Here is a 113,907-nt window from a genome sequence, read left to right on the forward strand (position 1 = left end):
AGAGAGAGAGAGAGAGAGAGAGAGAGAGACAAGGGATAGTCAGTGAGAGAAGAAACATCACTCTGAAAACTTCTGAAGAAGGCCCTGCTCTGGGTTTTAAATGCTCTCCTCCCTCTATCACTCTCTCTTCCCACTTTCCTCTCATCCCTTTCATGAATTAAAAGCACGGCCGGTCTGTGGGGAGAAGCATAGTTAATTCTGATCAGATCTCCTCCTCCCCTCTCCCCGCCTCGCCCCACCCTCCCCTTCTCCTCCCTGGGCGACGGTTGCCGTGCAGTCTGACAGACGGAGATGGGATCTGACAGTAAACAGGCGTGTGGATGCCCGGCGCGTGATTGACACGTAGGCAGGTCGGCGGGGGCCCGCCCCCCTCCTAATCCTGCCCTGTCAGCTCTAATTGGGGAGGTGGAGCTCTATGTCACCAAGGTGACTGATTGACAGGACCCCAGCTTTGCATAGATATGAGGGAAAGGTGGGGAGGTTCACGCATGGCATAACACTGTTAACACTACTATACCGCTAATAGAGATATGTGTGAGTAGGTGTGTGTGTCTGTGTGTGTGTGTGTGTGTGTGTGTGTGTGCGCGCGCGTGTGTGCGCGTGTGTTCACAAATGCCGAGATGCAGGTGAACTCACTCAAGAACATGGCTGAGCCTACAAATAAACCCACAACAATAACCATGAAGAAATTCAACATGCATACAGGAAGTGTGTAGCAGAGTTCAGTGGCACACACACACGCACACACAGACACTCACACACACGTAATCTCTTGACATGCTGTGATGAAGAGCAGAGGTTGTAAATGCTACAAGAAGTGGGATAGAGGACGCAGGGAGAAGCAATTCAGAGGTCTTCCCGATGTCGAGGCCAATGATAGACGGGGCAGGGGTCACTTTGCTAACACTTCAACCTGTGGACACGCAAATGTGTAATTTGTGTGAGACAAAACAATGTAATTGTGAGTCTGTGTGTTGGGGTGATGCGTGTTGGACACGTTTGATGTTGTGTTGTTGTCCTGACCCCCAAGTTCCCATCTTGGGGGTCAGAGACCCCCAAAAGGTTCACAATATGATTCACCATATAGGGAACAAACAAGCCATGTGGCTCAGGGAGGAGGTGTGTAGGTGCAGCGGCGCTTTAAGCTACACGCTAATGTCAGGATGCTCACAATGACACCTAAAGAAGGCAGAACATTTTCCAGCTTCCTCATCTTATAGTGTGTAAACATGCTAGTCATAAATATAATTTTTGGACAATGTTTACCTAACGATAGCCCTTGATAAAAAGTTAGAAAAGCACCAAAGTGATTACAGTTAATTACTCAATAGTGAATGTCTGAACCAAATAAAATAGCGGTGAAGATAATCTGTATTTCCCTCAAAACCACAAACGTTGACCAAAGTCGTCGATGTCTACGATGTGGACCGACCAACCACTGCAATTTAATTAGTTTAAACTATCGCAGTCCAACAACCCTGCAATAAATATTACTTTCATGAAGCTTATAATGTTGATTGTGTCAACTTAATGATACTTTCAGAGACGTTAGTTTGTGGTGTTGTTTTTAAATTGTAAAAGTTATATATTGTTCATCCTACAATACGTGTCAAACTGTCTCCCTGACTAGGTTTACCTAATAAACTAAATTCAATCATTTTTTTTCGACTAGTTTTCAATCTTTGTTTTGTATTGTTAAATTCTCGACAGTCTGCAAAAATATGCGAGGTAAAATAAAAAATAACTGTTAAGCTGCTCACAATCTCACAGACATGCACAAATTATGATGAGGGGTCGCATGTTACTGCCTGCTTCATTATCAGGGGTTATAAACCCAAACCGCTACAAGAAACTGTCAAAGTTTGTGCTCCAAAGCATCTGAATTTGTATGGCTAATTAAAAATTAATAATTGTAATATATTATATCTTTGTGTATGAATATAATTTCAGAATAGTGTGTGAGTGCATGCATTTACGTGCATGTGAATGTATATGTGTGTATGTGTAGTGTGTGTGTGTGTGTGTGCATGCGTGTGTGTGTGTGTGTTTTGATTGACAGCTGCCACTGACCTGTGCCAGTCAGAGTGCCATACTGCGGGGCGGTGGGGTCGATCGCTACGGAGACGACCTTCGCCCTCATCTGCATCCTGCCTTCATTAGCAGAGCCAGGCAAGGAGAATAACAACCCAATAAATTAATAAAGAGAAAGAGGGGAGAGGGGAGAGAGGAGAAAAGGAGGGAGGGAGCGGACAAGAGGAGCGCAGGCAAGCAAGGGTAAAACAGGAAAAGAGAATGAGGAGAGGGAGGAAGGAAGCAGGCATGAGGAAAGGGCAGAGAAGGAACGGCGCGAGAGGAAAAAGCGACACACTATACAATACAGAGGACTGGGAGTGAGTCGATGGATGGGAGAGCTGCAAAAATAGTGTGTCTGCTTGTGAGTGAGAAGGCTAAGGGTGTGCGGTCAGCTCCAGTCGAAAAAAAGCTAATGAATGAAAGGTACAGAGAGGCCAAGGAAGATGGGCAGAGGAGAGTAAAAGGTACATCAGTATTAAATTCATCATAAATTCCAAGTGCAGATAAAAGATGCAGCCGCAGGATATTGAGGCAACGCACTGTACCAAGTCCACCAAGTTGGTAAATTTACCCAAGAAGGGCTGGAAACCGATTTTGCCAAACATATCTCTGGGGCTGATTAAGAAATGTGGCTCGGAGCCCTGTTTAAACAGAGTATTGATACATTACCATCTGTACTGGCTCTTAAATGCCAGTATTGACAGAGATGCTCTAACTGGTCCACAGAGTAGCATTTTGACGGGGCCAAATGTTCCAGATTTCACCCCTCCCTCCGGTTCAGGATTGGGTTGACCACACAGCAAATGTGTTGATAAAGTGTGAGGTTTAATCATCCACTATTGCAATGAATACATCGCCTTCCTGGTCTTGTTCACGAGCAGACAGAGGGAAAGAAAGAAATACCTCTTGCAGACCTCAACACAGTAAAACAGTAACACATACACAGCAGAGTCCAGAGGAAGCTCGCCACCTAAATAAATTATGAACTAGTATGTTACACGGATTGGACTTGGTTAGGAGCTTTCCCAGGAGGACTCGAGTAATGATGTTTTTCATCTTCCAAGGAGTTTTGTACCATACACCAACTTCCATTACTTCATCTTTATCTGCATGATGGAGGAAAAATGCGGCCAATCCTCCTGCCAGGAGATCTATGTTTTAGACAAACAGTGTGCATTTCACACTCATCGGGAATACGATGTAGTAGGGGAATACAATGGCAGTGAGATTGAGGCTATTTTTCTCATCATGTGTTAGAAAAAGACTGTATAGACAGATCTCTTTGAAACACTCAGAGATGTTCATCAAGCCGATCACTGCCGAGTCAAACTGAATTTAGAGAGACAAACACATCAGCCTTAGTGCAGCCTGCTATAAGCACCCAATAAAACACATATATAATAATAATTTCAGATCAAAAATCCATCTGTTGAGAAGACACAGGTAATGCGCCTGACCCTATTTTCTCTGGCTCTGACAGAAGTGCTGGCTGTTCAGGGTCGCGAAGTGTGAGCGCCGGGGAGCGGGGCCTGCTGTGCTGGGGAGGAAATTCTCAGGGCGATCGATGCAGAGGATTAGGGTCGGCTTTGGGGCTCAGAGGCCTGGATCTGAGCAGTATTCTCAGTGGGGCCCCTGAGTGAGCTGAAGAGGAAAGCTGGAGGAGAGAAAAGAGGAGGACCAGGGGAGGGAGGAGGAAAGACTAACCTGGAACTGTCAAGAGTCTGAGCGAGGGTTGGTCAGGCTGGGAATAGGAGAACTGTCATGGTCCAGGTTGACGTTATGAATGGCGCTGAGGCTCGGCCACCCACTCAGACAAACACTGGCCAGTTTGATTGGATAAACTGCGAAGCAAACAGGAAATCTGATGCAACACGAGAGAAAAAACAGACTGATAAACACAGATGAAGTTGGTTATTTTGCCTCCGTGCTCTCCATTCTTTTAATTTTCTTCAGGCCAAATCGGTAGTTGTCTTCTAACTTGATGAGTGCAGCGCACAACAAAAGGCTCCCTCCGTCTGTGAGTCTGCCTCTGATGCTCATGATTGGTCAGCCCGTTCGCCAGCTCGCCGCTCTCCCCCGGGTACAGACAGTTGGATCCATGATTCATTTTGCAATGAGGAAGAAAAAAAAAAAAAAGAAGAGAGCGCATGTGAGAGAAGAAACAGCCAAGACCACTGGGAAATTATACGGTGGAGCGGCGTGGTGGATCTGGAATTAAACGGCATAATTAATCAAGCAAAAAAACAAGCACGTTGCTCATACATTTATTATTTGCATTTTTTCCACTCCAGGAGATGTAATCAGCAGATATACGATCGGCCCCTGATCCATGTCACAGGGACCTGGAGGCCGAGCGCCCATTTAGACCACTGACCCTAAAAGCGTGAAGTGGGATCAGTTCTGTTCAATGCTTTATTTTTTTTCTCACTGACTATCATCTCCACACAATGCCCTCTGCCTCCAAAGTAATCTTCACAACAAGCAGAACAAGTCCCACAGAATCATGTCGCCGTCTCCCTGTCCTTTAAATTAGGGTGTCTGCAAAATTGGGTTCACAACTCTGGGCTCTCTGTGGAGTTGTTCTGCATTATGCAGTGTGTACACTTGACCCGATGAAGCAAAACTAGCCACTTTCAGAGGGTTAGCGTGGAAATATTACAGCAATATGATCACATAGCAGTAAGGGGCTGACAAAACTATGTAAACGCCTCACAAAACAACTTGAAAATAAGTAAATCACCATTGTAAACACGACTACAGCGGTCACATTAAGTTGCGCGCCAATTAGCAGCCCTTGCTAAACCCCTGTACACTACTGCGAGTTCATCATAGCTACTGTATCTTTATGATTTTTTTTCTGACTTTGGTATATAGTTTTAATGACTTCCAACACTGGTCATCGCGATGCATCTGCGAGTTAGGCACAGATCATTTGACTTATTTCAAACTTTGTTGGATGTGTCATGTTGCTTTGAAAACTTCTTCACCAAAGTAGCGAATGCCAGGTCTGTCTTGTTTTGAAAGCTGATTGGTGCTGTTTTAATAATGATTTAGTTGCTTAAAATAATTGTTTCATGTTTTAAAAAGTTCCAAATTAATTTAGTATCCAGCATCCCTCGTCACGTGATGCCGGTGTCTATGAGCTATAATACGAGCAGACGGCGTTATTCTCCTTCAACATAGACAAATAAATGAGCAAAGATTTTTCTTCATGATCTCACGACCCCTCGGTTTGATCTTGTGATAAACCAGAAGGTTCTCATAGGTTTGGAACAACTGACCTTAAGGGCCAAAACTTCACAAATAGACGGTCTCCCATCACCCTCATTGTTAAGTCTCTTCACTGGCTCCCTGTAGAGCATAGGATCCACTTTAAAATCCTCTCTCTAACATACAGAGCACTGTACGGCCAGACTCCTGCAGATGGACTGAACTACTTCACCCTTATTTACCGGCCTGCAATCGCATGTCCAACCTGCTAAATCTTCTGTCCGTCCCACACTCGCCTTAAGACACGTGGGGACCGAGCTTTGGGGCAGTAGCACCAAAGCTATAGACGGCTCTGCCTGCGCCCCGACAGTTTGCTGATTCAGTGAGGTCATTTACCAACGACAGAGACATACACTGCCGTTTGGTTAAATACATGCTCTATGACCTGCTTTTTTATGTTTTATTTATTTATTGTTTTTTATTGTGTATCTTACTGCATCGTCTTTGAATGTGTAGTTTATTCTGCTTTTTTACTGTTGTAATGCTTTGGTCCCTGTTATGGTCAATTTGGTTTAATTAATGTTTTATCTTTTGTGACTTTGTAATATTTGTCTGTGATAAGTGTATTATAAATAAACTTGACTGAGACAAATTTTCATGAAACATTGCACATGGAGTATATTACATGCATGCACACTGTACCTACGCTATAACTTTCTGACTTTGATCTATTATTTAAGCTTACTCACTGGCTTGGTTGTTATCTGTAATACTTCATTTTCCTCCTGGGGATCAATACAGTTTGATCTTATTTAATCAACTTTTACAACAAAAAAAAGAATGGTACAAAAAAAGAAGCCATGAAAGCACTAAACTGTCACTATATTCTACCCAGTTATAAACTGTAGACCTATTGTCTGCATAATTATTGATGGTGGAGTATAACAGCTTGTTGTTATTGTAAGGATATTGATCACAGTACACAGAGCATTGCTGCATTTGCACGTAGAATGTGTCGTATCCTGCATCCCGACATGCGCTCCTTCTCTCGCCTATAGATCTCCAGGGCCTCCGCCACGTGCATCTCACTCTTATGCCCATTACGCATAAATACATCCGCCAAATAGTATGAAATGTATCACTTCCCAGCTGCTCAATACGGCTTGTTCCTGAAGCGCCGTCATCAATCGAGCCATCAATATGGAAATACCAGTGTGACCCAGACATTAATCAATGGGATCCTCGGGGACACGAGGGAGGGCAGGGGCCCCTAAAATCATCAATGAGACGGATCGGCCCGCAGTCAGGCTCGGACAGTCCGTATTGATAAGAGCATTTCCACCTGTAGCGGCCCGGAGCCGGAGGCAGGCCGCATCTGAATTCAATACCCGCCGCCGCAGCTGCGAGCTCGAAGCCCAGAAAGACACGGTCGAGCGGAGATACGTGCCTCGACTCATCATAAGACCCGTTGCTTTTTCTCCATACTATATGTCCCCTTCCTCCTCCTCCTCCTCCTCCTCCTCCTCCTCCACATCCTCCTCCTCCACCACCACCTGTCTACCTCAGAACTTTTTTTTTGGTCGTGCCTCGCACTAAAGAACCACATCACGCCTCTAATAGGAGCAACAATAGCTTCAAATTAAGTTCTTTGTCTTTATTCCGCGGCTTACTTTGCCGACACCCCTCCTCCTCCTCCTCTTCCTCTTCCTCCCCACACAATCTCTGGAGTTTAGTCAAACCCATTTCCTCCTCCGACTTCAAACTGTGAGAGGAGAAGTGGAGCTCGACTTCAATGAGAAGCGTCTTCAGATGCTCGTCTCACGCATTCATCTCACTGTGAGCGCGGGATTAGAGCTGCTGTCCCAGTGTTGACATCCAGACCTTAAACCCGAGCAATTAAGTCCATGCGCCGCTGCGTATGCCTCCTTTACCCGGATACAGCGGCGCGAGGGTTGATGGGTAGTGTGGGACAAGTCAGCCTCCTAGTGGCGTCTTTGTGTACGCACAAGGAAAAGCAGCTAAATGCCCGTGAAGACGTTTTATTGAAGAAAAAGTGAATATGAGAGAATTGTGATTTAGTTAAGTGGCTGACATGGGAACAAGGTTCTCGCTCTAAAAGCCTTATTCACTTGTCTCTCTATTGTTATTTACCCTTCCGATAAGTTCCCAGTCCTGACAACCCTGAGTGGCTTCATCCCGACACATTGGCCAGTAAAAGCAAATGTTGACGATCTCCACATTTGACTTCCAATCGAATCCCGCACCACTCTCTCCCTCATGACACCTCTTAAAGGTTAGAGTTCAAGGGTTGTGTGTCCTGTGTGCACACAGGCATGCCCTTTTCATTCCCAGTCACTCGGTTCTCTCTGCGTTTTTTTTCTTCCGGAGCCAGAATGGAAAGATGCACCACAAAGGTCATGGACATGGATTTCCTTTGGTTTGACTCAATGAAAAGGTCAGATGAGGGCACCATGAAATGGCAGCGAGGCCTTCACAGCGCCCTCACAGGGACCTGAGTCCTTAGGCTACATCGCCCCGAAAATGGCACAGGCGGCGGGAGGAGCCCCCCTCACAAAAAAACAGGAGGGTCCTGTGGGCCGCTGTGATCTCATCTGGTCCCTACGAGGTTTAAGTGGCCCTTCAACAGTGTTCAGAGAAAACAGACACAAACTGTGGGACAAAGATTACAGCATTCTGTGTGGAACTTTTTACACTATTTGTAAATGATTGTACACACGTCTTCCTATCTGCTGAGCTTACGGAAATAGTTCTTCAATCACTTTTCATGTGTGAGAAGGCCGTCTCTATAATAGGTCAGGTTGCTGTATGTTCTGCTCCTCCAAAGCAGCCATGTGTGTGTCTATTTATCGTAAGGTTTGTAATGAGCCCAGATTCCTCCCGTCCACATGAATGGCAAGACAGACTGCTCTCACTTTGGACATAACATCTGCAAAATAAATGTCATGCATCTTAATATGTGACTTAGTCAGGATTAAAGTGAATTCTGAATGATACATAATTGTGTTTGCTGCGTTTCTAATGTCTCAAGCTAATTGGTTAACACAATCACAACCCACTGTATAACATCTGTCTCAATTCTTCACATCTATACTAATTCATATAATTTTTCTCTTCACCAATTTCTCTCTTACTGCAGACTTTTTCAGTTCTGCTGTAGAGGCCACAAGAGGCTGCAGGATGAATCTGAAGGGCTGAAAAACGATGAAGAGGTAGGAATAAAGAATAAACAAGCCTACTTGTTACACAAGATATTATTTTAAAATACTTTAATCTTTATTTTCCTTAAAGAGATCATTTTACCTCGAGTCTCAAAACATTTAAAAAAGTAAACAAAACGAGGGAAAACTCACTTTAGTGAACATATCTGCCCTGAATCTGGTCGATCAGAACATCACATGATGCTGATGAATGGTAATGTAGAAGTTCTTTCTGCAGTAGTTTGACAACAAGAAAAGAAAACTGAACTCAAGTTCAACTTTCTAGCTTTTCCAGAGCTTAATTGAGATTTAAAAGTTGATTAAGAATTCATTGCATTAACTGCAGACTGCTCAGGATTTCTTCATCTGTGCAATGTTTCACAAATCACTTCAGAGTAAAAATTAAAAAAAGACACAAGAAGCAGAAGTTTTACAAGATTTGATTTATTAACTATGATACAGATCACATAAGGCCTTGCTGTATACACCATTCCCATTGAGACAAATTACCATACTCAGCAAATAATGACAGTTTTGTTTGATGTTATCTTTTCACTTTACAGTACTTCATTTATTTTTTTTATTATTTTCTCCCTCCCACCCCCCATTATTTCTTTATATTTTTTTTATCATCTCTTAAATAGTGAGAGTGGTAGAGCCCTCTTCCTTGGTTGGGAAGAAATCATGCACTATACTGGGCTGCTCTCTCAATCGTTCACAAAGAAATTGTTAAAAAATGCTTTGTATTTTTTATTATTATTAAAATAAAACAAAAAAAGTTTTTTTTTCTATCACCACTGACTAAAGGGCAATGTGTTAGACCCCCTAACATACCAATAAACAACCATTTGAATATAGTTTTGTTTGTTTCTCATTTTAACTTAACAGACATCTGTCACCATTGTTGCAAAAAAAAAAAAAGAAAAAGCAATGCAGCCACATACCGCTGAACCAAAGTCACATTTTTAATTAAATTGTTCTTCTAAACTGTCACTTTGCTTCCCATCTCTCCCTCAACCCTTTTTTCCACAGTCTTTGGCTGCCTCACAGTCAGTTCAGTATTAACACATTGATATACACAGGGAACGCCACTGGCCGGCGTTCACACACACAAGTACCAGTGGTCACCCCTCCTCCCTCCGTCTCCCAAATAATGATCCCATTCACCCGTTCGCTGCCCGTCTTCCCTAACTCGCCCCCATCTCTCCACCGTCTCTCTCACACTCTCTCTGAGGATCAGCGGGTGTAATCTGGACGAGCTAACGGGGTTACGCAGCGGGGTAATGACCGCAAGGAGAACTGCATTCCTCTCCTTCACGTTTATTTGGATCACACGGGTGTCTGGCCGCCTGCCAGGCACAGCGCTCTCGCATGTTCGCTTCAACCCACCCGACCAAACACACATCCTTAATTCCTCTATCCCCTAATGGCGCACATACACCCACACACACGGTAAATAGGTAGTGTTGACTTAGAAAAGCTCCTTTAAGAGTTCAGTGATCGGTTAAACTTCAGGACAGTCTGGGGAGACGTGCAGATGCAACTCAGAGTCAAACGGAGTAAGTGACCTTGGTGAGCATCTGCTTAACATTAACACGCATAAGTTCACACGCACGCACACAAAAAGCTACTTCGATCAGGACTCAGCAATTATCCTTAAGCCCTATCTCACTGGTTTCTACGGTAACAGCAAGAAGGGCCGAGGAATTCTGTGATGCTCCAGTCCAGTCATGCAGACGGATGAATGGACCGTCTGTTCTGTCCGCTGTCTCTTCCCGAGTGTGTCTCTCGGACTAGGAATGACTCGGTGATGTGGTGGGATGACAGTGACAGCGAGGGGGAGGTTGGTGTAGTGGTAAAACTCCTGCAGATTATATTTTGAGTGCACATAGAGCAATTTTGAGTCTCCCTTCCAGAGGTGTGAGGCCATTTCCTAGAGGACAGCATGCCGAGTCGTGGAATAGTGGTTACCAATTATTTCCAACAATAAAAAGCCTCCCATCCCACCTGTCAAAGCTTGAGCCTCACTTCCAGCTTTTATTTTTTGAGTTGCAATGCTACATTTTGCCTCAATCTCTGAAGTCTTTATATCTCACCACTTACACCTAGTGTCTGGAAAGTGGCCTGCACTGCTTCACAATGGCTGAGTGCTTTGGCGAAGTGTAAACTAACAGAAGACAGAGGAAATCTTATTCGCTGCACCTCTCATCAACCGCACGAGTACAGCCTGAATCTATGTAATCTCAAATTATTTGTATCAGATTTAAAACTGCTGTATTTTTTTATTTACACTCTTACACTTCATGAGCTCTAAAGTTAATTTTACCTGACATACAGTGATGAAAAATCTTAACAATTGCACCTAAAAGAATCTGACACTACACAAACCACAGTAGGAAAATGGTGCTACGCCCATAGTGAAAGTCAGGTTATGGCTGCAATACCTATTTCCTCCTATAGATGTCAGTGGTGTGCTCCCAGAGAGTGAGCGTAAGGTGGACTGACAATAAAGTGAATGGTGGCTGTCATGGCAGCTCCAATTTAAAATGTGCCTTCAAAGTGCTCAGAAAAGTGCTTTTTGAACAAGGTCCTAACTGTGGAAACTGCAGAACCAACTCGCTCGTAAAACCACCACGGCGTGAAAGAAGCAACATGACAGGTGAAGGTCCGACACTGGAATTATTCCCACTATCTGCCTAATACAGGGAAATTCAGGTAAAACAAAAAGGCATGGATACATGCGCACACAGACTCTCACACAGACACCTACACACAAGGCCAAACATCGAGTGACGGGCCCCCGTCCCACGGTTTTGTCAAATGACGGACAAAATCAAACCGCCGTTGGGACAGTGGGAATGTAGAAGCAAGATTTAGACCAATACATCCACTTTTTAAACTCTTTTCTTCATGTGTATACAAAGACAGTGCATGAGGTGAAAGTTCAAACCAAAAGAGAGAAAAACCATTGGGGGGAGCCTTCCCAGAATGCAACGGGTGTGAGTGTTCCCATAATCCTCTGCTCCAATTTGCTGTCTAGTGGAGCCGGTCTGTTGAGATTTTTTTTCTGTGCTTGGCACACTGCCTCAACTGAAACAGATTTTGTCCGTGTGCGTGTCTGTGTGAGGGTTTGATAGATAGGAATTTGTGTGTCGCAGAGGACAGAACATCCTGTCGGGTGAGTAGTAACACACGTTTCTTGTCTCAGTCCACTGTACAGTGGCGAAATAAACAAACATGTGTTAAGGACTTGCCCTAAGCTACACCTCGTCACAGCCTCCCAGGCCGGTACAGTATGTGGGCGGATTGCAAAAAAAAAAAAAACGTGCACTGGCCACAAACATTCCCAGGACAGCTAGAGGCTTAGGGATCGAGGAGAATGGTTGTCGGAGGCACACTGGCCACTGGGTGTGTGTCAAGTGAGTGTGTTTGTGTGTGTGTGTGTGTGTGTAGTGAAGCAATCCCAACATAGAGTTCACATTCCCCTTTCCACTTTACTTCCGAGTCCCCTCCTCTGAGTCCCTTTAACAGTTACTGGCAACATCGCACTCATTAGTGTGTTTGTGTGTAACGTCTCTATAAGGCAAGGAGGGCAGGTCGAGGTGAAGTGACACTGAGACAAAGGGATGATGTGGCGAGGGGGTAGAAAGATCATACTGCCAGTTCAGAGGCTTTTCAGTGTTCCCCTTCTCCGCCTTGTGCATGTCCATTTTTCTAAAATTAGCAGAGGCTCGAAGGCCCTCTTCTCCCAAACACATAGGTTTCTCCCTGTACATACTGCATCTCAATCTCTCCCAACTTGTCTTCCTACCTCCGGTTGTCGTTTCAATTTTGCTTCATCAATTCCTTCCCAAATTTCAAAATCACTTATTCTAAAACCCTTAAATCTCTCTGAATCTCGTTATCCGTCTTCGTTTTTTTTTTTTCTCTTTTCCTCTTTCCCTTGATCCCTGGTTCACAGCGTGTGTTGTTCCGTAGGCGGGTGGTGGGGGTGTAGGGAGGGCGGCAGCAGGGCTGGGATGGGGGACTGGGGGGTAGCAGGTGGGGAGTGGGGCGGGGACTGGTGTTGGTGGAGGTGATGGAGGTGGTGGTGGTGGTGGTGGTGGATAGGAGGGCCGTAGTGGGGAATGACCGGAGGGGTGGCTGGGAGGACATAGGGAGTCGGGGACGGAGTCGGCGAGGATGAGTAGCCTCCAGCCATGCAGGAGTAGGCAGAAGTTCCTCCCCCGGAGGACAGCGTAGAGGTGGGGGAGCCGGGGAGGCCTTCGGCCAGCGGCTGATTGTAGAAGAAGTACGCGCACTGGTGGATGAAGCTCTCGATGATTGTCTGGTAGGTGCGGGTGGCAGTCAGGGCGTCCATAGTGGTAAAGTCTGGTCTCATCAGTGTTGGCCAGAAACAGATGGACAGGTTCTCACTGGTCATTAGGTTCAACTTGTTGTTCTGGTTCACCCTGCGCAACACAACAAACACCCAAAAAATGTTATTAATTGGCCACAAATCACAACAGATCAAGCAAATAGCCTTCTTCTTGAATAGCTTAATTTGAAGGAAGTAAAAGTGTCTTATAATTTCCTATAAAATAAAATTCACAGAAAAAGAAGCATATAGTTGTGTGACAGATGCATTTCGTCTCTTATTAATTAACTTGTGACCCGGTCACATTTTTCTTGGGACCTCCTGGAGGTTCCGACCCACTCGTTGGGAAACACTGATTCATACAATAGTTTGAATTTAGACGACAAAGTTTTCCTACATTTTTTTTGGAGCAGAGTAGTCGTCAGCATACAGATAAAAAAAAAAAAAAACTGCAATAAAGCAACCTCTATTCTGTCAGTGTGCGACTCGGTAATGTCACCGCGAGGTCACTTGACTGGATGACCGGCGGGGTTAGTCAGCACGGCTGTCACAGGCGGACTCTGACCCCGTCACTCACTCACTTGTTCAAATGGCTGCTGACATATTTGAAGACCTCGTAATTCTCTTTGGGGAAGCGTCGCAGAATGTCCTTCATCGTCTGGAAGCGCTGCTCCCTATCATTGATCTCTGAAGGGTGGCAGAGGGAGACGATAGAGGTTAGAGAAGGGAGGAAGGTGGCTGAAAGAAAAGATTAAGGGAATCTATGGAAAATATGTCAGGGGAGTGCTGGTGAAGAGAAGGGCTGGGTGTGGGGGAAGTACAATGGAGAAGAGCTTGAAGAGCCAGTCATGAAAATACACACATTCAAAATGAATGTCTTACAGGTCTCACGCACGCACGCACGCATGCGCGCGCGCACACACACACACACACACACACACAGGCACACGCACACGCACACGCACACACAGGGTGTGTTAAGCCTGATGGCGGCGAGGAGTGAGTCAGAAAAGCTGACGTCATCAGCTAACAGTCCATCCTGTGTGTGTGAGCGAGGCAGAGAGCAGCACTGGAAACAGCAGATGTTCTCGTCCACATCACAAACATGATTTACAATCAGAGAATTTGAGTTTGTATTCCCACAATGAGGTCAGTGTGGATCAAAAACAGATTCCATGCATAATGACTTAACACAGCCCCAGTTCATCCCGCTGTACGTCCATCACCGCTCATCAAAACATAACTTCCTCCAGCTTATTTCAAGTAACGTCACCATGATGATGTGCAATAAAATCCACCCGTCCAGCTTTTTTGTGTGTCCCTCTTTTTCTCCACCGCTCACGCCTAACAGAAAGAAAATGCCCTTACATTTGCCATTTTCAACCAAATGAAGGCTTTCTTGTCTCTAAACTTGTTTTCGCTCTCTTCCTTTCCTCCTTATCGTGGCATAGACTGCAGAAGCTTTATCAGGTCTCTGTCACGGCTGAAGAGGCTCGACAGGGCCGTTAAAAACACACTCACACACACAACCACAGAGCTCAGTGAGTGACAGCAGCCTCGCGTCCCGGGGGTAAATCTCTCTGGCGCGATGCAAGACTAAGCTACGCCTTAAAATCTTCATTCCAACAGATTACAGGACACAAAGAGAAAAAGAGAGGCCTTGGAGAGCTCAAGAGCACCCTCGTTTATCTAACATATGACTGTTTACTCATGACTTCATCCAGGCGCCGCTATCCATAGTGCTGCTGCATCCCTTCAACATGTGCAATCATCCCAAAATCCTCCTTCCTCAAGCATTAAATTCTCTCCCTTCCATCCCTTTTTTCCTCCGTTCCCCATTTCCTCAGAGTGGCAAATCTAATTCCCACGGATGGTTTTGGATTGCAAGAGTTTTGCTTGTTAGGTTAAAGCAAAGTTACAAAAAAAGGAGAAATGACTTATGGTCAAATCCGATACACCTCATCCCTGAGCCCCACGTCCCCTCGAACCAGAGCCAAAGGACTTACTGAAGGCCTCCACCAGCTCTCCCTGCATGTTGTAGGGCACCAGAGGCTCAGGTAGCTCCGAGAAGAAGGCCTTCATGGCTCCAGCTACGGTGTTCATGGTGAAGTCTTTCTCCACCAGGTCCAGGTTGTGGTCTGGAAAAAGGTTTTAAATGGAGAGAAGACATTTAAAGTACAAAAAACACATAGTGTGTATACACACGCATCACTATTCCACATACAGTGAATTAAAGGGGCTTCAATAATAATGATAATAATAAGACAGCATGGTGGCTTGACAAATCAATGAACAGGAGTGTTTTATGGAGATAATAGACATGAGTTTTGAATGAAGATAATTTAGTCTGTTAATTAAGTCTGATATAAAATGTTCTGGATTGACATTGTGGTCTGGTTGCGTTTAAAAGGTTTTATACATAACGCCTACTTTCAGAATTATTCACTGCTTGTGGTTGTTTTTGCACACAACTTGTAGACAAGCCTGCACAAACAGGTTTGTTTTATATATTATTTAATCAATATGAACAGAAAGAAAACAGTATATTTGATGATACGACAGGATCCTGTAGTTTAACAGAGGTAGAGTGAAGCGCAGACGCTTATAAAAGTAGATTTAAGCTGAGAGACAGGTCAGACTGCAACACCACTAAAGAGGCACTGAAGTGTGTATGTATATATATACATATAGTACATGCATTTGAGAATAAATACAAAAAAGTCATTTTCTGATAACTTATTACTTTACAAAAGTAAGTATGTTTAGAAAGATGGGAGGCTAATAAGGCAACACAGATATGATGAGTTAAATATTGAACAGTCCGGGGACAGCTCCCAGAGAGTTTCCAAAAGTGCGCGGCTTCTGATGCTGCTTTCTCCGGTAATGAGCTATCTGAATCTTCTGGGGGCTGATGAAGTGCCATCTCCAGTATGTCTGTGAGGCGCCTTCGCTGTAGTTTCACCTGTAATGTCTTGTTCCGTTGGCTGGAGGCTCAGAATGATTCAACGCAGAGCTTCAACTCTGATTACCTAAGTTGGATTTTGGGCTCAGCCAGGCATGGACGCACACACGTACATACACGCGTACGCACACTCATACACAGGCCATCTTGCTCTGCTATCTATCTCGGCCGCGACATGCTTCATTAACCAAACCAATCTGGAGGTAATTAACTGCCCACAGCAGATAGACACACTTATGGGGACACACACGGAGAGCAATCGCACACATGTGAAAATGTGCGTGCACGCAGGTACAAGATAGAGGAGGCAGCTCTGCAGTCTAAAAGGAAGTGAAGGCCAATTCCCTGAGTAGAATTAATGCTCTCCCGGTTAATTAAGGGGGTCGAGGTTTGTTACAGATAGAAGCAGACATACATACACATGTCTTTGGAGCCCTTTCGCCCAGCTTGTAAGTGTACAGCCAACCAAGTATGAGCATGTGTACACTTGTACTGGAGGTTGAAAGCAACGTACCTTGGTCAAATTGTCGCTGCATGCTCTCCATCTCTGCCTTGTTCCCGCTGACCCTGTAGAGGCCCTCTGTGCTCAACCCTGGTGGAAAGAGAGAAACAGGAAAGTCATTATCACAGTGTTCGTTTCACATGTTTAATTTGCAAAAATCAAATATTTATAGTAGATGGTTAATCACCGCCAATAACTATTTGATGCTTCACTACGCTGCTTATAGATGCACTCTGAAGGCCTACAAAAATACTCTAATGGCCTCTTTCTATGTCCCCTTCCAGCTAGACACACTATTAGCACTATTTATTAAACCCATAAAGCACTCCTGCAGGTCTTTCTAAGAGCCCACTGGTGCACTGTGACAAGCTGAGGCTACCTTTGGAGCCGCACATATTTTAACATGACATGGAACGGCAGAAGATAATTACTCAGGATGTGCCGGCTTTCTTTAGACAATAAACATACTTAAGGGCTGCACTTATGTGTCAAGAAATGTAGGGAAAAGGCCTGTTTGAGTTATTGTAATATTTACTTAAAAGACATTTTTGTTTAGAGGTGCGAAATATACCCGATGACCAATGAAGCAAAAGAGACGGTGTCTAATAGTTAATGTCTGGAAAAAGTAGGTGTAAAATATATGACACTGTTCTATCCAACACATGCATAAGGAGACTACCGGCACTTTAAGAAGGTTACAGACAACCATCTAATAGTTCAGACAACAAAAACACTAAATGAATAATAATACTGAAGCAAATGAGAAGAGAAGTATGAAGGTGACTTGATTGAATATGTATTTTTCCATACTTTTAAAGGTTCAGACTGGGAGCAGGGGCTGTTAAATACTTAAGGAGGGCTGTTTGATTTGATTGTTATTAATGTTTTACAGGAATAATACATGTCATTTAACTCTAATAATCTAATATAGTCAACAAGTTTTATAAGCAAACTAAAATCTCCCAGAGTTGAGTAACGGTGGTGGTTTACAGAAGACTTAACCCCTTTACATCCACGTTCTCAGACATGGAAAACACGAGCGTCAAAGCACAACAGTGAAAGGCACATGGAAAGCTGGTGTGAATGAAAGCTCACTTCATTTTACTTAATTAATTTCCCCCCAGTTTATATAAAGATAAGGTTCCAACTCCCGTCCTTGAAATGCTTTCTTCGTTCACACTTTGGTGGAGATTCATGGAGACAAAGAACAATCCAGAGGGAGTGAAGGAGATAAAGGAGTGGCAGAAAAAGAGGGTGAGATAGAGAGGCAGGGAGGAAATGAGAGCGCTCTCAGTCAAGGCATACCGCATCGATCTCCTCCTTCTACCAATCAATTATCCACAAAAGCTTTTCTAGCCAGACACCAGGAAAACAGGGATGGGAGGAGAGATAGGGAGAGGGGAGTAGTGTAGCAGTGGTGGCGAGAGAGAGTGGGGCAAAACAGGACAAGCACCCAAGTATGAGAACGATAGTGGGGGAAGTGTGAGGACGCATAGGAGTGAGGGTCAGGACTGATGAAAGAGAGAATGAGAAATAATAAAGGGATTAAGATAAGGAGGGAGGAAAAGGAAATGTGTTTGAAACAACGCAGCACATCAAAGATGAAGGTTGCAAGAGAATGAAAAGAGTGGAAGCGAACCACAACACATGGAGGGGGGGGGGGGGGGGGTGAATGGATAACGAATAGAAAGGTTTTACAATGATAGAGGTGATGTATGGTGAGCTGTCCAAACAAACAGCATCCTTGCTTTCCTGGGGTCAGCGTAAATATAAACTCTTCCTCTGTTTTTCTCCATCATTTAAGAATTTTGTCTTTAAAGCCCTTTTAGAAAATGTAACATCATCGAATACCTTTCCCTTCTTTTGATCTCCAACCAAAATATACTAGAGTGCATATCATGACATATAAATCATTACTTTCATCAGCTACTGCCGGCACATGACAGCAGAAGCTTCAACTTGGTGCCTTCATAGCCACCAAGCAGCACTCAAGTGGGCAAAAACACACCTGTGAAACTGCAATCACACAAAACCCTGAGCGGGCGATAAAAGCCGCTGCAGTTAACGAGTGTGCTTCTTCAGCGTGTTCCTGATTCAGCTGATCCCAAATCAGCCCATACTGATTTCATAGTGCATAGTTCCCCATTAAAGCGCGGCAGTGGCTGGGTGCTGCCCTTTATGTCACTATGGAGGCTCCTACCGCCAGCAGATATGCCTGCACACACTAACACACATTCATCACCCCGGCATCCGTGAGCAGAACACAGTGCAGCTACCACACAGAGACAAAGCCAGAGCTGAGCGATAAGGGCAGTCACAATGGATTGATTTTATATAGCTGCTTCTCCACAAGCTCAGAATGCATGAAAATAACACAAAAATAACACATCGACTCCTATTATTCTCAGGGACAAAGAGAGTGAGCGAGAAAGCACAATTAAGAGATCCAACAAAGAAATAAGACTTTTGAATAGAAATATGAAAAAAGAAAACAAGTTTTACTTCAGTGCCTCTTGTGTGTTGCCTAGATGTGCCTCCGAAACATAAATAAGAAAAATGTGTTTTCATAAATTCGATGTTTTCTGACTAGTAAAATACAATTTGGCTTTGTCTGGGGGCAAAACAAATATGTTTATCACATAGACCAATATCTTCATCGCGGTATGAACACAAGACTGTAAGATTATAACAATTAGCAAGTTAAGAATAAAGGCAGGAACGTGACTTTTGTTTGATAAATAAGAGGGAAGAATGTATGTCCAAGCTGAAGGTCCAGGGTGAGCCTTTCAAGGTCACCCAGTGTGAGCTCACACTATAGCAAACAGTGTCAGCACTGTATGGCAATTTCCCGTGAGTGTCATTATACCCACAGATTGTCGACACAGATATTGTATAAGTAAACTCTGACTTACAGGGACTACAATTAAAACTAAATAGCACATTGTAACTCATTTCCCCTTGCAGTCGCAGTAATAGTCTGTGTAGGTGTGCCATTCTGTACTGCATGTGTTAGTATGTAAACAAAGCATTTCTCTTCACAGACCCGTCTCAGTTCTGACTGTGATGCGTGAGGCTACACTTCTCATACATGCATACACACATAAATAACTCAGGAGCAAGCTGAACACACACAGAAAACAGCTGAGGCCAAACATTCTTCCAATTTCCTACCTTGTGATATTGATCGGACAGAGGGAGCTACGGGGCAGAACATTACCTTGCTACCTCCTGGCGAAAACACACCCCGACACACACACACACCCCGACACACACACACACACACCCACACACACACACCCAACGAGAAGCAGATATGAAAGAGCAGGGGGGATAGCAGGAGAAAAAAACTGCAGTGAATTGAGAGAGGTGACGATAAGACGGGGAGAAATAGAAATATGGGTTAGGAGGAAGATGAAAGAAATCAAATCTGACAAGTGAAGGTACTCGTGGAGACAGAAGGTGCAGGATGACTGGATCGGGAGAAAGGAGGAAAGAAACAAGGGCACAGGAGGAAACAAGGGGATCAGGCAAAATACTAAAGAAGTGAGTTAGGGTAAGAGGTGTATGCACACACCAGTGTGTATGTATATTGACACGTATTCAACCAATTTTTTCTCCTTCATCCAGAAGAAAGTGAAGCCGAGTCTGCTCCAGTTAACACCTGAAAAGGGGGAGGTGAAATCTAACGTGATGCCTTGTTATCTCGCGCTTTGCCCCGATACTCCTACACAGAGGAAAGCGATGGGTGTTTTGTACGGCCGCCACAGTAATCCACAACTACAGAGTCTCTAATCAGGACACGGATCACAATGGAATGCAGTGGCACGTCAGTAAGCGACAGCAATGTTTTGGCAAACTCGCATGCAACTCATTTTATGGAAGGTTAGGAAAAGACTACTTAAGCAAACGTGAATCATTACAAACTTCTGTTTGGTGATCCCAGTAGTTTTAGACCCAATAATTTAAAGTAAACTAGATAAATTCAGAGACGGTTGCTGAAGTTAGATTTTAGTCGTGTTGGATTTACGAGCCATTGTTGATTTTTATGTAGGAATGCTCAGTTTAAATACAACTTGTAGACAACACAATAAAACAGCAAACTGATCAATAAAAATATGTTTGGCGGTAGAGGGGTGAGAAACTGACTCATGACTTCAGTATCTAAAGCCCAGCTCAGACAAGAATAAAGTAAGACGTGTAGAAATATCTCCACTAATGGACCCTGAACTAAGTCGCCTCTGGTTAAGTGGAACAGCTGGTGGCAGACTGAGAGGCAAGCTGGCAGTCCTGAGGAAGTGGGACATCAGAACAGCCTGGCAGGGGGTCTGGCATCTGGGACAGGGTAGCAAGGCTAGGAGAAGCTATCCAATCACATCCACGCTCCCAGGGAGGAGAAGATGGGAGAGGATGTATGAGGGTGTGTGGATGACTAGTGGCAACAGCTTGAAAACCTGTTCAACATGATTGAGCACAGACACTAATCCACACAAAGTTCAAGGTAAATCCAAGCAGATGAGAGTATAGTTCAAATACAGTGTCATTCTAATATTATAGTCCACGACAAATATTTGTTGCCTCAATTCACCCTCTCTCATCATCTCGTTGATCTGAATGAGGCTCCGATAACTCATTTTAAAGTTTTCACAAAACAGGTGACTGCATGATCTGCTTGATGTTTTTACTTGAACCAGTTTGGGAGTTGTCAAGCAATATGCACCTGCAAGTATAGAAGTGGCTTCACCCGTGGATCTTATCACACCTCGTTTTACTTTACTTTTATGAGACAACTATTTAGGTTATAAAAAAAGCAAGATTACACCCCAACCTGGTGCATGTCCCTGGAGGTACCCACCTATAAAGTCTACAGCTCAGCAAAGTACTACCATTAGTCAAACCTGAACAAAGGGCAACGGCAATACAAAAGAAAGCACAGAAGCATGTGCATGTAGACACAAAGGCGTTGATTTAAGGAGGACCGGAGAAGCATCATAGCGACGAAGACCACAGTACATAACAACCCACCAGGGTGGCAGGAGGATTAAGATAAGGCAATATAGGAAAATAGAAGAAAAAAAGAGCTGAAATGAGACAGCTATAGCATACATACAGGCAGAATGGATTCTTTTAAATAATTTAAAAACACATCTAAAATACAATTCTTACCTGTTGTTTCAATGAAGCGGATGCACTTCTCGATGAAGACTGGGATTGGCCTCTCAGGCGTGACCACGCTGGCCAGGTGCATACCGAAGTAGTTGCTCTCGATGGGTTTCGAGATGGAATGCCTGGGTTTGGGTCGCGGTTTCTGGAAGGATGAAATTGAGACGAAAGAGAAGATTAGTAGGAGCACTCAAAGACTAAATGTAACATTATTTGAGCCTAAATAACACCGACAGTGCGGACATAGGCTCACATTTCCAAAATGACCCCAAGTCTAGAGGAATTGTTCTTGAAATGACTTGATTTCGATGGAGGGCTGTGATCATATTTTAAAGTGACTGTATTTATGTTTGTATCTGCTTAAGCAAAAAGACAGACACATGGACACAGACGCATATCTCACACATTCCTTCAAATCCTAAACGGATAAGTATCAAACATTCCTGACTTGAACCCGGTTCTGTGCATAAATTAGATATCCATCCATTCCTCCATCAAACTTCATTGTTGTCCTCGTTTCAGAATTTTACATTTTTCTTTCTCTCTGCTGCATTGCAGCTCTCCGATAATCAAACTCTCGTATTCATTGTTTAATTACTTCCTAACTCCTGTTATTCTTCCGTTAAGAGACCGCTAATGCACTCCTGCAACATTCTTTGCCTGCCTCTGTAAGGCAGAGGCATCAGCAGTAATTGTACTGCACTTTAATGGTGTTCAGCGGGAATGTTTTGAAGGCCCCCGAGGCCTGGATCTCTAGTAAGTCTGTCAGCCCCCTGAGGCTCTGCTCTGGCAGGCAGGGTGGCGAGGCAGGGATGCATGGTTGGCTGGGCACACGCAGAGTGGAAGCCGTGCAGGCCTGACAGACACTGACACGGGACAGTAGCAGAGGAGTGCTCATTAGAGAGAAGGAGCCCGGCGCGCCCTCTGCTCCAGATACTGGCCTCACTGCACTCCAGCAAACATTTTTGATAGCACATGCATACACACTCATTGCGGAAATCAAGGAAACAAGCTGGAAAACACCAAATAATACTGAGCACATCAACACAGACTCACCTGCAGCTTTTCGACACCTTTTTCTATTTTTGTTTGAACATTTTGCAAATGTATTCTTTAGTCAGTGTCCGCTATCTTTCAGCTGGCTTTCAAGGCTTCCCCCGAGAAGAGCCTGTAGCCAACAGTATTGACCGATACGCGGTTACTCCAGATACAACCTGATATGTTAGGAGATACCTGACAGAGGTCGATGAGTAAATCAAATCAACGCATGTTTTATTGGTGGCATTCCAAAGTATACATTTTCGCAACTTGAAATGTAATACTGGTATGTAAATTTGATAAATAAATCATATTTACTGTTATGGTCTGCTGTCATAATAAATGCTCTTGTTCAACAGCAAAATACCTTTACTTGAATACAACAATTTCAAAATAAATATTGGTCAATATGTAACTATATCATTCTATTGTAATGTATTGATATCAGTATTGGCCTCAAAGACTCAGCATCATTCATGATTTAGATTTTGTATCTAGCGTTTAATGATAAACTGGAGGAAAAAAGGCAGAGACGCTACTTCACCCGTCAACTGGGTGCTAAGTGTCAGGAAAAACAAAATGTCAAAGATAACTCGATAACAGTGACTGGCTTAAGAGTCTGCACTTCAGTCAGCAAGGCCCCTGGGCTGCTGATGAAGGCTCTGTGCTGAAACACAGCCGGATAAATAGCGGCTGACTTTCCCAGAAAATCAACCAAAGTTGACTACCTATCTTTCTATGGAGGCCCCACACAAGCAGATTCACAATTGGAATTCCTTCACGTATCTCTTCCAGCTAACTCCCCTGTCCGACCCCTCGCACCCGTTCAACGTACAGACATCCTTGTACTTGTGGCTAACAGCTGAACATCTGCAAATATAAATGTGGCACAAAACACTCACATGAGGCTTCAATTGGATTACAGGGGTAGTAATAATAGATGTGACACTACAAGACAACAGCCGCTGTGGTGGTAGAGAGCTGTGATGTCATAACTCACTGCCAGCTTTGGCTTTTAGCTCTAAGTAGCAGCTCATAATTTATTTGTGTCCTATCACACTGACTGTGTTCTATATATGTGCCCTATCTCAGTTTAGCAGACTGTCTCTATACCCCGCCACCATCTCCTCTTGTCCACCCACTTTTCCCTCTCACTGTCTTATCCCCCTGCAGTTTTGCCTTCTGGACACCCCTTTTAGTTGCTGACTGAGACAGGATATGTTGCCAGCGCTGAGAAGACAAAACAGACCTCGACCACAAAAGACAAACAAAACACATCCTTAATAAAAACATACAGACACCATAGTGAGTGTTTACATACACTGCATGGCTGTTGAAAATACAAAGCCACAATACAAAATAAATACCTGTTCTTTCACAACTCTTATTTTTCTCTGGCTCCATTTCATTTTCTTTTTGTCTTTGTGTTTTCTATTTTTTTTTTTAGTGTCTCCTTCCCTGTTATTTTTTGTATGAGGACACTAGACTGGAACTAGGTGACTGAAGAATTTAATGCATTCCTCTTGCTGGCTGAGGAGGTTTGAAAAAAAGCTGTAGGAGAGAGAGGAAATGTTTCCGGCCTCTCGCCGAGGGAGGGCGGGCGGGACAGAGACACAGTTAGTCATTGCCTGAGGTAAAGGGGGTGTTAAAACAGATTCGGAGTCTAGTTTCAATTATTTGTTCCTGCCCGTCATAACTGGAGTGGTAGACAGTACCCGAAGGCTCTAACCAGGAAAGTGTTTACAGTGCATAAACCCAAAGCCTCTGACTTTTTGTTAACCCTTGCAAGCCACGATAACAGGAATGGTCGTTTCTACCAACCCAGAGTCACTGCTCCAACACGTCTCCCTGAGACTCCACATGTCGGCCATCCTTTGGGGATTTTAGACTAAACAGATTTAAAATTGACTTATCTTTGAGACGGCTGCTTAGAAAACAGGTGATGGAACATGATAACTTGTTACAACCACATCTAAGCCATAATGGATTTAACAAGTATATCTAGATTCCAGCCCTGGAAAGACCAAAATCACAGGTACTAATTACAGCAATGGTCAAGAAACTGATCTCGATTTAGCTGGCTTCAATTTTCTTGTGGATTTGTTTTGAAACAAGCTTAATGTGTCATGCGATAATTTATTGATCCTCTTTGCTCTCAGGGGGTCAGAGCACAAGGTCAGGTCAAAGTCAGAGCAACAAGAGCTATGATACTCGCTTACCGGGGACTTGGACTGGGCTATTCAACTCATTGGTAGCCTGGCCTTGGACACTTTTTCCGAAGGACAAATGACACTGAGGACACTTAGTGGCAAGTCGGTTAGCGCATAAAGAAAAGAACGTGGTTTAGGCAGTTAGGAGCTATGTGAGAAGACAGCCGTCCTGCAGGTACTTGAACATCACAGCTGAGTGTGTGATAACATTAATCACCCCCCTCCTGTTCTACCTAACTGACAGCCATGGTAATTATCACAGACGCAGAACATACAAAGCTGTAACTATTACCCACGCCATGTGTGTGAGCGAACAGCATACCAGGCTGATAAGCCTAACAGAGTAAAGTCAGAACCATTGTCACACGTGTGAGAGACAAGCATAGACACAAACAGAAGCCGGGTGGACAGAGACTGAGGATAAAGAAATATGATGACCACGTAACGGGGGGAGAGTGTGACAGGAATGCGAGGAACAGAAAGTATGAATCAGCAAGAAGAGAAGAAAAACACTGTTAATACGAGAAAATGAAAGGACAGGAGCAAAGAAAGCCAAAGTGATAGAGAAGAATTTGGCGTCCTAAGAACCAGCAGACCAGCCTGTATTTCCCTGCAGTAACCTGTGACACTGATGTCCATCACAAGATCATTAACAGCCAACACACTGCACTTTGACAGCTAAGCTGTAAACAATGCATAGTTGTACTACTTGCAAGGCGTAAAGCAAGGTGAATGCACAATTAGGTACTGTAAATATTAATTAAGCAGTGAAAGACTCAATCGCTGAGATTGTCTCCTATTTATTTTGCACGCTACTAATTTTGTTTGCTGAACAGCAGGGGTGTTTAGCTAATTTGCTGAGAGTATAACATTAGCTACAAGCACAAACAGATATAACAGTGTGCCACTGTGGCTTGGTTTCTATTCATTAAAAGTTTCTGCCTTCTTGTTTAAAGGTTTAGTGACTGAAGTTTCTCTTTTTCCTCTAATTGTCTGGCTAGTTTAGAGAGCTCTCACACAGCAGTCAGGGTCAAATATAGCAGACATCTTTTTAGAGAGGAACTCCTATAGTTTTCACTGTGGTAACAACAGAGTAGAAAGAGTTTACTGAAATCATTAGTCATTCCTTGACGATAATAATTAACACAGTTCTCTACCAAAGCAAACTGGAGTTGAATCTCAACCAACTAATTGTACTAAGGATTATGGACATTTATCCATTCTGTCCATAAACCAATACACATGTTTACACACACACACACACACACACACACACACACACACACACACACACACACACACACACACACACACACACACACACACACACACACACACACACACACACACAATGCCATCAGTCATAAACTACAATTCACAGTAAGCTAAAAAATGTAATTTCCACCATTTATACATATGCACCTTTCCTGCCCTAAATAGTTAGGATGGTTCACTTCATTTTACTTGGACAATGTTCACACACAAATAGATCATATTTTTCAATAACACTTCTCAACTGCTGTCTTTGGAATAGTTGAATCAACCAAATAAAATTAAATATTGTCCATTTAAGAATTAACACTTTTTTTAGTGACACAGTTGAGACTCATATCTCACAGAAACAGATGGATGCACAAGCACTCACCTTTGTATTTCTGCGCAGGCTCTTAAGAATATTTCTTCTTTTGGGATCCTCAATCTCTTCGATGGAGTTGTCTTTTTGGGCTCCAACTTCATCCTGGTTAACCTTGGGTGGACCTCCCATCTCATCATCACTGCCTATAGAGAAGCTAGTCCTAAAACTGCTGAACTTGCCAAGCCGTTTGGATCTGTCTCTGTAAAGCTTGGGCTTTACCCCAATGGCGGACAACTTTCTCCTTCGCTCCAGCGAACTGCTATCGGCCTCACTGTCTGACCCATTCCCCCCAGCACTCCCGTTGGAGTGACCCTTGTTGGCGTTGCGGATAGTGATAATCTTGCCCTGTGTGCTGTCATGAGGGACAGAGTAAATATTCTCCTCTTCTGTGGGTCGAGGTTTGCTCACAGCATCCATGGGCTCTGCGTAATCTGAAGGGTCATAGCCACCATCACTACCTGGAGCCCAAGTGACGGCTTGGGGCAAGGAGCGACGGTTGGTGCCACCTTGCTGGTCCATGTAGGGGCCGAGGTTCACCTTACGAACAGGCTTGGGCTTTACTTGTGGAGGAACCTTGTTGTTCAACTTGCTCTCAAAGGTGCTAAGATCAGAAATGACAGAGAAGGTATCACTCGATTCCAGATCTGGCAGCTTGAAGCTGCCATCCTCCCTCAAGGTAGGGTAAGGTGGTGATGGATCGATATCGTCCTCTGAGTCCATAAGAATACTAACTGGACTAGGAGAGCCACAGCGAGGGCTGATGCTCTCATTGGTACATGCCTCAGCCACATGATCATACATGTGTGTGGCCTCAACAATAGTGCGCTTCTCTACCGCCTCTTTGAGAAAGGGTTGGAAGAGGTCTATCTTATGAAGCCCCCCTACTACTCCACCATGTCCACATATGACTGTGTTGAACCTGGCCTCTATTTCATGTGCCAGTTCCTCTCCTTGACTGACCTGCTCCTTAGCTGACTCTGAATCTGACAGCTCCATCTGGCTCTCCCCAACTGCTAGCAACTGAACTGGGATGATGTCTTGGACCTCACACAGGAAAGCACATAATGTTTCCATAGAAGCCTTGCGGCGAGCAGAGTAAACTACAATGTAGCCATGGACCAGTTTCGTCTTGCGAAGCGAGAATGAGGAATGAAAGGAGAGCAGCGACAGCTCAATATTCTGCCTCTGACCTCCAATACTAAGATCCAGCAAAACCGAGGTGCCGCTGCTAAGGTTAGCAGCAGGACGACAAAGCTGGGGCAACAGGAAAGGAGCAAGCAGCTGATCTATGTCATATGTGTCTCCACACATCAGACACATGACTATCCTCAGGTCTGCCTCCAGCACTGGCTGGGACTGAGAGTCTCTGAAGGCAGAGGATGGAGGGGGTAAAGGAGGGGAGCTGCTCCTTTTGCTTCTCCGTAATTCTAAGAGGCCCTTGAGCATCTGGTTGATCTGCCTCTCATTGAGATTGCGACCGTAGCTCATGCCTGGAGATGCGGGGTCTAGGTAAGCACACTGCAGCTTTCCAGCCACCTGCTGCCCTTGTTGGATAAGAGTCTGAGCTGTCTCCCCCCCAATATCCCCAATGGACCCCACTCCCCGCTTGGTGACCAGAAGTAGGGACAGCGGGAGTTGAGCTAAGCTGTTTTCCCTTTCCCTTCTGCTTATCGTTGACTCCCTAGACTTCTCTAAACTCTCGACAACATAAGAGAGAGATTCCTTTGAGTTGTACAAACACAGGCAACCATGAGGTGTAAAGGTTGGTGTGTGGAATGAATTGACTGGCAGACGTACGTTGCCCTCTATGGGACGAAGGGCTAACTCGTACATCTTTCCATCTAACACGTACCGATCGTCACTAGTGCACATGGCCCTTATCTCATTTGCCATCTCTCTGGCTAGCCCATCTTTACCGAGGATGACAAGATTTATCCGTTCGGCCCTCCCTAAATCCAGTCTTGAACTATCTGTTGATGGGTAGCGAGTAGGGAATCTGTAGGCCAGTATCTGCTCTATCTTACTATCCACACAGTGGGGATTGTTGGGACACGTGTCCTTTGTAGGGTGGTAGACAAAGTGGATATGTTTCAATACCAGAGCATCCCTTTCTGCCTGTAGCTTCTGCAGGGCTTTAAACCTTTGCTCCTCACCCAAAACCTCCTGAATGGCTCCCATTTTCTCTTTACTTGGCTTTGCATCCACTTCCAGCTCATAAAAGAGCTCAGAGTATTCAAGAAGCAGTTCCTGAAAGTCCTCTTTGGCTCGGTCAATAATTTCCTTCTGGTGTTTGTTGTAGATATCCAGATACTGAGCCTCATCTAGCCACTGGTAGAAGTCTTCATTCATGATGAAGCTTCGGGCCTCCTCCCAGGGTTTCCCTGGTGTGATGAAAGGAGAGACGCTTAGCTTCTCCTTGAACTCCCATCTCATCTCAGCCCGCTTGCGCTCATTCCTTAGCTGCTCCAGATGGGTCTCAAAGATAGCTTCAGCTGTGGGAGTCTCCAGGAGGTCCTGGGGGATTCGATCATCCTCCATCTTATCAATATGTGTTGTGGTCTCCCAAGGGGTGTCATCTAGCACTATAAACCATTGAGTGAAATCTCTCTTTGTCTCTAGGACTTTCTGAACTCCAGACCAGCTCAGGTGGTCTATCTCATCCAACTCTGGCAGAAGTACAGCCAGGGCCTGTGGTAGAGTACTAAGATAGGCCTTCCTACGTTTCTCTATATGATCTTGTTTAAGTCTATGCACATGCTGCTGGAAGAGCTTCTTGGCTTTCGCTGTGCCCTCAAGGAAAACGTAGTCCTTGTATTCAGGTGCAGACTGCATGCGGCGACTGACTGTGAGCCATGCTTCATTGTGGTTCTTCACGATTCGGTTGACCAGCCACTCATAGCGGTCTTTAGCTGAAGCAATCTGTTGACTCTGCTGTTTCAGTGCCTCAAAGTAAGGGATGATTTTGGGTTTTCCTCTACTCTTGTCTATGAGCTGAACCAGTGTAAGAAAGGCAAGTTCAACATTGACATTAGATCGTGCTGAGGTTTCTACCACCTGTAGGTTCTTCTTGGCTAGGGCAAAGGTGTGCGAGTCTTTAATGTATCGCTCAACTCCTTCATCACATTTGGTGAGAACCAGTACCACAGGTTTCTTTGTTTTTGCGAGCTGGTTGTACAGGTTGGTAACAAACTTCATCTGGTCCTCAAAGCTACGGTTCATACCCCTGCTTACATCCACACAGAGTAAAAAGCCATCGACCATAATCTTGCCTTCAGGCATCTGTTTCTGCTCAAAGTCCTGCTCCAGCCCCAGCTGATCTGTGCAAAAGTACATCAGCTTCTCAGCCGAAGCCAGCTTGGTGGAAGCTGCCCTCTTGATGTAAGGCTGGAGCGCTGTGCTTCGGTGCGGCTGGAACGTCTGATCATCAATGAACTCTGTCTGCTCCACCACATTCATACGGCATTCTGGCCCCTCCTCCAACATCCGGCCAGCCTCTCCCCAAAACAGGAAGTGGTCATTGTTCACTACACGGCCTCCAAAGTCACTGGTGCTGAGAACGGAGGTGTGGTCTAGGTGGAAGTCATCTGCACTTGGCCGGACAAAGCGGTTACACAGACAAGACTTGCCCACACCACATTGGCCTTTCTCCTTCTCCGTGCCGGACAGCCCAATAACGACCAGGTTGTAGGTGGGTGCCCGCACATCTTGCTTTTTGGCCATCATCATCGCTGGCAGAGGCTCATCCTGCCATGCTGGCCAGTAGCTCTAGGGAGAGGAAAGGACTGCCAGGGAAAGAGGGTTTCCATGCAAGAGGATCTCACTGGGCTGGAGTCTGGCCCTGCATAATAGAGCAAGAGAGAAAAATGGAGACATAATTAATCCACAGAAATACAGAATGAAAACACATTCCGATGACAGGCTTTATTATTAGAGCGCTATTGTGTCACTCATCTAAATTCCTTCTGTGCGACTATGTGCTTTTAATAATGTTTAATCTGTGATCCTATTTCTCGACGGAATGTTTCCTGAAAAGATTGAGGTCAGTGGCAAAGCTGCTGGAACGCTGCAAATTACTTAACCCAGCTGTAGCTCAGTAAAAGGCAATTTTTCCCACATTTAACTCATTTAATTTGTATACTGCCAGGACTGCACTGCTAACCGTGGTGCCTTCCACATTTCATTCCGGTGTTTGTTGAGATTCTATGTGTTTTGGCATATTACCCAAAATCTAACAGTATGTTAGTCGTATTATTGCCAGCAGCAGTAGGATAAAGTTATGTGGAGTTTTTGGTATCGCAGGAAACAGACACACACAAATACATGCACATGCATTAACACACACTTGTGAAAACTGGCTCACTAAGCTCCCTGCACCCAAAATGAAAGACACACACAGGAAGATGAAAGCAGATAAGTGTTCCAGAGCTAAAGTTACTAATTGGCCAACTAGGGAAAGCCATCTGCATTTTAAAGGGCCGCACTGCCTGTTTGCTGACTCGTCTCCATCAAAAACATGTTTTCCTACCTTTCCCAAAATACAGCAGTCTGCACACCAATCAGTTGGCTGATGCAGTATCACTAATGTCTAAACATATTTACCGACAGTAGACAAAGGAAAATTTGGAGCCAATTTCTGCATCAACAGACAATATCCGGAACAGATCTTACATCACCCGCATTGTCAACTAATAAAGCATATTGTTGTTTTTCCAAAGGTATGCCAAGGAACCTACCCATTAGTCATGTAATGTACTGCTGCTCAGTATCAATATTATTTGTATCATTAGTCATTGAGACATAAGGTGGGGTGGGTGGTGGAGGAGTGTTACGAATATGAAAATGTTACAGAAATTAATTGTAATCTTCATGTTTTGACAGAACGTTGGACAAATATGATTAAAAAAATGTAATGAAAAATAGCACATATACTAGCTTAATCTAAGTATAATTTATTCCATCAGTAGATCTGGTCTAAAAATAACGCGCGAGGACGAGGGATGGGGAATGCTCTTTAAGGAATGGCCCTCTTTGACAGCACAATTTGTAAAGGAATAAAACTCTTTCAAGACAGCCAGCAAACAGACTTGCAGTACAAGACCACCCCCTCCATGTCATAACTGAGGCGTTAATGTAGTAAAACAGACATTAAAACCACTATTAATCATGAATAGCTCTTTTGACAGAGAGCACAAAAGCAGACAAAGCCTTTGCTGCTGCTGAATCGAGTTTGTCAGACAACAGAGAACTGTGGATGCGCAAAGATGAACTTCAAAGCCCAATGCTGCTACACCAGAGGGCGAGACAATGAAAAGGAAATGTAGGAGGAGTAAGAAATTCACTACAGTGGAACACACTATAGATAAAAAGCAACCTCACATCTGCGGTGTACGAACTACTGCATATACTGTACATTTCTGAGTTTTACTTGAAAGCCGAGACACTAATTGAAGTTCAAAGCTGACAGTTATGGCCTATCAGACTATGAATTAACATTGAAGAGGCAAGACATCCCAGATGCTGCACCAGGTTTATAACCAAGTGCCATCCGAAAAAAGGAATCAATATCAAGACGAAAGTATTCTGTTTTGATATTTGCAAAGGAAAAATGCATAAAAAATTGATCAAGGCCCCCATAGATGGACTCAGTCTCTGAATTAATAGGGCATAGTGTTGTGTGTTGTGCTCAGTCAGACTTGCTGGTCTATTTTTTCGAATAGGTATATGACCAGGGAATTGTGGCTCATTCAAAATCTACTCTTTCCAGACTAAAGTAGGTTTACTGGTATACTGGCGTGCGTGTGTAAGATTTACATTGTGTGTAACCCACAAGTATCTGATCACGGAACAAATGAAGTTGTAAACAGTGCAGTATACAGCCTTGACTAAACGAGAAGACCTGCAGGTGAGGTATTTATAAAGCTTGAAGTTAGCCGGTTAAAAGCACACCTGTATTCTGACCTTTCACAATACAGAGCACTGAACCTAAACTATAACCAGCCATACAAAACATGGCCTGCTGCCCCTGGATATGGTCCACAGCAAAAGAGACCATGTACCCAGCTTGTTAACCATCATCTTGATGCACTGTATCTGCATCATACCTGTGCTACACACATGACCGAGTTCACAGACATTTAAATGCTATGGGAAATAGTCATAAAATATAAGTCTGACATTGAGAAGAATTTATTATCAGTTCCTCATTCATTTCTATAATTTTGTGTTATCATTAATTGTGTTAGAAACTGTATAACTATATATATATATATATATAGTTAATATTTTTTTAAGTCAACCAAATGGGCTCAGCTTTTTCGCAAAGGTTGCTTTGATCTGCATCTCTGCACAGACTGAACTGTTGTGACATGCTCAAAGTCACTGCCTACTCAGCTGACACAGGGTGTTACATACAGAGTAGTATGGAGGCCCTAGTGCAAACCCGCATTAACACAAACGGCCTATGAGTTTACACATAAACGTGCACACATGAATGTACACACACTACTTTTGTATCCCATGTGACACACTGGTGATGAGCATGTCCTGTGTGAAATAGGTCATGTTTGTGACCATTTGTGAGACACGTCCACATGTCTAGATTAAATAAAGTCAAGCACTCCTACAGTCTCCATGGACTTAGAGGCTAGCCAGGCTCAACATTCTCACAGATGCATTGCTAACATCTGCTTTACTGACCCCACCTATCATTTTCTAGGAATGTTCCTATGTATGTGCCGTGCATGTCAATCAAGTTCATACATATTTTGTGACAGTTAACATACTCATTGCAGTAGAGTGCAGGTTAGGTGTGTGAGTGCGCGTGCGCAAGCGCGCACGTGAGAGAGCGAGAGAAAAAAAGCTGTTTTTTGCAATTTCCACAAAAAGGAATGGCCAACAAAAGAGAACTAATACAGTTCTGAATGTTCCCCTGGTCTGTCTGAGGGACATGTCAGTGTGAGCAGCAAACATACAGCTCAGAAATCAGTTTCAAGTGATGTGAGGATGCAGTGGTTTAAACCGTAACGGCAGCAAATAATGGAAGAAAATCAAAAGTCTCATGAGACTGACTGCGGTGCCCAAACCAAACTGACAGAAGCAGAGAATACATGTGACATTACAACTGCACAACTCAGCTTGTTTTAACAGCCTGTCTACTGGCAGTCAAAATGCAGAATTGCATACACAATAGATCTCGTCATTTGGGGAATACATTTCCTCTTTCCGCAGACCTATAAAAACACCACTGCCTGAGCTAAACTAGCCTTAGTAAAGCAGTCCAGTTGTAGAGCACTCAGACAGCCAGTCTCCTAGTTCACCCCGAGGCCTGGTTTCTGGTGCGCATGTCCAGCAACATACCACTGTCTCGAGGCCCAGGGCTGTTTAGGGCCTAGGCAGATAGGTTAGAGCCTATGATGCATCTGCTTCTCTGACCCTGAAACATTTAAACAAGTCGAATAGGAGATAGTTTGAGGAGGTAGAAGGGATGCAGGAAGTAGTGGAAATAGTGGAAGGAGTAAGGGGGAGGACACTGAGGGCGGGACGTTAGTGCGCATGGAGAGGATGGGGGTGTGGAGAAGAGTGGGTATGAGGGGAAGGAGAGAGGGGTCATTGGCCTGGGTCATGTGAGCCGCACATTGGAATCCCCTCAGGGAAGAGGGGGGAGGGCGTGGTGAGGCCTGCATGAGTTAAGGGTCATGGTCTGCCCCTTCACATCTCACTCTCCCCCTGCTTATTCACAAACAGAACTACAGGGAGGACATACCTAAATACCACATCTCCATTCCAATGTTGCTTTTTATCCTTCCTTTCTCTGACAGGCATTGGTTCAAAACAGTCAAAACAAAGTTAAGACAGCAAATCGTGCCCAAACTGAACCATGAATTTCTAGGTCACTGTCTCTTGGACAAGAGAAGCTAAGGAAGATAGTAGTATCTTTAGGTTATTAGAGTGCAGCCTAAAGCTAATGCTAGGGCGGCAGGGCGTGAAGTTCATCATAACACGTGCTACAAAGAGCAGCAGGGAAGAGGCTGTGCTCACTGCCCATAAGGAGAGACCTTCACGGGGTGGCTGCATTCCTTTCATAACAGAGCGAGAAGGAAGAGTCAGCCAGGGAGTATTTGTCAGTCAGGCCTGTTTGGAGATACGAAAATAAATTCTTATCGCTTTGACGTATTAGCCTACATGTAGAGTGCACATGGACTGAAGGAGATAACCATGAGGGCAAACTGGATCTTAAACTGAGTAAGAAGAAAATCCCAGTCAAGAAAAGTAATTGTGAGGGGACTTATACATATTAGGTGGAAGTGGAACATTGTAAGGATTAACTTTCCTAGATTAATTCTTAATGAAGGACTGATACAAATCAGATATATGTGCGGATGCTTCGAGATATCCAGTGCTCGAGTTATTCTCGGACACAATGGAAAAACTATTTGATATTTATTTCTCCATGCAGCACAGTTCATACTGAAAACTGCTAAACAAGGTTAAACGCAGAAGATTGCTTGCATGGTTTCCCAGCAAGCCCTCTGGTTGTACTGTATTATAGACTAAGGAAGGCTGGGACTTGACGGAAACAAAAGGTTATGAAATAGTCATGAAGCAGTGTGACGGTGATGATGATGACAGAGCGGCAGCGAGGAAAAACTCTCTCCGTAATTCTCTTAGACTCTGGACTGGATAGTCCTCCCTTTGCTTACGGTCCAACCCCCCCACCCCCCTCCCGCTTTCCCTCCTTCTGCATGATGCAAGTATGCAACCAGTCATACTTCCTCTCTCCTCTACCTTATTATTTTTCTGTCTCTCCTTCGCTCAACCACAAACATTATCCTCATAATATAGTTTTCCCATCTCCATCTGTCAAAAATTTTTCCTCTCAACTCTTCCCCGTCCAACACTATCCCACTCTATCTCCCCCTTTATTTTCCTCCGGAGACTTGTTGTCCATTAGTAGCAAACTCGGGTGGTGGGCTGTGACTGGGTTGGGGTGTGGGAGTAAGACTGTGCTTCTTCACTTCACATGGGTACAAACACAGAAGTTGATGTACAGAATGAAATGTGGATGATTAATATGTGAATGGTATAAAGACGACAAGTCCAAAACAACTAAATGCAGATATGGAGCACCTAACCACTGATGCACACAGCCATAAACAATTAATCAGTATGTGTATGTGTGTGTGTGTGTGTGTGTGTGTGTGTGTGTGTGTGTGTGTGTGTGTGTGTGTGTGTGTGTGTATAATCATAAAATTCTGGCTCCACACCACATTGAACATGCTTTACATGAAGAGCTCTGTGGCGCAGCAGATCAATCTAGCATTCACCAAATACAAATATCCTCCTCATTTCCATTAGCGATGAACAGGTATGAAATTTTGTATCACGATCAAAATGACCATAGAAAATAGTTAGCCGTATTGTTCAAATGTGCTGAAACGTTCAAACAGAAGTGATACACACTGAAATCATTTCACCACATTTTATATTGAAAACAAGTCAAATTAGTAGAACTACACACTAACCAATACACAACTGCAATTTAGACTTGTCCTCTTCAAACTGAAAATCACCAGACCACCGTCATTGAACAATAAAAAACATGTTTTTATTGATGTAAAACATGTTGCTGGACAGTATCAACCAAGGAATCATTCAAAAGAGAAGAAAAATACTTGGATGTACAACAAAAGCTCAGCACAGTCTGAACCTTCCTTCCATTCATTCATTTTGCGTCATACAAAATACATATCGGCCCACAAACGCATAGATATTAACGCAGCAGCCAAACATCCATTACATATTCAGGTCCTGATCCAGGAGAGCTGGTCAGTTGTGACTGGGATTACGGGCACCAGGGATTACCTGCAGCTATTTTCATCTTCCCATTTGCAGCATCACAAGTAGTGCTGCCTGTGCATTAGTGTGATCCAATGGCACGATGATATCACCACATGCAGATCCCAAATCCCGCTCCATCACACTCCTGACAAAGTGTGCATTGACACAGAAACATGTGTGAAGAGTTAAACCATTAGCTATTCCATATCTTCTAATAAAATACATTTTACATTCAGTTTAAGTTATTAATTCCATACCTAACTGCTACGTCTTCAGTGTATTGTAATTTTTAGTAACCTAAAGTCAACTCGTCATGTAGCCAAACTATAGGCGTTCAGTTCACTTCCACCTCCAACGTCCGCCTGGCACCACAGAGATAGAGGGCCGGTTACAGAGGAGAGAGGTGGACAGACAGACAGAGGGAGGAAGGAAGGAAGGATGCAGGATAAGAGCAGGAAAAAAGGATGAGAGAAACAAAGACTGTAAACAAACATTCAGTCAACAACTGAGAATGTAGCATATCAGGAATAAGACAGAGAAGATGAAATTAAAGACTGAGGAGTTCAAAGAGCGGAGACAGACGAAAGACCAAGGTTTAAGTCGGATAAAGAATGGATCTTAAGAGAATGGACAGCCTATTCAGAGGGAGGGAGGAGAGCGTGGTAAGGGCAGCGAAAGAGAGTCAGTGTGGTTAAACAGCTTCTGTACCAGAAGATAGCACAGCTAAAAATATTGTGCTGGAAACGTCGACAATGGCAGTTGTGAATGTTGTGAACATACATACATACATACACACACACACACACACACACACACACACACACACACACATACATACATACATATATCGGTTTCTACAAACACACAAACAACTACTTAGTGCATAATAACTTCTTTAATGATACGGCCATTATTTTTCCACAACTTAGCTAACTGCAACACCGATTCTCTGACCTTCACATGCTGCTTTCTTTGATTTCAGTCACTCCACTTTAATCAGTTTTCTCTCTTATGCCAACTGAGCTTGACTCATTGATTAATTCATTGCTCTGTTGAAGGATAGAAAATTGACTGGTTCGTTGTTTAATTAATTTATAAGACAGATGAGCTGAACATCTCTGCTTCTCAATTGTGAGGCTTTAAATAATTGTACATTTAATAACTTTGGGTTTTGGACTATTGGTTCAACAAAACAAGCAATTAGCTGAGGGCATGTTGGGTTTGGGAAAACCTTGGCTTAATTTCTTTTTTTCTTTACAATTGATAGCATAACTGAGATTTGGGGGACCAAACACTAGTAGATGGAAAGATTTGCTCCTGAAATTCCTTGTTCAACAGGCTACACAACATAAACAACAACAAGTGTTGCTTTATATGCATAGACCGAAAGACAGACGAGCCTGTGTTTTCCTTTTGCACAAAAGCTCATCTGTGGGCCTCTGCTCGCCCTCCCAGTAATTCCCTCTGCCAGGCATGAACTGCCTTACTCATTTCTTTCAATGCCCCCTGGCCCTTGTCTAATTCTGCCCATATTTCCCGTCTTCTTCCGTCTCACGTCTCTGCTGTGCTTCGTCTCTCAGCAGTAGTACCCAACCTCGTGGCCTGGCAGACTGTCTGCTGCTGGAGATATTAGCATACATCTGATCCCTGCTCCCCTGCTAGAATGCCTGTCAGCATCACCACAACTGTGTACTGTACACACTTTCAGACATCCAATACAGCTGTCCTGTCCTCCCAGCCGAACTCGATGCAACAGCACAAACAAACGGCTACAACACAGACAGATATAGAACGTACGCAGATATGTCAAATACGCTCAACAGTTGTGTGGTTAAATATGACAGCATTTTGCTGAGGGGGATTCGGCAGGGGGTTTACAAACACAGCCACTAATCTTCCACCTGAGTGAGCCTCCAATTGTAAATGCTAGAGGAATTGGTTTGTTAGCAATGGTGCTTCTTTCCAGAGCTGGGAACTACCTTTATTTTTGCAATACCAAGGACTGGATATAGTTTTCATGTTCATGTCCGTGCTGCATTTTCTAACGAAACAAATCTTCTATATTTATCTTAATATATGTGTTCATGTCTTGGTCGATCTGTGTAAATTGAAAAATAATTCCAGCACATCCTCTCCATTTACAAATAAAATTAGACTGTGCATAATAGATTTCTTCTATATATAAAAAAAGCCCGTAAACTATAAAAGGAGTCGTGCTCTCATACTGTTGAAGGGATATTACAGCAGAAAAGTTGCCGAACAGAAACTTAACTACTGTAAATAAAACTGAACTCTGACCTCTGGGTGGAAAGGCTTCACATAGTCAGAGTGTCTTCATAAAACATAATTCCATATGTTTCAATAACTCCACTAAGTGACTCGCACATACTCAAAACCTCAATTCCACTCCGAGGCAGACAAACCAGATACAATACTAAGATTTGTGAACGACAGATCAACTGCGGGCATTACCTTCAATGTAATGGTAATTATCAACCCGTTGTTAGTAGAGTGCTCATTATTTGCTTGAGTGGGTCAGTAGATGTGTGATCTGTGATCTGTGCGAGAGAGTTTTGTGGCGGCCAGACTAAACCCACGGCACAGTCTTGATTGCAACAATTACTTGATTGCAGCCGCGCAGCTTCCATTGTTTTGTCTTATGATGACAAAGTTTACCATCATGCAGCTTATGGGCTGCGTTCGCCCCCTCTTGCTCAATTAGTCAACTAATCGCTTGTTTTGGTCTTCGTCGACTGAAGATTCTCTTATTCGATTGGTTAAATTTTCTTTATATTTCTTGTGAGAACATCCCTGGTAAACACAATATTTAAAGTGTGGCGTTTTTGCGATTCTTTCTGTCGAGTGACCTAATCGATTAAGTTGGCAAAATGGTACGGCCGTTGGTTCGCTCTGCTCTCATATGGCGATAGCAGCTGTCAACGCCGTCCAGAATGACATTGCCGCCGCAGAACGTAGCGCCCGCCCTCTGCTTATGTAAACGCCGTTAGCTCAGTCAGCTTCCAGAGCGCCGTTGACATGTCGAGAGGCAAGCAAAATGCTCCCAATCTCGGATCTTGCACCATTAACATTGTTATATATCAAATAGAGAGGCATTAATCACATGCACCATCTGCTGAAACTCATCAGCCAAGATACATTACACAAAATACACAGCATTCAGAAAGACTTCTACATTTTAATATTCATAACGCTGAAGGATAATGTTGCTTAAGTCTTTCCATCTGGGCTTTTAACCCCCAGGCTTTGAATATAAATCAGGCGTTATGATCCTAACAGGGAGACCTACCAGTCAAGAGATCACACAAACTGTTACTATTCTGGGTGCCAGATGGTCATCTCGTGCCGGGAAAGACGTTCAGGCGCTGCCGAATCTTGAGACCAATTAAAATCAGGAAGTGACAGAAAAAAGAAAGACAAAATTGGGCCAAGTGGGAAATGCAAAATTTATTAAAAAAACATTTCTACCGAATTCTGAAGAGTGGAAGCTCAGAAACGGCGTCGGCTGTGAAAATGCCATATTCTAGCAGCTACTGTACATCAGTGCCTAGTCTGTTCTCCTGTGTGGAGGAGGAGCTAATAGGCTGGTCTAAGCATCATCATCATCACACCCCGTCAGTCTCACAAGAAAACAAACTAGTCAATAGGTGCCACATCTACTTGCATCTCAAGTCAATCCCCTCAATCACTCCTTGCCCTGTGGAAGGCTAATAAAGCATTCAACAGTAATAAAAGGTATGCCTAGACATAGCACTGCCAGCTGTTTCTGACAGGCTCCCCGGTAGTTAAAGCCACAACCCAGATTCAAACAAAAGCGGTAAACAAGTCACACCAACACTGGCTTTGTTTGTGTAATTACTCTTTCATTGAATTGGACAGTTTTTCCGCCCACAAACTGATCGACCCGCCTAGCGATGTTGGCGAGGAACGGCTCGTTATAATAAAGTGGATTTGAAAACTACAAATGTTTATATATTTGTTTGTAGCAAATTGGGATTTTCATGTCGAGTGGCAAAAAGGGAAGTAAATTATTTTCAAACAGGAAACGTAATCTTGGGTGCCTCAACTTATGAAAGAGAGAAATAAATAAGCCAAAGAACTAAAGTTTGTTGATGCAAATGTGTTGCGAGGTGGAGCGTCTGATATCACAAATGAGCTCCTGAAAAGTATTATGAGAGAACAAGAAGCGTTTTGAGGTAAGAAGGGGAGAAAGAGAGAGTTGGCATCTGGGGGAGGAGGTTAACACAAGCAGCTTCTGGTAAGTGCTTAGCACTTGCGGTTGGCTAATGGCACACAGACAGGGTTACTTTACGATCGCTCATCTGCACTTCTCGCTGCTAACGCCCTGACAAGCCTCAACATGAAAGGATAAGCTGCTGTAAAGAAGGATAGACAACCACTTTCTCTCCCTCTTTACCCTCCACCTTTCCCACGGTTGTCTGCGCTGCCATTACATTTTCATGCCCCTGTTATTCTTCTCTTTGAATTGTTCTCTCATTACTTTTTGCCCCGACACCGTGTCATCCATCAATACTCCTGGCCATCTTCAGGCCCCGTTGCATCACGCCACATGCCCGAGAAACTGCATAACCTTACAGAGAAGAAAGGTACATCGCACACTAAGAAAGGGTGACACAGGAAAAAAGGAATGAAGAGCCCCAGAATAAAGTGGAGGACCGCTGCCAAATATGGGTGAGTCACTGCAGAGAGACAATTGAAAACACCTGAACCTGCCACAGTGTAAATTAAAGATAATGACTTTTTACTGGTTGCCCACAGTAACCAACTGTTGGCACAAAGGTAGATGGCTGCAAATGCTTTTCCCCCCAATGTTCCTCCCCTCCCCTGCTTCCTATGAAGCCAACATTTTTTCCTCTCTGTCTGAATGCAAGCTCCACCCAATTGCAAGTCATACAGGGGGTACAGAAAGCAAACACATAGGCCATTAAATACTAATGTTAGCTATGATGCTAACTGGTGCTTCGAGCTAGACAGGTCTGGAAAGAGCGAATCAGCCGTGACAACTCACTTTTTTTCCCCCATAGTCCCAAAGTATACTACCCGATCCCAACAACAGTACGATTTTTATTTATAATTGTAAATACTTTTCATCCTTAGATTCAAATTCTGATCTTCTTCTTTTTTGGGAATATTACATTTGTATAATAATAATAATAATAATAATAATAATAATAATAATTATTATTATTATTATTATTATTATTATTATTATTAGGGTATAAGTTAAGATGTAATAAAACCAGAAATTCATTATTTAAAAAAGGACAATCTAAAATAAACTCACTGATCTCCCATCAGACTTTCGATAACAAAAACAAGCTGCTGCAGCTGATTAGCTCATCCCCGGCCAAGAAAGCGCAAAGCGCGTGCTAGCATTATTATAGCTAGGCTAACTTTAGCATTCGGCAGCAAGTAGCCAATCTGATTCAGGAGCGCAGATGATTCAATAAGATAGAAGGGTAGACATACATACATTATATATCCCACAGTCTAGTGTGGCTAGTAAGCTCCTCCAGAGTTTGCACATGTAAATGCATCACATTTTAACACTCCTAAAGCAGCGAGTATGTGCACGCATGTGGGAGTGTCCCCTCCCCTGAGCTCCTTATGAAGACTGAATGGAGCAAGCTTGTCCAGAGGTTGCAGAGCTTGTGCTTGGTCATCCATTTTAAATTAATCTCCAGACAGACACCGGAGCACCATTACAGCTCATAACTTTGCTCCGCGGCACAGTTCTGCCTGCAGCTGTTGCAGTGTTCGGGCCCGAGGCCGAGCACATAGTGGTGTCCACTGCTCTGTCGGTCGCGTCTACATCACAGTGAGAGAAATGCCACCTTGCAGGGTAAGAGCCAAACTTTTACCACAGCGAGAAAAACACTTCATAGGGCGGAGGCCATTTTATAACTGGGTACCTGTGCATGTACAACCACACAAATGCTTCTTTAAATCTCTGTCTTCTTGTACATACATGGCGATTCTGCGATTCTGGAGTACTGTGTTTACACATGCACTATAAAAATGGTGCTTGTACTCGTGTTATGGAAAAAGGAATGGGTAAGACAATTGATGTTCAATAAAGCCCGGTGCTTATCACACCATCAATGGATTTATGTTAGCGCAGTGGGTTTTAAAGCAGTAAGTAGTGACATGGCAATAAAGGGTTGCATCGCAGCGCTGAGTGGAAGATATAAATATTTAGGAAAGGAAAAAAATCAGATAAAACTTGTCCTTTCACCACTTTAATAAAGAACATGTTGTTTTCTGAAAGTATTTTGTGGTTGTTCCGCATTTTTCATAGTTTTGTGTTCTGGTTAGCCAAAGAACCGTTTTAACGTCAGACTGGGTGCAAAGCCTGCATAGAACTAGCAGGCCCCAAAAAATTACTTATGGATTTTACATTCCTGATAAGCAGGATAGAATAAGCTGCCACAGATAACGAATAGATAACTATGATTCTGAAGAATATTTTTGTGCCAGAGTAATTCTACATAGGCCTGATAGTTATATGTACCGGTACATGCTTTATGAAGAGTCTGCTACTTCTTCCTGGGCCAGAGAGGGGTCTGTCACCCCACACAAACATTTGCCTGAGTTGATAGTGGCAGCAGGACATAAACAGTCTGAATTTGAACTGTGGATCTGTTACGAGGCTGTGGCCTGAGAAGCTGCAAACTAATAGAGAAGTCTAAAGCTTACAATGTGAAAAGTATAATGGTAGACCACGAACACAGATACTGCCACATAGAGAAAACAATAAATCAATCTTGACCCGTTGACCTCCTCCTTTTTCTGAAAGTTACACAAGTACTATATAGTATATATTCTTCCCCAAACTAGTTTCTATGCCGTGCTGGCTAGGTTCTCTCTCAAGGCCTGGAGGAAGAAAATGTGTCAGGAGAAGGCAGAGAGTAAAAATAAGACCATTCTCTCTCTGCAGAAACAGGAAACGAACCACGGTGGATGTTAAAGCAATTCTCCTGGCCCTGATCCATGAGTTAACCCCGCATGCCTCGAACACGCATACTATTACATTCATTCCTCACCTTAGCCAGGCTGCCAAATCTCATTTACTCTATTCCCTACCTTCACTGGCCAGTCAACGCAAAACAAGGATTCTGTTGTGCACCTCTTCATGCCGCTTGTTGCTCTACTCGCCCGTGTATTTTCTGAAATACGTGGATGTGGAAGTAAACTTGTCTATGGGCTATTTTAAATTGTTTATGACACACTGTAGTGTGTCATAAACTACATTGTGTAGTGCAATGTAGTTGAAGGCAGACTTTATAAAATATAACTTTCTGTATGAACAGACATGATGTCCCATAATTCTAACCGAGCACTGGAGGAAATCCACGAATTAGACCAACTGAACCTTTTCAAATGACGATGATGTTCAAGGTCAAGCTCAACATAGCTTTATGAGTTTTGCGCGCAAACAGTTTTAAAAAACCCAGCTGTGAATGATTTGGAGGTGTATGAATGATAAAAAAAAGATGCAGAGTGAGTATTGGTTCAAGAGCATAATAATCATAAAATATTATGACAGTTATGTTAGAGTCTCAATCATTCCTTCATTGGTTACACACCAGTAACAGATGCTTCGTCAGAGAGAAAAAAAACAGATATCTGCTGAAGAACCACATTATATGTTGCTATGAACTAATACAGTGATTATATATCGCTCACAAATGCTAAATAGGGCTGTTAAAGTAAAGTGTTGCTTATTTATGGTCAAACCGCCTGTTTCAGGGGCTTTGATGATGAACCTATGAGACTACTGGGACTTGCAGAAACCAAAGATTATGTTTCTGTCTCTGAAAATTCCCATTCACAGCACAGGGCCAATGTTACTGCAGCATCTGCACTTGAGAATGTTTCAAATGCAACGCCAGTCTCTTTAAGTGCTGACGTCCTCTCAGATAATGTCAACCTCACAAAGACATAAAAATGCACACACCCAGCTCGGCGTACCATCTTTAAGCCGCTCTAATCCTTGATCTCAGACAAAGGAGGGGGCTCTCACACCAGACCTGTCCCCATGAAGATGCATGCCTGTCTATTGTTGAGCGCAGCTAAGGGCATTACTGTGATTGTCGTGCGAAGGTAAAGAGGGATTATTTTGCCAGCGTCCACTCAAAACACATCAGGGGACTTAAGGTTCTCTCTTTTTTTTCATCTCCCTCTCTCTTATAAACTCTCTAACTCACTTTGCTTCCTATCCTTTCTTGCTTGTCTTTTTTTTATAAATTATTATCAAGAGATAAAGTGTGAGCTTCTTGTGCAAAGCCTTGAAAGGCACACTGTGACCATACGACCTTGAGTGGGCTCATTCATAAAGCCATGCGTATCAGGGGGGCACAACCAAACAGGATAAAATCTACTGGGAGAGGGGCCGGGGGGTATAAACGAATTAAGCCAAATAAACCCTTGTTCCTATTGCACTCTGAAGACCTGTTGTCATGGCGGTAAAAAGGTAAGCGAGGTAGAGAGCACTTTAAAATACCCTTGGAAGTAAAAGAAAGAGAAATTGGCAAGTTGAGTCACACACTGAAAGCTGCTACTACGGCTATTCACAACTTTATTGAGCCAGAAACCTTTCCATTTAGAAACAAATTGATTTAAAAACAATGTACCTACATATTAGCTCCCAGCATCCAATCATCTTAAAATCCTTCAGTGGCAGTAGCAACAGACTGCTCCTGGCGCCCATTCTACAGTTCACTCTGATGTTTAGGTTTTCAAGTGAGGCTCTCGCCTCAGTAGAAACAACCTGTGATTGAAGCTAAATCAAACTCTTGGCACAATCAAGGAGTATGGTAATGAGTGAGCCGGATTAAACAATTTAAAGATAAATGACACACGAGGAACTGGGAAGCCAATTTAAACAATCTGACACGGTCCAGACTGCTAAATATTGCCCTGTTTAAATAAATCTATGATTATTTCTCCACTGCCTATTAAACTGTATCCCTTCATCTCTCCATTAACTGGCCTGTCAGGCTGTCTGTTTGCTGGGCGGCTCAACACAATGACATGTTTACCTCCAGTCAGATTCCCATTTAGATCCCTAAAGAATCACATGGAGGTGAGAGCGTGTGTTTGTCTGTGTGCAACAATAACATCAAGCCTGGCCATTATTTTCACCCGTGTTGCTAAATTAGCTGGTTTAGTGTGACTTTTTTCTCCCTCCATGTAACATGTTAACAAGTAATACGTTAGGTCGGAGAGGGGCAATGATGCAGACTACCATGTAAAACATGCTAATTATGTATTGAGCTTTCCTCCGCCTGCTACAAGGACACTAGTATATTCAAATCCAAGGACATCAACAGCAGGCGGAAGAACCAGAAGCACAGTGAGCAGCACACACCATCTTGGAAGCTGGTGTTGTAGGTATGCAGTGGTGCAGGGCAATGGCTGCAAGTCCGCTCTGTTGCCACTTTAGTATATTTGCTTTGCAACATCAACAAAATGAAGCTTTAGAAGAGAAAAAAATCTAATATAAAAGATACACAATTAAGGAACACCTGATTTCAAGAGGCAGTTTGTACTGAAAGCGGAGGCACAGAATTGATATACATCATGCGCCAGAGAAGCGCAGAAAGGTCTCTGGAGAAAGGTTAACTCCGCCACAATTAGTTTTAAATAACTCATACATTTTCTACACTGCTCACTTAAAGTGTGTTGTAGGAAAATGTTTTAGAGATTCATGCTGTCACGGCCATATACATACATATAAGTGAATGTTTTATCCACACGAGTTAATATCAAATCCAATGAGTAGTCCTAGCAACAGCTACAACAACACATAAGCACACACAGTTTCCTAATGTTCCTCTCTGCACAGTACATATTCTTTTTAACCACAACAAGTGACATCAAGTAAATGATTTGCAGAAAATGGTTGGCAAACTCTAAGCATACCTCCATAGGGCATGAATCCACTTCGATAAAGAGTTTAAACTCTAAACAGCATCATTTAAAAACACAGCCGGCATTACCACTAGAGTAATGCTTCCCAGACCATAAAACACAATCATTAACGCATCGTCATGCTATACTCTCATTGGCTCGAAACAGAGCACATTGTCAGGACACAGTTCATTTTAGAGTTGTCCACATATGGGTAAGCTTTCCCGATGTTGTTTTTCCAGAAAACTGTATCTATAGTGCAATCCCAGATTTGACTGTTCAAACTGTGGTGAGTAATTCAAAGAGTGCATGGTCAGTCAAAAATGAACAACCAATTAATTATTTGTCTGTCCAACAATTCATTCCACAATAAATCACAGACATATTTGCATTAGAGTGCAGAACATTCCTGCAGCTTCTTGTTGAGAGTGAACCATAAGTCAAACTGACTTGAAAGCTCGAGTGAATGTGTAAAATTGGGTAAAATACTGTATATGCTTAGGAGTTATCAAACAGTCACACCTGCCACCATACAAATGTGGCCAAAATAGGGCCACATTACTCCTCAGGCTCTACATTCATTTTCTTTGCATCCCAGAACTAGCAGCTTCCACGCCCGCTGAACATAAATCACAAACCCCATTCATCTTCATAAAGCAAAGAGGAAGGCTTACATTCTCTACAACTCTCCACATACAAATGTGTGTCATGCAGTGTGTAGTGTGCATACTCTCCTTGACTTCTAAAAGAGATCCCAGCGGGACCAAATATCTATATACACAACAGCAGGAAAAAAGACCTCCACACACAGGTATGGGTTTTCTGGTATTACACACTATCTGTAAACCATACAGCCGAGTCTACGTGAAGGCAAATATATGTGCATACGTCACTGTATCATGAAAGTATCTTGAGGCAAATTATTCAGCTTCTGCTTTGACAGCATTTTCTCAGAGCCCAGTGCTCACACACCGACATAGCTACACGCTGGCACAGGACTCACCCTCTCTTAATAGCAGCAAGCCAAAGACACACGCACCAACTTATCCTTGCAAATTAAGCCAGTTCATCTGATGGATGGGATGTGTGTCTGGTGTGACGGCCACAAGCGTGTATGTCACGTTGCAGACAAAGATGAGGACACGCAGCTTATAAACATCACTCAAGGTTCTACGCGTTAACACCTTGGTCACACACACAAACATAAGAATTGTTTAATTCAAGCTGCATTAGCACAAAACCCACTCAGACTCACTCTGCGTGCAGATTTGTCACACAGACACACACGCACCCCCAAACACACACACACACACACACAGCTTTTGGTATAATAGGAGAACATGCAGCATAAAGGCAGCTGGACCTGACTGGTGACAACACTCCCATTCATCACCATGCCCTTGGAGACTCTACATCCCTCCACAGTGACAGCAGTCAGCAGAGAGCTTGCTCGCACGCACGCACACACAAGTTGTGTTACAAAAAGCACAGCATACAACGGTCCATGTCAGCATACACACTACCGCCACCACCACCAATTACTTGTGTTGTGTGCGAGTGTGTACGCGCTTGTGTCCACATATATTATTCATCTGCATGGGAGCACATGAACCAAGTGTCACTGGTAGGAGAGATAAGGGGCTTCTTTATTTCAGTCTTGTATGCGAATGCATGTGTGCTTGGGTTTGTTCTTCCAAACGTCTTTTAGAACAGACCATTTGTTAAAAGGGAGGAGTGGAAACATATAGAGAGACACAAGCAAGAGGGTTTCAAGGACAAGGAAAAATAAGAGGAGCCAGAAAATGAGGAATCACTTATAGGAACAGGAATAGAAAATGAAAGGCAATGAGGGAGGAAGTGAGGCTCGGAGATGGCAAAGAAGGAGCTCAAGTGGGCTTATCATTGTCATATTTTCATTTTAGTGCACAACCTTGAATTTATCGAGAGAGATTTGCAGAATTCAGACACATCCGGTACAAGAAAACACAGCAAATGTGCCTTCCCATTATACCCCACAGTACTCAGCATTCATCCACCCCGTCAGCGCCAACAAGCCAAAGCTGTCAACACTCACAGTGGGCTTCACTTCATTCTATCTACAACGCAGTCTGCTTCCAGAAAACGTGCCATGCTGCTGGCACAGGCATACAGAATCACACACTCATGAAAACCTCTCTAAAAGAAAGGCCTGAACAGCACAAAAACATATAGTATTGTTTTTATACTAAAATTAAAAAAGAACCCAAATGTCCAGGCTCTCTCATCATCCTCTATCTGCCTCCACCCGGGAAATAAATGGAGTCTGGTCATCAGGCAGGCAGCGGATAGGATGAGCGAGGTGAGGATTTGTCTTTAAAGCAGGACTGGGTGCTGAAGAGTAGTCTGGGCGCATGGATAAAGCATTTGTATGACTTGGACTGAAGCCCGACACTTTTAAGCAACCTAAAGAGACAATATAGTCTGGCCAAATGTTTTTTTTTGATTTTATATTAATATCACAAAATAAAACAGTGGGATGTTCATGTCGCATAACAAGCAGGTGAACGTTTAAGTCAGCCACTTCACCAACTGCCACCAGCAAATTTCCTCACTTGCGCAAATTAGCAAATCAACAAAAAAGACCGTACTATATACACTTTATATTATTAAAAAAAGGTTTTATGTATTTTTGTACAGAGGAGCAAGTATTCCTTAAAAAATTGAGAGTAAAAACGTCCTGTCAGTTTAGATACTGTTGGTAGAGGTTATTTGGACAGTGGTCGCTATTGAATGTAAATGACGGACAGCTTTCAAAGTGAACGGTCAAGATTTGCATCTTTAACTTTTTAGGAACATTACACCACTAATATAAATAATTATAACGATTTTTAACCATTCAAAAAGTTTGCTGATTCTCTATGAAGCTAACGTGAGCTCAAGCAGCTAGCATTAAGTGTAGTCTAATAGGACGTAGACCACAAATATGGTTCTAATCTTTCATTAATAGGAAATAATCCCAATAAAAAAATGTGAACAAATTTTGCAATACATTTTAACCCTTTAACATAATCACGGCTGTTTGTTGAACTCCTTCTTCCGCAGCCACACCCAATACCGGATGGACGTGCATTGTGAATTTCAGAGAATACAATTTGACTATTTAACTAAAAGAACGATGCTCCTGGTCCCAGAGGTTTACAGAAAGGCTGAAACCAGTGAGCAATTCTGATGCTGCATGTATGTGCAGACAGCGAAACTACTAAACAGAGGCTCTTCCATATTTCACAAGAGAAGCTATTAATGCATGTATTGAGGTTGTGCGGTGCAGGGATTCAGGGATTTGTCGCGTCTGAGTATTACCATTTTCAAGCACAAATCTGGGCTGCTATCTTATGGGCTAAAACTAAAATGTTATACTAGTGGTATGCATAATAATGTGTCCACACACATACACACAGACACACACGAGCAGAAAGACACATAATGTGCACAAATGCCCACAATAGAAAGTCAGTCAATGAATGGGAGGGGGCAGGCAGACTAGCAGGTGCTGTGCTGGAGGACGATATGGCTTCTGTCCACCTCAGCATTTCTAAACACTCAGTTATCTTCCTTCTCAAAAGGAGGAAAGGTTGCTTCTTTTTTCCTATGCACCACCATCCTCTCCACATCTCTGCTTTTTGCTTCTGCTCCAGCCTTTTCTCCAGTCTCATTTATCTATTCCCCACCTCTCCTTTTATATCCTTCCCCACTAGCTTTTTATATTTTTTCAGCTTCCTCCTGCTTTTCCTTTTCCACCCTTCTCCTCTCCATCCCCTCCTTCCTCTCCTGCTCCTCGTCGTCTCCTGCGCTCTCAGTGGAACAGCCCATTCAGCAACAAAACAAAGCTGCCCACAGCATCACACACTCGCTAATCAAGCAAGACCAGAATGCAGCAGCCCTCCCATCCACTCAACACCACCATGATACATGGCAGTACTGGAGAGCTTTGTCACGTAAGGAAAGGAGGCAGCAGGGAGACAGAAAAGGTAGAGATGGAAAAGGGTTCAGGAGAATAGTTTTTGCAGCTGATAGGCGCTAAAAGGTAATTTAAAATTCCCACGGTTCAGTATGCATTTACATTTGCCCTTTCGAAAATAGTCAAGAGAATAAGTTCGACAGTACAAAAAGCAGCAACCGCTTCAGGTAAAGACGAGGTAGGAAGAAGGGCTAAGGGAGAGCATAAATGGAGAAGCATAAAGATAATGGGGTGAAGAAAATTCTCTGACAGGCAATGCCCAGCAAAGCAGCTCACTCATGATGATGATGATGATGAGACCCAACAATGGTCAGCTGCAATCTCCTCCTGCACAGAGGATGAGCGTTTACAAGCTAGTGGGCCAACCGGCTCCTTCGCAAAGTAAAATCTCAAAACATAACAAAGAAGCCAGACCTGCAAGATGCAGCGATAGGAGAGATATGTAAACGTGCTACAACAGGGAGGCCACACAGAGAACTGCTGTGTGAATTTAGCGCATTGTAAACCGGATAAAAGTTGGAATAACTCATCCACAAATATTCATACACATGGCCAGGGCACCGATTTGCTCCCATGGAGGGATTAGGCCGCGGAAGCGTGTTTTCTGACACGAGAAACAAATTCTCTTCTTCCTGGAAGAGGAAGAAGGAAAGCTTAAGAACAAGATATGGGAAGACTGTGGAAACAGAAAATGTGCTAAAGTACAGCGGATTCTGCCAAGTAAATTGTTGTAACACTTACCACCAGTTCTCAGTCTGGCTTCAACCTTTTGAACTGCAGCCATTAGTGCCTTGCCTCAGAAAGGCCTTGTTATTTTGTTTGCTTGGTCTTGAGGAACTCCATCATTGAGCTGTAGCTTTACTTCTCTTCTCGCTCACACTGAATACCAATCCTTGACAAGACGAGAGGCGTTTCCTTAACGGCCTTAAGCATTTAGTATTTGTTTACCAGTGGTAATGTATACATTTATCTCTGTGATATACAGTAATTTATCATCCTTAAAAAGATCTTGCCTTTCGCAAAGTATAAATCTGAATTCATGATTTTCTAAACGCTTTCTTCTGCTCAAACCATGTGTCCCTAAACGCTCATTAGCAAGTTTATATGCTCATCCATCGAATCTCTGTCCGTATAATGATGTTTGTTTCTGAGGGTTTCACTTGTTCTGATGATACAGTACATGTGTGAAGCTGGTAATGGAGGCAGGACAGAACGTCTGGGTGTGATGCAAGACATTTATGGTGTTAAAAGGAAAGAGTGGGATCACAAGGAGGACGAGAGGGCAGAGTGTGCTGCCAGGAGGAGAGAGCTTGGTGGTTGGCGGCAGAGAGGAGACCGTGGTGATGAGACCAGGAGGCGCAAGTGATGGTGTGGAGTCGTGGAGAGTGTGATGGTAGGATGGGATTTGAGTCTTTTAACTTCATTAGTTCCGCCTCAGTCTGGGGTCTGTAGATTATGTCTAATTAAGCAGCTTAACATGGCTTAAAAAGCACCACACAGAAAGCACAAGAGCCTTATCTATCAACCTGCTCAAACGATTCTCCGCTTCTCCTTTTCTTCCCGTGGCAGCCTAACATAAATTCCCTTTGCATGGCCTTTATGCTAGAGAGATTAGAGGCTCCGACATCGGCGTGAGCTGGATTGCTAGCAGCCACAGCAATAGCAGCGTGGGCTGTGGAGAGAGGGAGAGAGCATGTGTGGCGGGCAGAGGAGAAGCAGATGCTTCCGACTGCAGGGGGAGAGAGTCGATAGAGAAGGGTGGGGCTCCCCAAACACGAGAGCTCCTGTAATTCTGATTTTGGTCAGGTTTTGGTCCACCAGCCAGATGATAATAGTGTAACAATGCATCACTAACCCAGCACCAGTGTGGTCCAGGTTATTTTAAATTACTGATGTGAATTCCAAAGTATTGAATAGAAGACGAGCATTCACTATATGACCAGGTTACCGTTACACATTTGGAAACCCGGAGGAAACCCAGATATGCTAGCTGCAATTCTATTAGTCAGTAAAGCAAAAATGTGATGAATGAATTATGAAATTGGGTTTTTGACAATTGCGATCTGCATTTTCCCTCTTTCTGGAGATTTTCGAGATTAAACAATAAGCAAGTAACTGTTAGTTACAGCGGTACTAATGATTAACACTCGGAAATGAAGCCTGACATCTAAAATGCTTCATGATAATCATGCCTCAAACGTTTAGAAACCTGGATCATGTTATGATCTGTCTAAAAGAACATAATTAACAGGGTTTTTCATGTTCCTTTCATGGTCTCATCTCGAACATGAACAAAACCAACTGTAAAACTGCTCTGCATGTTAAAATACTGCTTACAAAAATGTCTGCAACGGGCAACAACATTCCCCAAATACGTTCATTATCGAGCAGGACTATCGTTGCAAAGACAATAAATTTGTGTGACATCAGACATGCCTAACTGCCATATGTCATCGCAAAGTGATGTGATTTAGTAAAAGTTGGCGGTAGCTGTAATAAAACAGAGGAGCTCAATGGGAGTTTCCCCAACCAGGCAACATTCTCCACCTCAGGCTCACAGGATGACAGCAACACTCCCTTCTGTTCCAGTGTCTACAGGTTTCTCACTTCGTCATCTTCTTTATTCCTGCCTCGATTAAGTTTTATCTTTCTTGAATCCACAAACACTATCATCCAGATACTGAGGCAGGATGTACAGTATTATCTTCTGTGTGATTTCAGACAGTCAAGATAGCCGCTGCCAAAACTCATCCATCTTGTTAAAGTGGACAAAAATTTAAAAAAAACACCAGATTGAAGAAACTAATTTGCTGATGTCACACAAGTGGCCTTAGAACAAAATGCACAGAGCGTCTCTTTCTGACACCCACTCATCTCATTCACTCGGGGTGTGAGGCCCCTGGGCTGAAGAAATCCGGTCCACTGCATACACACAAATAAGTGCACAACATGCGATTTGCATAACAAAAAAGATAGACTAAAAGAAATAAAGAACAAAAGAAAAGAAAGAGAGCGAAGTAGAGGCTAACAGCTACAGAGAGGAGAAGAGGAGAGCAAGGTAGTGATGAAGAGATAAAGTCAAAGCCTGACTGATGTAGTGAAGAGAAAGAGAGTGCGGGACTTGGAAAGAAGGGAGAGATGAAGAGAGAGCTGCTATCTGATAGAAGGGATTTGCCCTTCCCTGGAACAGTAATTTACTAAAGCCATTCTACAGAGGCCCATCAGTGGTGATCTGCTGGCAGATTAGACGACAAAACCTCATCCCTTGCTTTCCCCCCAGCCAATCAGCGCTGGGCAGCGAGCACAGAGGATGAAGGGAGGACACAGGAGAGAGGGGCAAAATGTCCTGTCTGTTGAATTTAGGGGGGCCACATACGCAAACACGGTCACACACACAAGTGATTGGATTGGAGTCGGCGTGATTGCTGTTGCATTTTCTCTCACCCTCAGGATACAGCTAACACTGCTTGGTTGCAAGAGCTGGGGATTTGTCATTTATAATCAGTTTTATGCTCTTGTTTCCTCTGCGCTCGCTTGTGCTTTTTGCAGTTTGTATCCTGCCCTGAAGGCCCTCATAGCATTCCTCTGTTGTGTTGGTCCAGCCGCCCCCCCTCCCCCTCCCTCCCCTCTCATGCCTCCCTCTCTGTCTGTCTCCTCCTAGTCCCTCTCCATGCACTGCAGAGGCCCGTCTAGTGTGCCCCAGCTGTGCAAGCAGTAGGAGCTGTTTACCATGCTACATCATCAGGGAGCCCCGGGAGCACCGCCCAACACGCTCAAAGAGCACTCACAACCTTGTTTCGCACACAATGAACATTACAGAGCCTCTGAACAAGTCAACGACCCAGCATGCACTAAAACAACCTTTCAACAGGAAAGCCAATCTCAATTTAGCATATTCTTGACCACGTTGTCGTAAAAACAAGAGAATTCTGCGAGTTTAAAAATATAAAATACTGCCGATAACAATTCAAACTCAAATCTGTCGGCCTTGTGGTTCACCTAATTTTTTCGGTAGCTTATAGATATATACGTCATATACACCCATGACTGAGCTCATACAGCCCTAACCATCTTTATCCTGCCTCTCCATCTCAGACATGCGAAAAAAACAAACAAAGTAGAACAACAGCATCCCTCTGCCATCCATGCTGCTGTACCCAACCTCACGCGAGACCAGAGGATCTCCAGAGGACCTAGGGGGAGGACTGACATCACTCACCCATGTCTTCTGTCAACTATGACCTCTGGAGTGGAGGGGGGGGAGAGAAAGAGAGGAAAGGACAATGGCCTTGATGTAAGGCCTGCTCTGTGGTCGAAAAGCAGAATACTCTCAGAGTTGCACAATTTCCTCGAATCTGATCCACAATGGCCAAACACTGAGGGAGTAGGGACAGATCGGCTCATTTGACATAGTTGTACAGCAAAAACTGAACTGTTGTGGATGGCAGTTTCTGTAAAACATAAAATGTGTTGAAATAGAGTTTGCTTAGAGCTCAAACAATGCGTGCGCTCCAGTGCAATACTTGTTGTGGTTCAAGGGCAGGCTAAACTAGTCTCAGGCACTGGTTTGGTTGGTTCTAGAAGTGCTTTGCAATCAAAACAACATGACAAATGATCCACCGTGTTTATGGCAACAACTAAGCTGATGGCTTCAACATACTTTTGAGATTCAGAGTCACCTCTTTCTGATTCTTCATCTCTCTGGCACATGCATATACATACTTGCACAATATACTAAACACAGCAGGTGGTTGAAATAATGGAAGGATCAACATCCCTATAATGATTGTGTTGGTGTTATACTCTGGCAGACATCTGACAGAAAAACTCATAAAAAATGGAAGGTAATTGCCAATTACTGCTATCACAGTGAGTCTGAATGTTTCCAAGATTACCACAACAGTGGAAACAGTGACATGACCAGCATACTGCACAGCTTTGTTTAAAATGTTTGTGTATTTCACTAACGATATTCAATACATACATACATACATATGGTTGAGATGAAGCCTTGTCGTAGTACTCAGACAATACTTAAGTTGAGAAGTAGAAGAGATTTTCACTTAAAAACTCAAACAACTCATCCTTCTCAAGAGACTTTAAATCCATCACACTAATTTCCAAAGGTGCTCATTAGCCGTGTTTTAAAGCTTCATCTGGGTATTCTTGGAGGAAGCAGAGACATAATAACTACCTTGATTGGACTAAAGATCTGCTGGCTTGACGGTAAACTTCAATAGGAATGCTATCAGCTCGAGTTCACATGTTCCAACATGGGCAAACGCTTCATTTTTTTGATAAACCCTTTTTGTTCAATCTATCCACCACGATAGTAAGTGATTCAGGAAGGGGATTCAAGTATTACTCATGTAAAAGTACATCCATCCTCTAATAAATCTCTTTTGCGTAATGTATCTTAAATTTGATGTCAGGAATGGAGCTTGTGATCCATGGCAAGGACAAATTCCAACCACAATATTATGATGTCTGTGAGCTTATTTAACTTCTCTCTTGATCGTTCAAAGATATTCTTCTCATTGACCGGTGTAGCGTCAACACTTGAGAACAAAATAAATTCTTCATCAGTATTTACCACAGTCATTGCAGGGCGAATATACCATTAGTCATTCAGAGTAATTAATGATTAACTGCTTTGCCTTTTAGGAGTATCTACATGACCGAAAACACAACAGTCTGCATGAACAAATACTGTTTGAACAGCTTCCCTCTTGGTTGGGACCCATTTGGAACAAATGGTCAAGTTCAATGGCATTCACAAATTTAACACCGCATAGGAGTACACCATCTATCAATCATATATAACAATAGATGACATATATAAATTTTTTATGAAATATTAAAGTTGTAATGAATCCATTAAGTGCAATCATGTTTCATGCCACTTCAATTTTACTTGTAAAAGTGAGTTTATGTGCCATGGGGAGTATTACACAGCCTGTAAAAACAGTAGCTGGCTCTGGTGGAGCTTGGACACTAATGAGTTGCATTGTAGGAGATGTAAGATCTGGTGTTTTTTTAAACTTGACTCATACTCAGGACAAATAGTTAGTGCCTCTGCTGCACATATTTTTAGCATTATTTTTTTAATTAGTCCTTTGATGTTTCCGACATTTATGGCAATTAATAACTGAAATAGCAGGAGTACCCCTTTAAGGAATGCAAATCATTTTTACATGACTTAGGAAGGTAAATTAGACATTTCATCTTTAAAGATCGCATCTACCTGTACAAAGAGCAGAATTTAAAAAGGTAAAGACGATAATTCTGGTCTCCCCTCTTATCTCCCCACTGTGCCCACAAAGTGATCCAAACTCAAACATTTCAGTGGAGATAAGGTCTCTGTGGAAATCTCAGATTGCAATGTAACTAATGTAAATGGCAATGTAACCGATACCAAACTGAACTACCTAGAACTCATCTAAAGTGATGACAATGCCAGTGGTCCGTCAATGTTTTCATACTCATGTTTCACTAAAGATTAGTCCATGTGAGGTTCACCTCTCTCTCATTTTCTTTCTGGCATTCACAGGGACTAACGCTACAACCGGCCCGGCTCGCAGCTCGTCTGGACCTGACAAACTGCATTCACGACGACCTTTTCCCTCATTGGGCAAAAAGATCTGCATTCTCTTCTCTCCGATGACTGTGACTAATGCGAGCCGTGGTGTGGCGAGGCCATCCTCTCCCTGAACAACCCTCAAACCAAAAACAACTGAGAAATGTTTACATTCTTCCCCCATATTTCCCGTACTTTTATCTTCACGACTTAGGACATTCATAAAAGTCAGCAAAGGAAGACGCAGGAATTGTGCAGACTCAGGTTTGCGGGGATTTGCAACCAAAGATGATGTATTCAAAAGTATAATTAGAAACTCCAGCAAAAGCTAAATATTGTGAGGCTGTCTTCATTCTGAAACATTTAACTACCTCATGTTTGTGACTCATGGACAGTAACTTAATTAGTATACGCAATCCCACCTCTACTACTTATGCCATAGTCTGTCCTTGGCTGTGTTAACAGTTTACTCAGTGTGAGGCTGAATGCTTTTCAACTCTTGAACTGAGATGGGAGACTTTTTGAGTTAAAAAGCCAAACTTATGAGTAATAGGTTGTGAATTGAGACATGTTTCCCTAGTCCTCATTGGAACGTTACAAAATGGTGGATCCTTAGGAGCTGCTGGAGCACTGCAACAGGAAATGAACTCTGACATAAGAGCTGTGGACCTTGGGGCCCCAACTGCATCCTGGGAAATTACGGCACTGAGAAGAGAAATGACCCATGTCACCCCATGAAAACCCAACTCTGAGCTAAATCCATTAACAATTCTCTAAAATGGCAACAGGATATATATCTTTCTGGCATTCATAGCAGCCTTTTCGAATTGCCTCATTCAAGGCGATTCATCACTAAGATTATTTATTATGCACAAACAAATGTGCTGTTTGCCCAACACCCTTAACAATGAGAGCAACAAGGTCAAAACCAGGCCAACACAGAGACTGGCACACTGGCGGAAAATATGATTTGCCTTTCTTTCATGCAGATGGACCAACCAGCACCACATTAAAGATAGCCAACAAGAGAAAGAAACCAGAGAGGGAGTTGGGACAGAATGACAAAGCTCACATCCTAAGATAGCAGAGCGCAGTACCATTTGGCTCAGGCTGCTTTGGGTGTGCCTCCTCTATCGGTAAAATCCATCTCTCCCTCCGACGACGCCGTTCTCCGTTTTATGGCCGTTTTCCCAGCCGTGAGACAATAGTATGGACATCATTAGCTAAGTGGTGGCTGGATGACAGGCAATGGCGCTGCAATCGATAGCGGCAGGCCAAGCCATTCACAAGCGGAGCAGTGCTTACTCATCAGCCCCAGCTTGGGCTAGAAACTGGGACACAGCCAGATAAGGGATGTGGAGGTGTCGGGGGCTCGCTGCCTGTGATAACAAATGGATATACAGCCACCTTATCTTCTCACCTTAAAGAGAATATGATGTCCACTGTCACACAGCTGTCTAGTGTCCAGAACCACTCTGACAGTTATGTTATGAGGATGAGGAGTGGTCAGCCAGTGTTGGATACACTGTGCGTGCGGAGCCATATACATACTACAATTCAGATTTGGGTGCTACAAGTTAGCCACTTTCAATGCAAATTTTCAAACTTTCGATGTTGAGTTGCTTCAACCGTGAATACTAAACAATAACAGCCACATCATATTGGGAAATGTTAAAATGCCTGGGGCAAGCTCCAAGTTAGGAATACCTAATCACAACATTGTAGAACATGCCCCTTGTCCAAATACAAGGGGTTTGTGTGTCCTTTTGTGTGGTCGTGTCTCCACATAGTCACTGGGGAGAGGCCACAGGCCACCACAGTGGTGGCCGGATCCCCCTGAAGTGGCATCTGAGATTAACATCTAGTGACAAGGTGGCGCCCTCCCTGTGTCCTTAACCACCGGTGACTGTAACATCGCACTGTGCTCAAGGACACAACATTTGAGCGATGGAAGGGGCCATTGTAACAGAAATAAAAACAGAGATTCTGTGAATTGTGAAAAAGAAATGAAAAAGAGTAAGCGGAGCGGCAACCCGACAAATCAATAGCGCTTCAGAGGTGTTTGAGAAAAGAAAGAAAAACGTGGGGTTGAGTGAGGTACTTCAGAATCAGCTTTAATGGCCATGTAAATTTGCAAATACATGGAATTTGACGCCGGTTCACTTTGCTCTTCGTACTTATATACAATAAGCAAGATAAAAAGAAAAAGGCTTCTGATTGATGTTTATCAATCTGTGATTAAACCTGCCAACTTTAATTAAAATACGTTGGAAGAACACCTTTCTGTCTCCCACTCTCCCCCTCTTTCTGCTCTCCTTGCATGCTGCAGGTGTACAAAGACACTTCCAATAAATTGTCAGAATGCTGGGCCGAAACAGCATGTGGAGTAGGAGTCATCATTATAAAAAAAAAAAAAAACATGGCGGGGTGACAGGAAAACTTAACATCATGTTCCTGCCTTGTTCCAAAAGTAGTTGTATATTAACATGGCATAAATCTAAACACAAAGAAGGAGTTACAACTCGCAGTAGATGCACTTTATATTAGTATTGCCAAAACATATCTCCATGGCTCTGCACAGTTTGCAAACTGCTACACACTAATATCATTCTGATGCAATATTTTACAGGACACCAAATATTGTTATGGCTAAGGTGTAAAACTTAAATTAAAAAAAGGAAATAGCTGTAGTTAGTCACACAACCTGGTTTAAATTACAATGTTTACAACAGTTAGAGGAGAGAAGCTGAGGATTTATGTTATTTTCTCATCCTCACTTGTAATATTATACCTAAAAAGGAGCAGCTTACGAGTGCAGCCAGTCTTGCGTAGATAACACCCCACCTCAGAGCGTCTCAGTCACACCGAAGTTGCTGTTACAGGAGCCTTTCCGGAAGGAATGAATCCTACTGATGATACCCACAGATATATGATGTAAGGACGTACCCAAGCACTGAAAAAAATGAATGCAGAAGGTCTCCTATTGGAAAGGTCCACTGTAGGTAATCAGAGAGATGTACCATCATAAGCAAAATAATAAATCCAACACACTCTCTACATTTGAAAAGGATAGACATGCATTGAGCGCTGAGCACAATTTTTACTCTACTACTGAGCTTCCTACTGAACCAACAAGTTGTAAGAAAGTTGTATGTAACACTGACTCACTCAAAAACAATTAGAGGCTATTTTACCCTGAACACTATAACGGTGATATGTATGACTAGCCCCTCTTTTCAGACCAGACGCCTACTCAACGTAAACCTGGGAGAACTTAAAAGGAGGGACACACTTTTTACATGTGATTATGGAAGCAGTCGTCCAACTTCTTGAAGTAATTTCATTGGCAGTGACTCAACAATAACATTTTAACTACAGACATGCCGAGTCATGGAATTCAGCTGTGGCAAATTGCCAAGCAGCAGGGTTACCTATGGCTGTCATTGATTGGTTAATCCCTGAGCAGAAAGGGCACATAGCACGATCACAGCCTGAAGCTGGCTGCTTGTGTTTTACTCTCATGCTTGTAGCTTATTTTCTCCTCCAACTGACTACCTGCTTTGTTGTGTCACTCTCTTCCTGTTCCTAGTTTATCCCCTCATGTTCCCCCTCTACAGCTCTTCCAAATTACCATAGCCCATTAGCCTTGCCCCTCTGTTGTGTAATTGTATCTGGAAAAGCAAAGCAGGGCCGCTCACGTCCAGAGGTCACCATTCCTCTGAGGCTTACATCCTGGTCCTTCATCTCCATGGTCACCGTGATTCCAAATAGTGTCTTTTTTTTCTTCCCTCAGGAAGAAACATGAAGGCTCATTAAAATTATCCCAACATGGCACTATGGCCACCATTCAAACCATTAATCATATCTAAACGCCCATACTTCCCACTAGCCTTAACCATTAATAATGCATTGGCATTGGAAAAGCAATACCATAATACAGTGTGCTTGAGATTGAGAGTAAATGCAATCTTTATTACTGATTGATTTTAATAAAAATGACATACAAACTTCTTTGGTGAACCATTTGTTATAAAGGGGTCTCTGGCATAGGAGTATTAGTGATATGTTCTCATCATTTTGTTCCATAAAATAAAAACAAGGTGTAACCACCAATGCTGATTGGGGGTCGGTTCCCTCATAGATAAGTCGGCCATTCAGGATATGTATTTAAAGTGGCTTTAAAAGAGAATAGGGGCACACGACAGAGCCCTTTATATCAAGCTGTCCCCATCTGCAAATCTGTAATGAGCATGGGAGCTGGACCAGTGAGGAGAGAAGGGAACCTCAGTTCAACTGAGGCAGGCGCACTTTCTAATGGAAATTCAGATACAATCATCCCAGAATGCACTTCTCTCTGCCTAATAATCGGCCACTAGAACAAGGCAGCTATTGAGAGGAGAGTGACTGTAATCTGGTCCACCAAACTCCAAAGCTGCCCGCTATAATTAGCTCTTTTCTCCATCAAACACAGGCTTACACTGACTCACAAGCAAACCTCTCCTGCGATACAAGAGAGGCGAGATTTGTTAAACGGCACATTTTCAGATGAGCAGGGACATTTTCCATCCCTGGCATACGGGGTCACTCTGCGTTGACAAGTATGCTAGCTGTGAAATCGTCAAAAGAGCGAGAGACCACCGTTTCATTCAGCGGCACTGTGTTTTATAGGAGAGAAAAAAAGCCGGGGCTGACATGGAAATAATATTGTATGGTTCAAGTTTTCAAATTAAGTGACACTATAATCAAAATACCTCACAGCTGGGTTTACTGATTTAGAACACGTTTTACACTTCAGGGCTTAAGTACTCTCCGGTGGCCTTTATCATTTGATTACTGTGTTGAGAAATCATATTGAAGAGAAAGGAGGACTACTAGAATATACTTGATATAAAAGGATTAGATATCCCATCACTCTTTCCGTTTTTCCTTGTTTTTCTATGTTTATCTGTCCACATAATACAGGACAGAATCTCACTTCCAGTGCCCTCATCAAAGGATATTTCCACATCTCTGGCCTACATCCTGACGAACAAAGCCTGCCCTCCTCTAATCCCAGGAACATGTTCTAGCCCAGGGACAAACCGCACGATCCGCAGCCCAAAGACAGGGCTGAGTGGGAATGCTGGTAGCTAGCCTGCTGCCTGGACAAATGGCACGGCCATTAGGGGAAGAGGAGGCTTCCTGGAGAGGTGTGACTGCACTGCATATGGCCCAATCAAGCAGAGAACAGAAGTGCTGACAGCTGCTAATGCATTTACCTGAGAGCAAAGAGACCGTCTTGCCAAGGAAAGTGTGTGCACTCGTGTTTACTTCCTCCATGGCATGGTCGTCCCAATAAGGTTGATTAAGAGCAAAGATCAAAAAGCACTCAGTCAAAGGAAAGCCAGCAAATGCAGGGACATGAGTCAACTTATTTGCCTGGTAAGGCCGTAAAATCCACATCATAAATCCATGATGAAAGGAAGGTTCCAGTTTTGAACATGTCCCTTCTATCTGGCAGTGACACAGCAGTACAGTAGACCACAGCCCTCCCTGTGTTAAGGCCATATCACAAACCCACACAGACATTCCCCCACTTATCTCATTCTCTGAAGTCTTTCACAGTCGATCTTAAATCGATATTTCAGAGGCAGGTGGAAAGACCACTTCGAAATGAAAGTACTGAAGTCCAGTGGAAGGACTGAGAAAAAGGGAGTGGCTGGCAGGGCAATGACCACTTTGCAGTGGAAGTGAGGTTAGGCCGTAACACAGTGACAAATTCCGTCACAAGAAAAGATTAATGGGGGTGTTAATTATGATCATTAGGTCACCTTAATCAGTCGGCCTGTACCTTGTCTTACAACATGACGGGGTCGACAAGCAGTCAAGTTAGATATCCACAACTGAGATGTTGATAGTTGGTAGAAATGGCCACATGTATACGTATATCCAGTTTTAGTAGATTTCACAGGTACAGTTAAACAGGAGCAGACGACAGTTACCTTCAGGCAGGGCACATGCACATTATCTAACTGTGTCACCAGGGAGCAGCTTTGATGTTTGCAAAGTTAGTGAGGCATTTAACAAAGAGGAAATAATCACTCAAACATTTCAACATGTAAGAGTGTGTGTAATATATATATATATATATATATATATATATATATATATATATATATATATATATATATATATAAGGCATATACATATACATATATATATATATATATATATATATATATATATATATATATATATATACATATACATATATGCATATCACACACACACACACACACACACACACACACACACACACACAATGATCTAAAACTGATTAGGACCATGGTTTCTGGCCACTAAATTGCTCAACATTTTAAATAAAAGCACAGGCAGCAACATTTCACAATTTACAACTCCACAAAACCTCAATCTAGATCATAACATGAATAAATACACACAAAAAGAAATGCAGCATCAAACAGTTGTTTGCCAGCCAACACAAACCTCCTAATTCCCCCTCGGCCAATTGAAAACCCGTATTGCTCCTTATATTAAAAGGCGTACAGGGGAGTTTCTCCAGGCCTGACAAGACCAATGCATTCCAGGTGTTGAACAAACAATTTTAATGTTTGGACAAGATCCATTTTTTATGACCCACCTTTCTCCTCTGTGAACTTCCCCTTTAAAACATGCACGGGGCCAGCGTAGCCTCCATTAGAAACAGGTCGTATGTGTGTACACGCATGCATCGCCATTAGAATAATCATTACTATTAAGGGCTTCAGATCTCTCCAGCCTCAAACTTGAGGGACTGGGGTTGACTCCCAGTTTTTTGTTATTCGCAGCACTCCGTATTAACCCACGCTGCCATACAGGGAGGAGGTCGACGCCTGAAAATATCGTTTCGCCAGTTTCAAATTGTCCATTCCCGTGTATTATTTGGTGCAAAAAGAAGAGTGTCTCGTGTGGTCTACATACCATAGCATTCCTCTCTCTGTCGTCCGCTCCTTCCTTTCTTTCTGTCGCTGCTCCTCTGCTCACAGCCGGGCGAAAGACTTTAAAAAACAGATTAAAACACTTCCTACCAGCACTGACATCGATTATTTTCCGCCTGTTAAATTAACAGGCTATCTGTCCATTGCGTCTCCCACCCTGCCCATTGAGCGCTCGTGTTCATCAGACTGAAGTTTTCAGAAACGAGATGCGTATCTCTCTCTGTCTTTTGGAGAGGAGGGAAAAAAAGAAGAAAAAAAAACTAAATTGTCGTCAGGAAAAGAAAAAAAATGCAGCTCGAACTCCAGTCTTTTCACCGCGACTGGAAACGAGGAGAACCAGGGGAGGCGGCGTGAAAGCGCTGTTTCGGTGTTTTTTTCCCTTCTTGATTCAACCACCACGTTGTTTTCAGCAATTATTATTTCCTTTGTTGTGTCAAAAATAAAGAATCCGTAAGAAATGCGATTAAAAGCCCTGCCTTCATTTACCGAAGCGCCACTTTTAGTGTACAACAAGATCCTGCGAAATCGTTGCAGACTCCTTTCTAATATTAAGCCCCTTATAGGCGAAATGTGTGACGGTGTGTAGAAGTCTATTTTTTTTTCCAGCTTCACAATAATGGCGGACCTTCTCCCGAATCCAGCATCTGCCCTATTCAGAGAGAGAGAGAGAGAGAGAGAGAGAGAGAGAGAGAGAGAGAGAGAGAGAGAGAGAGAGAGAGAGAGAGAGAGAGAGAGAGAGAGAGAGAGAGAGAGAGAGAGAGAGAGAGAGAGAGAGAGAGAGAGAGAGAGAGAGAGTCTCGCCCAGCGGTTCATTGACACAATTACAACAAACACGCACTCTGTTTATAAAGAAATTTCAACGTGAACACTATTACTTTTTTTAATCACTTATAATTGTGTTTAAACACGTCACATACATAACAAAAATCACATTAGCCAAAAAGCCAGAAAATGTCTCTCTGGATTTAGTTTTTTTTTCCTATTAGTATTTATTTTGTGAGTTTAAACATTGATATTTTTTTTGTACCAATCAGTGGACAAATCCACTAAAAACATAAATACATATCTGCAATAATGACTGAACACTTATGTACTCACACGCCAAAACTTTTTTTCTCTAAACTATATGTAGGCAAGGCAAGTTTATTTGTATAGCACATTTCAATAACAAGGCGATTCAAAGTGCCTTACATACAACCATTGAAAGCAAAATATAATGCAGATTTTAAAACAGTTAACTTATGAAAAGATTAAAACAGTCAAGAAGCAAAATAAAATGAATAAAAGTTGCAGTGCAGTTTAAGAAATAAAGTGCAGTAGTGAGATGCAGCAATTGAATCTGGTTCAATTAAAGGCAACAACCAACAGAAAAGTCTTCAATCTGAATTTGAAGGAGGTGAGGATCTCAGCAGACCTGCAGCATTGTACAACTACAATGTTAAGGTACATGCATGAGTGTTTCTGTACTTTGTACTTATACTTTCACTACATTTCATTTTAAGAAATAATGCATTGCTATTCAAATACTTCTACTTGTATTATTGTATTACTGTTGAAACAAACAACAAAAAGTACATAATTGACGGTCAAGGTATATATGTCACAATAACTTCCTTTATGACACTAATATACAAGGTAAAGATAAGGGGAAACCCCTGCTACCGTTACCATTAACACACATATATTATAAACTTTGTTCATCTTGTGATGGATCATTTATCAGTCGTTCTAGCTCATCGATCTCAGAATTGGCTGATTTAAGTGTCCAGCAGTGTTATAACAGCCATATTCTGTATTAAGTACATCTTGCTACTTCAAGCACATTGATACTAAAGCAAAAGAGGACTTTTACTTATAATGTTATATTTTTACATAAAGGTATTACATCTGTCTCCACTGACAATTAACATATACAATGTTTGAGGATTTTATCTTGGGCCTACAGTAATATTCCCGCTTTTACACAAACGTCCAATAAATAAAAAGTTAAACTTAAAATTGAATGTGCATCAGACTATTAGTCAAGGTCCCACCGTGTTTCTGCAATGCTGTTTAGCGACAGGAAGAAGAAAAAAAACATCATGGCATCATGATTGTAATTAATTGACTTTTTTTGTGGCCCATTTGCCTCTTGGCCTCAAGTTTCACACACAATTTCCTTTCACAACTGATCCCTGTTTTCCTGTGCAAACTCAAACATTTGTCATCTCTTTTTTGTTATGTCACGTGGCTACATCACTAGTAATAGATTCATTGAGCTGTTACCCACAAGGACTCCTACCTCAAACCGTATCAAACACCACAGAGGGAAAATATTGAACACTTTTTCCCAGGGAAAAAAACATTTATATCACAATTATATATGTTATGAGCAGAGTTGTCCACATGGTACAAGACTGGTTGTAAAGTTTGTCATTCGATTTTAATATACAATGAAACATTTTAAATCCTGAAGTATTTCTTCTTCTCTGTAGGACAATGCAACAACTTCATACTTGGAGAAATGTTGGCAATGTTGTACAAGACAACTGTGTGTACCAACAGCTCAAACAAATATCTAGTGTCTGGCTTTGGAACTTTATCCTGGAATTTTACCTCATCTCCCCCTGATAGTCTTTCCTATCTGGTGATCTGGTCAGATATGAAAACAAATACTTGGGATGTAAAACCCAATTTTTTTATTTGAAATTGAATTTCACACGTTAGAGGATTGGCTGCACAGTGGTGCGGTGGCTATACTGTCACCTCACAGGGTTCGATTCCCAATCCCGGGTGGTCCTTCTGTGTGGAGTTTGCACGTTCTCCCCGGTTTCCTCACAGACATGCAACTTAAGTTAACTGGAGACTCTAAATTACCCTCAGGTGTGAATACAAGTGCAAATGGCTATCTGTCTCTGTATGTGCCCTGCAATAAACTGGTGACCTATACAGGTCACCCAATGTCAACTGGGATCAGCTCCAGCAACCCTAAACAGGATTTGGATAATGGAATGGAACATTAGAGGATAGTTAGGAGTGAAACACTGCATCATTGAAGCCATACAGACATCATATCAGAGGTTTCTCATCCAAGTTACAGTATCCCACCTCCTGGGCGGTTGAATAGCAAAACCAAAACATTAAAAAAAAAATATTTGTATAAGTATACATGTCAGATTTTTTGTGTGCTTTGACAGGGAAATGTGAACCAATATGAAATAAACAGTCAGTCAGGGTTCAAAGTGCACTGCCCACCTTTTGAATAAGTCCACACAATTCTGTCCAATCACATTAGTCACCGTGTCCTAAGTCATATTTGCATGGCCCCAATCACACAGCGCAAGATTAGCAGGGGTCAAAGTTTCTGTTGAATAATCTGCCTAAATTTTGCATCGCTCTCTCCAACCACTGTTTTTTTTCTTCTATTGACCATACACTATCATACAACTTCATCATATAGCAATTAGATTATGAAACAAAAGGTAATTTTATTTGTGATATTCAGTTTTTGAAGGTTACCTGTGCTTTCATTACCATAGACGCACGAGAATGAAGACACAGAAAAAATGTATGTCTATCATTAACTCACTGGTTGTTTTTTCCTTTCATTTTATATTGGTTCTCTATCAACCCTCTTTGTATTTGTAGCTGAAATATGTATGGTTCTTAAGAGTAAGTACATTCCTTCACTCACAGTTGTGCAATTCCTGACCATTACATTTCCCCCACCCCTGTTTGACCCCCCTAAACACCCTGAATGCTCAGAGAGGCAAGCTGTCCAAGCTGTCTGAACAATTTTCTGCAATGAATGGCTGCCCACCCAGACAAGTAAACAAACTCTGAGCCCTGACACTGCAGAAAACAACCACAATTGATGTAACCACCGAGGGTGGAAATATATACCGCGATTGCAACTTTTTCATTCTATAACGTGTATGAACGTTTTTTTTCTGAGGTGCAGTGTGGTACAAACGAACGCTGTTGCATATAAGAAATGTCAAGGTGGACAATATTGAGTATTGACATTTTAAAATAACATTGAGTTTCCGAAAAAAACATGAGTGATAATACCGGATGAGTGTCACATGATAATGTCTTTCATTCTTACCTACATTTACGGTTTGTTTAAATTCGCATTAGAAACAACATATCAAGATTTTTTTGCAATAGAAAATAGATCTTCTCACGTGATCCAAAGCGTGACTCAACTGAAGACACCCCAGAGGGGCGCTGGTTCTTGAAGTGTCATAGGACGTCGCAGCGGCTCTAAATGTCGCGACTTAAACTACGTCCCCCACAATGCAACGCAACTAGTGCAACTTCTCACTTCCTGTTAGCTCGGGAAAGATAGCGGATGAGCGGTCGAAGAAATTACTGATGTATTTATGAAAAAATCCTCGCAAAGTTGATCAGGAACGTACTATTCTGGAGCCTGTCAGGTCCATATTTAGGAGACAATGGTAAATATGCCGCATGTGAACAGGTTTTCTCCACGTAACGGTCACGTTTTACCGCTAGCTTGTTCGCTGGAAAACCTCTTCATTCAGTAAGTAGAAAACGTTAGCCAGCTAGCTGGTGAGCTAACTTACCTGAGCTGGATGAAGCCACAGATCTGAACTCACGACGTTCGATCACAGGCACCAACTAGCTACACAAATCGATCGCCTGGCAATCATTTTGACTTTGTCTGAGGTCTTGCACAATCTTGTTGTCAACAAAATGGGTGTGGTTTAGCTAAGGCTACTGTGAGCTTACACATTTGCTAAAGCTATTGCTACCAGTTTATATCTAGCTAGCTACAGTTTAATAAATAATTGGAGAAATACAACTTACATTCAATAATCAAACGTAGTTATTTCTAGATTGTATTAACGGCGTTAATTGGTAGCAGGTGACAGCCAATATAGAACAAAGTAACATTTACATTAGCTAGTCGTGTCTTATCTATTTAACATCACTTAACGTTACACATCTAGAACAAGTAACGTTGGACGATTTCTGTTGCAATCTCATTTTGTCTCTATTATTTCCTCATTTCATCGCATAGATCCGCTTCATCCTTATCCAGAACCGAGCAGGGAAGACACGACTGGCCAAGTGGTACATGCAGTTTGATGATGATGAGAAACAGAAGTTGATCGAGGAAGTGCATGCTGTGGTAACTGTCAGAGATGCCAAGCACACCAACTTTGTGGAGGTATGGGATCATTCGGTATCAAATGCATGCGTTCACAGTTGTATGATTATATATTTTTTCTGGGTGGTTCTTTTACGTTCCCCAATATGTTGCTTTGTTCAGTTGAACCAGAACTTTTGTCTAAATACTAATGAGGAATCAGAATCTTTTTTATTGCCTCGTGAGTTAGTACAAACGAGGAATTTGTCCTGTCGGAGGGTGCATCACAACACAACAACAACAACAACAACAAGAGCAGCAACATCAAAGAACATTTAACTATACAAGAGAAAGTATAAAATAACATTTGGATAAGAACAAGTAATAAGTAAGTAAGTAAAGAAGTAAAGTGCAGTAAATAAATAGCGACGCAATAAAAAAATAAAGGGGTAACGATCAATAATAATAACAATAATAAGAGTAAAGTTAAAGTAAAGTATAATGACTGTAACCTCGCTGTCATTAAAAGTTACTGTTGTGGCTATTTCACCGTAAAATTTATAGGGTGACTCGTTTTCCATTAGTTTTTCACTTAAACAAATCTGAAGTCATTTTTCTAAATTTACAACCAATTACAAAAATAACCATTTCAACCAATGGATGCCACTCTGGAGAAATACACTGTCAAAACAAAAACCCTGGTCTGCTAACCAGTTTTACTGTGCATGTTGTTCCAAAGTAATCAGAAATGTAGTGTTTGTGTTTTACTTGAGAAAAATCAAACCCTGGGAAGCTTACCTCCAAAGTAAAGCTGCTGTTGTTGTCATAATATGAGAGACAAAGTTGTTAAGAGGCTTCATCTTTTTTTTGTTCTCACAGTTCAGGAACTTCAAGATCATTTACCGGCGTTATGCTGGTCTATACTTCTGTATTTGTGTGGATGTGACTGATAACAACCTGGCATACCTCGAGGGGATCCATAACTTTGTAGAGGTAACTGACATACACAACACATGACGTATATACTTAGAAAGTTAACTGTGATGATTTATTTCTTATGGTCAAATTGTTTTGAGAAATGTCTGTTAATGATTTTTTTTTCAAAACATAAGCTGTACTGTTTGCAGCTGCTTAATATGAAACTTGCATTCTTTGGGATGTACAGATTGCAGTCAAATGACATTTAGTGCAATGTAATATCTAAATAAAAATAAAAAAAGGTGTCGCAAGGACAACGTTTGCCACACTTTAATCATGAGTCTCTTTCGGTACAAACTAGTAGAATCAGGTTCCTTTTGCATTCTTATGTTCACGGTGTATCCTTATTGACTTTGATCAGTGTTAGATAATGCTAAGTCAAGTGATGCTGGAAATAAGCCTCCAGCAATAAAAAAAAAAAAAATTGATCACTAATTACTAACTAAGTCTGATAGCAACTGACTGCAGATACATTGCACAAACACTGAAATAGCTGTGGCAATGATACAGCAATTAAAGCAACTAAAATGTTCAAAGTTTTCTAATAATTATTGTGCAGCTACTGTATGACCTCCTTTAGCACAGTTACATCCTCTCACTGCTCAGGTTGGCTCATAAAGTGCTACTGCAGTAAAAACAACAAATTAATTGCATTTGAGTATTGTCTGCTACTCTACATGTCAGATGTTGTTCGACAGTAGATCTACAAATATGATCAGGATCATGTTTTACATTTTTTTCTTTTTTACAAGTAGTAGGTATTGCATTACTAAAACAGTTTTGAAATAGAACGCCAGCTAATTAATTCATGACATAATCATCGTAACTTGCTTTGTTTGATATACAACTTGGTGATGTGAAGGAATTAGGCAGCTCAAATGCATCTTGTTCTATCACTTTGCTTAGTTACTGGTTAACAGCTTATTCCTTTTCTCATAATATTCAATTGTAAAAATCGAATAAATATCAACTAAAATAGTGCGCTTAAGGTAGGATCTACTGTTTGTTTTTGGCTTAGACAAATAGTAGACCGTTTTGATTCAGAGCCCTCAGGAGTGAAGTTCATTTGATGTAATGTTTGACTATGAAGAAATGCATGTGCAATCTGAAAAGCATAGCACAGTCTTCAGTTGCACTTTCTAAACGTGTTGTTGCATATAACCTCATGCCAAATGTAAAAAAAAAACGTTTTAAAATACAGTGCATGTTTTTTCTTATTTTTTTAAGACCACAAGCTCACAGCAGAACTTCATGGTGCTTGTTTCAACATTTACTTTAGCAAATTCTTAACAAGGGGTCAGTAGTTCTGCTATTGTAAATTACACTACATCCCTGCTTAAAATTGAGTTATTGCTCATACAAGATGAAAAGAGCGCCACATCAATTTTAATTTGGCATATTTGAGATTAAAATTGGCTTCTACAGCATCAACACAATCTGAAGCAATTTATCACATGAAATTTATAAAATTAACATTTATAAAGCTATTGGCTATATAAAGATATAGTTGAGTAGTGTCGTCCTGAGCAGAGAATAAAGTTGCTCTCCCTCTTTGTGTGTTGTTGTCTAAGCGTGTCCTCGCTTTGTTCACGTAGCTGGTCTGCATGTTTTGAGTGCTCACGGCTGATAACGCCGGCTCGACCAACAGCATCGTCACGGAATTATAGAACCTAGTGTGCGTTCTTATACCCATACTATGTATTATGCCAGAAAAAAAATCTGTACTTTGTAAGGACAGCTGCAGTATGCACTGAGTAAAAAGAAAAATCGTGTCGTTTGGAGCGCAACTCCACTCTCTGGTTCCTTCTTAGATAAACACTGTTCGCTCTGCTGCTGTTAGCATCGTTAGCTGCGACTTTGGCATTCAAAATGCTCCCAATCTTGTGCCCTACAATTACCATGCATTTTTACGTCTTCTCACAGCAGACACTGTTCTTCTCTTTCCTACAAGGTGCTGAATGAGTATTTCCACAATGTGTGTGAATTGGACCTCGTGTTCAACTTCTACAAGGTAAGGACCTAACAGTATTTTTGCTTTGGGAGATTTAAAAAAATGTTATAATCGCTTTGATTAAAGAGACGGTGCAAAGAAAATGTTTATTTCATTAAAATCAATGTCAAAATTATATAATATGCAGAATTTACTCATACAGTGAGATTAATCTAAATCATGTTAGTGAGGGATGGCTATATATTTTTCATAGGGAGAAGTACTAAGCAGCAAACACCTCTAAACTGTTTCCCAACTGCTGTTGGTGCTCTTACTAATCACTAAAGGTGTCTGAACATCCGCCCACACGCAATACTTAAACCAAGCACCGCCCACGTTTGACATGTTACACCCAACCACAAGAGAAATCAACATTTATTGAAAAATGTAGTTCTAATGTAATGTGTACTGATGCACAGTAGTTCAGAGGACAAAACTATTTCACAAGCTCACTTATCTGAGGAGTGTGGCAGTGAAGTACTGATTCATCTGTTATTTCTTAATTTTGATGACACATAGGTGGAGGTAAGTAATGATAGCCACAGGACGATGGCTTGTCATAGTTTCGGCCAATTTTTTTCTCCAGTGAACTCTAACCTGTCAAGGGACAAAGATAATAGAGCTTGTGTTTCAGGTCCAACCACACTCCATGTGGTTTGTGGGATTTGTACTCCTATTTTAATCCTACCTGAGTCCTCATTTCCTGCCATCACAATGTTGGGCCATGTCAGCCCTCTAATGCACTGTCTTTGTCTCCACTTTAAGGTGTACACGGTGGTAGATGAGATGTTCCTGGCTGGGGAGATCAGGGAAACCAGTCAGACCAAGGTCCTCAAGCAGCTCCTCATGCTCCAGTCGCTTGAGTAGGAAACAGACAACCAACCTTCCTATCTGCCCCTTAATCTGCTGTCCTGGTCCCAAACTTCACCTACTCCTCGGTCCAGTCACTCTGGAAGTCATTTTCCTGCATCTACAGAGCAGACCTCCTTCTTAAGTAAACTTCAGGAGGTGTTTTAAGAAATATAAATGCACAATATTGTGTACATATGGATATATGATAGGGAGCTTCAGTAAACCTGTTTCTCATAGCAGTCTGTATGTTGCAATATTCTGTATTTGTTGTTCTCCTAGTATTTAAAGGCTCTACATTTCAAAGTGTTAACTTGTTAACATTTTATATACCGCCTAAGTTAGAATCAATGTAATATTCTGTTCACTTTTTTTCAAAGCTAGGGACAGCAGAAATTAGTTATTTCATAAAGTAACCAATTAGTCTTTGCATTTATCTCTGTACCTTGTGGAAACACTGATGGAGATTCACCAGTGTCACACTGCTCTCTCCTGTCCTCCTCCTGTCCTCCCTTCCTTCACCTCTACTTTACATTTAGTGGCATTACTGTAACTAATAAGCACCATGTATTGAGAGTGACTGCCTGAAACAGCCATTTCTATAAATTCATGTAAAGAAAGACCTTGCCGGCGTTGCAGTATTACACGAGACATTTTGTATCTGGATCACAATACACGCAAACTTGAACTAGAAAGCCCTCTAGAGCAATTGACCCATCACAGCAGGTTCATAATTGAATGGAGTGTACTTAGGATGAGTGCAATTGTGACGATGTGTTATGGTAACCTGTGGCAACATCCTCATGGCTGATGATGATGATGATGATGATGATGAACCGTGCTGGTTCTGGAGGCTCAGATGGCTGCGTTCTGGATGTTGTAATGGTTTTCATTGCATTTCAAATGATCGAGGTGATTTGATGCAACACATTACATTAAATGGTGCTTGTTGGTCACACAACACACTCAGATGGGAAAAAAAACTCTGGATGTAGAAAGTATATTTTACTCAAAGCAGTACTGTGGAGTTAGTGTAGTATGTGTGTACATACAGTGTATCCTGCGTATGTTGTATATTGTGAAAGTAACATGCATTCCAGAAAGAGTGGTCCTGGCTGTTTGGTCTGAGGAGCATTTACTTGTGTAAGATCCATGAATGCCTTTGCCATTGCAACATAATTTGGCTTTTAAATTCCTCCTACAAGCCTCATGAACTTTGACAAATAAACACTTTTATTCATTTCACTTTGCTGGACTTTAATGTTTATGAAATTACTTGACATAATCCTAAATTTACCATATCCTGTCACAAAGGTGGTTTCAAATGTTACTGTTGAACTTTTGTATTTTTTTTTTTTTAAATGATTAGGCAATTGTGAAATATGTACTGCTTCCCTTTTGTCCACCTATGCGAGTTTGTTGATGGAAGATGTGTGTTTGTATGTATTGCTGTCTCCAATTTAACTACCCACATCAATACATCCCATTATATGTAAATAATCTAATAAACAGATGAAGTGATACATGAATATCAACTGTCAATGGCTTCTAGTTAATTGATCTCTTTGAAAAGGGCAAATTTCATAAGATTGATATTTTCCCTTGAAGACTCCATTGGCGGTTATGTCGTTAAACAAAATACAGTAATAAATATCTGTCAACAGTTTTTAACACTTTTTTTAAAACTTGCAATATTCTGTCAGTACCGAACCTTAAGATTTTCCTATCCAATACTTTAGCACCATCTAGTGGATAAACAGCTCTTCCGCAGTAAATTATGCAATTTGGTTATGAGGTCATCTTGACAGCCAGTCTAGGATCAATAAATCAGTCAATATATCCACTTCAGCTACATTAAACCACTCTAGCCATTACTCCATCGAGCTGAGAACATAAATCCAGACAATTGGATACAGAGGTCATTTACTCTTCATCTTACGAGTCCTCTGACATCCTCACCTCACCCCAACTGCCTTTGAGAGAAATGACAGAAGAATGCAAGAGGAGGAAAATTATTCACATTCATGGACGCTATTGTTAACTTTCAGGTTCTGCTAAGTCAGCTGCCCGTAAACCCAATGTGTAATAAGTTAGTGCTCAATAGGGAGTTTAAGCAAGTGAGTTTGACCTATATTCAGGATCTGATGTCACTAAGAGACAAGACACATATGGACATTAACCTCCAGGAGACGGGGAAAGGGAATAATTGAAAAAAACAAGCAGTTTACTGGGAATTGCATATTCATTACAATCAATGAGGAACACTCACTCTCAATAGACAAATCTTATTTACAGCATAGATTACTTGAAATGTACAGTAGTATTTGGGGTTGATTATATAACATTGATTACTAAGCAATAACTGAGTTTGATTGTGTTTATCACATGATTGAATCCAGACAGGAAGTGAGAAAAGGATGGATATTCTGATAAACTGTATGATAAATACATACAGATGAATGCAAGCGGACTGGTTCGACAGCCATCAACCATTTACACGTCTTGATAACCGATTTTAAATGACAACTTGTGGATATGAGTGATCGAAATAGCTGCGGACGGCAGGAAGTGAACATCTTCTTATCACTACCTCCACGTCAGTAGCAGGCAATAAACAGCAAGAAATTAAAGATCTCAGTTGTCATTTAGTAAGAAATGATAACATACAGTTAAAATCTTTATTACAATATACTGTTCAAGTAAAATAAAATGTACAATTCTATAGTTGCCGCATATAAACAAAAAACATGAAAATTCCAAAGTAAAAGTGCACTTGCAGAAGGAGACAAAACTATCATACAACGCCAGTATTTTATGGAAACAAAAAAACTCTTTGACCATCTGCCGGTTGATATCTTATACTATCTTGTGTTTGCACAACTCAGTCTTTTTCCAGTCAGTGTGCTGCTCACTTGAGCTTAAAACACATAAGGCTGGTCAGGGAGGACATATGCTCACACTTTGTGAGAAGACGTGGGAAATCAGATTAGCAGGCAGTTTGTTGTGATCTCCTCTGGGCCGGTCGGTACGCTCTGCTCCCAGTGGTTCAGACAGAAGCAGTGCCTTTGACTCAACAGCAGGGCAGGATGTTTTAACGCCATTAACTCGCAACCTCACTCTACTCTGGCAGCACCGCACACCATGTTGTCCGTGCTGCATCAAAAAGGAAACCACGTTACAGTGGAAATTCCCTGTTTCGCGCCAGGATGAGACTGGTTTGTTTTAAGCAGAAAGCATCTGGGCTGACTTTGCAAACTCAATGACAGTTTGGAGCAAAGCAGAGCTGCTTCTTCTTTGCTTGACAAAGATAAGTAAAAACTACTATGGAAGGCTAAATACAGCATTCCCGCTTTCATCACGATGACATTGTTGAGCCTCTGAGAGAACTGAGTGGGTAGAAAGTTTCCCCAAACATGGCAGAGGCAAAACCAGCAGCGGTTTCCTGTGACGTCCCTCATACAGAATGTGCAGTGTAAATTAAAGGGAGGTCAAAAATAAATACATGGAGAAACAGCCCAGCATAAGAAGTCAAAGACATTTTTTTACTTTTATCAATATTAATGACCCTTTCTTAACCGAACAATGTGATAAGGGAACTGGGCCTTTACCATGGGCTGAATCTGATTAAGCAAATTTACAGACTTTGGAAACTTTGGTGTATAATAAAGAGATAAATCTCTGTTTTGTGCTTGTCTATGTGGCTGCAGAGTGACGTGATTGGACCATTTCCTCCGACCGGTCAGAGACGTAGTGACTAGGAATAATACACTTTAGATCTACAATATCAAGTGTACTACGAAGGCCAATACTTTATTATAATAGTGCATTGTAATGCAAACCAATCAGTCAAATGCCTCAACGTAACACATTTGAGAGTGTGTAAAAGAACTGGGCTCTACATTTGGGCCTGTATGATTTAAAATAAATCTTAAACAAGCATAAACTCACCAATCAGCTGTTTCCATTTGGTTTAGCAGAAATTACTGGACAACAGCTAAAGTAACCCTGACAAAGATTCACATTGCGTCTGGTTTTCAGTATATTCTAGATGAATACATACCAAAATGTTAACAGGTCGACTTCTATTGACTTTAAAACTGTTAATCGCTTTGTCACCATCAACGTCGGAATTTACATGAAGTACAGTTCACTCAAATAATAGATAATAAAAAAAACAATCGGGTGCCTTCATGAATATTAAAACTCAAACGCGATGACCAAACTTATCTTGAATCCTAATCAGATAGGTTTAACAATGAATATGCACAAAATAGTTGACCAATAATAATTTAGAAACAATGATGTGCAAACGCAGAAAGCATGGAGGTGACACTAAAACCAGAATGAAAGCACAGAGATAAAACAACCGTAGAGGAGCCCATACACACAACCCGTGACTCTGCCTGGTCTGGTAAGTCACTGAGACTTTAAGTTATGATCCCAGCGTGTTCACACTGAGGGGTTTCCCTGCCCGACACAGGGGCAAAGTACCAGAGGTCAGAGGGTCAGGGGTTGCAGTGATATCCATGACCGCTCATTCAGGTGATCCAAGGTGTGTGAGACTGCAGAGAGAAGGGTCCCACACACCACAAAACACCTGGGGCTGTAGAAGAGAAAGGAGATTAGAATGTAATCACTGATCAATACTGAGGCTAGTCAAAAATGAAAGAGGCACAATGTCTTGTTTAAAAACCCAACCAGGATGAGCTGATGACCCGCCACTGACCTGTAGGGGGCGTGCCATCTGTGTGGGCCTGTGGGCTGAGGTGAGGGTGGGGCCCCCGATCCCTAGCAATTACATGGCTGTTTATTCTGTGTGGTGGTGCTTCTTGGCTGTCGCAGCTGCCTCAACGAAGCATCTCCATACTGGATCCCTGAACCCATCCTCTCCGGGTCCAACTCTCCTTTGAAAAGAACCACAGAGAGTGAAGTCAGGGATGAAGACAGACCGGTACATAGTGAGACTAAAAAAGGCAGAGCAACAGGCTACATCTTAAGTAGTGCTGAATGAGCAGCATACCTGAATCTATCTTGTTGAGGATGGTGCGAGCGCACTTCAGGAAACCCTCCTCGACATTTTCTCCTGTCAGAGCACTGGTCTCCAGGAACATGAGCTCTGCGGAGATAAACAAATAAGAAGCAAAACATTCAAGCCAGGAGGAACTAAAGACAGGGTGGGGCGGCACAACATTATGCAAAGCAGGCACACAAAACAAAATAAAACAGATAAAACGCGATAAAAAAAAAACAAGAGAAGACAGAGACTTGAAAAGTGAGATCGTGTAGATTCAACAACAGTTACCGTTCTCCTGAGCAAAGCGCGACGCTTCCAGGAAGGTCACTTCTCTGTCGGCATCCAGGTCTTTCTTGTTGCCACACAGAATAATGACTATGTTGGGGCTCGCCAGAGTCCGTGCATCGGTCAGCCAGTTGGTTAGGGCATTGTACGTCTCCCGACTGTAAGACATGACCGGACAGATGGACACAATACGACATGTACTAGTTTATTGTTTTGTGAACAGGATCGTTTTGCAACATGTTACGCTCAAAAAGGATTTCCCCTGTCGGCATAACCTCAAGGGTCCATGTCACATGCAAATGTTGTATATGTGGCCCTTTAAAGTGCTCTTTATTTTATGTGGTAAACAATGCATCTAGAGTCTTAAATATTAATTTATTATCTTTACTTTTCTTGCTCAAATCTTTTACATGAACACCAGAAACTGCCAAATATAAAATGAAGAATCTTTCAGTGTTGAAGGCACCAACAACCCCCCCCCCCCCAACCCCCCACCCAAAAACAATTAACTGGCCAAACCATTGTTTGTTGTCCCTCTCATAGTTAACAGGGAGGTTACCAAGACAACATGCTATTCAGAGCCAGTTGCTGAGTAACTTGTTAGTCAGAACAGAATGTTCTCTAAAACTAGTCTGTTTCCCTGCTCAGATCACTGGATTAGATTAGTCTGATATGCAGGGGAGACGGTCATGGACACTTCTTTGGGTTGAAGCCACCGGTCCCCATGGGGACAGGGCCCTTGTGTCCATAGTAACATGAGGCCAGTGAGTTAGCAGAAGGGTGTTGGTCAGCAGAATGATGTGGAACAGCTGCTTTCACAAACAGCCAAAGAATGACGTCACTGCTCATCCACAGCAGCCGCAATTGAATTCACATTCTCTCTTCCTTCTCTCTTACTTCCTGTTCTCCTTCCTGCTTACCTTTTTACATGCGAGAAGTGATAAATGTCTGCATTTCCAATAACTCTCTGGTTTTCCTTCCCCTCACGCTCCCTCCACCTGCAGTTTTCTCCCTCCACTCTCCCTGTTTCTTTTCTGAGGTGACACTTTCTGTGATGGACGTTTTCTTCCCGGCTTGCTGCTGCTGCCGCCTGCCACAGGATGCCACTACATTACAGCTGCTGCCACTCTGCACTCCATCTCTCCCTCCTCAATAGCCCATACATTCCCACCAACACTAACTGTGTTACATTCCTGTCTCTCTGCATTACTGCACTCACTCAATCTTGATTTCACAACCCTTCTATCGCTTCACAAAGCTTATGGAAAACCGGCCTGTGTGTGTCCTAGTATTCATATTTCGCTGTGTGGGTACAGCATAGTTGTAAAAATTGCACAATTTCTGGAGGTGGTTTGGACATATCAGTGGCCGGCTGCCCGGGCCAGCGAGGCCTTCTCTCCTGGCCTAAACAGAATCACAAAGTTATAGCTATTTTATAATATATTTTATAATATAATTTATATATATATATATATATATATATATATATATATATATATATATATATATATATATATATATATATATATATATATATATATATATATATATATATATATATATATAATTATTATTTTTCCTCATTTTTCCTCCTGGTTTGCTGCTTCTGCTGAGGCCAGCTCACTGGCCTAGAACGCTGCTTTAACGCTCTTTATCCAATCAGATCTCGTCCGTCTGTCTGTCTCTCTCTTCTTTCTCTCCACCAGTTAAACAGTGACGGCCAGCGGCCTGGTGCTGTGTAATCCTTTATAGACCTTGCACAGTGCACACACACTTTTGGTGGCCTGTCGCCAGCAACAGAAAGTAACATGCAAAAAGGATGCAAAAATAATTTGACCGTAACTTTGCGCGGCGATCAGCTATTAAACAGCACAGCAGGCGTAATGACATAAGCCACGGCTCGCCACTGGGACCTACTATAGTCTTTTTGACACTGTGACAGACTGAAAACTACAATATGGCCACTTACATAAATTAATTGAGTAAATTGAAATACTATTAAAAGTTAAGCTTCATGGATCAGTAAATTCAAATTTCAGGTCCAATTTAAAAACATCATCGCTGTGAATGTCTCACTATCATGTTGTGTTTTCAGCTTTCTTTTGCAGTTTTTGATGATTATTTTGTCCTTTTATAGAAATGTCCGCACTGGCAGGAAAATGTAAGTAATGTGCTCATGTCTGTTTCCCACAATATGGACATGTATTATTACAAATGTTGATTCTGATACACAAATATGTAGTATAATCTATCTATAAAACATTTGTACAGTACGTGCGATGATTGTTTTACCTGGTAATATCATAAACGAGGAGAGCTCCAGCAGCTCCTCTGTAGTAGCTGCGTGTAACAGAACTGTGGAGATAATGCAGAAGTCTTAGTTAAAAATAACAGATTCACAATATTAATATCAGCTAGTGAAATCTGGCTTAGGAAGGTGAATGAGAAACAATTCATTGCTTTTAACTACTTTGAAACAGTGGAATCTCCACTTGCCACTACGGGTAACTGTTAGCTGTTAGCTGGGTGTTGGCCAAAGACAGCATGTGTGTTGTTCAGCATATTGATGTTTTCCTTGTGCTTCTAAAAAATATTGTAGGCCAGTACCGGAATCGCTCCTGCCCGGCAGTGTCCCAGATCTGCAGTTTGACTGTCTTGCCAGCGACATTGACAACTCTGGATCCAAACTCCACGCCGATGGTGTGGTTGGAGTCCTGTTTGACTGCAACAAGAACACGGAGAAAAGAGAGTGAACAAGAAGTCGCATGATGGGGTAATAGCACAGCAGAACCACAAACTAGTAATTGTAGTGATGCCATTATGTGCTTTTTTCCTGGCAAATTCATGTGCTGTTTAAAGAGGAGCCATAGCGATAGTGGAGACAACTCTTATCTCTAAACTATAATATGTTGGTGTGCTTGTTTAAAATACCTAAGCTGTTGGCTTCAAACAGCTCGAATCCTCATTAGAGGCGAGAAGGAGTCTCGATGAGATTTGCACTGTCAACCTGCCCTCCCTCTCCCTCTCTCGCCCCCTTCCCCTCCCCCGTGACGACACAGGGTCCCAACATGTCTCGATTCAAATTAATACAAGCGTGTCGTCAGACACAAGTTTTAATTAACTTACTGGCTTGTTTACTTACTTACGAGCTTACTTATCAACACTGTCACAGTTCTGAAGTTCAATGGATAGTTAAAATGTGTTGTTATAACTCGATCACTGAATTACATGTTTATTGAGGACGGCCCTGCAATAAATCCTGACTTTGTGAGGCTTATGATGTTCATATTTGTTGACACTGTCAGGGATAGAAATGCAGATTCAACTCAACCTTTTAAGTAATTAATAGTTTTGGTGTTTTTCTGGATACAGAACGTGCAAGTTTAAAGTAAATGGAATTCAACCACAAAATGGCAGCTCAGGCCAAACATTGTATTTTCATGGTATAAAAAAGAAACAGACATACAGAATACAAATGTAAAAAAATACATAATACATAGTCAAATTATTATAATAGAAGGTCTTAGTTAAAATCTAAATCTATTTTAGAGTTAACGAGATGAGAATCAGAAATTCACATCCAATTTATTTTTAATTGGAAGATTTAGTAATGTTAAGTCCCTACGCCAGAGAACGATGAAAAATTATAACTATAACTTTGTTGGATGAATGATTATCTACCGTGAATGTTAGGAATCTGGACAGACACACATTCCTCTTGCCATTTTTTTTTAACTGTACATAGGGGTCAATGAATAACTTATTTAAGGAGGAAGTTGTTTACTTGAAAAGCAAGTGTAACCTCACAGCAGAGTGAAGGGTTTATTTGGTGTGTGTGGCATGAAACATTATTAAAATCAACTACACGGATTGGGACCATGTCAATTTCTGTGTACGTGTCATAGAATAGTGAAGTGATTTATAGTCTTTAATGAGGTAAAACTTACACTTGCTCTCAATGAATTGGTGGAGAAGGCAGGATTTCCCTGTCCCAGCGCTGCCAATCACCAGGAACTTAAACAGGAAGTCTGCAAGCAGAGGAAAGGAGGTAGAGATCAATGCCACATCAATGTCAGGGGAGAATCTGAACCTGCTGCTCTTAACAATTCCATCCTCGGAGACAATCCTGAGATTTACTCCTTATCCCATTGAGCTTTAACTTGCACCGTATCCAACAACCCCAAATTAGCCTGCTAATCACAAAGCCTTGCATGTAATCAGCATAACCGACTACTTATGATTCTGATTTAATATGCTTGTTTGTCTGAGGTGGGAAATGACCGTTTGAAGAAGCACCAGCACTTAATAGCGCATGTCATTAGAGCAAAGTCAAAGCTTTTGTTATTGAACGTGGTTTATGTTAGCTTGCGCAGGGATTGTAGGACCACAACCAGCTGGCTGTACAGATGTTGTTGTTGTTGTTGTTGTTGTTGTTGTTGTTGTTGTTGTTGTTGTTGTTGTTGTTGTTGTTGTTGTTGTTGTTGTTGTTGTTGTTGTTCTGGAGAGTGGGCCCTACAACCTAACCCACGCATATGAACCAGAGCCCAAATGACTCCGGCCCCTGACATTCAAGGCCTTCCACACAGTACGGCCTTTGTGTGCTGTGACCAAAGATAATGGCGGCCAGGGGGCACTTACGTGGGCTGTGCTTCCGTTCCAACTGGATATGAAACAGTGTGCCGATAGAGAAAATTAAAAGTGTGTGGATGTGAAAGCGCCATAACTGAGTCTGTGTTTGTGTGTAGTGCATAGAGGGGTAGTAAAAGTATGACAGGAAATCCGAGAGTGATGGTGTGTTCCTCAGACTGTTAGCGCAAACAATAATTGCAAACAGCACATTTCCTCCTGAGAGCCTGCCTCAGTTGATTTTTAAAAACAGTGTGCAACTTGAGCTTAAGCGCTGGCTCTGCAAGCAGAAGTGCTGGCCTGGAAAATGAATCATGATTAGTGACTACTGTTGAGATTACCAGCAAGGTGAACATCCTGAGAGTATTCAGCTCCATCCAAGGTCAACAATAGTTTAGAAAAAAACTGGAGCTGCAGATGAGGTTGATCTTCAGTTCCCGTATGGCATTAAAACTTGTTGTGCTCGTGCTGTTAGAGCCACCAGCACCAACCGCAGCCGGTTCAGTTTATGGTGCACCTTTGTTTGTTAAGGCGGATGTTTTCTCAAGCAACATAAGCTAGAGGTCAAATACCCACAGGAACAAAACTGCTAAAGCAAAGCAAGGAGCCTACAAGCACTTATAGTTTTCTTCTGCAACAGAAGTTAGCGTTATAACCAAACATTGTCAACGATCCCGACAACAGAACTGGCATAACCGAAAGCTAACGGCTCGGTTTTAAAAGCTTGTCTCAGCTTTTTTTTCAGCATCTTCCCAGACAATGCATATTCCCATGAGAGATCTGCATACAACAATCAAGTTGTTAATATGGCAAAGCAATCGGGAGGGAGAAATGCAGCACTGCCCCTTCAATAGCAGCCTTTTAGGCTATTGTATTCTTTATACATCAATATTAAATAGCCCACAGACAAACACTGTTATCTGCGTTCAATTACACATGACACACAGAGGCCCAGATCTACCTGGGGTCTTGCACTTGGAGTTACTTAAAACATTTGCCTTACTGCAGACGACAGAAGGAAAATATGTTAACTAGAGAGATTAGATATCATTTCATTTCAATTAACAAAACATGATTCAAAAAAGTCAAATGTAACAAAGACCAAAATAATCAATGATGAGAAACACATGTGTGTGGGGTTTTCTGTCCAAACACAGGATGGATTTTTTTTTTCCAGTACTTTATATTTTAGAGATTAGGCCACTAATCAAGATAAAAATGAAGGAAAAAATAAATTTTCATTAGTTGCAGCTCCGGTACCTATACTCTCATTTTGCAGACATGGAGAAGTATGGACTATAGAAAAAGGTTAGCCCAGTTGTCCAATAAGAACCAAGTTGTGCATTAACACCAAAATGTTGGTATATTTATTTAAGTATTATCTGTCTGATTCAGAATTATTCGAAAACAAACCTACATTGATATTTGAAAACTGACAGATCATACTATTTTCTTATACAAATCTGATACTGTAGCTATCCATGATAAACTAATAAAAAAGACTGCCATACGACCCAAGGACCACATTAATTAAAACATAATGAATTCCCCATGGGTCCATCAAACCTGCCCATGTACTTACTGAATTTGTATTGCTTTTTGCTACTTCCAATACTGGCCCTCCAGGAGAGGAGACAGCACAGAAGGCTCAGACAGAAATCAATAAGCTATCACAGCTACCATGAGTGCTGCCGCTTTTACCAAAATGCTGCCCCCTGGGATAAAGTGTCATACACGGAATAAGGAGACAGGGTAGACACGTAGAAACAGATGTACTGTACTGTACTGTCTGTCTGTCTGTCTGTCTGTCTGTCTGTCTGTCTGTCTGTCTGTCTGTCTGTCTGTCTGTATATATATATATATATATATATATATATATATATATATATATATATATATATATATATAAAAAATGTGGAATTCAATTATACTGGGTCAACTGAGTCTGACATGGTCAGGCCGTCATGCTGAATGACTTCATGCAGAATAATAACAACTTTCTGTCAGTAGTGCTGGTGGTCTGTCGTAATGTCAATACTCACAGACGGATGCAACCCTGTCTGCTTGCATTAACGTGTCACTTAGACTGTCAAAAGACGTGCAGCTACTTGGCTTCAGGATGTGGTAGAGAACAGTGACACACAACAGCTGCTGCTCTACAGGTAACAGACTGCCATAGCTGTGTAACTTCCTCGTAGGCCCAGTAGCTAACGGCTACCCCTGAAATTAAAACACACACAGACTGAATGCAACATTCGTGCAGCTTGCACGGTTATCCAATCTGGTTGGATTTCAATAAGCTCAGGTCACCCCGACGTCTGCAAGCAAACACGTCCTTTGTGTATCGACAGACCACTGAAAGCGGTGTCTGAAGTTTGTCCAACTTCTACCTGGGAAACGTATGACCGTCTGTTCGCTCGCGCCGTTTGAGGAAGCGATGCACTCCGCCATCGAAGGACAGAGGTGTCAGTCAATGCTCACAATTAAACCCCCCACCCCCTTGCACTACCATCACTATCACATCCCACAGAAGCGGTGAGGTTGCAGCCTGCAGCTAACACAAGCCAAACCCCACTGCTAGCTAACTGACCCGTCTCGTCACACCGGAGCAACGTACACAACGTCAAGCAGCCAGTGGGAAGCCGAAACCTACCGTATGTCTCAGACATGATGACCCTCGCTGTCCGAAGGCTTCAGTCGGGGTCTAGTTTCAATGTTCTTTCGATATTGTGGCAGCTGTCCCCGCTGGCTTCACACCTCTTCAGGAGTGTTTAACTACGATGCTAGAGGTTTCCTTGATCCTTTCACAGCGTCTTCTTCGCTCCGACCACAAACAAACGCGGCAGCGGCGTCGTGGTACGTCATTCGTCGTCTGGTGCTGCGTTCGCGTGTCGTCGGCCGTGTCGGGATTTTTGAAGAGAACGAGCGTGACCGATTATATATGTCTGTAGGTGCAACAGTTAGCCACAAGGTGGCAGGCAAAGCTCAAGGGACAACCTGGTTAGATCCTGAAGCCTCAACATGACGTGACGCAACATGATTTGACATTTTTGGTTTATTTTATTCATTTATCATTGTATTTATTTATTTTCTTTTTAAACTTTTACTATGATGCCACAATGTCCTTAAAACAGCTACAATGGAACATTATTATAATTATTATTTAAAAAAACAATCTGTACACAAACATGTAGTGTCAAAATATCTGGCAATGGCATAAAAGTGTTGTCTTTGGCAAGCAGATGACTACTTTTCCCTCCTGATAATTGCTCATATCAATGTCTCTTGAGGTTTTAGTGAAATAAAGGAATGTTGGTTTTCTTTTTCTTTACTTTTATTTATTTATCACCTTTCCATACCTGCATACACATACACACTCACACAGAGCCCAGGGCATGGAGTACAGGGCTGTCCAAGGGCAACAGGTGATAAATTACAGAGTCTTCCACTCTGCTACTATCTCTCCTAGTTCCTCCCTGCCTTTGTTCAGCTTTGGCACTTCCCCTCATCCTTCCCAGCTTGTTAAAAGCTCTTTTCACTAAGATTAAAGACAGAAGGAAACACAAGGCTCAGCGTCGTGTGGGGGCACGGATGTTTTCCTAAGGTGGGCTACAAGAAAGGCTGGCCTTAAAGGTGTGCAGCAGGCAGAAACAAAAGAGGGAGGCTTTTGCGTCCATTAGGTGCTCTGCTTACCTTTGTGGGTGTCTCAGAGTCTATTGTGTCACTCTTGTCATCTTCCTTGTCCTCTCATCTATTGCAGGTAACATCACCAGAGCAGATATTTGATTGGACTGCAGGGCAAATAAGGTGCTTGTGAGTTAGTCTTTGTGTGGGTTGTTGACCTCGGACTATTCTGGACTACAGGTCAGACTAACATCAGAGAAGCTTGCTGGATGCACATGCTTTTAGAAAAACATACATACAATAGCTTTGAAGGGAGGGGGATCTTTCATGTTGCCTCCAGACAGTTTAAATCCAAGATCAAAAGAAATGTGTTTATGATGAGCACATTGGGGAAGCCCCACATAAAGCCAACAACATCCACAATGTTTACAACAATGAGTCATTTTCCAGTGGATAATTTGAGTAAATCACTTCTTGAGACAGGTGGACTCTGTGGTTGACCGGCATTACTGTAGATATAAAGGTGTTTGTAGCATCATGAGTCAGTGGCTATACGGTAAAACAGAGGCATGCCTGACGACAAGCTGTTTTATATACAGACACAAAGGCAATCTATGAAGTAAGGCCAATTAAGACACACTGTGGTGTAAACACAGCCAAGAGGCATGCATGCATCAATGAGTTGAAACAAGTTTAAGAATGTTGCATTTTCTTGAGCTGACAAATTTCACCTACAGAGGCGCTGTGACTGCAGCAACTGAGGTTGAAAAAATCTCAGATTTAAAATCCAACTGACAAAAACTGAATGAGGCCCTCAGACAGACGTTCATCTGTTGTGGTGGAGAATGAACAGTTTAGCTCTGATTCAAACTGAGGGGGTGTATTTATGTGCATACCTACCCTGCACAGTAGCACTTGTGCAACTGTTTGTTTGCTTCAGTTTCTATCCCACCTCACGGTTCTCCCCTCTATACTGCCTCAAAATAAATACTCTTGTAGGTCACCACACATTAGAGCTGACAATATATTTTGATCTCTGTAAGTAAAGGGAATGGGAGCCTTGTGATACCAAAGAGGGACTGCAGACTTTGAAATGAGTGGAAAGAATAAGAAAACATCTCTTAAAGTCATACTGAGGTTTACACACACTGTAAAAGAAAAAACTCTGCCATATCAAGATCCTTTTAGCTATTCATAGTTCAAGTCTCTTTCATCTTTCCATTATCAAGACAGTTGAAATGCTGGCAGCTATAAATACACGACACCCAAGACAGAAAACAACTCTGAGACTTGTTTGAATGTTCAATCTTGGTTTCGTATGGAAGCCTATAGTTCACAGAAATCAACCATTTCCTCCATAATAAGTAATTTTATTGTGAAGGTTACATAGAAGCCAATTTCCTTTCAGGCCACAGCAGACCTGAAAACCAGCAGGTGCTCAAGGGAGATGATCTAAAATAGAACGGAGGCATCACAAGTTACCCAGAGGCCCACAGACCTATTGGTTTTCACTTGGCAGACAACGACATTCACTAACAAGTGTTGCTATTTTTGATGTATGATTAATGTAATTAGTCAGGTTCACACAAGAAAACATAAATGTATATCTTTCAGATTTAATACTGAACACTACAGCAGACTCAACTGACTCACTTACTGTAAGTTCACTCTGTAGGTGGCTACGAAGAGTGAAGTGAGACCACGTTTCAAAGAAGCAGAAGAATGTTGATAACTTCAAGGGTCCAAGCAAACCCAAAACAGTAACAACCCCGGCATTTCATTTCAACCACACCTCCAGAAGCCAATTGATGCTAAAGCTTAATGGAGCAAAGCATGCAAGCTAGGTCAGGCAGGCGACACACATGGCACAGTCTGCCTGCTGCCACATATATGCAACACAGCCTAGACTTTTTAAGCCAGACCTCTGCCCACTCTTTGGATCGCCAATGAACTGTAGCTGTGCTTTTGGAAGCTTGTGTCTGTGGAGACTGCTCATTGCAGACATGTTAAGGATCACTGATTCATTTCAACAAGCTTGTGTTACTCGGGCTAACAGCGCTATCATGACGAGATCTCTTGGCTCGGTTCAGTTGGTGTTCGTGTGCCTAGCAGTATCACTAATTATCCTCAAAATCTCCTCTGAGCTTGTTGTATTCTTTACAGAAGCGACGAGAACGGAGCCCAAATGCCAAATATCAACTCCGTGCATATTTGATATTTACATAGTAAATCCGTTCCAGATGAGTTGGCTGCCTGAGCTAAGGATTTATGACCCCCTTTTAGTTAGTCACATGAAGTTGATTTAAATGTGAGCTTAATTACATCTCTGAAATACCCACTACACACTGCCAGTTGATTAGGTTTGTCTAACTAAAAACAATGCAGTCCAATACATCAGCCCTGCAATAAATCCTACATTCATGAAGCTCACATGTTTAGTTTTTGCTTCAACAGCTTTCAAAGAGGTGTTGATCTAATTGTACGATCATTTTGAGGCTAGTTGCGTAAAGTAAATGTATGTATGCATAACCGCTTCTTCAGCAAATATAGTTTTCAGAGAGAAAGAGTTCATTGGAGTTAGAGTTTAGGTCAGGGGAGATCAGAGGACCGTCTGTGTTCACGGAAAGAATCCTACTGACCTCCCCGGTGGCAGATTGCTATCTAAACCCCGGCAGCCTCCTCCTTACATCTTCTCCTGCCAGTGTTCAAACTCACCTCGATGCAACCATGCACCAATGTTGTTCTCCTTGTGCTTTTTTTTACACACCCCAGCCTGAAGGAGAAAAGGAGGGCAGCCAAATGTCATTTGTGGTCAGCTGTTTGGAGCCGTTGAAGGTTTTTTTTAATTACTGTAAGTAAAGGGAATGAGAGCCTTGTGATACCAAAAGACGGACCGCAGTAATTAAAATAAGTTTGTTTATGCACTGTAATCATTTTGTTTCACTTGGCGTAGTTTCTTTGGGTAAACATAACAAACTAAACTTAACTAAAACAACAGGCCTTTTTCCTAAATGACATTTTCACAAGTGCTTGTAGAAAAAGCACAGGTGTAAATAATAATACAAAAATTAGAGCTGCATTCCATTTAGCTTCTGTAGTATATTTGTTATTTTCATTCTATATTTGGAGAAAGCTATTTTTCCCGTAAAAATAAGAAATGGAATTTCTAAAGAACAATGTAGAAGACTCTGGTTAGGGTCAGATAATTATTTTCTGGGGGAGGGAAATGGAACAATAAAGTAAATTCAACCAAACGAAGACAATGCAACAATGTCTTCCTCAGCATGTTACTGCCATAGGTTCCTGCTGTTCTAAACATTGCATTCTCTGGAGACCGTTCGCATCAATTGCTATTTTTACATGTTCGCAGTCAGTTGTTTAACTGCTTGGACTCTTCAGCAAGAGGTTATTAGTGAAATCCTAACAGGAAAAAAAAAACATTACCACATAATGTTTCAATCAGCAACGTGTCCTGATGTGTTTTTCTGAAATTCTTGGTCTTTTTCCTCATGTTATGACACATATTGACATATGGAAGATCTTATCTGCTCTCACTTGATGTAACTTGTTGAGGAATCTTTGCATGATGTCATTCCCAACGTGTGGAATTCATACAGATCTGCTGTGGAGATCATCTTGCTGGTCCCCAGGGTTTAAAGTGAACGAGTAGCCAAAGACAACATCTCCCCTCCCCTGGAGCAGACTGTAAGTGCCTGTTCTCTTTTTAAGCAGATCTGCAAATAAGAAGAACTCATATTTCTTAATTTAGGGGTATTTTGCCAATGTGATTGTCAGTTCATCTTTCAACACACGCTTAAGTGAAAAAAGACTGCTCCAGAAAACATCAAGGGAAATACCAGACTGCACGTACACAAAGGCTGATGCTTACTGGGAATAAAAGGCTCTTTTCTTTACATTGTATCTGTGTGTGTGTGTGTGGCCCAGGCAGCAACCCCCGGTTCATTGTGTAGTTGTCTTCAAACCTGCACTTTCTATGCTGACCAGCAAGGGGCAAATTCTCCAGTTTCAAAATAAAGTGTGATTGTAGTCTATGATAAAGTTACCTTACTTCTCAATTGAATTATTACCTCAGTACACATTGTAAACATGAGTTTTTGGTCTCAATTGCTAGTTTCAAGTCTTTTTTAATACAGCTTAATGTTCATTTAGTAAATGTTGGTCCCTTTTCAAATAAAATAGACCATAACGCAGAGTATGCTTTAGGGCTGACTGTGATTGACAGGTCACTGCTGCTACCAGAGCCATATACAGTGTCTTGAAGACAATCTTCTGCATTCCAAATATGGCAACTTCCATTCACCGGTTTGAAAAAAAAACCAATTGCGTTTCTAATCCAAAATGGCACCAGCAAAATGGAGGCTTTAAAATGCCAGTCCGAAAAACCAATAGGAGACGTGCACTACGTCCACTCCGTATAAGTCTTTGGTGTGTGCAGAGTAGGAAGGAAATCCCCGCTGCCAACAAAGCCTCGTTACCCATATCTCACTCCTGAATAGATGTATAGTATTTTACATACAAAAATAAACAGCTCATTATTATTTACGCAATCTGTGTCTTTGATGTTATCTATAGTGTTTTCTTAACTCTTCTATCTCAGAGGTCATTCCTCCTGTTCTCATATACCTCCCTCAGGCACAAACATATGCCAAACTCTCCCCTATTATCCTTTCCTCTCACACCTGGCAGAAAGCCTGAGAACGTTTCCGCTCCTTGCAGATATAATCCCATAATTGTTTCATCTCTCGCTTAAATGGTCTTAAATGGTTACATTTGAGTGAAGGCATGTTGCTTAAACACAGGAGAAATATAGAATAAAGCCCAGGACAAGAGACACAATAGGTCAGTGGCACTTGTCCGTCCAAATTTAAAAGTGTGCGTACAGGAGCCCTTTGCTAAATTGTGCCCTTGAGTTGTGTGCTGTTGCAAGTTCATGCATGCCCTTGGCTGGCCCTGCAGCAGAATGTCAGTGAGGGAAAACAGTCGCCCCAAAGGATGATGTCAGAGGCCATGATGGATGACATCACTGACCAAACTCCCTTATATCCACAAATCAAAGAGATGCCTGTGCACATCCTCTATGTGCCTCATGAGGTTGGAAAAGGGTTACAGGCATTCCTCTCTTTAAACTGTCATGGTTCAGTAGTTCAAAGTAAGGTTTAATGCATTTAGCATGTAATCTAACAATAATGGATTATTCGATTAGCAAGCAAGAATTTAAATTTAATGCTGGCTTCCGCTTTTCAAATGAGAGGATTTGCTGCTTTTATCAGATTTATTATTGTAAGTAGAATACTGTTGAGTTTTGTTGACAATCACCTTGGTATCTGGGCCATTTTAATGTGTATTTTTCAAAATGTTTCTTTTTTTTTTTTACAGACTTCATAATAAATGGGATAAAAAAATACACAGAATAATTGACATTATTTTGTGTTGTGAGTAATATGTAATATGTATCTTTGAATTTAAACGAGGTGCTTTCAACAGCCTGAACCTGCTAATGTGTCCTAATTCTACCTTTCAAAATCCCCTCTCTTTTTGTAACAGGAGAGAGGGTCATTGACCTCAGTTGGGCTGGTTAATCTATATGGCTAATGGGGACATGCAAAGGCCCAGGTGTGCAACACCTGTGCTTTGGTCCTACCGCTCGTGCAGGTGAATGTGGCTCACCCTCATCCCCTCTCTGCAACTCTGCTTCGCCCACCGCCCTCCCTTAAGCTCCTTTAATTGTCTCCTCATCCCACATCCCCTCAAAAAGCTCCAAATACAAACTCAGCTCCGCCTCACACTGCCATTCTCTTTATGTTACTCTTTCCTCTCTTCTCACGCAGAACGAGCACTGTGGAGCTGCTATACAACATTGATATTCTTGCTGTAAAAGTGCAACAAAGTATGAATATATATATAAGTGACTTATATCGTCACAGCACACAATGCAGAGAGTTTGGATGGCGATGGAGTACGTGTGAATAGAGCTTTTTCAAGAAGATGGATTAGCAGTTTTTGCTGTTTCTGTGGGAAACAGGTATGAGTGAGAGACAGGAAGTGACATCATGGAAAGTGAACGCTGTACTAACAGAGACTGCAGCCCCCCAGGTGGGCTCTATGATTAAAAGATTACAGAGGAAATGAAAGAGCTCCACACACACACATACACACACACACACACAAACACACACACACACACACACACACACACACACACACACACACACACACACACACACACACGTACACGTACCCGTGTGCACATGCAATAACTAACCCAAGCCTTTAGTTAGTATGGATCAGTGTGTGTCTGAAAGCAGAGGAAGTTGGGTCACAGGGGTTGCCTGTCCTGGCCAGCAGCCACTTGCAGCTCTGACTCAAGACTGTCGGGAGCTGATTCAGCATGGCTACAGGCAAACAAACCCCAAATAATCCTCCTCCTACCACCATTCATCCACACATCAACAGAAATACCGTCTCCACCGCACTTGCCTAAGACGTTGAATAATTGTTCATCCTTGACAGTTAAATTTCACCTGAGAGCTCCACCCAGATCTGACATTCTCCACCTGAGCGACGTTGTTCCATAGTACGAAGAGTAATTAGTTTCATGTGCTCTATTGCTATTCGTTACATGTGTGGTGATCAAAGAGAAAAGCTTACACGGTTTCCACTGCAATCACAACATCAGAGCGAGATTTGAGAAGGTAATTGTGCTTTCGTTGAAAACCTTTACAGGCAAAGAAGCAGGCATTTTGTGAGGTACGCTCCACATGTTGTCCATATGTTCTCATAGTGTATAATGTAAGGTAACGGCAAACTTTAAGCAGAGAAACACCGCAAGGTTCTCAGGCAGCTGCTGGACATGGGAATGTGATCAGCAGCTCTGCCCCACTAAAGCCTCCTGCTGAGAGATCCCAATGGAGGCTATTAGTTTCTGCCTTGAAGAGGTAGTGGGGCTCTGGTGGGTGACCTCTGCCGAAAGGTCTGCTTTTGTCTCAGATGAGCACAGGTTAATGAGAAATGAAGGGTGTGAAACTCTAATTAAACAATTATTGTTATTGTTATTTGATATGGACATCACAGCTGCATTATAATTATAACTTATATATATGCACAAAAAAACAGATGCACTGTGGAGGAGGCATTATATATATATATTTTAGGAGGCTTTTAACAAGGTGAATATTTACATTTGTGCGCGCGTGCGAGTGTGTGTGAGTGCGTGTGTGTGTGACATTGTTGTCATAGCAACTAAAGAAGGGATTGGCTAAATTGCTACTTTTCCTAATTGAGATCACAAGGACTTCTGATCCCCCTACTCATCTACAAAACGTTGTCACTTCCACAAAAGATAATCTCTGTGCTCTTTGTGTCCTGCTCAGCCACCATTCAGGCCCCTGGAGCCTGCCAGCCACTCAGAGCCGCATGGCCAGCTAATTTACCTCCAGGCCTCTGAAGGCCTACTGATGAACCAGGGTTCAACTCTATTAACTGAGAGTCCTTTGAAACTGTCAAGTTAGCCTTGACCCTTCGGGGAAACAAGTCTTTATGAAATGATTCAGGAAGAAGGTGACAGAGAGGCTGAAGACAGAGATGGGGAAAGTGGGAGGTGGACATGTTTAGCCTTTCAATTAAGACCAAATGACACGTGTGTAGCTGTTTGCAGTGGGGCCACGAAGCAGAGAGAGAGAGAGAGAGAGAGAGAGAGAGAGAGAGAGAGAGAGAGAGAGAGAGAGCGAGAGAGAGAGAGAGAGAGAGAGAGAGAGAGAGAGAGAGAGAGAGAGAGAGAGAGAGAGAATGAAAAGGTGGTAAAGAGAGAAGGTTTAACAAACACGCAGGGGCACATAAAAACAAAGCAGCTGGACTTTAAATGCAGGGGACAAACTTATCATCACCACCTCACCACAATAAGGAGGTTGTATCCTCAGCTGACCTCCTCAGTTGACCTCAAAGAAGTGCTATGTTATATAATTTAGTTTAAACAGTTATGAATCTATGAACGTAACGCTGTCCTCGTCTGAAGTCACATTCAATGTTAAAAAACACAAAACTAAAGTGTTTGCTAAATGCAGTGTTTTAGTTGATTTACAGCAATAAAAAGTAGTTTTAAGTCATTTTAAGTCCAAACTTTTCAAGCTTTATTCTGACTTTCTGCTCATTGTTTTGGTTTACCTGCCACAACTTTTCTGTTTTGGTTCACTTCTCTTTTTTCGGCAGTTTTCGATGGTAAAGAAAGAGTATTTAGTAGCTGAAGGGCCAGATCTCTTCCTCAGGAGTTGGTGCTAAAAGAGAGTGAGTATTGAACTTCCATCCATCAGGTAGACAATAACACCCTAAATGTCCATATTGCTCTATATCTGGTATGTATAAACAGTCTATTAACAGTTATTAGTTATTATAGATTAAATGTGTGTGTGTATATATATATATATATTTCTGGAGGGTGACTTTAGTTTAAGCCCACAAAAACAACACTGCACACGAGACTGAGGAGAACTGCCAAGAGTCTCAAGTAACATTGCGCTATTTTTAAGTGTTTGTTGTTGTGGGGTTCAACAAAGAAGAGAAACTCAGGAAGTTTACTCTGAACTTCCACAGATTGTGTTCGTCTTTGTGGTTTGTATCTTGATTTATCTTCGCTGGACAATTGGTCCAACGAAATAAATAAATATCAAAGGCCGCGAGAGTTTTTTAAAAGGTTACAAACCAGTTTATTAACCACTTCTTTTTTTTAAAAAACTTTCTAAAACAATCAGAAATGAGTCATAATGACATGAGTGAAGCCTTACAATACTTTATAAATAAAAAAACATGTAAAAATTACAGAAATTAAACTAATCTCTGCGACAGCTGTTTGATACTTTAGTGGAAACATCACGTCATCCACTAAACACAGCACAGTAAAGCTATATATTTTTCTGATCCATCAACACATCACACAGCGCTCTTCTCAACACAATGCCTATGCACGAGGGAATGAAATACTACAAATGAGAGGTTTCACCGAAGGGTGGTTCTCCTGTAAACAGACCGGCAGAGCGAGAGGAGTCGAGCTTCCCTGCCATTAATGCTCCTTTTGTGTGTGCGTGTGTGTGTGTGTGTGTGTGTGTGTGTGTGTGTGTGTGTGTGTGTGTGTGTGTGTGTGTGTGCGTGTGTGGTTGCGTGTGTGTGTGCGTGTGTGTCTGTGTCTGTGTGAAACTGAACACAAATCTTTCAGCACATATGGATTTTGAATGATGGCATGTGTTGTGCAATAGTAGGTGTGTTTATAGGTATACTGTATCTGTGTGTGGCTGAGGGAGTGTGCACACACACACACACACACACACACACACACACACACACACACACACACACACACACAACTACATAGAGAGGCAGTATTCTGAAGTTTCATTGCCTGCTGGAGGGCAGAACGTAAACTCAAATACTAACAACAACAACTTATGAAGTTCTTATGCTATCTTTTGGCAAAAACAGTTACTTGTTTGTCAGCGTAACATCAGCATGCTGTTAGCTTTCTAATTCTTTATATTTAAAAAAAACAAGCCTGATATTCACGCTGGTTAAAGCTGCATTTGGTCCACGAAATGTTAAAAGTTAACATGTATTGGAAGGAGTCAACCGTATGGAACAGAAAATCAGAGCAAATACCTAAAAGTTGTTGAAAGCAACACACAGCTGCTCAGCCCAGGGTTTTCATTTTCACTGGGGTCTGTGGTACAATAAAGTTTTCAACATTGTAGTTAATTATGCCAAGCCTATATTTAAATAAATATATTCATATGCTTAATAGAACTACAAATTCACCTATTTTAAATGCGTATGTATTTTTCATATGCACAGTATGTTGCAATTGTATATCACAGGTCTCTTTTTGGATCAGCACTGGAATGCAAACATACTTAAAAGTCACAGACTAAATATACACCAGGCAGAACACCACCATCTTATTCTCCCAATCTCAGTACCCACTAGTACATCATAGTATAAGAAAACAAAGCTACATCAATATTCAAAGTGCCTAAAAAGACACTATCCTTCATAACTTTTTAAAATCTTCCTGTCACTGCTTTATTGTTGGATATAATCTTCCCACACATGTGTCAGTGTGTTTTGGTGGGATATTTAAACCTTACATGCGTGCCTCCAGCTGGAGTCCGTATTTGTGTTTTTTAGAAATATTTTAAAGGTGGGATCATATCATCTCCGTTTGCAGTCCGAAGCTGTTATTATCACAGATTTTCCAGTGCAGCCCAGGTATTGCCTGACAGGCTTGTTATCCTCCACTGAACAAAATCAAGGCCACCATTTCTAAAATACACAGCAATTTGCCAGTAAAATAACCAGCTCCTTCTAGCCATTCAAATAAATCACTTTAAGCTCCTTTGACACAGCCCTGGCTAGACAGTCACTAATAAATGCTTCAAGCTAACGCACACTCAGCAAGGGATCTTGGTTGCCACACACATATACAGACATCAGACACATTGATACACATGAGCGCATGAACAGAGACAAGTACACACACAATCTCCCCACATCATCCTGTACGGCGTCTCTCCTGATCCCCTCTGCCTAAGCCAGTCTGCTCTGCCTCCCTCTCAACCCAAACAAGCTCACGTTCGGAGAAGAAATTGGTCCAATAAATCAAAACTGTAACCAACACCAGCACCACCCCTTAGTTTCTCTGTCCTGCTGACCCCAGGAGCCCCATTAAGGGGCTATAGCGGGGTCCAGGGAGGAAACACGGCAGCCTGAACTCCTTCCTCTTTTCCTTGCCTGGCCCAGCACACCACACGGTACAGCACGTTTCCCACACACTGTTGGGGCTCACCTCTGACTTCTGACCCTACAGAGTGGGGGTTGGATTGGGGGTAGGGGCGACCACCCAGTCAGGCTCGAAGGGGCCCCCATGGGGATGAGACGGCGGAGGAGTGTGAGGTTTAGACTTTAAGGGACAGCATTTTAGTGGGTTAGGAAAGTGGAAGAAGATCAGAGACATGCTGGATGGGTTGGAGTTGAACTGAGGATGGGGCAAAACAACTGTGAAGGAGGGGCTAAAGCCCCTTTAAACTTTGTGAATGGGTGTCGGGGGTCACTAAGTGCTTCATTAAATGACCAGAGGACAGAAAGAAAAAACAGTGAACACTCATATCTGGAGAAAATGCTTGTCCTGATGCTCGTATCTTCTTACTTCCTCTTTGTGGTTTTGCCGCAATCTGAGACATGAAGAATTTCATTGATTGAAGTCAATGAAGGTCAGCGCTCGAGGGTGAAGTAATAACATTAATGCAGAAGTGAGTAGGACTGATGGAGTGACGATAGACTGATTCTGTCCATGGGTTGTAAATCTTTCCTTTTTCACCAACCAAATAATAGTTCACTTAGGCAGGAAGGCGCCCCGATAAAGCTGCCAGATTGTGCAGACACATCATTACTGTAGCAATAGCAATTCACATTTCACCAATGTTTTGTCAGTGTTACATTATTATTGCAAAGGTATAGTTGAGCATGTTTTTTAGCATCTGAGATTTGAGAGACCATAACTACCATATATTTTTCTTGACATCAGTGTTGTCTGACGTCGTCATCTAGAAAACATATGTTTACCATATGTTTTCAACATGTTTGCTTTGGAAATGTAGTGAAATGAATGTAAAGTAACAACATCTATAGTCAATGGCCTAAAGCATTCAAACACCTCCACCAACAGATGTTGGCATTTGAAGCATAAGGCTTGTTGTATTTTACATTTTATTATTGTCATCAAATCTCCCGAAAAGACCAAAATCAGGAACGTGTTAGTCTGTCTCTCTCTTTCTGACTCGCTTACGCTGATTGTCGCCTATTAGTTACTGCAGATATTTATCCAGATAATTTTCTTTAAACAAATAATATCTAAATATGATATATATATATATATATATATATATATATATATATATATATATATATATATATATATATATATATACATATTCCTAAAACTGTTCCTTATTCAAACAAATGCATTGGTTGGGGACTATTTTTCACCTGCAGATTAATGCACAATTGGTGCCTAAGTGATAATGTTGAGCAGCAGGATAACAAATGTTGGATTGATTCACAATACATTAAAATGGCTATATTTATATGTATAACATGACACAGAGAAATACGATATTGCAGGGTTTTACTATGATTTAAAGTTAAATAAATATCACAGCTGTATCCCGAAACTATAGGTCTGTTGATGCATCTCAATGACCTTGTTTGATCAGAGCCCGCATACAACTCCCGCCACATTGTCCCGACCGTGTGATATGTTTTTGTTTGGTCTGATTGTGGCAGGTCAACGGTGAACGGCGCATAATAGATAACAGATGTAAAGGGGAAGAGAGGAACAGGCCAAGAGGGTAATAAAGAAAGAGTGACAGTGGAAACAGAGCAACAAAGAGTATGAACACAAAGAGATTTGACAGGGCAGGAATGTGCCGGCAGGTAATGCAGGGGCCCAGGAAGAAGGGAGACATGGGAAAACATAGAGAGGGGAACAATAGCAGCGTGGGTGCGTGATCGTGTGTGTGTGTGTGTGTGTGTGTGTGTGTGTGTGTGTGTGTGTGTGTGTGTGTGTGTGTGTGTGTGTGTGCGTGTGTGTGTGTGTTTATGCCTGGGTTAGGAGGTGGGGTGTAGCAAAGCCCAGGGGTAGATCGGTTTACCCACCACTTACCTGCTCAGCACAGCACTCACGCTGGGAGCAGGCCTCAAAGGGAAACGCATCAATGGCTGCTATTCATATCGCCACATGACTGTGTGTGTGTGTGTGTGTGTGTGTTTGTGTGCTAGCATGGGCCGTTGGTCAATTGATGCAGAGATAAGGTGGGGTGGAAATCTTTTGGACATTTGTCAGTTGCATTCTAAAATAAGCACAGATGTTGGAATTGTGGTTTCTATGAACTCTTAAAGTCGCAAAAAAAAAGATTTCCGCTGTGCAATGATTCCTTCAACTGAGCTGGTGGAGGTAATGATGATTGGGGACAAGGTGAACTCACTCACATCACAGGAATCCCAGAGAGCGAAACATTTTGTTTCAGCAAATTAAGGGGGGAACTGGAAGTTGTTTTGGGGAATCAACACAATGGGGTTTTTATGGCAGATTTTCTTGTATGAGGACAGCTTGTATATAATACATTCAAAAAATACCCCTAAACAAATGTGTTGAGTCTCTCACTCACAAAAAAGGCTTATAGAGAGCTAAGATTTCATCCTCACAATCACACTGGGAAAGTAATAACTGTACTTCAGGAAAGTTTATTTTCAAGAAAATGTTCATCTTATGCTACTTTTTACTTTTATTCTACTACCTCAAAATCAATTGCTTTCAAAATAAGACTGGTCCCCTTATTCACAGTGCATCTCCAAGAAGCAAAATGAAATCCTACCAAAACTATCATGTTGTGCTATATTGTGCTAATAAGTTATACGTTTTCCATACATGTTTTCCTGGAAAATTCATTGGTACTTTAACTTGTAACACACGTTTACTTGACCTAACGATCTGAGTACGTTTTCCACCGTTGGTTGGGAGAGAGAGAGAGAGAGAGAGAGAGAGAGAGAGAGAGAGAGAGAGAGAGAGAGAGAGAGAGAGAGAGAGAGAGAGAGAGAGGAGGGGTAGGAACAAGGATGGAGTGTGTTGATGGTGGCAGATGTTGGAGTGCAACCTGAGACAAGCTTTGGTTTTCTCCCAAGCGACAGAAGACATGACTCGCAGTGACACAAACAGGTGACCCACAGCAGCTGGGGGAACACGGTAAGTGTGTGTTGTTTCATATATATGCATATGTTATGTGTGTTGCATACATGTGTGAAATACGATAGTGCAAGGGGCAGATGCCTGAAGTTGAGACAACCAGTTGTCAGAGGATTCCCACGCTAAATCTGTGTAGATGATGGACACACAGATAAAGAATCTGGTGCGAGTAGTTTGACCAATTTAAGTCTTAAAAATTGATGAGTGCACTTGTCTATTCATGAGCGCTAATAAAATGTTAAGACATGAAATGATTGAGTGAAGAACATATTGCATAAATGATAATACTGTAGGTGGTCTCGTGCACAACCACTATAATGCTGATTCATGCCGCCCCATGAAATTACACAAGGGCATCTGTCTCTCCCTGTCTCCCTGTTTGCATGGACAACACGGGCCTGTGTTTTTGTGTTTGCTCAAATGCAAAGTCTGTGTGTCCTTTAGGGGGGAGGTCACTTTGCAAACAGGAAGGTGCTGACAAGTCTTTATTTTCCAAACAGTGCACTGACAGAGCAAATAAGTAGCCTGTTAAGATTATTTCTTTTGAGGGGATAAAGATAGTGGGATGGAGGAATATGAGCCTTTATTCTATTGATATTCAGAGAACTCAGCCTATATATTATACAATTTTTAACATGAAATGCTGTAACACATTTTTCACTTTCTAAGTTTAAGGTCTTAGTTTAGCATAGAGCCCAAAACATAAAACATGTGTTCAGTAATATGTATGCCCTATATAGCCTTAAATCTGACATTTGGCATGAAGACTGATATGTGGTTTTAAAGCTCTGAGCTGTGGGATAAACCCTTGAGATTGGGCTTAAAGGGGCTCTGCTCTCAGCAGTGTGACATGCCCCTTATTTGCCCTCAATGGCCCAACAGGGGTGTGTAATCTCTCTCCTCTCTCCAGCCCGCCTCACCTCTCCTCCTCTGGGAGTCAATGGACAAGTGTGAAAGGTCCATCAGATGTTTCGCGTCAGCGACCAACAAGATGTCAGTCCCCACCCCTGACCCCCGTTGTGTTATGTCACATGACGTTGTGGTCATAAAATAGTGATTTGGTCACCTCACACCCCAGAGATCACCACAGAATCACTCTAGCCCAAGGGCTGACATGTACACAGACACACACACACACACACACACACGCACACACACACACACACACACACACACACACACACACACACACACACACACACACACACACGCACACACACACACAGTAATTATTTGTATGGTCAAAGATATTTGGGTGCTCTAATCAGTTGACCCCTGATCGTCGTCTACGGCTGCCCAGGTGTGTGTTGGCGTGTGGGTCAGTGGGCTTGAATAAACAAGTGGGCCATGGTTGGACATCCCAGAGCTGTTTTTATGATACGCTCCCATGATCACACTGACACATGCCTCTCTGCTCTTATCTATACTGCTGGAAGAGGCTCTCTCTGTTCCATTGGCGAACAAAGTCCAGTTTCACCATAATAACCCACAAAGAGAGAGAGAGAGTGTGTGTGTGTGTGTATGTGTGTGTGTGTGTGTGTGTGTGTGTCTTCCAGGAAATGGCCTTACAGATTTTCGCAGCGGCCATAGTGAGCAGGTGTCCTTTGTTAGGCTTAATCCTTACAAACCTCTTTCAAAACCAGCTTGATATTTACTTTTTCCGTCTTACTGAGAGACTCTGACGTCAATGCTCCAGATACTGACGAGGCTGAAGTGTGTATTTCATAGCCTTTCATTCCGGGTAGAGATTTTACAGCCTGTATTCGCTTCACTAACAGGAGATTTATGATAATGTCTCTCCTCCTCTCCTCTTCTTCTTCTTACTTAAAACAAGAATTCAATCTCGCCTCCCACCTCCTTATCTGTTCTCCCTGCCCCCTCTCTTCAGCTTCCCTTTCCCCTTGTATCCTCTTCTATCTCCTTTATAGAAATGCCCCGATTTCTCCCCCAAGCAAGTTGTCTTCCCTGCATCCTTTACTTTTTCTACATCTCCTTGTTACGTCATGCCCTCTGTCTGCAGCCCGGGGCCCGTCCATCAACAAGCAATAAAACGGCACTTATCCGACACTACCCAATTTACATCAGCCCACATACACAACATGTCACTACGCCTTTAGATATATATATATATATATATATATATATATATATATATATATATATATATATATATATATATATATATATATATATATATATATTTAGGAGTTAGCTATAAGTTGCTGTAGTTCATGTCTAATTTCAGGTACAGAGATGAGGCAGCATTTGCATGACCTAAAACGTCTTAAATAGGCCATTGGCTATATAAAACACAGCAGCCTCATCTCGCGGCTTGTTGGGTCTGTTTATCTTACTATATTTATATTACTTGGTGTTTCTAGTGGCTGATTTACTCCTCAGCCAGGGGGGTCTGAAGCAGCTGTGAGGGCTGTTATTGGGTACATGACTGAGCAAAATGTTTTTATTGTGTTTCAACTATAAAACACGGAGGACATTTGTAATTATTTGCAAATGCTCTAAATGCGTAGAGTAAGTAAGACACATGTGTGTTCTTTTGCAAGTGTTTTGAGCATCTGCCAGTCTGTTGTTCATTGAAGTGTGTGTGCGTGTGTAGATGTAGAACAGTGGTGTTTGGGGCGGGTTATTCAATAGGGGGGCTGGTGGAAGAACATTGTAATGCATTAGGCTAGACATACAGTACACAGTCTTTCCATGCTGTGACATGTCGGGATGAGAGAATGGCACCTCTTGTTTATCTGCGTCTCCGCTCCACAACTCATCAATAAGGCTCTTTGACAGAGACACAGATACACTGTGTGTCATTCGTCAACCTGCTGCGCAGTCCCACCAGCTGACCCCTTAGACCCTGAATGCTATCATTTGCATCCCACCTCAATGAAACAAAACAAAACATCCATTCAAAAACATGAACATACGGAGTATAATATTTTTATAAATAGCCTCCCACCCATGTTTCTTAAATAACATGTAGGAGTGTCCTGTTTTTTTTCTGTCTCTGTTGCACAAACTATTATGCTCACCACAGTCAGCTGCTTGCTCAGAGCTCCTATGGTTCTAGATAAAAGGTTCTGGGCTCGTCTGGTGCAATAAAGACACCTTGTTATTCATACAGACCCAGGTGAAACAGCAGACAGACACCCCGATGACAACACTGTTGAAACAGATGTCAGGTGTCACTCGGACTCAGGTTTTCCATGGCTAACACAGAGCCAGTTCAACTTTAACTCACTCAACAGCAACATAATACGAATGGCAGCAATCAGGTTACTCAAGCATTTGATATGCTACAGTGTTAGAAGGAATTTTATGCATAACTCTAAATGTAGAGTTAAACATCAAGTGTCAGGTCGCGTTAGCATGCCCTCGATGCATGTGTTTTGTGTCGATTTTTCTGCCTGACTGATTTCTGCTGTGTGTGTGTGCGTGTGTGCGTGTGCGTGTGTGTGTGTGTGTGCGTGTGTGTGTGTGTGTGTGTGTGTGTGTGTGTGTGTGTGTGTTTGTGTGTGGCGAGATTGAGCTGCCAGTCTAGAGTGGTTCTATCTATAGGCCCACTGAGACATCTGCAGCAGCTGGCCAACGCAGTCACCAGGCAAATTTCAGGCCATAGACAGTGACACAGAATGGCAGGAGCTCCAAATGAGAGAGAAGGAATAAACAGAATAAGCGTGTTATTCTCAGCGGATGACAGGGGAGATATGAGTTGCAGTATGTGGGGAAGGATAACCTAATGTTAAGGCAAACAGGGAAATGAGCATGAGCTGAAAACCACATAATTGTTAGAATTGCAAAAACTGCAAGAGCACATATTTTCCATGTCTATACAGTAGAAGTCCTGACTCACACCTTTAACTTTACTACAACTAAGCCCAGAGACAAAGATAGGTTGGCTGAGAAGACTGAATGACTTGAATTCAGAGAAAGCCAGAACAACAAAGAAAGAGAAAGAGACATAAGATTGATGGATGGACTTTTTGATTTTCAAGTATGTGAATAATCTTTGATTACAGAGCATTTGTTCATTTTGTGTTGTGTAAGAGCCATTTGTCCTGAGGCACATTTCCCTAATACTCAAGTGAGAAGAATCTACTGTGTTTGACAGCTGAGGAATACACTGTGAAGTCTATCTCACACACGGCTATGGTAAAAATATGGAAGTTTTTATTCCCTCTAGGAAAGTGTACAAGGTAGAGGACAAGCACGGTGTGTCAACAGTCACCAGCCTCGGTCAGTCTGGGGAATTGAGTGACAGATACAAACTATTGCTGGCTGTCTAATCCAGAGCTCAGCCCCCAGACCTTTTGTAGGATTCATATTCAGCAGCAGGCTGGCCTTGGAAACAGATTCAGTGTCAGTGGACCAAATCTACGTCAGACGGATCACCAACAACTCCCACACATGACTCAGTCTTTATGGGGACACAGACAAGCACATAGAAACACAGAAGCACCAATGAACACACAAGTTATGCTCATTCATATATCAACACACACACACACACGCACACACACACACACACACACACACACACACACACACACACACACACACACACACACACACACACACACACACACACAGAGAGAGAGGCATGCACTGGCTGACAGAGAGAGTGGTTGTTCTTCCGTGTCCTCCCTTGGCCGACAGCTCTGAGACGCCATGGGTCTATATTTCAAAGGCCAAGGTCAGAACGGCCTGCATTCACCAATTCACCAGGAAGTTACACAGTAATTAGACCAATTAGGAGGCAGCCGCAAAGGAGTATTCATTCTCTCTCATTCTCTGTGGCTCAGTCATAAAGCCTCACTTTGTCCTTGTAAATGATCCACATTTTTACAAAAACCTTAAAAACAATAAATACAGCCTCTAGGTTGTGAGCGAAAGATGTCATTTGATTCTGTTTCCCACAGCCGGGGGAAATTGGCACCAATTTGATTCAACCTCCCATTTTTACTGACATTATACACTCCCTTGTCTACTCGGCTCCGTCTCTACCTTCCTCTGTCTTTCACAAACTTTCTCTATCAGATTCTCTCCGCCCCTCAACCTCCCTTCTTGTCTCTATGTGGTTCACTCCCATCAGCACAGTGTCCCATATGAGAGATCACACACACACACACACACGCACACACACACACACACACACACACACACACACACACACACACACACACACACACACACACACACACACACAATTTGATTCCCACAGTGGCCAGCATGTATCCATTAACAACCATCTGTCCTGTTTAACCTTGACTGGGACAATGAACCTCTGCATACTAACGTCAGCCAGTGGAGACAAAAGTTAAATTCTCGTGCTGAAGAAGTACCTTGAAACTTTTAGAACAAGTAAGAATACATAAGTATCATATCTTCAAGTAAAGTAATTCTAATGCTGCAGAAGTGTTACATTATGTAGAACAATATTTTAATATTACTACTAAAGAATTAACATTTAGAGAGGTTTTGATATTACAAAAATTGGCTTACACAACACTATAAGAATACTGTTCAGCATGTGATTAGATTAGATTATAGTGGAAACACATGTAGAACACAACAACCCAGACCTAAAAAGTAATAATGAAGCTGTTAAAGCAAGTTCAAGCAGAGAGACAACTGTTATCCTACTTCATCATCACACAGAGAAGCCACCTCTCAACCATGAATGATTTTATTAGATTCTGATCCACTGAACTGGTCATTTGGTATTTAACAGAACAACACATTATATTATTAAACTGTAAGTATTTAGACTCAGTAAACTCCTGCAGCCTCCTGAGTCTTTGTTCTCATTCTTCTGGTTGTGAAAGCAGCTTTGCTGCTGACACACACCAGACGTCATGACCCCGATCCCAGCATGTCCAAACCCTCTCCCTGTTCTTAGCGACTCAACTCACTTATATTTTGTTGGCTGAAGCTCTACAAACCAACAAAGAAAAGAATTAACGGTCCAAACTGAAAAGAAATTGGACAAAAACATCTCAGTCAAAAGCATCAAAGCCGTTTTCTGAATTAAATAGCGAAGCTTTGATGGTAGTTTGACTACCTTTCAGTGGTGCACTCTAAGATAAGCCTCAGTTAAATACTGAGATAAAGGCAAATAGATGATGTGGATTCATTGCTCTTATAAACATTACAGGAAGTGACTGCATACATTCAGAATGTCAACTCGTGGATCGGAAAGGGCGAAGAATGGACACTAAATAGCATAGAAAACAATAATGAAAGGGTGTGAGTTAATGTTATAATACACAAAGAGAATAAAAGTTTGTAGGAAAAAGAAGAAGCACCTGGAGAAATGTTACATGAAGACATGTCTTCTAGTGTTTTGTAAAGCAGTACTGGTATACACACTTAAGTGAATCAGTGCTGGAAAAATAGTTTACATAATTTCAACCAAAAATTACAACATTTTTCCAGATGTCTTAAAGCATTTCTCCTCCATGCAAGCCAGCCATTTGTTTCCATTCATTTAATTATGTTTAAAAAAAACAACTCTACCTGCAATCACTTGTTTGAAATCAGTAATCAATCACAGTTAACGTCATGTCTAAGTTGACTAGTAGTACATTGCAGATATTTCAGATCAGTCACTTTCTACTCTTAACGATGTTACAATAACATAGTTACATAGCGAATGTAAGCCTTTATCTGCTCAGGCAGGTCGTTCCAAAGTCGAGGGGTCCTGATGGCAAAAACACGTCCACTTTTAGTTTTCAGCCTCGACTTTGAAACAGCCAGAAGGGCCTTGAGGATCTGAGGCTGTGAGCTTGGTCATAAGGGCTCAACATGTCCTCTATATATTTTGAGGCCAGACTCATACGTGCTTTACAAGCGATCAGTAAAATCTTTAATTTCATTCTAAAACAAACAGGGACCCAGTGAAGAGAAGCCAAGATTGGGGTGATGTGATGTCGTCTTTTAAAACCAGTGAGAAGCCGAGTGATGATCAGTGATGATCAGCAGTGATACGTGATTGATAGTAAATACAGTGTGGGATAATACAAATACTAATTGTTATTTTAACACTTATCTGAACCTCTTGCATCTTGTTGTCTGCTCAGATCAGGTTGGTCCAGACACTAAGTCTGGACAGTGTCTGGGGTCAAGGCCCTCCTACAGAGCTCCTCTTATAGGTCACATCCTGTCCGAAGGGGGAGAGAGAGGGGACTCCTCTTACCGTGGGAGGTGGGAGGCAAAAGGTCAGAGGTCAGGGCTGCTTTCTCAGGTTTCAAAGCTAGCTGGGGGCTGAGGTCGCAGGGTCACGGCTCACAGTTCGACTCTAGTTAGGGCCGCAGTGTTTTTGTGGATCACAGTAATGGCTTCCGCAATTAAACACTAAAAATGGAAGCATTTATATCCTCTTGTGAAAAGGGTGTGTGTGTGTGGGCGGGGGGGGGGGGGTTGATCATCAGGCTATTTCGGCCATTTATGTGATCTGTCTTGTTACCTTATGTACGCTGGAGCACACGCTGCAACGGTGATTCCAATGAGAGTTGTGTCGTTACTGAGGGATTACTGAGTAATCAATCATTGAGGGCAGCTCTGCTTTTGACTTCAGTGGACAAACATGGCCTCAGTGTGAGCTCACTGTTGGGGATGAAAGACTACTAGGTCTGGCAGATTCAGGAGTGTGTGCATGTGTGTTTGTAGTCTTTGTGGTGGTGATGGCGGATGGACTGGTAAATACCCTTGTGGTTTATAGCAGAGTGTGTTGAGGAAGTACAAGACAACAGAGAGGGACTATGAAGTATTTTAGGATGAATGGAAACACATATTCTTAAAAAAAGATACAAAAGAAAGGGACTGGGAGGGCAAAGGGAAAAGGTGAAGGTTATTCTGCTGATCAGGGCATAAAGAATAAGTCATTGTTTTTGGTATTCGTTTAGGAAAGTGAATGCAGACATTCAGAAGTGGGTTAAAGGGCAAGAAAGAGAGCCGGGTAGGGGTGAAAGCGGGAGTGAGTGTGGGTGTGGAAGAAACAAAAGACCACAAGAGAACGACTGCCAAGAGTGAGGATGATAAAGAGGGTGAGGGAAAGCTCATTGGAGCACAAATCAAAGAACTTGTAATAAAATGTGCAAAAAAGAAAAACAGTGAAGAACTGAAAGTATGTCAGAGGTACAAGTTGAACACTGTTGTTTTCCAGCGAGATGTAAAATTGCTCACTGTAGAGGCAGGGAGGTGGAGCGCTTCTGCAGGTGTTATCTTAGTTACCGATAAAGAGCTTCATGCACAGTGTGGCATGAGGAGAGGAGCCGAGTCTCATAGGGAGAGAGGGACACACTTACATAACTGGCCTCGTAACTGCCAACAGCTGGCTTGGTCTGGGCTTGCAGCGCTAAAGCCTCTATACAGATCCAGATCCAGATTTCATGTGTCCATCAGTAAGTACATGCTGAGAGGAGAACAGAGAGTCCCTGGCCATGAAAGGTTCTGTTTCCCGTCAATATGTATCTCCTCAGTGTAAGCAGGAGAGCATATGTGTTGATCCAGTGCCAAGAACTGAGAAAGAGGTCACTTTAATACACTGATCCACTTATTCATTTTAAACTGTTTCAGTTCAGTTTCAAACACATGATGAGGCAATGCAACATGTCCCTGCTTCAGGCATTCAATCTATTAAAATGTATTAACATGAAACAAAGTGTAACTCTTCAATAACAGAAAATGAAATGAGGATGTGAGGAAAACTGGAGGAAAGAAATATTATTTCACCAAACCTCCTATATTTAAAGTGGTGCAATGGATCGGATCACACATCTTTGTAATTAAGGGGGGATCCTTTACACCCCTATTTAGTACTATGCTATAAATAAACAACTTAGTTTGAACCACAAATATTTCCAAAAAATCTTCCAAATTAAAAACAAAAATATGTGTTTTATGTCTTATGTATTTTTATTTTTTATTTTAAAAATGTCATTTTAAATTAGGATGTCCTGTTTTTATACATGGTTTTTATACATGTCATACATGTTTTTTTTTATATTACTGCTGTCCTAACTTTCTGTTGCCAACATAATTTCGTTGTATGTTTTTTTACAATCACAATAAATATATCCTAACTTTGTGAAGATGTGCTTTGAGCAAATTGCATGGCTAAAACTGCATACTTAAAGTTAAAGGAACATGGATGAAACAATTTAAATAAAGAAAATAATGCTGATTGTTCTCACATGGTTTCCCACGTCAAATACAAATGTTTTGTTGACTCATCCATCGATCTGGCTTCCTCAATCTGCGGACTCTGTGGCTCCAGAATAATGTCACACTATTTCCTCCTTTGCTCCGCGTGGACAAGAGTTAGATTACAGCCGCTAGATGACTTTGTCACTTAATCAATTTGCTGAATCGACTGATGATGTCTATTTTTCTAAAAGGGACAGTCACAAATTGTTCTTTAGAATTGACAACCACAAGCTCATTCAATTATGCATGTGTGAAACAAAACAATCTCTTAACCTTTTTGCATAAAGGAACACTTTGGCCCTTTGAGTCCTATTGAGTTGGTCAGGCCACTAAGAGTCATAGGGGTGGATAAATAATCAGCTTCCACCTCTGACATTATCAGTGACCACTAAACCCGGGGACTGAGTTCCTTGGCATTGGTTTACTCTCAGAATAAAATTGCAAATGTTGAATGGATTTTTGAAAACACTCAGTCAGGGTGTGTGATCAATATTCAAACCAGTGAGTCATCCATATGTTATCTGAGGTGTGTTTGTCCCGTGTAAATCAGTCAAGCCGAAGGCTATTGGATTTGCAGTCCAAACAGTGGTAAACCAAAGGACGGCATCAAGGCCAGAAAAAACAGGACATAAATGTGTGTGCATATGCATCCAAGAACAAAGACACAGACACACACGCACATGCACACACACACACACACACACACACACACACACACACACACACACGTACACACGTACACACGTACACACGTACACACGCACACGGTATCCTTATCTGTGCCATATGAGAGATCAAAGCACCACAGTCTGTCAGCAATCAAACAGAGAATGAGGGAACGCCAACAAAGTAAACTGATAGAGAGAGCAAGTGATACGAAAGGGGAAGCACATGATGAAGAGATACAAACGGGAGTAAAGGAGAGAGCGAGACAAGGAAGAAAGGGTAAGAAAATATTCACATATGTCCCAGAGTAAATGAGGTCACTAAACCCATGAGCCGTTTCAACACAGAGAACAATGTATGTCTCTGGAGGCCAATCAGATAACATCAACCAAGTGGGCTGCAGCAGTGAGCCAATCATAATCGCTCTCAGTGACATCAGACGTACAGTTGCATTCAAACCAGAGAATATGATCTACAGAGGAAAGAAAAACTTAAGTGTGGTTCCTCTTGGAAATCCAAGCCTTATTGAATTAGGCCCTGAAGCCTCGACTCATGTGCTACAGTTTCATCAGCAACATTAGATTCTAGAGTCAGGGAAAGACTACTTTTCATGCTCCAGATACAATTTGGCAATAAACACCGAAACCAAGTACGGTGCAGGCAACTTGAGATGGCAGATGCTCTCTTTATTGAGACACACATGGCATCTGGTTAGTGTCAGAACACCAGAGAATAGAAATCTATAATGTTTACAGCCTAATCTTCAAGAAAACATGTAAAATTCAGACATAACTCAAATAAATTATTAACTACAATCTTCAATGAAGAGAAGTTTCCATTGTGTAGCAGTGCTGCTGATAAGGAACAAATATCGAGTCGCTTCTGTCCTCTCAAAACAGGTTAATTATCTTTTCAGCTGTTTGCTCAACCATAAACTAAGTAAGATTACGTCACCTTCTCCTATGTTTACTACAAACCTACAAACCACAGTATATTGTTAAAGGGCACATGTGACAAGGACACAGGTTTGTTTTTAATGTAAACTATTGTATGCTAAAACCTTACAAGTCAAATCTGAAGTTGTAATAAATAAGGGGATGGAGCTTACTTATGTAATGGCTTTACTGGTTAACCTCACTAAAGTCCATTGGAGAATATGTGTGAGCGAGGATAGAGGATGTCTCTAGACTACAGTAGGTCATATGGTAACTTGGATTACCCTCCATTTTGTTCAGAAGCTCTTCTTTACTTCAAATGTAACCACAAAGTTTTCTTTTTAAAATGACATTATATTTGCATACAACATGGACGACAACAACAACAACAAAAGTAAAGTCTTGTCATCTACATATGATTAAGGTATGACTTAAACAAGGCAGCCACACTAAATTTGGAAGGCTGCACTGATGCAGACTGCTGCTTTGAGCTAAATGCTAACATTTTCACAATAACAATGCCAGCATGCTCACGTTTAGCAGGTATAATGGTCGCCGTGTTCACTTTCATGTTACCACGCTAATAGTAACTTGCTCAACTGTGATGGTGATGACTGGCTCTACCCTCCCACCAGGTGGAATATTTTCAATGACTCTCTTCTTATTTGCAGGTAGAATCACACTGAGATGCTCGCCACTGATAGGAATGGATCTTCAGAAGTGGTCCTCACTGTGTCCATGAAACCTGACCTGTTGTTTGCAAATAGGACTTTTAAGATTTTGTTTAGTCTATTTGATTTCCAGAAATTATACCAACTCATAAACACAACGCTGCACTATGCATGCCATACATTATACCACTCATGATATCATGTTCAGGTCTAATGTTATAGTCTATTTCAATATCATAAAGTATGATTATCAATATCTAAATAAGCAATAGACATCCTATAGTACTAATAGCATAGCCTGATGCCAATAACATTGCGTTTGAACTAAATCCATCATAGGGAAGGCTTGTAGGCCGTATGCATGTGCCACATGACCAAGCTAATATTTGCAAAGCCTGCACAACTAACAACATTCCCCACAGCAGAATGTTAGTTTAAACATAAATACAGATTGTGCAATATTCTTGGGTTTACATCAATATTGATTAGGTAGCTAATAGATGTATTAGCTTTTATTAAAATGTGGTTCACCATGCACAATTTAATGAAATACAAAACCATACAGATGGACTAAAAACACAAGCAAGATTCTAGGAAACTTAAGCGTCCAACACCAGATTGAAGAAGGACAAAGAACTGTGTCACGTTGACAAATAGCTAAAGTGATTTACAAATAATTAGCTTGAGCATGAAGGTATAGAGACAATTTTATTTGAAGGAACCTGGAGGCTACAGTTGAAACAACTTTAGACACATAGGCTGCACTTGTGTAAGTGCAAAGATACAAATATGTGCATGTCCAAACAGTTTGCCTCAGGAAAAGACACATGTTCCACAGACCACAGGACAGATGTTCTGGAGGCAGAGATGGGCCTCTTCATAGCAAAACACTGAGCTGTTCAAAGAGGCCCTACTTACCCCGGGACAGAGCGACTCAATTAGCTTCCCATAATGAGACCACACTGTGGGGGGTGTTTATATAAGCTTATTAAAACATAATCCTGCGAGCAACGCCATACTGTAGCAAGCCAGGCAGACCACTCCCGCAACCACAGGGTTAGCGAACAGCAGGTTAGTGGCTTTAGACCAAAGAAGAAATGAAAAGAGAGCTTAGACGAAAATATTTGTATCCATAAATCAACTCTGTGCAAACTTAACTTCTCTCTCCAGTAATCTCTTTTAACTCAACAGCTGATTTCTATTTATATATATAAACTTTATATTAATTTGTTTGACCTCCATTTTTTTGCTGTGCCTTTAACTGTCTTGCACTGTAGCACACTGCTGTCAGACAATACACAAATAATACATATTTAAGAGTGAAAAGGTATTCATGTCTGATGAGTAAAGACTTTCTTATTTTCTTATTTCTTTCTTATTATTTTTTGGGCAAAATCTGGTGGATGGATGGATGAAAATGGCAAAGAAGGAGCCTGGGGAAGAGGGATGTGGCTGAGACCAAAGGCTCTGCCAACCATTCCACTGGATGAGTTGTTGTCTGACTCTGATTGCCATGCGTTTCAGAGTCCACACATGCATATGTGTGGATTTCTTGGCTAAAAAAATATTACAAAGAGGGTACATTATTGAACAAAGTTTGAGAACTCTTAACCTGTGTCATAATCACAAAAAGAACAGAACTCCACACTAATAGAATTATGAGAACATGAGATCGGGGCCCTGGAGAAGCTTCTTACAGGAGCGAGACTGAGGTCTTAAACATACTTTGAAAGCATATTTCTGTCAAGAATAATGAACTGTACTCAATCGTTGGTTAAGGTTAAGTGTGAGTGTCTTTTAATCAGGGCCCCAGACATATTGCATCGCATTACAAGAGCTTGGGCAACAGTTAATCCTACAGACAATTTACGAAGTGGACCACAGTCTATTGGTTGGTTCCCTTCCCACCTCACAGACCTAATTGACATTGTTAATGTCTCTTCGTACCCCCCCCCCCCCCCACACACACACACACACACACACACACACACACACGGCCCCACCCCCACATAGGCTGAGCTCCAGTCATTATGCTGGCAATTATCTAAGGCGGTGCTTCAGAAATCTTTCACCAACTTCAAGACATCAAAATTGATTACAGAGCTGCTGTTTCAATGTGGAGTCAGAGTTCACGTGTTACCTAGATGATTCTCAGAAGTTATGTAAGGAATCAGGTTTACAGGACTGAAAAGTTCAATGATCATCTGATTTTTTTACAGCTGACTGGGCCACCCATCTCCCCAAACATTTATTTGAAAGCAACTTGCCTCCAGTGCCAAAGCTTCTCATAACATTCCGGTAAGAATTCCAGGAATTTCTGGGATTCAATTACATGAAGAAGCGTTTAGATTCTACGATTACGCACATTACACATGCAGGTTGTATATGTCATATTTTTAAAACTATATCTTCAAGCTACAGGACAAAAACATTAGTATTCCCCAAAATACAT

At 42.0% G+C, this 113,907-nt stretch overlaps 3 protein-coding genes across 3 annotated transcripts; 1 reads left to right on the plus strand and 2 right to left on the minus strand.

Moving 5' to 3' along the window:
- Positions 1 to 8,969: 8,969 nt before the first annotated feature.
- arhgap35a (Rho GTPase activating protein 35a) lies at positions 8,970 to 64,341 on the minus strand. Its single transcript, XM_068584425.1, has 7 exons — positions 63,689 to 64,341; positions 26,376 to 30,204; positions 21,486 to 21,627; positions 16,335 to 16,412; positions 14,865 to 14,996; positions 13,440 to 13,545; positions 8,970 to 12,952 (listed from the first exon to the last, which is right to left on the minus strand). The coding sequence occupies exons 2-7, from the start codon at positions 30,090 to 30,092 to the stop codon at positions 12,457 to 12,459; spliced, it is 4,671 nt and encodes a 1,556-aa protein (XP_068440526.1). The 5' UTR covers positions 30,093 to 30,204; positions 63,689 to 64,341; the 3' UTR covers positions 8,970 to 12,456.
- A 3,662-nt stretch (positions 64,342 to 68,003) lies between these two features.
- On the plus strand, positions 68,004 to 74,146 carry ap2s1 (adaptor related protein complex 2 subunit sigma 1). The gene is made up of 5 exons (XM_068585451.1): positions 68,004 to 68,144; positions 68,732 to 68,881; positions 69,680 to 69,793; positions 71,730 to 71,789; positions 72,534 to 74,146. The coding sequence occupies exons 1-5, from the start codon at positions 68,142 to 68,144 to the stop codon at positions 72,633 to 72,635; spliced, it is 429 nt and encodes a 142-aa protein (XP_068441552.1). The 5' UTR covers positions 68,004 to 68,141; the 3' UTR covers positions 72,636 to 74,146.
- Positions 74,147 to 74,841: 695 nt separating this feature from the next.
- On the minus strand, positions 74,842 to 85,379 carry rab4b (RAB4B, member RAS oncogene family). The gene is made up of 8 exons (XM_068585595.1): positions 85,196 to 85,379; positions 81,864 to 81,944; positions 80,524 to 80,638; positions 80,209 to 80,271; positions 77,920 to 78,074; positions 77,638 to 77,733; positions 77,344 to 77,521; positions 74,842 to 77,220 (listed from the first exon to the last, which is right to left on the minus strand). Exons 1-7 carry the CDS (start codon positions 85,209 to 85,211, stop codon positions 77,406 to 77,408), a joined length of 642 nt encoding a protein of 213 aa, XP_068441696.1. The 5' UTR covers positions 85,212 to 85,379; the 3' UTR covers positions 74,842 to 77,220; positions 77,344 to 77,405.
- Positions 85,380 to 113,907: the final 28,528 nt, after the last annotated feature.

Source organism: Clinocottus analis, unplaced genomic scaffold (genome assembly GCF_023055335.1).
Source record: "Clinocottus analis isolate CAN_PGR_092001 unplaced genomic scaffold, fCliAna1.0.p SCAF_2, whole genome shotgun sequence".
NCBI lineage: Eukaryota > Metazoa > Chordata > Actinopteri > Perciformes > Cottidae > Clinocottus > Clinocottus analis.

Bases quoted from the DNA above. Each gene is read 5' to 3' on its own strand.
- arhgap35a (XM_068584425.1), bottom strand. From the start codon at position 30,092: ATGATGATGGCCAAAAAGCAAGATGTGCGGGCACCCACCTACAACCTG. The intron at 21,628-26,375 runs GTGAGTGCTTGT...TCATCCTTCCAG, and splicing joins GCCTGCGCAGAAATACAAAG to AAACCGCGACCCAAACCCAG. The intron at 16,413-21,485 runs GTAAGAATTGTA...TCTTTCCACCAG, and splicing joins CCGCTTCATTGAAACAACAG to GGTTGAGCACAGAGGGCCTC.
- ap2s1 (XM_068585451.1), top strand. The intron at 69,794-71,729 runs GTAACTGACATA...CTTTCCTACAAG, and splicing joins GGATCCATAACTTTGTAGAG to GTGCTGAATGAGTATTTCCA. The intron at 71,790-72,533 runs GTAAGGACCTAA...CTCCACTTTAAG, and splicing joins TCGTGTTCAACTTCTACAAG to GTGTACACGGTGGTAGATGA.
- rab4b (XM_068585595.1), bottom strand. The intron at 80,639-81,863 runs GTAAGTTTTACC...TTCTTGTTGCAG, and splicing joins CCAATTCATTGAGAGCAAGT to TCAAACAGGACTCCAACCAC. The intron at 77,522-77,637 runs GTATGCTGCTCA...TTCTTTTCAAAG, and splicing joins CCTCAACAAGATAGATTCAG to GAGAGTTGGACCCGGAGAGG.